Genomic DNA, 143,587 nt, shown 5'->3' with positions numbered 1-143,587 from the left:
GTGCGCTCTCCACCTGTGTTGTCGCATAGCTCCTGCTCTTAGCTGCTCCACTGGAGTCATTATCTTCCATGGCTTTAAACACACATCCACTTTCACGCAGTCAACCAAATTTTAACTTTGTGTTTGTCCAATATTGACTGAAAAATCACTCTTTTGTGAGCTGGCGTTCTGCCTAAATGCTCGTTTGAAGCGTGATGATGAGTGACTGCCTCAGTGCGCACACACAGCGGAGCTCATGTGATCCATTAATTCCAGAAGTGATTAGAGGTGTTTTCAGCATTCAAGGTTTGACAGAAAATGATTAATCCGCTACAAAATAATTATTTTATATAGAGTCCAGCGCACAGAGCAGGTGGAATTGTGTGTGCAAGAGGAGAGTCCTCCAAAAATAGCCTCTCAGGTCCTGCCTCAGTGCGCACACACAGCGGAGGTCATGTGATCCATTAACAAGATATTAAATCAACATACTTTTACATACAACAGACATCAACATACAGACATACTTTTACAGCTAGGAACTGTTTTATCAAGCTATAAAAAACATTAAAAATAATTACCTTAAGCTGTTCAAAATACATTCCACATGGAGCAGGAAAGAGAGGAAAAAAAAAAGCGTCCAGATGAAACAGTCCTCTGATTCTAGAAGTGATTAGAGGTGTTTTCAGCATCCTAGGTTTGGCAGAAAATGATTAATCCACTACAAAATAATTATTTTATATAGAGTCCAGCGCACAGAGCAGGTGGAATTGTGTGCGCAAGAGGAGCGCTGTTCCAAAAATAGCCTCTCAGGTCCTGTGAAGGTGCCAGGCGCACAGACTTTTTGCAGACTCGTAAGCACCATGCAAATGCCTCTAAGCCATCGCAGTAACTCGAACACAAACTGTGCCACGCTGTTGTTGCTAAATTTTGAACATCTTGAAATTAGCGCCACGCTCAGAGAGGAGCCTCGTTAACTGAAGATAATGCCTCTAAGAGCCACTCTGAGCCACTATACTGCCACGATAGCTCAGGAAACAAAAAAACAGGGTGCGTGGCTCCTTCTTCATCCTTCATTATAAGGTGGGACCGTGGCTTAAGGCACTGTGTTGCCTGGGGGCACCACAAAAACCAAGCTTGTGAAAAATCATCCTAATAGGCTACTAGTAACGATATAACTAAAATTTGTGTACAGCATGTTAATAGGTATAAGCAAAAGTCATCGGAGAAGGAGCCAGGCAGGCAGGAAGCGGCATGGGTAGCCTCTGTGCATGTCACCGCCAGCGTTACAGAAGACAGTTTTCCACTGACAAAAAAGGCTGCCGCAGCCTGTGCGTCTCAGCGCTGCGTTACAGACTTCTCCCGCCTGGCAGAAGACAGTACAAGGCTCTCCTCTTGTCTTCTCCCAGCCTGGGAGAATCGCGCGCACGGACTGATTGATCATTTGTGCTTAGGGCACCCAAATGGCTAGCTCAAAACCAGTCACGCAAGTCAGAACTGGTAATTTTCACATGCCAAAGTGAAAATTGAGAGGTGTGTTGTGCCTTTTTATCCCACCTGTATGAAATACGGGGGGATATAGTGATCAACCCCCAATTTCATTGTTAACCCCTGCCCCCCACCGCCCACCCCGGACAATGACTATAAGGACTATTCTATTCTATCTCACGAATGACTTGACCAATGTCATTCATATTTAGCATAAGGGTGTACTTTGATGATCCCCCGACACCAGTTGATTCCAGCAACCTCTGGGTCAGTTTAAAAGTCACAGTGAGATATTGAAGATATTTGCCACTCTTGTTAGCACAATATCTCAAAAATCAGTTAACCAATTTCATTCATATTTAGCATAAGGGTGTACTTGGGTGATCCCAGGACACTTTGTATTACTGATTTGTGGGGGGGGGGGGTGAATATGTCATCTGTATTTGCTGTAATGTTGTGGTTCCTCATTAAAAAGTGAGTAAAACTGCAGTGACCACACTGTAATGTCAATGAAACCCATATATTACAGTTTTATGGTTTAATGATGAACTATTTATCATGTGTCTGTGACAACAGGGAAGACAAGTTTCACTGAATTGGCTCTCAGTTGTCCAGGTGGTTTCCATAGTAGAGAAGCTTGAATCAGATTCAAGCTTCTCTACTAAGTTTCACTGAGGTTCAACACAACCTGCTGCTTGTCAGAATCAACTTTTGATCAAATCTGCCCAGTAGACAGTCCAATAAATCTCATAGCCCTTTACCACCAAAATGGAACAGTCTCCGTTATGGTTCACACGCCAGATTTTGAACAGTTCTGGGTGTTTCGACCAAGAGTAAACCAGTTATTAAGATGTAAAGTTGGTTCCCTATGTTCAGTAACATGTCCTCTGTTGGGGGAAAGCACCTATAAGAGACCTTATGTTGACAGTATTTTGTTTGTTTTGAATAAGACTGAAAACAAACCAGACTAGAACTAAAATTTGTCTCAACCTGTGCTTTGGTTTGGAACCACAAGTGTTAAACAAAACTGTGAACCTCCACCATCTCACTCTTTATATTTGTTCCCTCCAATTTCAGATTAGCATCTTCATGACCCACTTGTCCAACTATGGGAATGACCGCCTGGGCTTGTACACATTTAAAAGTCTGGTAATGTTTGTACAAACGTGGACCAACTTGAAGATGCAGACTCTCCCGCCTGTGCAGCTGGCACAGAAATACTTCAGCCTCTTCCCCTCTGAGAAAGATCCTCTCTGGCAGGTGTGGTGATGACTGTTGTTATTGTCAGTTTGACAGTTCACAAGCCTTTCTACTCGATAATAATTTAATCATGTAACTTGAAAAATCTCACAATATATCGTTTCAATTTCTTGTCACTTACAGTAATAATTCATAATAATTGCATTGTTGTGTTTTATTCAGTTGTCAAATTCTTGGATTTGTTTATACTGTTACATATTTAATGGGATTTTAGATTGTTGTCTCAGAATCATATTTCAGGCAAAGGATTAATGACATTATTGTGACTGCAGGATCCCTGTGAGGACAAAAGGCACAAGGACATATGGTCCAAAGAGAAAACTTGTGACCGCTTCCCTAAATTGCTCGTCATCGGGCCTCAGAAGACAGGTGATATGCAGTACCTCATCACCCCCTACAGGACAGAGTTGTACATTAAATCTAGGGCTTCTATTTTAGCAGTGATGAATCACCTTCTCATAAATTAAAGGTTCAGATTAATACAGCTTCCCCCTTGCCTTTTTTTTTTTTAATAATACGTTAGATACCCACTGGCCCCTTTCCCATTTCATGAAATCCATATATATATATATACTGACTGTATAGTTGTTTGGGCTTATGTGATGTGGAAAAGTCTGTGCATGTTTACCTCGGGGGACCTAGGGGGTGGGGAAAAATTTCTATCTCTATCTTCCAATCTATATGTCCTGTTTTATGAATAAAACATAATGCAAACGCAAGCATCTCATCCTGCCAGTTAGCTTAATTAGGGAATAACCCTGTTGTGTCTGATTTGCGGACGTTCGTGTTGGTTATTTGGTTGCAAATTGAGCTTTAGCAAATTGAGGTTAAAAGGGAGTTTTATGGCAATGCGTTAGCGGAGCCGTAAAACAGCTATTTGCGGCCATATAACAGCATGAGCATCCGCAAATCATAAGACACAAGGGGGTTCTAATTCGATTCCATCGTTTGCATGGTTTATTTTTCTGTAGGTAATTCGGTTGGCTAGGCTTACCGTCAAGCTGAGGCAGCGTCGCTCCAACAGTAGTCGGGGCGCGGAGTAATCCATCAAATGTGAAAATCCATCAAATCCTTCAAATGTGAAACGGTAATTCTGTATCAGAATCCACATCAGTACTTTCGTATGGTAGCTTAAATTCACCCATTTCAGCGGGGGCGTCGGTACACAACTTTCTCTCGCTCTCAGCTAACAGCGCTAACAGCTAGCAGCGTGCACAGCCGGTGTTCTGTTGAATTGTACTTCTCATTGCATAAATTGACAGTTCCGCATCCTGACAATATTGCGCGTACGCAGTTGCGTGGAGGACAGGAATGACAACTCGTCAGAACAACGGTCAGTGCACGGAGTAATACATCCAAATGTGAAACAGTCAAATATTTTGCCACCGTTACCCTGCTCCACAGCCTGTCCAGTGGATTTTTATTTTTATTTTATTTTTTTGGGCGCTGTTGTCGTGCGTTACCTGTGCTGCTCCACAGCCTGTCCAGTGGATTTTTATTTAGCGCTGTTGTCGTGCGTTACCTGTGCTGCTCCACAGCCTGTCTAGTGGATTTTGTTTTGTTTAGCACTGTTGTCGTGCGTTGCCTGTGCTGCTCCACAGCCTGTCCAGTGGATTTTTATTTTTATTTTATTTTATTTTTAGCACTGTTGTTGTGCGTTACCTGTGCTGCTCCACAGCCTGTCCAGTGGATTTTTATTTTGTTTTAGCACTGTTGTTGTGCGTTACCTGTGCTGCTCCACAGCCTGTCTAGTGGATTTTTATTTTGTTTTAGCACTGTTGTCGTGCGTTACCTGTGCTGCTCCACAGCCTGTCTAGTGGATTTTTATTTTGTTTTAGCACTGTTGTTGTGCGTTACCTGTGCTGCTCCACAGCCTGTCTAGTGGATTTTTATTTTGTTTTAGCACTGTTGTTGTGCGTTACCTGTGCTGCTCCACAGCCTGTCTAGTGGATTTCTATTTTGTTTTAGCACTGTTGTCGTGCGTTGCCTGTGCTGCTCCACAGCCTGTCTAGTGGATTTTATTTTGTTTTAGCACTGTTGTCGTGCGTTGCCTGTGCTGCTCCACAGCCTGTCCAGTGGATTTTTATTTTTATTTTATTTTTTAGCACTGTTGTTGTGCGTTACCTGTGCTGTTCCACAGCCTGTCCAGTGGATTTTTATTTTTATTTTATTTTATTTTTTAGCACTGTTGTTGTGCGTTACCTGTGCTGCTCCACAGCCTGTCTAGTGGATTTTTATTTTATTTTAGCACTGTTGTCGTGCGTTACCTGTGCTGCTCCACAGCCTGTCTAGTGGATTTTTATTTTGTTTTAGCACTGTTGTCGTGCGTTGCCTGTGCTGCTCCACAGCCTGTCCAGTGGATTTTTATTTTTATTTTATTTTATTTTTTAGCACTGTTGTTGTGCGTTACCTGTGCTGCTCCACAGCCTGTCTAGTGGATTTTTATTTTATTTTAGCACTGTTGTCGTGCGTTACCTGTGCTGCTCCACAGCCTGTCTAGTGTCGGATTCCCTGTTTGGGAATCCGCTAGCTTAACGTAGCTACTAGCTCTTAGCCGTTTTAGCATGGCGGCTTCTCCTGTCTCTCCCGTACTTTTCTGCTCTGGGTGTGAAATGTTTAGTTATTCCTCGGCCTCTTTTAGCAGTAACGGTACATGTAATAAGTGCAGCTTATTCATAGCTTTGGAGGCCAGGCTGGGCGAATTGGAGGCTCGGCTCCGCACCGTGGAAAATTCTACAGCTAGCCAGGCCCCTGTAGTCGGTGCGGACCAAGGTAGCTTAGCCGCCGTTAGTTCCCCCCTGGCAGACCCCGTGCAGTCGGGAAGGCAGGCTGACTGGGTGACTGTGAGGAGGAAGCGTAGCCCTAAACAGAAGCCCCGTGTACACCGTCAACCCGTTCACATCTCTAACCGTTTTTCCCCACTCGACGATACACTCGCCGAGGATCAAACTCTGGTTATTGGCGACTCTGTTTTGAGAAATGTGAAGTTAGCGACACCAGCAACCATTGTCAATTGTCTTCCGGGGGCCAGAGCAGGCGACATCGAAGGACATTTGAAATTGCTGGCTAAGGCTAAGCGTAAATTTGGTAAGATTGTAATTCACGTCGGCAGTAATGACACTCGGTTACGCCAATCGGAGGTCACTAAAATTAACATTGAATCGGTGTGTAACTTTGCAAAAACAATGTCGGACTCTGTTGTTTTCTCTGGGCCCCTCCCCAATCAGACCGGGAGTGACATGTTTAGCCGCATGTTCTCCTTGAATTGCTGGCTGTCTGAGTGGTGTCCAAAAAATGAGGTGGGCTTCATTGATAATTGGCAAAGCTTCTGGGGAAAACCTGGTCTTGTTAGGAGAGACGGCATCCATCCCACTTTAGAGGGAGCAGCTCTCATTTCTAGAAATCTGGCCAATTTTTTGGGATCCTCCAAACTGTGACTGTCTAGCGTTGGGACCAGGAGGCAGAGCTGTGGTCTTATACACCTCTCTGCAGCTTCTCTCCCCCTGCCATCCCCCTATTACCCCATCCCCGTAGAGACGGTGCCTGCTCCCAGACCACCAATAACTAGCAAAAATCTATTTAAGCATAAAAATTCAAAAAGAAAAAAATAATATAGCACCTTCAATTGCACCACAGACTAAAACAGTTAAATGTGGTCTATTAAACATTAGGTCTCTTTCTTCTAAGTCCCTGTTGGTAAATGATATAATAATTGATCAACGTATTGATTTATTCTGCCTAACAGAAACTTGGTTACAGCAGGATGAATATGTTAGTTTAAATGAGTCAACACCCCCGAGTCACACTAACTGTCAGAATGCTCGTAGCACGGGCCGGGGCTGAGGATTAGCAGCAATCTTCCATTCCAGCTTATTAATTAATCAAAAACCTAGACAGAGCTTTAATTCATTTGAAAGCTTGTCTCTTAGTCTTGTCCATCCAAATTGGAAGTCCCAAAAACCGGTTTTATTTGTTATTATCTATCGTCCACCTGGTCGTTACTGTGAGTTTCTCTGTGAATTTTCAGACCTTTTGTCTGACTTAGTGCTTAGCTCAGATAAGATAATTATAGTGGGCGATTTTAACATCCACACAGATGCTGAGAATGACAGCCTCAACACTGCATTTAATCTATTATTACACTCTATCGGCTTTGCTCAAAAAGTAAATGAGTCCACCCACCACTTTAATCATATTTTAGATCTTGTTCTGACTTATGGTATGGAAATAGAAGACTTAACAGTATTCCCTGAAAACTCCCTTTTGTCTGATCATTTTTAATAACATTTACATTTACCCTGATGGACTACCCTGCAGTGGGGAATAAGTTTCATTACACTAGAAGTCTTTGAGAAAGCGCTGTAACTAGGTTTAAGGATATGATTCCTTCTTTATGTTCTCTAATGTCATATACCAACACAGAGCAGAGTAGCTACCTAAACTCTGTAAGGGAGTTAGAGTATCTTGTCAATAGTTTTACATCCTCATTGAAGACAACTTTGGATGCTGTAGCTCCTCTGAAAAAGAGAGCTTTAAATCAGAAGTGTCTGACTCCGTGGTATAACTCACAAACTCGTAGCTTAAAGCAGATAACCCGTAAGTTGGAGAGGAAATGGCGTCTCACTAATTTAGAAGATCTTCACTTAGCCTGGAAAAAGAGTTTGTTGCTCTATAAGAAAGCCCTTCGTGAAGCTAGGACATCTTTCTACTCCTCACTAATTGAAGAAAATAAGAACAACCCCAGGTTTCTTTTCAGCACTGTAGCCAGGCTGACAAAGAGTCAGAGCTCTATTGAGCTGAGTATTCCATTAACTTTAACTAGTAATGACTTCATGACTTTCTTTGCTAACAAAATTTTGACTATTAGAGAAAAAATTACTCATAACCATCCCAAAGATGTATCGTTATCTTTGGCTGCTTTCAGTGATGCCGGTATTTGGTTAGACTCTTTCTCTCCGATTGTTCTGTCTGAGTTATTTTCATTAGTTACTTCATCCAAACCATCAACATGCTTATTAGACCCCATTCCTGCCAGGCTGCTCAAGGAAGTCCTACCATTATTTAATGCTTCAATCTTAAATATGATCAATCTATCTTTGTTAGTTGGTTATGTACCACAGGCCTTTAAGGTGGCAGTAATTAAACCATTACTTAAAAAGCCATCACTTGACCCAGCTATCTTAGCTAATTATAGGCCAATCTCCAACCTTCCTTTTCTCTCAAAGATTCTTGAGAGGGTAGTTGTAAAACAGCTAACTGATCACCTGCAGAGGAATGGTCTATTTGAAGAGTTTCAGTCAGGTTTTAGAATTCATCATAGTACAGAAACAGCATTAGTGAAGGTTACAAATGATCTTCTTATGGCTTCGGACAGTGGACTTATCTCTGTGCTTGTTCTGTTAGACCTCAGTGCTGCTTTTGATACTGTTGACCATAAAATTTTATTACAGAGATTAGAGCATGTCATAGGTATTAAAGGCATTGCGCTGCGGTGGTTTGAATCATATTTGTCTAATAGATTACAGTTTGTTCATGTAAATGGGGAATCTTCTTCACAGACTAAAGTTAATTATGGAGTTCCACAAGGTTCTGTGCTAGGACCAATTTTATTCACTTTATACATGCTTCCCTTGGGCAGTATTATTAGACGGTATTGCTTAAATTTTCATTGTTACGCAGATGATACCCAGCTTTATCTATCCATGAAGCCAGAGGATACGCACCAATTAGCTAAACTGCAGGATTGTCTTACAGACATAAAGACATGGATGACCTCTAATTTCCTGCTTTTAAACTCAGATAAAACTGAAGTTATTGTACTTGGCCCCACAAATCTTAGAAGCATGGTGTCTAACCAGATCGTTACTCTGGATGGCATTTCCCTGATCTCTAGTAATACTGTGAGAAATCTTGGAGTTATTTTTGATCAGGATATGTCATTCAAAGCGCATATTAAACAAATATGTAGGACTGCCTTTTTGCATTTACGCAATATCTCTAAAATCAGAAAGGTCTTGTCTCAGAGTGATGCTGAAAAACTAATTCATGCATTTGTTTCCTCTAGGCTGGACTATTGTAATTCATTATTATCAGGTTGTCCTAAAAGTTCCCTAAAAAGCCTTCAGTTGGTTCAGAATGCTGCAGCTAGAGTACTGACGGGGACTAGCAGGAGAGAGCATATCTCACCCGTGTTGGCCTCCCTTCATTGGCTTCCTGTTAATGCTAGAATAGAATTTAAAATTCTTCTTCTTACTTATAAGGTTTTGAATAATCAGGTCCCATCTTATCTTAGGGACCTCGTAGTACCATATTACCCCATTAGAGCGTTTCGCTCTCAGACTGCGGGCTTACTTGTAGTTCCTAGGGTTTGTAAGAGTAGAATGGGAGGCAGAGCCTTCAGCTTTCAGGCTCCTCTCCTGTGGAACCAGCTCCCAATTCAGATCAGGCAGACAGATACCCTCTCTACTTTTAAGATTAGGCTTAAAACTTTCCTTTCGCTAAGGCTTATAGTTAGGGCTGGATCGGGTGACCCTGGACCATCCCTTGGTTATGTTGCTTTAGACGTAGACTGTGTTTCATAATTATTGTATGGCCTTGCCTTGCAATGTGGAGCGCCTTGGGGCAACTGTTTGTTGTGATTTGGCGCTATACAAGAAAAAAGTTGATTGATTGATTGATTGATATTAGCCGGTCTGAAATCTTACACACTTAACCAATCAGATTTGTCGAAAAAATGTAATTGGATTAGAATTTCAATATAAACTAGTTCCAACTGACAGTGGCAACATGATATTCAATATGAGAATGATCAGATAACAGGACAAAGCTGTATTAATCTGTCATGCCCATAATCTTTGTAAACATTCACAACCATATGGGAAACTAATCATTACTGCTTTCTCTATTCTCCCTGTCTACTCATGTTTTTTGTCATTCCTCTCAGGGACGACAGCGCTCTATCTGTTCCTTGGCATGCACCCAGACTTGACCAGTAACTACCCCAGCAAGGAGACTTTTGAGGAGATCCAGTTCTTCAATGGGCACAACTACCACAGAGGCATTGACTGGTAAGAAACCTCACAAGCCTCAGTATTATCTAGTGCTTTAGCAGCCACACGCATGCTACATGTTCTCATATTATTATTGTTTGTTTTTATGTTAAATGTATAAGATTCATAAACAATTTTTTTTTTTTTTTTTTTTTTTTAGTTCAGGGTTATAACATTGCAGCTTTGATTGACCATCTGATTGCTTATGTTTAAACGCTCCCTTCACGCTGTCACCACAGATGTATATTGCAAAGATGAATGCAAATATACATGTTTGGCATGAAGACTCTGTCCTGGTCTAAATCTAACTTTGTCTAAGTGATCTTATTGAATATTTGACCTTTAGTTACCTTGCCAGGGCAGTTTTGCAATGCACCTGCATATGTGTGCCAGGTTTGATCCAAATCAGGTTGTAAATTGAAATCCTTGAACACATTGTCCTTGAGCTTTGTAAAAATGAACCATTTCAGGATAATTCCAGGGTCGGTCTTCATCCACATAACAAGTTTGGTCAAAATCAGCCAAAGCACCTGGGAGGTGTAGACGACAAGACAGGCATACAAACGGAGTTGACCTTGACCCCGGTGATTTTTACCAGTTTTGTTTTCCACATACATGCAGAGTGAGAGGTAGACATCAATTTTTTTTTTCTTTTGACCCAAGTGACCTTGACTTTTGTCAGAATGAACTGATGAAGGTCAGTTTTGGGAAGTACCTTCATCCATATACAAAGATTAGTGGAAATTGGTAAAAGGATCTGGGAGTAGTCTAGGAATAAATAAATGTTCATACGTGTGTGTGTGTGTGTGTGTGTGTGTGTGTGTGTGTGTGTGTGTGTGTGTGTGTGTGTGTGTGTGTGTGTGTGTGTGTGTGTGTGTGTGTGTGTGTGTGTGTGTGTGTGTTTATATTTATATATATATATATATATACACACACACACGCGCACAGAGGGTACACGGAAGACGTGCGGTTCACACCTTGGTTACATGACAGTTCAGTACGAGTACATTTTTTTACCTGAGACCAAAATATGGCCATCAGGTATTGCGAAGACTTTGTGTCCATCTGTCTGTCTGTCCGTCCATCTTCAAATTCACAGGGAAAATTCTTGGGGCATACACCTTGGACAAATTCAAAGAAGGCTAACCTTGACCTATTCTAAGGAGTCAAAAGGTCACATTCTTTCTACACCGTCTTTCATTGATTGCATGCTTGTTCGGCCGGGGGTATTTTAGCATTGCGTTATATTTGAAAATTCGTGAAATCTTTGTACAGTAGCTGTGATCTGTGAGCAGCAGGGAGCTGCCATCAGCTACTTTAGTACTGTGGCACAAAGTGTAAATGTAAACTTTTTTCATGAAATGTTTAAGAATTGTATTGCATCTCTTGTCATTCGCTTTGGGAAGAAATTCCTGTGCAACGGCTGTTTTTGTTTTTGGTTTGTTTTTCTGTCGCGCCAGACAGCCTTCAATATTTTGTCCATTTTAAGTTTGCTTGATTTTTGTACGGCTTTCTGTGTGGAGTTGAAACAGGTAAATTGAACATAGGTGTGCATGCAGGTGTGAATGTGTTTCTCTGTCTGTATGTGGCCATGCGATGGACTGGCGTCCTGTCCAGGGTGTACCGCGCCTCATGCCCTGTGACTGCTGGCATAGGCTCTAGCTCCACCCGTGACCCTTAATTGGAGTACCTAGATGTAGAAAATGGGTGGATGAATGAATTTTGCACAAATGATGACATCTCATAAAACCTCACTCTGGACAGACTTGAAATCATTGTGCGCAGTGTATCCTTTCTGAAATTTTACACGAATTCATATGAAATATCGACTTTTGTCATAAGTGGGCGCTGTTGTATATCTAAACTCAGTTGATTAGACCGACTCAACACAAATGCGTATTGGTATGCTTTCACTTTTAGGTTCATATTTTGGAAGAAAAAGGTAAATTAACCAATTTCATTTATGCTTTCAAAGTTTTTGGGTGGAATAATTCGGTCGCTTGCTTCAAATGGCTGGTTTGCTGTTCGCTGTTCCCTCTGTTTGACTCAGACACAGACAGCAGGCTGAGGGGGCTGACCATGCCTTTCTGCACAGAGCGTGGACATGAGCATGGCACCTCGCTGAAATATCTCAACTTAATACAAAGATTAAGTGACCACAGTGGGAATTTCAATGAGTTTTCTCACCTGATCTGACTGTTATATGGTAAATGCTGAAGTGTGTTGCTAGTTTTTCTTGGTCCATGTAAGAGATAACTTATTTTTATCTCCTATCAGACCAGACCAGCTATGGCTGCTTCTGTCACTGTTTGTTTGTTTTTGCTCTCTGTCAGGTATATGGAGTACTTCCCTCTGCCTTCCAACACGAGCTCAGACTACTACTTTGAGAAAAGTGCCAACTACTTTGACTCTGAGGTGGCAGCTCAAAGGGCTGCAGCTCTCCTTCCCAAAGCCAAAATTATCACCATCCTCATTAACCCAGCTGACAGAGCTTACTCCTGGTACCAGGTTAGTCATAAGAAGCATTCAGTTATATCAATATCTCTGAATATTCCAGTGTAAAGTTTCAGTTGAGTGACTGTTCATTGTTTCTGCATGAACAGCTAAGTTAGTATTGCATGAAAACTGTCATTTATTTTTGTGTTGAGTAGAGGTCCATAAATACCTATACCACAGATGTCCAGTGATGATTTAGCAGATTGCTTTAAATGTCTCTCACTGCTTCTCTGCAACAGCACCAAAGAGCCCATGATGACCCAGTGGCGTTGAAATACTCCTTCCATGATGTCATCGCAGCAGGTCATGATGCTCCTGTCAAACTACGCGTCCTCCAGAACCGTTGTCTGGTTCCAGGCTGGTACGCCATCCATCTGGAGCGCTGGCTCAATTACTACCACTCTAGCCAGGTATTATGCATGTCTTCAGCAATTCAGTTTTGCACAGAGTAAATGAGATGTACTCATACCAATATGTTGAATATTTTCCATCGCTGTAATTTTGTTCTTCTCTGTGTGGAATCTCTCTCTGTAGTGCTGTATATCAGTCAGTATTTTACTCCATTGTGCACCCTTATGGGCTGTTTTTTTAATTCATGATGGCATGGAGATGTCAGTTATGTTCATGTTGATGTAAAATTTAGCAGTACACACCGTAAGCTGTGTCGCAGATCCCCACTTCAAACTTGTGTAAGGTATAATTTCCAGCAGCAAGTATCATCACCATCACTGAAGTCCTTGGTGCGTTATCGTGTAAACTGGGGTTCAGAGACTTGCCCTCTGGCAGCTACAGTTAGAAGCAAAATACCCCCCTCCCCAAATGTCTAAAATATCTTTCTGAGGACGATGTAACATAAAATATGCTCATAAAACCTTCTTACCTCTCAGTCAGGTCACGCTTTCCACACAAGTACACAAATTCTTCATTGTTCCTGCTCAGACTGCAAACCAGGGGCGTATCCAGGTGGAAATAAAGTGTTGTGGGGGGACATGCCCTCCACAACACCCCTTCTGGCAGGTCTACTTTTGAAGAAATTTTTCATACTACTACTGCTTACAATAATGATAGTGATAATAATTTTAACAACTAAAATGTTTAAATCTGTATTAATCTGGGCCTAAATTTTACTATAGTTCTGGATTAAGTTTAATTGATGAGCCATATAAAAATAAGTTTAGTTCATTTAACTTTTCTGCATAACTAAAGTGGGATGTGAAGCGATATATATTTTTTTTAATGTAATGTCTAAGCTTAGTCTTTCTTCTGTTTTTCTTGTTGGTTAATGCTGACAAATTATACTGCATTTGATGTCTTTCCGATGCCTGATTCTGTTTTGTGTCTCTCTGTTTGAGGTGTGGCTCCATCCAGAGATGGGTGTGGTGTTTACTTCTGCAACGCTCCCGTCCTGTGCACCGGCAAAAATTTCCTGTATATTTGTTTTGTACATTTTTTTTGTAAATTGTTTTGTCAATTATGCATGGCCCAGGCAGAGGGTCACCCCTTTGAGTCTGGTCTGCTTGAGGTTTCTTCCTCAAATCATCAAAGGGAGTTTTTGTCTGTGTCTGTGTGCTTGCTCTGGGTGTTGGAAAGGTTAGACTTTACTTGTGTGAAGTGCCTTGAGGCAACTTTGTTGTGATTTGGTGCTATATAAATTAAAATAAATTGAAAAATAAGCTTGGGCATTGCTGGGTCTGTTTGGTGTTCTAGCTTTAAAATCAGGTCAGTTAGGATGAGGGAAGCCAAAAATCTGAAAATGATTATGCTCTTGTGGTTAGTAATCTTATCAAACAAACATGTAGGTTGTGATATCAATTTTGGTTAAAGGCAAAGAAAAGGTGAAAAGAAAATGTGTAAAAGAGAATTCAACACAAATTAAGCAGTACAGCTAAATTGTGTGTGTTGGGGGGGGGGGGGGTGATTGAGTGAGAAAATAGTAATTAAAAAACCTTTTTGTGGGGGTCACCTCTACCGACAAAGGCCCATGTTCACCAAAAAAAGACCGACACCCCCCCCCCCACACACACACACACACACACACACATCCTGTCTACAGGCTTGAGATTTTAATTGGTATTAAATGAAGTAAAAGCTGTCCCCTTAAAATGTGTTTATCCTGAAGTATTTAAATAATTCGCTACTTTAACATTTCCCATAATCCTCCTGCCGGCCCCCTGCGCTTCCCAGCATGCACCACGGTGCCAGCAGAAGTCTGGCGTCTCACAGTGCATGTAAATAGTGGCTAGCCAGGATGTGGTTGGTGTTGATCCAGCGTGTTCATGGGCGATTATGATGTTGACACGTTCTCCTAAGTTGAGAGGGTTATCTAGAGGAGGTGTAGCACCTGTGATGAACTTCTGCCGTGCCCCGATGTTGTCTTGTTGTCCAGACTTTATGAGGTGTGTTTACATTGTGCCCCGAACCGGAACTCTGCTCAAACCAACCTCTCGCATGAGTCATAGACCGTGATTCGGTGCGAGATTCTATAATATGATGCTGCATTAGAAAAGCAGGAGAACACTTTGCTGTGTTCTTAGCTGTCTCCACCTTGTTTTACCTTAAATGCTAGGATGCGATCACAAAAGGTTTTCTATATGAAGGTAGATGGTGAACAGCTTATGATATGGCCATGAACAAAATTCAGTCACAAGATTTTTTTCTTTTTTCTTTTTCTTTTTTGTTTTGCTTTAATCCCTGGATTTTGCATACACTAGGTTGCAATTTTAATCAAAGTATAGTCGATGTTGCATTTCTCCAAGCTCTTAGTGAGGTGACCTTGTGTACCAAGTTTGATTTTGATACACAAAGTATATTTGTCAAGATACCACATGCACATTGAACACACACACACACACAGATTCAAGCAATTCCTTGACCCGTTGCGCCTTTAGCAACATAGGATGTTTGATGCGTGCATAGTCTGGGTGTTGGGTTGAGTGTGGAGCCCAGCAAATTTGGCCTTTTTGTCTGTGAAGAATGGTTTAATGACCTTGACTTTAGGGATGATGCTGTGATGTTTGTAGAATCTGTAGATGTGCAGATTGCAGCACTTTAGAAGCTGAGTAAGGAGTCGGAGAGTCTTGATTTGTGATTATCCTACATCAAGACTGAGATCCAGGCTTTCAAAGAGTTCCTGGACTCAGCCATTAGAACTGCATCAGTATGCAGTGAAAGTGTCAAACATGTCAAAAGACTTACTTATCTGGGCTGTGACATTCATGGCTGTGGATACACGGGCTTTGAGATCGAAAGATGCCTGGGAAAAGCTCATGAAGTCACGAGGTCCCTGGGTGGAGGTGTTTAGTGTTGCCATATCGTTTTAGGAGATCAAAGGCTGAAGTCTTTGGGGTCCTGATGCTTCCTGTCTTAATGTGTGGCTGTAAGACAGATACTAATCAGTGACTTAAAGTGATGACTACAAGCTTGTTACTCAGTCTCTTTGGTGTGTCCTTGGGTACAATTTGATTGATTTTTTTTTTTTTTTTTTTTGCCAAACAAAATGTTATTTGTAGAGGATGGGAGGCAATATCGGCAACATCATTTTGGTCATGTGGTGGGCTTCTCTGGGCAGTCTTCTCTGCAGGCGCCTCATTGTTGAGGACCCCTGTCATGGGAAAATGCTATGCTGATACCTAATTATCACCTGCCTACAACAGATAAATGTCTACTTTCAGGAGGTGGGGATGGACCGTGGTTGCTATGCAGGTCCCAGGGTAGATTCATATTGCTGTGAATGTGATGATGCACTGCACCAGGGCATTGTCCCAGACCTGACTTAGCCCCAAAAATTTCATCTGCATCTGTAAAATGTAATGAAGTGTATGCAACTTGTGGATTAAGTACTTTGCTCAAGAGCACTTTATTGGACCCCGCCCCCCGAGTGATCTGGGAATTGAACTGAGAATTCTCTAGAGCATGGGTATTCAACTCATTCCAGAAAGGGCTAAGAGGGTGAAGGTTTTCTTTGCTACCACCCACACCCACTCACTGATTAACTGATTCCGTCTGCTCAAAGTGATGAAACATATCATTAAGAAAATAGATATGCGATGAACACTTTTTTAATCATATATTAAATCAAATGAAACATTATTACTTAAATCCCTAAAATTACCAATTGCAAGTATATTGAAAATAATAGTATTAATTACATTTAAAAACCCCTGTGTTTCATTTCTTAGAGTGTAACAGTTCTAACTGTTAGCAGTATCTATGCTTATCGTCTCATTAACCACTGAAAGAATAAAGAAACACAAATGAGATGATGGCTATCGGATGTCTAATCACAGGCATGTGGAACTCATGGATCTTTGAAATATCGAAGCATGCAGAGCTCTGTCAATCCTGAAGCAGTGTTGGACAGTAGTATTACCATATTTTCTGTAGTACAAGTTGCACCTATCAAAATAATCATGCCTCTTGAAGAGGAAAACTCCATATATAAGTTACACCTTTTTTCTATATTATCAGCTTTTTAATTTGGTATTTTTGTGCATTGTTATAGTGTACTTTTATTTTTGGTATGTATTTTTTTATTATTATTACAGATTATTTTGCTTAGTGCTTTGATTCCTGGGAAAGTCTTATGTAAAGAGACATTATAATTATTATTCATAATAACATGTTTTTTTTTTCAGTATATAAATCACACCGGAGTATAATTCACAGGACCCCCCCCCCCCCCCCCAACAAGTAAAAAAAAAAATGTATTTATTATTGACTACTTATTTTGTTCAGTCTGATTTACACTTACTGGATGTATTTTTAATGCCCACATTATGACCAATGAGTGGGTTACAATTTAACTAAAAGTACAGTTGACTGTAAATCTTGGTAAAATAAGGCAATAATATTGTGCCCCTTACAGTAGATCATAATGCGATGGGGAGAATTGATTTAAACTTTTCAAATATCAGGCTGTTTAGTTTTGACACTGCTTATGTTCGTTTGTCCAGTTACTAGTTTTGGACGGACAGATGCTGAAGACCGAGCCAGCCTCAGTCATGGACAAAATCCAGAAGTTTTTAGGCTTGGCAAACATTATCAACTACCACAAGATCCTTGCGTGAGTATCCAGTTTCCCATCACACCATTCACAGCATAATCTCCTTATCCCAGGTGGTAATTTTATTTAAAGAGAGATTGAGTGTTTAGGTTATATTAGGTGTATGGAACTGGAAAAGATTCCAAGATTCCCAATGTTGCAGGCAAAGAATTGAATATGGTTGTGATGAGAAAAATGTGAATTCTGTATTCTTATTATTCAGCTTTGATCCGAAGAAAGGCTTTTGGTGTCAGCTGCTGGAAGGAGGCAAGACCAAGTGTTTGGGAAAGAGTAAAGGACGTAGATACCCTGACATGACCCCTGAGGTATGTTATTTATTTTATATTAACATATGTAGCACTATAAAGAAATGTTAGTCATTTTTTTTTTCGGGGGGGGGGGGGGGTTATACAGATATTGGCTCAACAATTCTGGGTTCTTTTTATGAACATCACTTCTTACATGTCAAATGTCCACCTTGAAATGCAACATTTCAAGGTGGAAAGAATTTCAGGTTTGGCTTAGGGCTAGAAGTTTAACTATCTGTTCAACAGCATACTTCAGCAATAATATGTCAGTTTCATTATTATAGCAACAACCTTAAAGAAAAGAGACCAAAACAAACTCTGTTGAAGGCTTCTAAATATTGAATCATCGACAATTAAAAGAATTCAGTAAATACTAAACAAAATAAATCTCTTATGAATTTTGTTTACCTTTAAAACTGGGGTTTGGTGGGTGGGGATGAGGATGTGGATCCCAAACCTGGTCTGCTACATGGTTTTAGAACAACAATTTTTGTCAGTTCATTCATTATTATCCTTTTTGTTTTCTTAATAGAAACATATTGGATTGTAAAGCTACAAAGTATTCATTTTTTTTGTAATTTGAAAAAGTCAGTTTCTTTCATAAAACAAAGTTCTTTGTAACTTAGGATATTTTTTTATTTAACATTTGGAAAAGTCTTTTTTCTAACATACTAACAAAGACATAAAGAACACATTTACCATATTTTCCAGAGTCGCACCTTTTTTTCTGTATTATTGTATTTTGCGCTGTAAAGGAGTTGTTTTTAATCTCATTGTACATGTGTACAGTGACAATAAAGGCATTCTATTCAATTCTATTATCAACACTTTATTTGGGGATTTTTATGCATTGTTGTGGGCTACTTTTATAATTGGCATTTAGTTTTCTATTGTTGGAGTTTGTTTCATTGTTAGATTCCTGTGAAAGTCCTATATAAATAGTTACACTTATTTATTTTTATTTTTTTAAGAATGTGATTTTTCAGTGTATAATGAACCCCTGGAGTATAAGTCGCAGGGTCTCCCAAATGAGTTACAGAAAAACTAAATGTGACCTTTACTCTTTGCAATAGACCAAAACACAGCATACTGTGTCATTCACTTAAATGGCCTCTTTTGCTTTCCTCTCAATTATTATTATTTTTTTTAATATCACATCCATCTTGTCATTTTGTGCCCATTAGTCACAGGCTTTCCTCAGGGAGTACTACAGGGATCACAACATTGAGCTGTCCAAACTCCTGTATAGGATGGGCCAGCCTCTTCCCAGCTGGCTCAGAGAAGAACTTATCCACACCAGGTAGCAGCACCCCGCCCGGAGATAAAAAAAAAAAACTCTGCCACTGCTCAACCCTGCCGGGGGTCACAGCAAGTACGAAGATCACAGTAGATTTTGAAAGAAATTGAACTGGACTGAGATCAGTGATGGCATACCCTCTAAGATCTGTGATCTTCCTAGATGTTTGGGGCAAATGGTAAATGAGGAGAGATCATGAATGCTAACAGGTGGGTGCAGCGAGCACAGACTGTGTTAGCAGGTAATCGTGCTGCCCTCTCTCGTCTGAGCTTCATGACACCACCATCACCCCACCTGCAGGACAAACCAGGAAGAAAGAAAGAAAGACCAGTGATACTCCCCCTCTGTGTTCTGAAGAAGCTGATGTACAGGGCGCTGGTCTCCTGAACCTGACCTTTTCTTCTTCATGTTAACTTTATTCTAAGGAAGGAATTAATCTGAACACTCAAACACTGGCCCCCGCTGTGTGGTTTTTGTTTGGAACACATTAAAATGAGCAAATGAACATAAGTGAATGACAGCGTGACTGACAGACACTTTTGCGTGATTGTAGAAGAACGGGAAAATCTAGAGTTTTGACTCGGGCTGCATGTTGTAGCCTCACTTTGATAGGCCTTGATATAATCTAGTTATTGCATTTAAAAGTGCCAGGACAGAATTTTCAACAAAATGTGGATGTTTGAGGGTTTGTTTGTTTGTGTTTTTTTTGTTGTTTTTTTTTAATTCAGTGATTTTTCTTTACTCAGATGTTATTTTAACTTTCCTGTAATGCTAATGACAATGCATTATTTTAGAATGTACCAAAACTAAATCTTTTAGCTCAGTTTCATTTGTCACATAGGCCCGATGTACAGTTGGTTTTGTTAGACTGTCCGGCTCTGCCTCCTGTTTAGTGAGTGCCATGATGGCTGAACTGGCTAAAACGGGAACAACAGTGTGGATGTTGAAAGCACAATATTTAAACTGTTGAAGCTAACATGAATCGTGAACATACAGGTAAATGCAAAGCACATTCACTAAACAATTTCTGCTCCAAGTGACACCATGAGCAAGCTACGACATGCTAATTTAGAACTCCAGTTCTCGAGATTCAGATGGTGTACAAAACAGACTGTGCATTTAAAATCCATTTTAAGCATTTGGTTGTGTTCGTCTATAGTTTAACTTCATGTAGTTGAGGAGGTCAAGATAGGAAAAAAAAAGCTGTCTTGGAAAACTTGAAAACTTTCCAGGCAAACAAACGGTGCGGACATTTGGGTGTCAGTCAAGTTGTTACCACTGCAACTAGATGTCAAGCTTAGATGACAAAAGCTGCTGTTATTGCAATAGTTTTGTACAATGTTCTGATGTAATAACAATGCACATGTTGGTCCTTTATTTCCTAACTTTGTACATAATAAGCAAACCTCAGTAGACCTAAATTATTGAATGTGTTTGGGTTTACACTCTGCATCAGCCCATTCCCATAGTGTGAAATGTCAGTGCTGTACTAAATGGAGAGGAGTGTCTTGTCTGTGTCGATAAGATTTCCTCTCATGTCCTCTCACTGCCAACTATTGTACAGAGATACTGAGTCTCTCCATATAAAGTATTAAGTGATAAAGTATAACAGCAACAATGGTACTAATCTTCTGGACTGTATGATAAAGATTTGTAACTGTTGTCAATAATTTTTACAGTGTAACTAATATTGTCGGTGCTTTTTAATTTGCAAATAAAACACCACTGTATTTTTCAGTAGTTGGACTTTCTTTTAGTCTTGTGTTTAAAATTACACCAGTGCTGAAAGACGATTGTGGAGTGACTGTGAGTGAGGGCAAAATAAATGATACCTCAGAATGATTTATTACCTGTTGGAGGAAAAGAAAAATGTGCAAGAAGTGCAGAATTAAAATCAATAAAGAGCCTTATAAAACATGCTTTTGCAAAAATCTCAAAATGCAGTCACCACAGCATATCTGTCTGTCTCACCTGGTCCTCTGCAACTTCCTCTATGACACCAAACACCTGTATGTCTTTCCTCACTTCATCCATCAATCCATTCTGTGGGCTTCCTCTTCTCCTGCCTGATGGTTTCACCCTCAATCTGAGCTGACTGTAGGATCCAACTATGTTCATTTCTAATCCTGTTGATACTCATCACCAAGCAAAAACCATCTTCATCACTGCTACCTTCAGCTCCACCTCCTGTCTTTGTGTCAGTACAACCACTTAGAAGCCACAAAAAATAACTGGTTTCACTCTTACAGATATCCTATCACAAATCACTCCTGCCACTTTTCTCCACCTACACCCTGCCTGCAATCTTCTTTACCTCTACCACACTGTCCATTGCCTTGAACAGCTGATCTCATATATTTAAACTATCATCTTCACCTCTGCTCTTTCCAAACATGCTATTTTGCAGGCCTCCCTCATTCATAACATCATATGTGAATATTGGGTCATTTGTTGAGCAGGGGAAAGCGTTTTGGATAAGGCCTCAACATTGAACCACCGTAGCACACTGGCACATCTCCAAGACCCTCTGAACATCATAGAGATGATGCAGAATATAAGTCGAGATAAAGATGGAGCTTGGGATGACAAAGCAGACAGCCAGTCATGTTTCTAGATTACTGGTTAACATTAATGTGTGTTGTTTTTACAAAAGTTATGATATGTGAGGTGATATTTGCAGCATACAATTATTTTCTCTGGCACTGTTTAAGGCATTTCATTGATATTGTGCATGTACTTCACAGAGTGCATTCAGGTGGTTGATAATCGCAGTCATCGTCTGACTCTGTTTCTGTGTGTTTGACATGGAACGGATCGAATCAATTCTACAATATACAACCCCTGGCAAAAATTATGGAATCACCGGCCTCGGAGGATGTTCATTCAGTTGTTTAATTTTGTAGAAAAAAAGCAGATCACAGACATGACACAAAACTAAAGTCATTTCAAATGGCAACTTTCTGGCTTTAAGAAACACTATGTTGGGGAAAGTGTAATGCAAGGACCCACAACAGGGGGCGTAAATGAACGGTCAATAGATAAGCCAATAAATACAATTTATTGCAGCAAATGTGCACAACAGGTCAAATACTGCTTTTAGTCAGTCAATCACAGAATACAACAGGTGACGTGTGGGCAGGCCCGAGGGTAGGAGACGCCTATCCAGAGAAGAGCCGGGACCCACAAGGTTCCACCGGCAATGGAGACCTGCAGTACACCGAAGCCGCCAAGTCCTGAGTCCCCAGGTGGCCTCTGCTTCCAGCTGTCAGATCCGGTACTGATGGCAGGAACAAAAACAGGTTTATGGTGGGTGTGTGGACACCCAGTAAGTAGTCCACAAAAAAAAAATCACAGTTCCTTCCTGAGGGAAAATCCACCACTCCCAGAAAGAGGAAGGCTGAGAACGTGCAGTACCAATAGTATACTTAATGTTCAGGAAAGTGAGGAGTGGGAAACGCCAACTCCCTCCAACTTCCACAAACCCAGCTCCAAGCTGCGAGCATACAAAGGTTACGACTGCAAACTCAGTAGCAAGTAATGTGCGAACGGCACAAAAACGGCTGAGAAAGGTTACCTGCGTGGTAAGCTGATATCTCTGCAGAGCTGTGTCTCCTCCAGGCTTTTATAGTGATGATGATGTTGATTGCTGACAGCTATTAGTCCTGGCTCCTGGATGGCAACTGCGCCTTCTGGTGCCACATAACAGGACCCCCCCCAACGGGCGCCTCCTGGCGCCCGATCAGGCTTGTTGGGGTGCCGCTGGTAGAACTCGGCCAGGAGGGCCAGATCCAGGATGAAGCTCTTCTTCACCCAGGAGCGTTCTTCAGGTCCGTAACCCTCCCAGTCCACCAGATACTGGAGACCCCGACCCCTCCGGCGAACATCCAGGAGCCTGCGGACTATCCACGCAGGCTCGCCGTCGATGATGCGGGCAGGAGGCGGCGCTGGTCCGGGAGTGCAAAGGTCCGAGGTGTTATGGCTTGAGTTTGGAGACATGGAAAACTAGATGGATCCGCAGTGAAGCTGGGAGTTTCAGCTTCACTACGGCTGGACTGATGATTTTGGCGATCTTGAATGGTCCGATATATCTGTCCATCAGTTGTGGCGACTCAGTGTTAAGCGGGATGTCCTTTGTTGACAGCCAGACCTCCTGCCCGGGCTGATATTCTGGGGCCGGGGCGCATCAGCGGTCTGCATGGCTCTTCGCTCTCATCCGGGCTTTCAGCGGGGCAGAGCGGGCTGTTCGCCACACCCGATGGCACCTCCTGAGGTGGGCCTGGACCGAGGGAACCCCGACCTCTCCCTCCACAGCTGGAAACAATGGGGGCTGGTACCCCAAACACGCTTCAAATGGGGAGAGGCAGGTTGCAGATGAGACTTGGCTGTTATGAGCGTACTCGATCCAGGCCAGATGTTGACTCCAGGCCGTCGGGTGCGCGGAGGTCACACATCGCAAGGCCTGTTCCAGCTCTTGATTGGCCCGCTCTGCTTGTCCGTTGGTCTGTGGGTGGTACCCGGACGAAAGGCTCACGGTGGCCCCCAGTTCCCTACAGAAACTCCTCCAGACTTGCGAGGAGAACTGGGGACCATGATCCGAGACGATGTTTGCAGGGATACCATGCAGACGTACGACATGGTGGACCAGGAGGTCTGCAGTCTCCTGGGCCGTCGGGAGCTTCGGAAGGGCCACGAAGTGGGCCACCTTGGAGAACCGGTCCACTATCGTCAGGATGGTTGTCATTCCCTGGGACGCAGGGAGACCCGTGACAAAGTCCAGGCCGATGTGGGATCAAGGGCGACGAGGCACTGGCAGCGGCTGGAGGAGTCCCTTCTCCGGTTGATGGACTGCCTTGCCCCTGGCACAGGTGGTACAGGCCCGGACATACTCCCAGACGTCAGCTTCCATAGACGCCCACCAGAACCGCTGCCGGACCACTGCCACGGTGCTTCGCACCCCTGGATGGCAGGTGAGCTTAGAACCGTGACAGAAGTCCAAAACTGCAGTCCTAGCGTCTGGTGGGACGTACAAACGGTTTGGTGGTCCACCGCCAGGGTCCGGTTGACGCGTCAGGGCCTCCCTGACGATGTTCTCCACGTCCCACGTCAGTGTGGTGACGATAGTGGACTCTGGGATGATGTTTTCAGGTGGATCCGACAGCTCCGTTTTGACTTCCTCATCATGCACCCGGGACAGTGCATCTGACCACTGTTCTTGGTCCCAGGGCGATAGGTGATCCTGAAGTCAAAACGTCCAAAAAATAGACCAACGGGCTTGCCTGGGTTTCAGACGCTTAGCGGTCCGAATATACTCCAGGTTCCGATGGTCAGTGAAAACCGTGAATGGAACCACAGCTCCCTCCAACAAGTGTCTCCACTCCTCCAGGGCCTCTTTCACCGCCAGGAGTTCCCGATTGCCGACGTCATAGTTCCGCTCTGCCGGGGTCAACCTGCGGGAGAAATAGGCACAGGGGTGGAGAACCTTATCGGACTCCCCACTCTGGGACAGCACGGCTCCTATCCCTGAGTCAGAGGCATCTACTTCCACAACAAACTGGCGGCTAGGATCGGGCTGCACCAGAACTGGGGCAGTAGAGAACTGGCGTTTCAACTCCCTAAACGCGGCTTCGCACTGATCTGACCAGGTGAAGGGAACTTTTGGGGAGGTCAGGGCTGTAAGGGGACCAACAACCTGACTATAGCCCTTGATGAACCTCCGATAGAAATTTGCGAAGCCAAGGAACTGTTGCAGCTTCCTACAGCTTACCGGTTGGGGCCAATCTCTCACCGCCGCTACCTTGGCCGTATCGGGTGCGACGGAGTTGGAGGAGATGATGAACCCCAGGAAGGACAAAGAAGTACTGTGGAACTTGCACTTCTCGCCCTTCACAAACAGCCGGTTCTCCAACAACCGCTGCAGGACCTGACGTACATGCTTCACATGAGTCTCAGTATCCGGGGAGAAGATGAGAATATCGTCTAGGTATACGAAGATGAACCGATGCAGGAAGTCCCGCAAGACGTCGTTTACCAATGCTTGGAACATCGCGGGGGCGTTAGTGAGGCCAAACGGCATGACCAGGTACTCAAAGTGACCTAATGGGGTGTTAAATGCCGTCTTCCATTCGTCTCCCTTCCGGATCCGAACCAAGTGATACGCATTCCTAAGATCCAATTTTGTAAATATTTTGGCTCCATGCAGGGGTGTGAACACTGAATCCAATAGGGGCAATAGGTATCGGTTGCGAACCGTGATCTCGTTCAGCCCTCAATAATCAATGCATGGACGGAGTCCGCCGTCCTTCTTGCCCACAAAAAAGAAACCAGCACCTAACGGGGAGGAAGAGTTCCGGATCAACCCGGCAGCTAAAGAGTCCTGGATGTAGGTCTCCGTTGATTCGCGCTTGGGGCGTGAGAGGTTATACAGCTTGCTGGACGGATACTCAGCGCCCGGGATCAAATCAATGGCACAATCATATGGTCGATGCAGGGGAAGCGTGAGTGCCAGATCTTTGCTGAAAACGTCAGCAAGATCGTGGTACTCAGCCGGCACTGCCGTGAGATTGGGAGGGACTCGAACCTCCTCTTTAGCAGTCGCACCGGGTGGGACTGAGGATCTCAAACACTCTCAGTGGCAGGTTTCGCTCCATTGAGCCACAACCCCAGACGGCCAATCGATCCGGGGATTGTGCTTACTAATCCATGGATAGCCCAAAATAACTCTGGAGGTAGGTGTTACAAAGAACACGATCTCCTCCCTGTGGTTTCCAGACACAACCAGTGTTAAGGGCTGTGTCTGGTGTGTTATTAGTGTAAGAAGGGTGCCATCTAGTGCCTGTACCCTCACTGGTGAAGGTAGGGCCACCAGAGGGAGCCCCACTTCCTTAGCCCATCTGCTATCTAGCAGATTCCCTTCTGAACCCGTGTCGATTAGTGCTGGGGCTTGAAGGGTTAAATCCCCACAGAGGATCACAACTGGGATTCGTGTGGATTTTCGTGCATTACCCGCGTGTGTGTTATGGCCCACACTTAGCCCAGTCTCTAAGGACGAGTGTTGGTGTTTAACCACTTGGGGCATTGTTTCTGCAAATGCTCATTAGAGCCGCAGAAAAAGCACTCTCCGCGGGCCAGCCTCCTCTGTCTGTTTTCTAATTTTATTTTGGCCCTGCTTGTGTCCATAGCTTCGTCAGCAGGGGGAGCTGTCGTCCCATGGAGCACTCTGGCTCTGGAGCGTGGGGAAGGCGGGGCTGCTTCGGACCGGGAAGGGAGAGGGGCAGCGCGTGCCCAGCCACGTCCTTCGTTTCGCTCCTGTCGACGTTCTTCCAATCGGTTGTCTAAACGTATGACTAAGTCAATAAGCCCGTCTAAATCCCGCGGCTCGTCCGTAGCCACCAGGTGCTCCTTCAGGACCGGAGACAGTCCGTATACGAAGGCGGCGCGGAGCGCTACTGCATTCCAGCCAGCCCTCGCGGCCGCGATGCGGAAGTCGACTGCATACTCCGCAGCGCTCCGACGCCCTTGTCGAATAGACAGCAGCATAGTGGAAGCAGATTCACCTCGATTAGGGTGATCAAACACCTGTCTGAACTCCCTTACGAACCCAGTGTATGTCGTTAGGAGCCGTGAATTCTGCTCCCAAAGCGCCGTAGCCCAGGAACGTGCCTCACCTCGAAGCAAATTGACGACATAAGCCACCTTGCTGGAGTCTGACGCGTACATTACTGGGTGCTGTGCGAAGATGAGCGAGCACTGCATTAGGAAGTCCGCGCACGTCTCTACACAACCTCCGTACGGCTCCGGGGGACTTATGTATGCTTCGGGGGGTCCGTTGAACGACCACTGGAGGGTCGGCAGGAGGAGGAGCAGCAGCCGCGCCCTGTGCACGCGCTTCCACCTGTGCAGTGAGAGCCTCCATCCTATGACTGAGTAGTACAATGTCTGTGACCGAACTGTAAGAAACCTCCTAAAGGAAATGGGATTTACATACAGAAAAGCTAAACAAAAGCCATCATTAACACCTAAACAGAAAAAAACAAGGTTACAACGGGCTAAGGAAAAGCAATCGTGGACTGTGGATGACTGGATGAAAGTCATATTCAGTGATGAATCTCAAATCTGCATTGGGCAAGGTGATGATGCTGGAACTTTTGTTTGGTGCCGTTCCAATGAGATTTATAAAGATGACTGCCTGAAGAGAACATGTAAATTTCCACAGTCATTGATGATATGGGGCTGCATGTCAGGTAAAGGCACTGGGGAGATGGCTGTCATTACATCATCAATAAATGCACAAGTTTACGTTGATATTTTGGACACTTTTCTTATCCCATCAATTGAAAGGATGTTTGGGGATGATGAAATCATTGTTCAAGATGATAATGCATCTTGCCATAGAGCAAAAACTGTGAAAACATTTATTTCAAAAAGACACATTCAATGTCATGGCCTGCAAATAGTCCGGATCTTAATCCAATTGAAAATCTTTGGAAGTTGAAGAAAATGGTCCATGACAAGGCTCCAACCTGCAAAGTTGATCTGGCAACAGCAATCAGAGAAAGTTGGAGCCAGATTGATGAAGAGTACTGTTTGTCACTCATTAAGTCCGTGCCTCAGAGACTGCACGCTGTTATAAAAGCCAGAGGTGGTGCAACAAAATACTAGTGATGTGTTGGAGCGTTCTTTTGTTTTTCATAATTCCATAATTTTTTCCTCAGAATTGAGTGATTCCATATTTTTTCCTCTGCTTGGTCTAAAAAAGTAACCGTTACTGACTGCCACAATTTTTTTTTCCTGATTTCTTATAGCGTTTCTTAAAGCCAGAAAGTTGCCATTTGAAATGACTTTAGTTTTGTGTCATGTCTGTGATCTGCTTTTTTTTTCTACAAAATGAAACAACTGAACATCCTCCGAGGCCGGTGATTCCATAATTTTTGCCAGGGGTTGTATACCCATTATAGTAGATTCCCGTAAGGGTGGGGCTTTGGCAAAATTAAGCCTCCATTGTCATGTTAATGGTAAATGGACTGCATTTATATAGTGCTTTCCCATCTGCACCAGAAGCTCAAAGCGCTTTACAATTATGCCTCACATTCACCCATTCACATAGACACAATCACACAACAATGAAAGGGTGCTGCCATTTAAGGTGCTCACTACACACCGGAAGCAACTAGGGGATTAAGGACCTTGCCCAAGGGCCCTTATTGATTTTCTGGTCTGGCTGGGTTTTGAACTGAGGATCCTCTGGTCTGAAGCCCAACGCTTAACCACTATTGATGACCAGGTGTTTATGTTCAGGGGAAAAGCTCTTCAGCAAGCCACCTGCTGAGGTGATTGGTAGTAAGGAAAACCTGCAGTGTCTCGTCCCTCGCTGCCCACCCCTGCACTAGACCATGACCTCCTCATCTGAAGTGTCAAAGCTTCCATACCTCTGTTGGGGTTTAGCAAAGTCAAAATTGATCCCAAAATGCAAGGAGGGAGATACTAAATTGCAAACAAGGTGATTTAATGTTCCACAAAATGACAAAACAGTCCAAACAAGTGACGTGAAGCAACAAAGGTACAGTGTCCAAACACAAACTTGCCAGAAGGGGTCCAGTCACTGAGTATAAGAGGAAAAAAAATCAACACAACAAACCAAACACAACAGCAACAGGAGGTGAGAAACAATTCTGAGTACTTACAAACGCAGGAGCAAACAACGTGAAACCACCGTAAACCAACTTAAGGAACTCTTCACATAACACGATTTAAGCTGAGTAGCACACGAAGGAGGAATTGCATGTCATTCATGAAAAATCGGAGCTGCTTCTAATGCCTTGTACACGTGTCACTACACCTAATCGTGCAAGACAAAGTGTGCCCTGCGAGAGCCCATTCGATTCCTCATGCGACAGGTGTTAGCTAAATTCCAGATGACACACACAAACATCTAACACCACTCGCCTGACACTTAGAAAATGTGTGGCCATTCACGCTGTTAGCACGAAAACAGTGAACATAGCAACAAATGTGGTGAATGTGTCTCGCACGTGCGTATGTGTTGCGCTCCCCACTCCCCCAGAAACACATGTGGTGTATCACGCCCCCCCCTCCCAGTTCCCTCTACACATGTGGTGTGTGGTGGGACTGGGGAGGGGTCACATTTGCATAAAATTCTTATATGTATGTACAGACATGAACACATGCGGGATGGACAGCCATGTCTGAACGCACACAGCACGGGGAGGCACCTCCCAGCTGCTGACCAGAGACAAATGATGGCTCAGTGCACACGACGTGTCATAGTACAAAACACACAGACCACAGCCAGGACAGATATATTAATAAGTACTACACTACCTACGTACACAATTTCATAACAAATAACTAAAAAATAATGATCACATAACAGAGAGTGACACATTGGTGTGTGCGCTGAACTAACAGGGGGTGTGTCCGCCGACAGCAGCAGCTGTTGAGATCTCTGGTTCTGGATGTCATGGCTGGGGCACATGTACCGTGTTTGGAAGGACATGACCTAACAACTGTCCACTATGACGCACGTGTGTCTGCTTACTGTCCTCACGTGGACATACATAAAAACATATATAGCAGTTGTGAGGGGCTGCAGAGAGTGAGCGCACGGCGCACACTTTGACAGGCTGCCCCAGGTGAAACGGACGGTCAGATCATAACACGCAGCGGGTGATCTGAATGTCACGTCACCCGCATGAGCTCTATTCCACATGACGCGGTGTCTGTCCTGCAGCGCTCCGTCCACAGGACATGTGTGTCCGGCCAGAGACGCACGTGGGGCCAGTTTGACACGCCGGGCCAGCAGATGTGGAAATGATAAGAGCGCACTGCATCATTCATGTCATTTCATGACTGTATGTCTGTGACCATGGGTCATCTAGAGAGGAACAGATGGTTCATACTTGTATTATCCGCACAATAACAGGGATTCAAAAAGTGTGGTGTTTTTTATGGTTTTATCCCTGTGCCCCAATCTCCATGTACAGCTGGAGTTGCATCAGGAAGGGCAGCCAGCATAAAACTTTTGCCAAAGCAACATGTGGCTATATATCACAGCAGGTTCATTGTGATGACTCGGAGCAAGACTAAAAATAAATAAAATTGAGAGCAACCAAATGAAATCCAAGTGTTTAATTCAAAATTCCAAGGTAAAAAAATAAATAAAGCATTGGAGAGCGGTTGTTGTATGTGCATCTGTCAGTCCTGTTTGTGTTTTTAGGTTTATGGGATTGTATCTAGTTCTCTGTCTGGTTTCTGTGGGGGTTACTTGTATTCATTGTCTGCTGTCCGCATCCCTGACTGTATTCAACGTGTGTCCTTCTGTGTCTGTCAGTTGTGTGTCCTCTTGTGGGTTGTTCCTCTGCCTCTCCTTTCTGTCTGGGTTTTATTTCTGTTTTGGTCCTTGTGCTTTGACTCCCCCTGGTGACCGTTCCTAGTGTTGTCTGTGTCTAAGTCCATGTGAGCTTCTCCTCTTTGGCCTTCCTCTTCTCCTCCCACTTGGTGGCTCCATCCTCAGCATCCTTCTCACTATATACCCTGTGTCCCTCCTCTGCACAGGTTCAAATCATCTCAATCTCACCTCTCTGACCTGAGCTGTCCCTCTGATATGTTCATTCCTTATCCTGTCCATTCTTGTCACTCCCAAAGAGAATCGCAACATCTTCAGCTATGCCACCTCCAGCTCTGCCTCCTGTCTTTTTGTTAGTGCCACCGTCTCTAAGCTGTACAATATAGCTGAAATAACATAGGAAAAAAAGTACTGAACACCTGAAGAAAGGAAGATGCAAAAAGACATGGAAAGCCAAGACACCATCTGAAATCTATTAGTAATTATATAGCAACCCTGCCCCTTGTCAGTGCAAATTAATATCAGCTAGTTCAGTCTCAACTGATGGCCTATAAAAAGGTGTCACACAAGAAACATCTCATGATGGGTAAATGCTTTCTTGTGATTTTCACAAACTTACTGTTGTAAAACATGGCATTGGTTACAGAAGAGTGTCTGAACTTCTGAATGTTCTAGCGAGCACTGTTGGGGCCTGAAAGTGGAAAAATCATCATTTCACCATAAACCGCCTGCCATGATCAGGTGTTCCTCGCAAGATTACTGACAGAGGAATGAAAAGAATTATCAGAAGAGTTGTCCAAGAGCCAAGGACCACTTCAGAAAGACCTGGAATTAGTAGGTACAATTCTTTGAAAGAAAACAAAGAGTAAAGCACTCAACCACCATGGCCTGTATGCACGCTCACCACACATGGCTCTATTGCTGAAGAAAAAACATGTTGAAGCTCATTTCAAGTTTGCTGCAGAACATTTAGACAGGCCTGTGAAACACTGGGAGAATACAGTCTGGTCAGATGAGACCAAAACTGAACTCTTTGGATGCCATAATACACATCATAAATGGTGCTGCACATCGCCCCCAAAACACCATACCAACAGTGAAGTTTGGAGGTGGGAACATCATGGTGTGGGACTGTCCTTCAGCAGATGGTACTGGAAAACTTCATATACTGAAGGAAGGATGAATGTAAAAATGTACTGTGACATTCTTAATAAAAAATTCTGATGCCATCTACCAGGAAGATGAAAATGAAACAAGGGAGGGTATTTCAGCAAGACAATGATCCCAAACACACAGCCAAGGAAACTCTCAATTGGTTTCAGAGAATGAAAACAAAGCTGCTATTTATTTATTTATTTTATTTGGTTTATTTGGCAGGAACCATGTACAAAAGCATTAATCAATAAAACATTAAAAAGATGCGTTGTACCAGACTATAGCTCTCAGATCTAATTTCCATCTGCAGTCCCTGTGACATACAAAACACATATCATAAAACATCCATCCATCCATTTTCTTCCGCTTTATCCGGAGTCGGATTGCGGCGGCAGCAGCTCAAGCAAAGCCGCCCAGACCTCCCGATCCACACACACCTCCCCCAGCTCCTCCGGGGGAACCCCAAGGTGTTCCCAAGCCAGCCAAGAAATGTAGTCCCTCCAGCATGTCCTGGGTCTTCCCCGGGGCCTCCTCCCAATGCAGTCTATATACACATTAATACAATCTATGTACATACACAATAGCAAAAACATTTAAAACACATTCTATATTAATCAACCATTAAAAAACACTATATCACCTGGGTCTACATAAATATAATTACAAATAAACTACACACCCGCACCCCCCATCCCCTCCCCATCAGTTCATTAATGGCGACATGTCTGAGTTGTTATTAAATGTATTTTTAAATTGATGCTAAACTTTGTGTAGTCTTTACATAGTTTTAACTCTATTGGTAATTTATTCCATTCAGCTATAGTTTTAAAGGAAAAAGCTGATTGGCCGAGTGCAGTCTTTCTTTTGGGGATGCCACACTGACCCTGGCATGTGGACCTTGTTGTTCTGGTCATCTGTTCAGAGGTCAATGTAGCAAACATTTTCAGCGGTGGAGGAGCCATATTATTAATAATTTTGAACAACAGACGTAAGTTTGAAAATAGTATATGATTTATGAGGGAGAAAGAAATGAGAGGACAAACAATACAGTTAAAGTAATGACATCAGAACATCGCTGCGATAAATCATCCAATTTAATGAGTATCCACCAGTTATAAAATGTTGTAAGAATAATTTAATGGGCTGAAGGATGTGATGAAACGTGAGTGTGATCAGAATATGTTTTTGTATGTTCACAATAATGCTGCTTCATTTTGTTTTATTTTTCCAGTTTTGAAAGGGCACATGAAGTTTTTAACAGGCAGGCTAAAAGGAGTTTTTGAGAAACTCAAATAAGGGTTTGGCTTTGTTGTCATCATGCCTTACTTTGTTTTGGCTTCATTTTGGGATCCTTTTCTTTCAAGAGGCTTACAGATCACATAACAGTTGTAATAATAAATTAATAACGAATTATTTTTCTTGTTACCTAGGTTTTATTTAGAACATATTTTTACCAGTACTAAGTGTACCAACAGGGGAGTCAGCCTTTTGAAATCTGTTATGCATTTCAAAAGGCTGGTTCCCTGTTGGTCCAGCTTCAAGTTTACTTTCAATAACATTTAAAGATACATCACATTTTAAAATTTCTATTTGTCACAGAACAAGGGAAAAAATGCGATTGTGACGTGTCGATTGGGTCGTCTCGTTTGAGGGTGGGTGATAAAGTGGTTAAATGAAAGCGCATATGACGCAATAATCCTACTTCCGGGACAGCCCTCATTATCATTATTAACATTAAAAACTTGAGTGCCATTAAGCTAGTTTCACAAATGGTATTTTTTAAATTAATTGTTGCGTCGCTGTTGTTTAAATGCCATAATGAGTTTTCAATCATTTAAGATCGTCGATGAAAACAGTTTTGTGTGTTAAAGTATCTGATGTGTACATTATTATTATCAAACAGTATTCATTCATTTAATAACAGCAATAGTTTTCGTAAAGTTTTTAAATACGTACCAGCAAGCAAATGATGACATAGTTTTCAAGGCACTAGATTATGGAATATTTTGCTGCTGTTTGGATAACTTTGCTAGACGAAGATCATCAGTGAATTTGCTGTTTTCTGCCTCTGACAACAAGTGACGCTGTAAGCAGCAGACCAATGGGAGCTCAGATATCCTCTCTGGCCCCACCTACTGTTTGTGTTTTTAAGCGTGGTGGGGTGATTTCCCACAATCTCTGCACCTTTCTTAGGAATTTGTTTGCTCTGCCTCCTTCCTCATTATCAAACAACCATAAATTGTAAACTTTGCCTAACCTGGTTCATTGTCTTGCTGAGAAAGAGAAAGATGGCAGACTCTTCAGAGGACGCTCCGCTGGCCACCGGCAGCCTGGCAGGCAGCGAGGAGGCTCTGGTTCAACCTGCAACAATCAGAGGGTAAGAAGAGCTACCTGAGCCAAACTACAAAAAAGTCCGTTCATAAACTGCAGAATTACACCGAAAAGCAGATTATATTCACACTTGAACTGAAGGTTATTGAGCCTTAAAGTGTGTGCTTCAGGATAACAAGATGAACACGTTTTGATATTGGGAGTAATTAACTTTTTTTTTTTTACTTTATTTATTAGTTCCTGTTTTATCCTCTGATGAATTTCTGTTTCTGGCTAAAATTTTTACTCCGTCACTGTGATCGTACAACACTACGAAAACGATTGAGGCACCCAAGTATTTAGATTTAAAATATGAAACTTGAAATTGCCAATCATTTATGTTCTAACAAATAAGTTTGAGATTTGTTTCCTACTTTGTTAAAGAACGTGATTTGTCAAATAACACGCCTAATTAAAAAACAAAGCCTGTTCCCAACACAGTTGTTTTAAAAACCTGATTTAAATATTAAATACTACCCAACTTTCTTCTAACTTTTAGAAGATCGCTAAAAATAAAAATTCGTTTTTAACCTGAAAGAAATCATGTATAATGTTTTTTTAAAGAAAGTTAATACATCATTTGCATTGACATTTAATTCAAAGTTCCGGCTTAGTAACCTGATCCTCATGAAACACCAAGCACAGGAGTCTACCTAGCAACAGATGATTCTTGTTATACTATTGGCTCATATAATTCATTAAGAAGGAAGAAAGAAACATTGGCCATGTTTAATGTCTGTAGTTGTAATATTGAAAATCAAGAATATGTGAAGATTGGAAGAAAAATATCACATTTATTCACAAGGGTAATGTATGATGGTATTTCAACACCAAGTTACACCTGTTTATGAATTATATAAATGTATCTTAAATTAAAAATCAAACCTGAGAAAGAACCACTAAAATTAAATTAAACAAAATATGATGAAAGGGCTCACGTTAAATATTCCAAAACGGACAGTGATTGGCTGACGTGTCACTGTAGTAGAAAAACTAATTAAATAAAAGGTGAATGTGAGCTTGTCAGTATTACACAATTTTGTACAAGATCAAATAAATAAATAAAGTGTGCATTTTAACAGCTGTTCATCTACTTGAACATTCACATTCTTATTCACCAGGAGAAGTTGTCTACCTAGTAACTAATGATGCAGGCATGCTATTGGCTGACCAGATAATAATACCGACTGTGCAGTCACTTGGGATTTTCTTTATAAACATAAAATCAGGATCAAATAAACACACTGTCAGTAAATATAAGGCACAGAGTACGAGGTCTGTTAGAAAAGTATCCGACCTTTTTATTTTTTTCAAAAACCTGATGGATTTGAATCACGTGTGCTTGCATGAGCCAACCTTGAACCTTCATGCGCATGCATGATTTTTTTCACGCCTGTCGGTTGCATCATTTGCTTGTAAGCAGCCTTTGTGTGAGGATGGGTGGAGTCTCTCGTCGTTTTTTCTTTGCAAGGAAATGGCGGAACGACTGGAGCAGCGCGACTGCATCAAATTTTGCCAGAAACTGGGCAATAGCCAGGTGGAAACCATTCGGGTTATTCAGACAGCTTTCGGTGACGATCCTCTGGGCATCACACAGATTAAGGAGTGGTACAACCGGTTTAAAGACGGGTGCACAACGGTGGAGAGCGCGCCGCGCTCCGATCGGCATCAACACGCTGAAACGACTGATCATTTCCAAAGTGAACACTGGTGATGTGGGACCGTCGTGTGATTATCCGAGAAATTGCGGAAGAGGTGGACATCAGCACTTTTTCAGCACATTCCACTGTGAAAGAAGATTTTGCCATGAAAAGAGTTGCAGCAAAATTCATCGGCACGAAGCTGATGGCGCAGCAAAAGCGCCTTCGTGTTGAAGCCTCACAGGATATGCCCAGCTCGTCAACCATTCGGAAGATTCAGACAGCTTTCGGTGGCTTTTCAGTCGTGTGACTATCCGAGAAATTGTGGACAAGCTGGACATGTCACAGCATGTCCTGTGAGGCTTCATCACAGAGGCGCTGTTGCTGCGCGTTCAACTTTGTGCCGATTAATTTCGCCGCCACTCTTTTCATGGCAAAATCTTCTTTCACAGTGGAATGTGCCGAAAAAGTGCTGATGTCCACCTCTTCCGCAATTTCTCGGATAATCACATGACGGTTCCACATCGCCACAGCGTTCACTTTGGAAATGATCCGGTCATTTCAGCGTGTTGATGCCGATCGGCGCGCGGCTCGCTCTCCACCGTTGTGCGGCCATCTTTAAACCGGTTGTACCGCTCCTTAATCTGTGTGATGCCCAGAGGATCATCACCGAAAGCTGTCTGAATAATCTGAATGGTTTCCACCTGGCTATTGCCCAGTTTGTGGCAAAATTTGATGCAGTCGCGCTGCTCCAGTCGTTCCGCCATTTCCTTGCAAAGAAAAAACGACGAGAGACTCCACCCATCCTCACACAAAGGCTGCTTACAAGTAAATGACGCAACCGACAGGCGTGAAAAAAATCACGCATGCACACGAAGGTTCAAGGTTGGCTTATGCAAGCACACGTGATTCAAATCCATCAGGTTTTTGAAAAAAATAAAAAGGTTGGATACTTTTCTAACAGATCTTGTACATTTGAATATTTAAGTTTTTAGTGGATGTTTGTACAATATGTTTCAGTGTAGGCTCTCAGTTGTCCAGGTGGTTTCCATAGTAGAGAAGCTTGAATCTTCGACTGGACTGGGTTGCTTGACGCAAGGACGTTTCGCTTCAAATCGCAGAAGCTTCCTCAGCTAAAATTCTTGCTCTGGAAGTCTGACTTCTGTCTGACTCTTGTGGAGAAGAATACAACAGAAGCCAACAAAAGCTGGAGTTTTAAACCTAACCAGACCCTTCTACTGAGAGGCAGACTGCTATAGGCTAGTGACTAAACAATAGCTCTAATTAGCAACTATTGTGCTCTAGTTAGCACACCTAATGACAGGACAGCTGTCCCTCTGACGTGCCACTCAGGCACAGATTCCATCACGTACAATTTGGCCAAGTACCTCAAGTGGATTTTGGCTCCTCTAGTGGGTAACTCAGACCACTATGTGGAGAACACACAAGATTTTGTGAACAAGATCAAGGACCTACAGCTGGAGGCAGATGAAGCTATGGTGTCATTTGATGTGACATCGTTGTTCACCTGCATCCCCACTGCTGAGGCCGTCTCAGCTGTGAGGCAGAGACTGCTGGAGGATGTCTCTACTTGAAAGGACCAAACTCACACCAGACCACATCTGCCAACTCTTGGAGATCTGTCTCAACACCACGTATTTCCTGTTTAGGGGGAATTACTACAGACAGATTCATGGTTGTGCGATGGGGTCTCCGGTATCCCCCATTGTGGCCAATCTGTACATGGAGCGAGTGGAGATGACAGCCTTGACGTCTTTCACGGGCATCTCTCCCAGTCACTGGTTCAGATATGTCGATGACACATGGGTTAAAATCAAGCAACAGCAAGTTGAGGACTTTACAGAACACATCAACTCGGTGGACGCCAGTATCAAGTTCACACGTGAGGATGCCAGAAACAACCATTTAGCCTTCTTGGACTGTGATGTTACGATTGGAGAGAACAGGCAGCTCCAGACAGGGGTTTACAGAAAACCAACTCACACTGACCAATATCTGCTCTTTGGCTCAAACCACCCCCTTGAACACAAGCTCGGGGTGATCAGGACGCTTCAACACAGAGCCCTACAGGTGCCCACAACTGCAGAGGGAAGGGCTAAAGAACAACAACGTGTCCGGAAAGCCCTCACAGTATGTGGGTATCCACAATGGTCCCTGGACAAAGTGCAGACGTCCCAGAGAACAAAGACCAGATAGACAGGAGACGGAGACAAGAAGAAGAGTGTCTCTCCCTTATTTAGCAGGAGTAGGGGAAAAACTACAGAGGATCTTCAGACAGCACAAAATCTCAGTTTACTTTACTTTAAACTGGTTAACACCTTGAGACAGAAATTAGTTCACCCTAAGGACATGATCCCTAGTTACAAACAGAGCAATGTAGTGTATTCTATCAGATGTCAGGAAAACTGTAACGAACACTACATAGGTGAAACGAAGCAACCTTTACACAAAAGGCTATACCAGCACCGCAGAGAGGGCGCCAGTGGACCTCAGTCTGCGGTTCATCTCCACCTTAAAGACACTAACCACACGTTTGAGGACAAGGAAGTCAAAATATTAGCCAGAGAGAAGAAATGATTTGAGAGAGGGGTCAAGGAGGCATTCTTTGTGAAACGTTTGAAACCCAGCCTTAACCGGGGAGGGGGTCTGAGACACACTTTATCCCCTGTTTACAATGGGGTACTCAGGTCAAAGGAGTTTCAGTCTTTTGTTCATGGTAATGAGTCATTCACGTCATCAAGGGAGCCATCAGACAGGCATCCATCCCATCATTAGAGGGACAGCTGTCCTGTCATTAGCTGTGCTAACTAGAGCACAATAGTTGCTAATTAGAGCTATTGTTTAGTCACTAGCCTATAGCAGTCTGCCTCTCAGTAGAAGGGGTCTGGTTAGGTTTAAAACTCCAGCTTTTGTTGGCTTCTGTTGTATTCTTCTCTACAAGAGTCAGACAGAAGTCAGACTTCCAGAGCAATAATTTTAGCTGAGGAAGCTTCTGCGATTTGAAGTGAAACGTCCTTGCGTCAAGCAACCCAGTTCAGTCGAAGATTCAAGCTTCTCTACTTTGTACAATATGTTTCCTTTTCTCTTCTGCGGCCTCTTAGATTAACCCATATTTTCCCATCTCTCTCTGTCATACTTTCTCTCTTCTGTCTGTGTGATCAGAGGCTCCAACAGCCGTGCGCTGAAGGTGGCCGGACTCACGGTTCTGACATGTTTACTCCTGGCCAGTCAGGTCTTCACTGCGTACATGGTTATCAGCCAGAAGCAGCAGATCCATTCCCTGCAAAAGAACTCTGATCGAATGAGCAAGCAGATGATCCGCTCAGTTCAGGGTAAAAGGGAGTCAGAAAACCGTGCTGGTCATTCCAACAGGAGCTGTGACAATTCAGAAATGGCAAACATTGCTAGGGTTATTTAAATTGGATTCAAGCCATTTTGCTTTTATTAGTTGTATAAGTGTAAAGTACAGTCGCACAATTTCCTTTACAAAAATGACTATAAATAAATAGCCAACCTCTTGATATAGTTTGGAGCTGTATATAATCCACAGATTGGTCTGAGTTCTGCCTTTTCTCTGCAGTTCCAATGAAGATGCATATGCCAATGCACAGCTTGCCACTAATGATGGATGTCGCCCTTGATGACACCGAGCCATCAAACACACCGCCCTCAGTGAGTGGCAATATTTGCACTGTCAATTTGCAACTCATTGCTTGTTTCTAATTCTTTCCCTTTTTAATGAATTCTTTCCCTTTTTAATTAATTGTGTGTGTTGTGCCTCATCAGGAGCCAAAGAGCACTAGTTTGGATAAACCAGAGAAGTGTGTAGAAAAACAAGTGAAGGAGTTCTTGCATGTATGTTGCATCGTCACATGTTAGCTGTGTATCAGTGTGCCAGTGTTTCGCTAAGCTTTGACTATGTTTGGAGCAGGAAAGCAAACTGCCGAAGTTCAACAGCACCTTCCTGGACAACCTCTACAGCCTGGAGAAGCAGCTGAACCAGACCGCCTGGAAGGTGAAGCCTCACCACAGGAACACTTGAAACTGAAATAATAATGTGAGTTTAGTTTTTTATTTATTTATTTTTGTCTGTTCTTGCAGTCCTTCAGATCCTGGCTGCTGAACTGGCTGATCTTCCACATGGCCCTGGAGAAGCATCCACATCCCACTCCTGACTCAGGTTGCTACAGTTGCTCTTCTCCTAGGACTCCTTTCTAAATTCAATAAACGGTTGCCACAACTGCCATTATTTCATGTTTTTTAAAAAAATCCCTCAGTCATGACCAAATGCCAGGTTGAAGCGGCCATTTCATCCAAACGGCTTGGAGACTACAAGCCCCAGTGTGACGAGCAGGGCCGCTACAAACCCATGCAGTGTTGGCACAGCACTGGCTTCTGCTGGTGCGTAGACAAGGATGGGAATCGCATTGAGAAAACAACCATGCGTGGTCAACCTAAATGTCAGAGAGGTAGGGTCAACAGAGCAAAGAAAATGATTTAACATCTGCAGATTTCATATGTGAGTGCTCCCAACAATAATTACAATGATTTTGTAAACAATTCCAGGCCGCATGTTGGGGGCTCCCATGATGCCACTGAAGATTCTTGCTGATGGTGAGTGACTCAGTTGTCTCTTTACAGGCTGTTGCTGTCTTGATCAGGAAACGCTTGTAAAAGACATGTTTTTGTTTGCTTCAAACTAAAATCTGAAGTGACGAGAACCTTATCACGTGCATGTGCCACATAGCTGGTACTTGCATTTTGTGAGACTGTCATGTCTTACTTTATTTTCCTACTATTATATATCAAATTTGAACCACTTGTCTATACGTGGTCTGAGATCTGACTTTAATCTCTGAAGATATGACTGCTCTGAGAACGGGCTGAGCGATCAGTTCTGATCATTTCTGAGTTGGGCAATCATGCCAGTTTTCATCATTCTGATTGCTTGCATTAGACTTGGCTTTCTTGTATGCAAAGCCCTCGAGCTGATTCAGATCAGATTCTCATCTAATCTCTGTCAGTGTGACAAGAATGTGACTGTAGCGTTTTCACACCTGCGCTCACTGTTCACACATAGGAGGGTATGTATTGTTTTTCGCTCTGTATCTGTCCATGTGTTAACAAAATGATGAACAAATTCAATTAGATTTGGACCAAAGTTAGTGGAATGATTGAAGGTCAGCCAAGGACAGTGTGATGTTTGTTTTAGGAAATATGTTACATGTCGAGATTAAAGTTTTAGACACGATTGGATTTAGAATGTTTGTTTATTTTGAGGAATTTGTTAAAGATGCCCTTACATTTTGATAGAAAGTTCTATTCTTTGATTGGCCATGTAACCTTGGAGCCAATATGGATTAGACATGTTGGAAGGGTTGTGTCTTACTCGAGGATAAAGTGGTTTCATTTTGGACAGAATTGATCAAATTCCAGTTCCACAGAAAATGACAGTGAAGGTGTAATCCCCACCTTTTTTAAATCAGTGTCAGTTTTTTTTTAAATACATATATTTACTTTGTTTGTTTATTATAACTTTTTTGTTTTTCTTCTTCTTCCAGAAGAGTGAATAAAGGGGCCACTGATGCTTCTCTCAATCAAGAAATCATGCTCACGAGGGATCAGTTGCACAGCGCTAGATATTGACTTGCTTCATGCATCTGTTCATTGTTGATTTATTCACTTTCTGAAAAGAAAATAAACATCTTACTGTTAAATAAAAAAAATCTGAGGTTAAATGGTATTGAATGTTTCAGATATGCTTATGACGACCCTGTCTGCCTTCACAGCATTTGTAGTGACATCCTTATTGACTTGAGCAAAAAACAATTAAAGAAACTTCAAGAAAATGAAAAAATGGGTGTATATGATAAACTCAGTGGTTGTAAATCTACACCTGATATAAACACAATTTAATAAATGATCCATGGGGTTGATGTGTGAGAGTGATGTTGATGGATGACAATCATCTGATGTTCAGGATCCTCTTTGTATATGCTAAATGTCGCTGACTTAAAACACATATACAAAGTACTGAAACAGATTTATAACTTTTGGCATGGCTGAAACATTGAAGCTCTATCATTTAACCTGAAGGATTTTTGTTGTTTGAAATATAGGATGACTTATTACTCAGTTTCCACCTATGCGCCTATAATCTGTTGAATATTTCTTGTTAGATGAAATCATATCACTATAGGCCTGTTACTTTTTTTTTTAAATGATACTTATTTTGGGTGTACTGATATTTACGTCTACATTGTGACATAACCGATGGCTGCGATTGTTAAATGTTTAACCATGGTCTGCATGTATGGGGAAGTAATTCTCAAAGGCATCAGACAGATTTGGGAATAAAGCTTTCTGAGCAGCACTGATTACTTTGTTTTAATTGGGCCTGTGTTCTGTGGTGATGAAGTGGTTATTTAAACTTTAATAAACCTGATAAAACATTGGCATGTATTATGTATTATTGCATGCTTTTGTTTTCTTTGCATTCTGAAGTCCAATACACTACGATTTTACCAGCAAACAATGAAGATGCAGAGATGTTGAGTGTAGTTAACAGTATTACTGCCATCAAGTAAGCCTGAAATTGTACAATCTGATTTGCTGAGCTCACAGCTGGGGTACTTGTAATTGCTGCTGCCTTCCATGTGGTTGCTGTGAGTGTTCTATTTTTCACTGACAGGACAAAGAAATGCACCATTTCACTCGCTCACTCTGGTTTTCATGATGTAACGATTGAAGCTTGATTCATTGTGAGAATGTAGTCCTGCTGGTGGGAAATCTGCTCTTTGTTTTCAAAGAAATGTCATAAAAGAAGTCAGAACATTGGTATCGAGCGAGAATAAAGGCCGTAGGCTGACAGTCATTATTTAATCCACCTCAAAGAAGGAATACAAGTTTTTTTTTTTTTTGTTTACATTTATTTCTCCAGTAGATTAACTATTTCACAGCTTTCAATAAGGAACTATACATAAAGGTGTAAAAACGTTTGTACAAAGCCAGGCATGGATAGATGCAGGAGAAAAGTTTGTTTTAAAGGTAAAATGTGTGCAAAAACATTTTACATTTTTCTATTTACTTGGCAGTACTAACTGGATGAGTAGGGTTAGTAAATTATTGTGGTCACATTGTTCAGATTGTAATTTCCTGGTAAACGGCACAATTCATTGCTTTGTGGAAATCTGACCTTTGACCCCAGTGACTTAGGCCTTAATATATAATTAATATTAATATTAATTATAATTTACCTTTGGCTGTCTTTGCCAAGGTAATGTGGGTGCCTGGTTTGGTCCAAGGTCCAAGATTGAAAGCCAAATACCTTGACATCACTTATTCCTGACCTTTGCCAAATTAACCCTTTCAGGGGCAACCCTCACTGATCAAGTGTGACATAGAAACTCGTAAGACTTGGTAGGACTAGGCCAGCAAGCTGACATATATGATGACTGGCCCCAATGGTTGACCTTTGGATTATTTGACTTTGACTGGGAAATTCTGGAACTTCTCTACATTTGTGTGCCCGGAGTGAAAAAATGAAAATTTTGACATTTACACCTTTTAGGGTAATTCCAGGGTCCACTTTCATCCACATACCACGTTTTGTGGAAACTGGCCAAAGGACCTGGTAGGAGTAGGCGAATAACCAAAACAAACTACTGAAATTATACTGTAATTATATGAGCAGTTTTCTGTTATTTTTCAAATTTTGTTTGCACAACGCTGTAGCTCACAATAGGTTATTTAACAGCTTCATATAGTGTAAAACTTCAAATAAAGTACAGACTTTGTATCACGAACTTTTTTCAATTTTATTAACAGTTTCTTTATGAAAACTACATTTTAATGACAGCTGAAATTTGCACTCTTTGCACAAAATTACTGCACAGGCACAGCATAAGATTTATATATATATATATATATATAAAACATGAGAAGAAATGCAGCAAAGCCATAAAGTTTCTATTCATTAGTCTTAAATTTGCCATAGTTTGATGACTAATTCATGCAGCAACAGTGTACAATTGAATATGCATGTGTCGAAGCGAACAGTATTCCCACCTACAGAAATGCCACTGGTTCACCGAGATCTCTGAGCTCAGACTGGAAATGTGCAGAACCAGATTAATCCTGCCAGACAACTTTATAGATCTGACAAAATCACAAGTCAGAATTTCAATACATCCACTTGGGCAAAATTAATCCTATATCTTGAAAATAACCCCCCACCCCTTGAATGTAATAAAGTATGGTCTATTTTCAATTATCTGGCTATTCCGCTATGTGTAAAGTTTGTCCATGCTCTTCAAAAACTTTAAAAACATAAACCATTGTCAAAGGTTTTATTTCAGTAACACTGTGTGAATAACAGAACTTAGGAGGAGGCCATGCTCTTCAAAAACTTTAAAAACATAAACCATTGTCAAAGGTTTTATCAAATTATTTAGCCTGAGAGCTTGTTTTTGGCTTAGCCATGACACTTGATTTACTACAACTTGCCATGCTGTGACTTTTACATGTGTTTAAATTACATGTGTAATTGCATGATCACTGTAATAATATCAGTACTTATGTAGTTTTTGTGACTTCTCTAAAACAAGTACTACCAAGTCAGGACCATTATATATCATAAACTTGAATGTTGTGTTCAATGCAGGGTTCATCAAAACTAATCATGAAGTCAAAACAGTTACATTCTAATATTTCGAAAGATGTTAAAATTACAGTATATATTGCAGTTTTCTTTTTTGCATGGGGTGTGGGTTTTTTGTAATGGTAGACACCCACTTCCTATATGAAATAGCTCCCAAATTACACAATGCACAATCTCTGAATGTAAGCATATTTGAAAAAATATATATTTTCTACCATTACCACCTCCTGCTAACAGGCACCAGAAAGAAACAACACTTTCCAAATGGTCTCATCCAAAGACACTCAGCTTGTCCCATTTAGTATGTGGTCTCATTCTTGCATCCACGACAAGAAAAACTCATACAATTCGCAGCTGGTGTGGATCCAGGTTTCTTACGGGGGGACATGCCCCCCCCTCCAGAAAATTTAGAAAATAAGTGTGCATTTTCCTGCAATTCAAGCATCAGAAAAAAATAATTCAGTTTCTGACATCAAATGTCACAGTATTGTTTTAGACTCTGCATAATGGTCAGGTTCCACACTAACAACCAGGCAGGCAAGTAGAAAGTTGGAAATAGCACATTATTATTTGGAGATATTAATAAGTCGTCATTGTTCACAATAATTTGTCCTCCTGGTCATCAAAGAACACAGAGGTGCAGAAGAGATGCCTGGGGTGAGCCTGAATGAAGCGTTTGACAGCATCCTCAGGGTTAAGTTCCTTTGCCTTTGTCCAGTGTACTGCCATCATGGTCAATCCTGCCAACCTCTCCTCAGACATGGTTGCTCACAGATGTGTTTTTACATGTCGGAGGACAGAGAAAGACCTTTCTTGTGTTGGACAGGAATTGTTTTTTGAGTGGCACAAATAATTTGTGCGGTATGTTATTGCTTTGTAAATAGTTGTACAGAAACACCTGAAGCATTTCCTGTATTCTAATGTACGTAAATGGTTGTAAATAACTTTGTTGTTGAAATTTACAATTTATATTTGCATTCCAAGTTCTAAAAATGATTTGTTAAACATGTTTATGGCTTTCACAGTAAAATAAAACTTTTCTCTTCAGATTTTATGTTTTTGTGTGAATTTAGGGTCTTTGTGTTAATACAATATGTCAGGATGAAAGAAAAACTGTAAATTCACATAACTGAGGTTGTGCTAGAAAAAAAATGACACCCAACAAGACAAAGTAAACAGTTTTTAAGGTAAATTATGAAGGCAAAACCAAAAGTAGTCAAAAATGGCCAATTATACCCTGGACCCCAAAGAGTTAAGCTTTTGGCTGGCAAGTTGTAACATAGCCATTTAATTTTTGGCAGAGCTCAGCGGGGGGGGTGTTCAACCTCCTGTCCCCCCCTTAGATCCGCCAGTGCTCACGAGGATTTTGAAACCCACCACAAACCCTGTACAACTAAACACTTGATAAGTTTCACTTCTCCTAATCTGCAAGAAAAAAGTACAAGATTCCAGATATGATATCAATCAATCAATCAATTTTATTTATATAGCGCCAAATCACAACAAACAGTCGCCCCAAGGCGCTTTATATTGTAAGGCAAGGCCATACAATAATTACGTAAAAACCCTGATACAGTGAAGATGAACAAAGGAAACAATTTACAAATGATTACATATTATTGATAACTCTAGTTTTGACCGTTCTGTAACCGCAGTTCCACAGACCAGTGAAAGTAGATTCTAGCTCGTGAATATTTCATACCTGTGTAATAAAATCCAGGTGAGCCTGTCATTGTGATGCACGTAGAAGATGAATGCACCTGTAAGTACCAGCGTCTACAAGAGTACAGCAGTTTTTTACCATAGAAATATTACGAATGAAGAACTGTGTGACTGGATTGTGATCTAATTTCTTTTGGACTGATATTTTTTTGTGTTTCTACAGATACATGAGACTGCTGAAGCTGTAAGAGTGGGAGTTGTACTTACTGACACATCAGGTAAGTTATGGAAAAAGCAAGATCTCTATATCTACTGTACCAGGAATTGTCACTTCAACTGTCCCCACCCCCTCCCCAAAAGAAGATGATAAGGACTGCATGACTGTTGGAGAAGATGGATGCAGTGTGGATTTCTCGTCAGGAAAAAATGAGGTAATGTGTCCAGTCAGCACTTTCTCATTTACTTTTCAGACATTTTCACTGATATAAAGTGTTTTAAATTCAGGAGGTAAAGTCCTTCTCATTTGACCAAGTGGTGACTGTGAGCAACATACAGGTATGATTTAATAGGGTTTTGCATCATCATGCAATGTAACTGATAAATACCGTGATGTCTCCAAGTTTAAAAGTCGGAATAATCCTGCAGAGACTTTCACCCCGACCTCCTGCAGGGTCTCACTCAGGCCGTGTCCAGTGGTTTATAATGGGGCCCTGCTGGTTCTGTGGAGTCTACACAGAGGAGGACAAACTCTCTGATTGACTGTGCAATCATCAAAGAGGTGGAGTTAGAAACCAACAACACAGCCAGGAATGGCAACATTATGTTATATTATTTATTTCATGCCTGTTCTGTCTTAGGTTTTGATAAACCTGTTTGGTCACATTTCATCACACGTGAAGGAAGAATTATTCCTCTCTGTGTCTGTCCTTCAGGTTTGTCCTGCTAGAACCACACATTTTATAAGACATGAAAAAGATGTCATTCAGAATGACTCCTGAAGTTTTTTTTTTTTTTTTAAATATCAGTTTTATCCAGATGGCACTGCAGTGGATCTCCTGAGCCCCAATAGACAATCTGTGAAACACATGACGCACCCCATCCTTGAAAGGTGAGAATCCAAAACCTTGAACAAGTATGAATGAATGATTTACGGCCCACAGTTTCTATTTTTCATCTCAGTTTCGCAGGAAGTTTCTGTGAGGTTTGTGTGCAATCAGCTGAAGAGGCTTACGCCTTTTACCAAATATGCAGAGAGAAACTGAAGACAGATCCATGCTCTGTATCCAGTAGGTAGGTCACGTGAGTGAAAGGAAATAAACCTAGATTTAGAACACAGGTGAAAGAAGGGAAAGTACATTTTAGGGATCAGCCTTTAAAAAAAATATAAAAAAATGGGGGGTAGAGATATTATGGATTAAACAATAGTGGAAGGAGTTTTTAAAATAAGCAATATTTTAGACTATCAAGAAGACATTTTTGTTATTGTTCTTTAGGTTACATTGTATTACATTGATGCTTTTATCAAAAATGACTTACAAGACAGGAATCACAAATTAAGCCACATTTTGATGGTTAACTCCAGCCATATAATAAATCCTATCTTTAGAATTTTAAGACTTCAGCATAATGATGAAGACCATATTTTCTACATGTACAATCCACCAAGTAATGGTGCAAAAATGTAAGCAATGAAAGGAAGAAACAGGAAAGAAGTACACGTGAATTAGGCATGTTGGGGTTGTTAGAGATATTAGCTGATTAAATTTAATGTAAATCCTATGCATGTTTTTTTGTATGTATTTTGTTTGAGGCTATTATTATATTGATCATTTCATTCATTTTTAGGTGGAGATTTTTAAAATTTTTGTATTGACAAAAGAAAGCATTTGATTAAATAAAACAGAAATTAAATCAGCAAAGTATACAATGTAATTCATCGGGTATCTTAAAACAGAAATTGAAAGTGGGTATTCAAAAATACTCCATGGACACTCAAATGATGCATCATAAATGGATGAATGAATATATAATAAACACTTTAAAAAAATCCCAGAAATTGTTATTGCTATTATTATTATTGACAGAAAAGGATCTGCCTCTCACTGTGGTCCAATTTTGCTTCTGAACACTGTCTGGGCGTGTCCTGCACAGAACGACTGACTCAGTGGGTGTGTCCCACACAACAAGCAGGATTTAAAAAAAAAGGCTTTTGTGACATATGTCACAGAAGTGTAAAACAACACTTTCAGGCCAACATTTTGCTTAAAACAGTGATTTCTCTTCCCACACAACCAGAATAGTTGAACTTTAAGGATGCTTAAATAAAAACTCTAGTTTTAACAGTAAAAGTAAATGTATCATGGTTTTGCATAAAACAGCCCTTTAACTGAGTTACCTTGATTAATGTTCAGAATTATACATTCAAATCACCTTACTGCTGTGAGATTGAGTGGTTGGCCTTACTAACAAGATGGCCCTTTGTAAAATGTACGATGAATGAATGAACATTTGCGTGCAGCATTCTACATGTGTTGGTGTTTGCTTTCCCACAGGTGCAGTTCTCTGTTGTCACTGGCGTTGAAAGAAACTCCATCCAGAGGTGGTGGAGTCTGAGGTCAGTAGCAGCAGACTGCAGCTGTTCATCCTGACAGGAGGAGCCAGCAGGACTGACCTCAGAGGGTCAGTTACACACAGTCAGCTGTCCGTTACGTGGTCCACAGGGACCTGAAACAACATCCTGTGTGCACATACAGGGTGACGCTTTAGTGACCAACTTAGTGCTGTTTGTCTATCTGTGGTCAGGGTTAGGGTTAGGGATAAATGTACGGACTTTGTAGGGGCATCAACGAGGTCTTTTGGCACTGGCAGATCTGGATATGCTTCAAAACTCTTCCTGAATTACCATCAGATAAGAGTGTGTTGCTACGTTTCTGTCAGGATGATGCCTTGGCACTACATCGGTTTTTGTCCACATGCATGAATCCAAAACTCCAGCGTTCTGTTTGTAAGGAAAGATTGCTTAAACCACTGCTCCACCAGGTGGACTTTGAAAAGAGTGAAAGCTAACATGAGGGTCATGGCCTGGCAGCAGAGGTGGAAAAATAACCATTTTACATGTCACCATTTATTTCCGTAAATATATTTATAAAGGTGCTATATTGACATAAAAGTATCACCAGATATCAGTAACAACCCAAATAATCTACACATACCAAGAAATCAAACCACAGAGTTCCATTAATTAAGTTACAGTATGTGTAATGTGAAATAACATAGGAAAAAAGTACTGAACACCTGAAGAAAGGAAGATGCAAAAAGACATGGAAAGCCAAGACACCATCTGAAATCTATTAGTAATTATAAAGCAACCCTGCCCCTTGTCAGTGCAAATTAATATCAGCTAGTTCAGTCTCAACTGATGGCCTATAAAAAGGTGTCACACAAGAAACATCTCATGATGGGTAAATGCTTTCTTGTGATTTTCACAAACTTACTGTTGCAAAACATATGGCATTGGTTACAGAAGAGTGTCTGAACTTCTGAATGTTCTAGCGAGCACTGTTGGGGCCTGAAAGTGGAAAAATCATCATTTCACCATAAACCGCCTGCCATGATCAGGTGTTCCTCGCAAGATTACTGACAGAGGAATGAAAAGAATTATCAGAAGAGTTGTCCAAGAGCCAAGGGTCACTTCAGAAAGACCTGGAATTAGTAGGTACAATTCTTTGAAAGAAAACAAAGAGTAAAGCACTCAACCACCATGGCCTGTATGCACGCTCACCACACATGGCTCTATTGCTGAAGAAAAAACATGTTGAAGCTCATTTCAAGTTTGCTGCAGAACATTTAGACAGGCCTGTGAAACACTGGGAGAATACAGTCTGGTCAGATGAGACCAAAACTGAACTCTTTGGATGCCATAATACACATCATAAATGGTGCTGCACATCGCCCCCAAAACACCATACCAACAGTGAAGTTTTGAGGTGGGAACATCATGGTGTGGGACTGTTCTTCAGCAGATGGTACTGGAAAACTTCATATACTGAAGGAAGGATGAATGTAAAAATGTACTGTGACATTCTTAATAAAAGATTCTGCTGCCATCTACCAGGAAGATGAAAATGAAACAAGGGAGGGTATTTCAGCAAGACAATGATCCCAAACACACAGCCAAGGAAACTCTCAATTGGTTTCAGAGAATGAAAACAAAGCTGCTATTTATTTATTTATTTTATTTGGTATATTTGGCAGGGACCATGTACAAAAGCATTAATCAATAAAACATTAAAAAGATGCGTTGTACCAGACTATAGCTCTCAGATCTAATTTCCATCTGCAGTCCCTGTGACATACAAAACACATATCATAAAACATCCATCCATCCATTTTCTTCCGCTTTATCCAGAGTCGGATTGCGGCGGCAGCAGCTCAAACAAAGCCGCCCAGACCTCCCGATCCACACACACCTCCCCCAGCTCCTCCGGGGGAACCCCAAGGTGTTCCCAAGCCAGCCGAGAAATGTAGTCCCTCCAGCATGTCCTGGGTCTTCCCCGGGGCCTCCTCCCAATGCAGTCTATATACACATTAATACAATCTATGTACATACACAATAGCAAAAACATTTAAAACACATTCTATATTAATCAACCATTAAAAAACACTATATCACCTGGGTCTACATAAATATAATTACAAATAAACTACACACCCGCACCCCCCATCCCCTCCCCATCAGTTCATTAATGGCGACATGTCTGAGTTGTTATTAAATGGTTTTTTAAATCGATGCTAAACTTTGTGTAGTCTTTACATAGTTTTAACACTATTGGTAATTTATTTCATTCAGTTATAGTTTTAAAGGAAAAAGCTGATTGGCCGAGTGCAGTCTTTCTTTTGGGGATGCCACACTGACCCTGGCATGTGGACCTTGTTGTTCTGGTCATCTGTTCAGAGGTCAATGTAGCAAACATATTCAGCGGCATATTATTAATAATTTTGAACAACAGACGTAAGTTTGAAAATACAACCATGTTTTCAAAACTCAGCATTTTATGTTTGCCAAGTATTTTGCAATGATGACATAGTCGTGATTTTCTATCAGTAATTTTAAGTGCCTGTTTATGGATTGATTCCAGTGGTTTCATTGTTGTCTTATTTGCTTGTGACCAACATGAAATACCAAAAGTTAAGTGAGACAATATCATTGCATTCATGTAGATTTTGGCTCCTTGGATGCTCAGAGAATTTCTTATACCTCTGAAATTTGACAAGTTATATTTCAATGTGTGACAAACCTTTTTTATATGGTTGTTAAAAGTTAGTTTTGAGTCCAAAATTATGCCTAAATATTTGAACGCAGTGACATTTTTTAGTGTTTCACCCTGCACTTTCACCAGGGGGTAGGTTTGAAGATTTTGTTTTATTGAGAAATACATTGTTGCAGTTTTTTCTACATTCAATGTTAGGCAGGAGTCATTAAGCCAGTCAGAAATATTGTTCATTGCTACTGATAATTTGGCTGCCACTTGTACAGAGTCCTTCCCATCCGTGCAAATGACAGTGTCATCAGCGTACATCTGCACACCTACACCATCACACACGGATGGGAGGTCATTGATATATAGACTGAACAACAGTGGCCCCAGGACAGAGCCTTGTGGTACTCCCATGGTGCACGCTCCCAGCTGTGACAGTGCGCCATTAACACGTACACACTGAGAGCGCCCATGTAGATAAGATTTTATCCAACAAAGGGTATCCGTGGAGAGGTTGTACTTTATTAATTTAGAAAGTAACACCATGTGACTTATTGTGTCAAAAGCCTTACGCAGGTCTAAGAACACAGCTCCAACCACCTTTCCTGAATCAAGGCTTAACTTGATTGACTCCAGAAGGTAACAACAAGCTGTCTCAGTCGAATGATTTTTTCTGAAGCCGAACTACAAAGGATGCAGAAGGTCATTTTATTCAAAATGTACTGTCAACTGTTCAGCAACAATTGTTTCCATAACTTTTGAGAAGACAGGAATTATACTACAACCCCTGGCAAAAATTATGGAATCACCGGCCTCGGAAGATGTTCATTCAGTTGTTTAATTTTGTAGAAAAAAAGCAGATCACAGACATGACACAAAACTAACGTCATTTCAAATGGCAACTTTCTGGCTTTAAGAAACACTATAAGAAATCAGGAAAAAAAAAATTGTGGCAGTCAGTAACGGTTACTTTTTTAGACCAAGCAGATGGAAAAAAATATGGAATCTCTCAATTCTGAGGAAAAAATGATGGAATCATGAAAAACAAAAGGACGCTCCAACACATCACTAGTATTTTGTTGCACCACCTCTGGCTTTTATAACAGCTTGCAGTCTCTGAGGCATGGACTTAATGAGTGACAGTACTCTTCATCAATCTGGCTCCAACTTTCTCTGATTGCTGTTGCCAGATCAGCTTTGCAGGTTGGAGCCTTGTCATGGACCATTTTCTTCAACTTCCACCAAAGATTTTCAATTGGATTAAGATCCTGACTATTTGCAGGCCATGACATTGACCCTATGTGTCTTTTTGCAAGGAATGTTTTCACAGTTTTTGCTCTATGGCAAGATGCATTATCATCTTGAAAAATGATTTCATCATCCCCAAACATCCTTTCAATTGATGGGATAAGAAAAGTGTCCAAAATATCAATGTAAACTTGTGCATTTATTGATGATGTAATGACAGCCATCTCCCCAGTGCCTTTACCTGACATGCAGCTCCATATCATCAATGACTGTGGAAATTTACATGTTCTCTTCAGGCAGTCATCTTTATAAATCTCATTGGAACGGCACCAAACAAAAGTTCCAGCATCATCACCTTGCCCAATGCAGATTCGAGATTCATCACTGAATATGACTTTCATCCAGTCATCCACAGTCCACGATTGCTTTTCCTTAGCCCATTGTAACCTTGTTTTTTTCTGTTTAGGTGTTAATGATGGCTTTCGTTTAGCTTTTCTGTATGTAAATCCCATTTCCTTTTGGTGGTTTCTTACAGCTCGGTCACAGACGTTGACTCCAGTTTCCTCCCATTCATTCCTTATTTGTTTTGTTGTGCATTTTCGATTTTTGAAACATATTGCTTTAAGTTTTCTGTCTTGACGCTTTGATGTCTTCCTTGTTCTACCAGTATGTTTGCCTTTAACAACCTTCCCATGTTGTTTGTATTTGGTCCACAGTTTAGACACAGCTGACTGTGAACAACCAACATCTTTTGCAACATTGCGTGATGATTTACCCTCTTTTAAGAGTTTGATAATCCTCTCCTTTGTTTTAATTGACATCTCTCGTGTTGGAACCATGATTCATGTCAGTTCACTTGGTGCAACAGCCCTCCAAGGTGTGATTACTCCTTTTTAGATGCAGACTAATGAGCAGATCTGATTTGATGCAGGTGTTAGTTTTGGGGATGAAAATTTACAGGGTGATTCCATAATTTATTCCTCAGAATTGAGTGAGTCCATATTTTTTTCCATCTGCTTGGTCTAAAAAAGTAACCGTTACTGACTGCCACAATTTTTTTTCTTGATTTCTTATAGTGTTTCTTAAGGCCAGAAAGTTGCCATTTGAAATGACTTTAGTTTTGTGTCATGTCTGTGATCTGCTTTATTCCCACAAAATTAAACAACTGAATGAATATCCTCCGAGGCCGGTGATTCCGTAATTTTTGCCAGGGGTTGTAATTGGTCTATAATTGCTCACAACTTTCTTATCTCCTGATTTATAAATTGGAATTTATATAAATTGGAACTGCAATTTTTAATGCAGTGGGGAAAGTGCACTCGTCAAATGAGCCATTAATTATTTTTGTCAAAGGAAATGCAAAAGATTGTTTGTATTTTTTAAGGAATATGGTATCAAGTCCATAAATATCCTTTGCTTTAGAATTTGATAAAGATGAAAGAACTTTGTTCACAGTAGTTTCATTTGTAGATTTTTAGCTTATTGGAACTTTCAGTGCAAGTTAAAATTTGGTTGGGGTGTTCATTTTTAAAATGTTTACTTAAATCTCAGACAGAATTTAAAAAGTAATAATTAAAATGTTCAGCAATTACATAATTTTCAGGTTCATCTTCCCCATGGATTTTTAATTTAATTGTTTCATTTGCTAATTTTGTCTTACCTGAGAGTTTATCTTTATTTTTCCATAGAACTCTATTGTTTCCCCTTGCTTCTTTTATTATTTCTAGGAAAAATTTGCTATGGCAGCTCTCAATTTTGAGGTGACCTTATTTCTTAAATTTGTATATATAAGCCGGCTCATTAAGAGGCCTGATTTCACATACATTTTTAGGGCATAATCTCTTTTCTTCATCAACACCCAAATTGACTCATTAAACCATGGTAAATTATGTTTTTTCTTATTTTTGAGTGGCTTTGGTTTACTATAGTATGCAATTACAGATCTGATCTTTGTAATCACGTTTTCACATATTTTTTCACCGTTTTTGCCTACATTCATACCTGTCCAGTCTATTTCCATAATTTCATTGTCCATTGCACTAATATTTTTGCGAGGTATAAAGTATAAGTTTCTTGCTACCCATTTCATTTTTGTACTGTGTTTTGGGTAACTTCCTAGCAATTAAAGTTAAGTTATGATCTGACAACCCTGTTATCAAATTGTAACTTTTTCCAATACGGTCAGGTTTATTGGTAAAAATTAAGTCTAGTAAAGTTTGAGATGATTTAATAATTCTTGTGGGGCTATTAATTATTTGTGTCATATTAAATTTAGTTGTGATGTCTTTTAGTTTTTTCCTTTTTGTTTTATCAGTCCAGTTCAAATTAAAATCTCCCATAATAATTAATTCTTTACTGCTAAATCTTTTAAGAATGTCAGACAATTTATCAAAAAAATACATCTTTTGTATTTTGCCCAGCCAGTCACCTGACTTCAATCCAACAACAACAACAACAACAAAAATATATGGAAAGAAGTAAAGATCAGAGTTCATAGAACAGGTCCACAGAACCTTCAAGATTTGAAAACTGTTTCTGTGGAATAATGAGTCAAAATCACACCTGAGCAATGCATGTGTCCTTACAGGAGGTGTCTTGAAGCTGTTATTACCAACAAAGACTTTTTATGAAGTATTAAATAAATTTAAATAAGAGTGTTAGAATTATAGTAATGATGACTGCGGTATTGTATCACTTCCTGTTCCGGAGCACAGCGGTGTTTTTCTGTATCTGTTAGCTGTTTAATCTGCGCAGTTAGATTGATCTAGTTATCTAGATTACGATTTGTTTCCCAGTGTAATCTTTACGTGCCTTAACTAAAGCACTCCTTCTGCTGAATCACCTCTAAATTATTTACACATTATTCACTTTGCGTGTTTTTAGGAATCCGCTAGCTTAGCGTAGCTACTAGCTCTTAGCCGATTTAGCATGGCGGCTTCTCCTGTCTCTCCCGCACTTTTCTGCTCTGGGTGTGAAATGTTTAGTTATTCCTCGGCCTCCTTTAGCAGTAATGGTACTTGTAATAAGTGTAGCTTATTCGTAGCTTTGGAGGCCAGGCTGGGCGAATTGGAGACTCGGCTCCGCACCGTGGAAAATTCTACAGCTAGCCAGGCCCCTGTAGTCGGTGCGGACCAAGGTAGCTTAGCCGCCGTTAGTTCCCCCCTGGCAGATCCCGAGCAGCCGGGAAAGCAGGCTGACTGGGTGACTGTGAGGAGGAAGCGTAGCCCTAAACAGAAGCCCCGTGTACACCGTCAACCCGTTCACATTTCTAACCGTTTTTCCCCACTCGACGACACACCCGCCGAGGATCAAACTCTGGTTATTGGCGACTCTGTTTTGAGAAATGTGAAGTTAGCGACACCAGCAACCATAGTCAATTGTCTTCCGGGGGCCAGAGCAGGCGACATTGAAGGAAATTTGAAACTGCTGGTTAAGGCTAAGCGTAAATTTGGTAAGATTGTAATTCACGTCGGCAGTAATGACACCCGGTTACGCCAATCGGAGGTCACTAAAATTAACATTAAATCGGTGTGTAACTTTGCAAAAACAATGTCGGACTCTGTAGTTTTCTCTGGGCCCCTCCCCAATCAGACCGGGAGTGACATGTTTAGCCGCATGTTCTCCTTGAATTGCTGGCTGTCTGAGTGGTGTCCAAAAAATGAGGTGGGCTTCATAGATAATTGGCAAAGCTTCTGGGGAAAACCTGGTCTTGTTAGGAGAGACGGCATCCATCCCACTTTGGATGGAGCAGCTCTCATTTCTAGAAATCTGGCTAATTTTCTTAAATCCTCCAAACCGTGACTATCCAGGGTTGGGACCAGGAAGCAGAGTTGTAGTCTTACACACCTCTCTGCAGCTTCACTCCCCCTGCCATCCCCTCATTACCCCATCCCCGTAGAGACGGTGCCTGCTCCCAGACTACCAATAACCAGCAAAAATCTATTTAAGCATAAAAATTCAAAAAGAAAAAATAATATAGCACCTTCAACTGCACCACAGACTAAAACAGTTAAATGTGGTCTATTAAACATTAGGTCTCTCTCTTCTAAGTCCCTGTTGGTAAATGATATAATAATTGATCAACATATTGATTTATTCTGCCTAACAGAAACCTGGTTACAGCAGGATGAATATGTTAGTTTAAATGAGTCAACACCCCCGAGTCACACTAACTGTCAGAATGCTCGTAGCACGGGCCGGGGCGGTGGATTAGCAGCAATCTTCCATTCCAGCTTATTAATTAATCAAAAACCCAGACAGAGCTTTAATTCATTTGAAAGCTTGTCTCTTAGTCTTGTCCATCCAAATTGGAAGTCCCAAAAACCAGTTTTATTTGTTATTATCTATCGTCCACCTGGTCGTTACTGTGAGTTTCTCTGTGAATTTTCAGACCTTTTGTCTGACTTAGTGCTTAGCTCAGATAAGATAATTATAGTGGGCGATTTTAACATCCACACAGATGCTGAGAATGACAGCCTCAACACTGCATTTAATCTATTATTAGACTCTATTGGCTTTGCTCAAAAAGTAAATGAGTCCACCCACCACTTTAATCATATCTTAGATCTTGTTCTGACTTATGGTATGGAAATAGAAGACTTAACAGTATTCCCTGAAAACTCCCTTCTGTCTGATCATTTTTTAATAACATTTACATTTACTCTGATGGACTACCCAGCAGTAGGGAATAAGTTTCATTACACTAGAAGTCTTTCAGAAAGCGCTGTAACTAGGTTTAAGGATATGATTCCTTCTTTATGTTCTCTAATGCCATATAACAACACAGTGCAGAATAGCTACCTAAACTCTGTAAGGGAGATAAGAGTATCTCGTCAATAGTTTTACATCCTCATTGAAGACAGCTTTGGATGCTGTAGCTCCTCTGAAAAAGAGAGCTTTAAATCAGAAGTGTCTGACTCCATGGTATAACTCTCAAACTCGTAGCTTAAAGCAGATAACCCGTAAGTTGGAGAGGAAATGGCGTCTCACTAATTTAGAAGATCTTCACTTAGCCTGGAAAAAGAGTCTGTTGCTCTATAAAAAAGCCCTCCGTAAAGCTAGGACATCTTTCTACTCATCACTAATTGAAGAAAATAAGAACAACCCCAGGTTTCTTTTCAGCACTGTAGCCAGGCTGACAAAGAGTCAGAGCTCTATTGAGCTGAGTATTCCATTAACTTTAACTAGTAATGAGTTCATGACTTTCTTTGCTAACAAAATTTTAACTATTAGAGAAAAAATTACTCATAACCATCCCAAAGACGTATCGTTATCTTTGGCTGCTTTCAGTGATGCCGGTATTTGGTTAGACTCTTTCTCTCCGATTGTTCTGTCTGAGTTATTTTCATTAGTTACTTCATCCAAACCATCAACATGTTTATTAGACCCCATTCCTACCAGGCTGCTCAAGGAAGCCCTACCATTATTTAATGCTTCGATCTTAAATATGATCAATCTATCTTTGTTAGTTGGCTATGTACCACAGGCTTTTAAGGTGGCAGTAATTAAACCATTACTTAAAAAGCCATCACTTGACCCAGCTATCTTAGCTAATTATAGGCCAATCTCCAACCTTCCTTTTCTCTCAAAAATTCTTGAAAGGGTAGTTGTAAAACAGCTAACTGATCATCTGCAGAGGAATGGTCTATTTGAAGAGTTTCAGTCAGGTTTTAGAATTCATCATAGTACAGAAACAGCATTAGTGAAGGTTACAAATGATCTTCTTATGGCCTCGGACAGTGGACTCATCTCTGTGCTTGTTCTGTTAGACCTCAGTGCTGCTTTTGATACTGTTGACCATAAAATTTTATTACAGAGATTAGAGCATGCCATAGGTATTAAAGGCACTGCGCTGCGGTGGTTTGAATCATATTTGTCTAATAGATTACAATTTGTTCATGTAAATGGGGAATCTTCTTCACAGACTAAAGTTAATTATGGAGTTCCACAAGGTTCTGTGCTAGGACCAATTTTATTCACTTTATATATGCTTCCCTTAGGCAGTATTATTAGACGGTATTGCTTAAATTTTCATTGTTACGCAGATGATACCCAGCTTTATCTATCCATGAAGCCAGACGACACACACCAATTAGCTAAACTGCAGGATTGTCTTACAGACATAAAGACATGGATGACCTCTAATTTCCTGCTTTTAAACTCAGATAAAACTGAAGTTATTGTACTTGGCCCCACAAATCTTAGAAACATGGTGTCTAACCAGATCCTTACTCTGGATGGCATTACCCTGACCTCTAGTAATACTGTGAGAAATCTTGGAGTCATTTTTGATTAGGATATGTCATTCAAAGCGCATATTAAACAAATATGTAGGACTGCTTTTTTGCATTTACGCAATATCTCTAAAATCAGAAAGGTCTTGTCTCAGAGTGATGCTGAAAAACTAATTCATGCATTTATTTCCTCTAGGCTGGACTATTGTAATTCATTATTATCAGGTTGTCCTAAAAGTTCCCTAAAAAGCCTTCAGTTAATTCAAAATGCTGCAGCTAGAGTGCTGACGGGGACTAGAAGGAGAGAGCATATCTCACCCATATTGGCCTCTCTTCATTGGCTTCCTGTTAATTCTAGAATAGAATTTAAAATTCTTCTTCTTACTTATAAGGTTTTGAATAATCAGGTCCCATCTTATCTTAGGGACCTCGTAGTACCATATCACCCCAATAGAGCGCTTCGCTCTCAGACTGCAGGCTTACTTGTAGTTCCTAGGGTTTGTAAGAGTAGAATGGGAGGCAGAGCCTTCAGCTTTCAGGCTCCTCTCCTGTGGAACCAGCTCCCAATTCAGATCAGGGAGACAGACACCCTCTCTACTTTTAAGATTAGGCTTAAAACTTTCCTTTTTGCTAAAGCTTATAGTTAGGGCTGGATCAGGTGACCCTGAACCATCCCTTAGTTATGCTGCTATAGACGTAGACTGCTGGGGGGTTCCCATGATGCACTGTTTCTTTCTCTTTTTGCTCTGTATGCACCACTCTGCATTTAATCATTAGTGATCGATCTCTGCTCCCCTCCACAGCATGTCTTTTTCCTGGTTCTCTCCCTCAGCCCCAACCAGTCCCAGCAGAAGACTGCCCCTCCCTGAGCCTGGTTCTGCTGGAGGTTTCTTCCTGTTAAAAGGGAGTTTTTTCCTTCCCACTGTAGCCAAGTGCTTGCTCACAGGGGGTCGTTTTGACCGTTGGGGTTTTACATCATTATTGTATGGCCTTGCCTTACAATATAAAGCGCCTTGGGGCAACTGTTTGTTGTGATTTGGCGCTATATAAAAAAAAAATTGATTGATTGATTGATTGATGTGCGGAAAATAATAATTTTCCGCACGTCATTCCATTTTATTACACATAACTTCATTTCTGTACTAATTTTGTTTTCTTTATATGTGTGTATGACTTGGATTGTTACTGATAACTGATGAAAATCTCATGCCAACAGCACCTTCATAAACATATTTACTGAGAAAAATGGTGACATGTTTAATACTTATTGTACCTGCTGTACCTGTGCATCTAAAAGGGTGATTTCAGTGACCAACTCATCTACCTGCCTGACCAGTTGGACTGATGATAATCAGCTGGCTCAGTGGGTGGATGGACCAAATAATATGTGGGAGGATTTTGAGTCACTGAATCCGGGGTTTTCCACCTCTGCCCGGCAGCTCAAGTGGCAAGCTTCTGATTAGAGGCTGCTTGGTTTGATTTCTTGTCAGACAGGAATCTAAGATGCCATTGAACAAATTCCTTAATCCAGGTGTGCAGTTAAGTGCCTGACATTGGTGTGCAAATGTGTGTGATTCAGTGAATATGAGGTGTCATTGTAAAGTGTTTTGAGTGTCTATATCAGAAGGAAAAGTGGTGTAGAACTCACCATTTATTGAGGACTGCCCCAGAGGTGATAGCCCTATGTTCACGGATGATTTCAGTGGAATCGCCGGCAGTAACCTGCCTGGTTACGAAGACTGTATTGTTCCACATACATTTGGAAAGTGTAGTAAAAATGGCTCACTGCTCCTTGACTTTGTACAATGTTGACTACTACATGTTGCTGGATCCTTGTTCCAGTGAGAAGATCCCTAGAGATTCCTGCAGGGTCTGTAGAACTGTACAGTTTGTGAATTCTGACCACAGACTTGTTGTAGCCTCCTTAAACCTGCTTTAATTTGAGCATCAGACAGAAAATCACACACATACAAGAAGTTCCATCCCATCCTCTCATCAGACATCAACTAAGTTGGCCAAAGGACAAACTTCTGACAACCTGTTAAGATATAAAAGTTTTGTCACATTTTAAATGTTGCGTTAGACTTTTTAATAACTGCTGAATATATTTCAGTGTCAACCCACTGGGGAAAACTTTGGATCAAATTCAGTGTGGAGCCCCAGCAGGTGACAAGCTCCTCCCATTTCTCCTAAAAGACATTTTAACAGGAAACTGGAAGACGGTTCTCATCTACTTCATCTTCCCTCGAGGTAAGTTAGCCTCTGGTTCCAAATTACCAAAAGCCCTTTGGGCACAGAACTGAGCAGAGATTTTTCTCTTGTTCTATCAGGTCTTCTGGATGATGACACCTCCTCAGATTTAGCTTTGGCCCAGAAAGTGAGGGGGTTAGTAACTAAGGCAACTGCTGCTCCCTGGTGTCCAAAGACAAACGAGCAAAAGATCAGAGATAATATCACAGACCTCAGAACCACAATGATTTCACAAGTTGGACATGATGTTCAGAATGCCTACAGGCTGGCAGAGCTGACTCAAAGCCTGCAGGTAATTTATGTAAAGAATCAAATCAAATCAAGTAGAGAAGCTTGAATCTTCGACTGGACTGGGTTGCTTGACGTGAGGACGTTTCGATTCAAATCACAGAAGCTTCCTCAGCTAAAATTCTTGCTCTGGTAGTCTGACTTCTGCCTTGACTCTTGTAGAGAAGAATAAACCAGAAGCCAACAAAAGGTGGAGTTTTTTAACCTAACCAGACCCCTCCTACCGAGAGGCCGACTGCTATAGGCTAGTGACTAAACAATAGCTCTAATTAGCACCTATTGTGCGCTAGTTAGCACTCTCCATCCCATCATTAGGAGAGTGCTAACTAGCTAACTAGTCTGTGGTGCAGTTGAAGGTGCTATATTATTTTTTCTTTTTGAATTTTTATGCTTAAATAGATTTTTGCTGGTTATTGGTAGTCTGGGAGCAGGCACCGTCTCTACGGGGATGGGGTAATGAGGGGATGGCAGGGGGAGAGAAGCTGCAGAGAGGTGTGTAAGACTACAACTCTGCTTCCTGGTCCCAACCCTGGATAGTCACGGTTTGGAGGATTTAAGAAAATTGGCCAGATTTCTAGAAATGAGAGCTGCTCCATCCAAAGTGGGATGGATGCCGTCTCTCCTAACAAGACCAGGTTTTCCCCAGAAGCTTAGAACACCATAATAGATGATACTAAATAATAATTAATGACATATTACCATCTGCTACAAATGACGTCTGTGGTCTGTCCACCAGCTGCTGAAAAAGCAGTCATGGAAGAAAAGAAGGCAAGAATCAGAGAAGATAAAAGCCCAAGTGAAGGTCTGTACCACAGCATTTTTTTTGTTTGTTTTTACAGTAATGTAGCAAAATAAGAAATTCTCACATAAGAATCCTATTTTGCTTAAATTTGTCAGAGCTGTCAAACCCCAAATGGCAGCCAGCAGACTCTTCTGAGAGACATCTCAGGCACGGTGAGATATTTACAGGACGAGCTCAGGCACCAAATGGAAGAACATATCAGAGGTATGAAAAAAAGAACATTTTCAGGAGTTTTTTGTTCTTCTTAACTGATCTGGGAGGCCCTGGGACTTGCACAGTAAAAAATCTAACTTTGTTATTAATAATGAATAATAATCATCTGAACAATTTATATTGGGCTTTCCCAAGAATCAAAACACTCAACAAAATAAACTCCAGTAATAATAAAGGATTATTAACTGAGCGAGAAGTCTGTCGGAAATATCAGACTGAGGTGTCAGAACGGACCGAGCGCAGTGAGGTCTGTGCGAAAAACATAGAGGTCTGATATCCTCATACAGACCGAGCAAGCGAGGTTAATCATTCATTTATTTTATGGCTGTTATACATATAAACACACAAAATTACAGTATGGCCCGAATATGCTGCTGACGGTGTTGGCATCATTTGCTTTCTTCACCTCCATGAAGAACTTGCTAACAGGTGGTCCTGTTGTGTGGGCCGCTGAAGAGGAGGTACTGCTGGCCCACCACCACCAGAGGGCGCCCTGCCTGGAGTGCGGGCTCCAGGCACCAGAGGGCGCTGCCGCCTCACAGGAGCAGCCAAGGTGACAGCCGTCACCTATCAACTGAGACAGCTGACATCCATCAACGGAGGGGTATATCAGCTGGACGGCATCTCCACCTCATTGCCGAGATATCGCTCTACCACGGAGGTAATGAACTCAGCCAGCCATACGGATTAATACCTTGTTGCTTGTGTGTAAAACAACTGAAGACTGAGAAGGACGTATTTGGATAAGTACTCTTATTCCTACATTACAGTGTTGTGTCTGATTAGAGGTGGAGGTGGTGTTTTCCACCCCACGTGTTGTTGGGTGCAGCCGCACCCACATCTGACTGTTTCTGTTCCTCGCCAGCAGTACCGGATCCGACGAGCGGAGGCAGTGACCACCTGGGAGTTCGGGACTTGGCGGCTCCAGTATTCCCGGGGTTCGGTGGCGGAGGAAATCGGGTGGTTCCGGTTCAACTTGGACAGACGTCTCCTATCGTCGAGCCTGCCCACACGACACCGTTGGAATTCGACTTGTGACCGAAATTGTAATTTGTTGTGTTTGTTGTGCGTGTTCACAACAGTAAAACTTTGTTATTTGACTTTCTTCATTGTCCGTTCATTTGCGCCCCCTGTTGTGGGTCCGTGTTCCTCACTTTCCCCAACAGGATATCTCGGCCAGCGTCATGGATCCCGAGGGGCGTCAACCGGCTGTTGAACGGCCAATGGAAGAACAGGGCACACAGGCGGCCGCGGGAGGGGTGATCGGTGAGTTGCAGCGGATCCTCACCGCTTTCACGACTCGGTTGGATTTGATGACCGAGCAGAACGTCCTCCTGAACCGCAGGGTGGAGGCTCTCGCCGCGCAGGTGGAAGCGCGCCCTCCGGGCGCCGCTGCGGCTCTCCCTCCCGTCGACCCTGTGCGTAACAGTGACGTTCCACTGGTCGTTCAACGACCCCTCCCACCTTCCCCTGAAGCATACATAAGCCCCCCAGAGCCGTACGGAGGCTGTGTGGAGACGTGCGCGGATTTCCTTATGCAGTGTTCGCTCGTCTTCGCACAGCGTCCCGTCATGTACGCGACTGACGCTAGCAAAGTAGCTTATGTGATAAATCTGCTTCGTGGTGAGGCACGCGCTTGGGCTACAGCGCTCTGGGAGCAAAATTCACGGCTCCTTCAGACATATGATGGGTTTGTGAGGGAGTTCAGAACAGTGTTCGATCACCCTAATAGAGGAGAGACCGCTTCAGCCGTGCTGCTGTCAATGAGACAGGGGCGCCGGAGCGCAGCTGCCTATGCAGTCGACTTCCGCATCGCGGCTGCGAGGTCCAGCTGGAATAGCACTGCCCTCCGCGCCGCCTTTGTAAACGGACTGTCGTTGGTCCTCAAGGAGCACCTGGTGGCTAAGGACGAACCGCGGGATTTAGATGGGCTCATCGATCTTGTCATACGATTAGACAATCGGTTAGAAGAGCGCCGTCGGGAACGAGACAAAGGGCGTGGCCGGGCACGCGTCGTCCCTCTCCCTTCCGGTTCCGACCGCGTTCCGCCCTCCCCACGCTCCACGGCCCCTGCGCTCCGTGCGGTTACAGCCCCCCCTGCTGACGAAGCTATGGACACGAGTAGGGCAACATTTAGGGCACCGGTTACTCAAAGGAGGCTGGCCCATGGGGCGTGTTTTGTTTGTGGCTCGATTGAGCATCAACTAAGAGACTGCCCCGAGCGGTTAAACACCAACGCCCGCCCCTAGAAACTGGGCTAGGGGTGGGCCGAGACATTCACGTGGGACACACCCACATCGCCACATGACTCCCAGTTACCATCCTGTATGAGGATTTAACCCTGAAGGCCCCAGCACTGGTGGACATGGGCTCAGAAGGGAATTTGCTAGACAGCAAATGGGCCAGGGAGATAGGATTCCCTCTGGTGGCGCTTACCTCGCCTGTGCAGGTACGGGCGCTAGATGGCTCCCTACTCCCTCCAATCACTCACAAGACACCACCAGTAACTCTGGTGGTGTCGGGGAATCACCGGGAGGAGATCGAGTTTTTTGTGACTCCGGCCACCTCCCGTGTGATTTTAGGGTTCCCCTGGATGTTGAAACACAATCCCCGGATCGATTGGCCGTCCGGGGTAGTGGTTCAGTGGAGCGAGACCTGCCATCGGGTATGTTTAGGTTCCTCGGTTCCTCCCGGTTCCCAGGCCAGGGAGGAGGTCAGAGCCCCGCCCAATCTAGGGACGGTTCCGGTGCAGTACCATGACCTTGCGGAGGTGTTCAGCAAGGATCTGGCGCTCACCCTTCCCCCGCACCGCCCGTATGATTGTGCCATTGATTTGGTTCCAGGTGTTGAGTTCCCGTCCAGTAGGCTGTACAACCTCTCACGACCTGAACGCGAATCAATGGAGACCTACATCCGGGACTCTTTGGCTGCCGGGTTGATCCGGAATTCCACCTCCCCGATGGGTGCGGGTTTCTTTTTTGTGGGGAAAAAGGATGGCGGATTACGTCCATGCATCGATTACAGGGGGCTGAACGAAATCACGGTTCGTAACCGATACCCCTTACCCTTGTTGGATTCGGTGTTCACGCCCCTGCATGGAGCTAAGATATTCACCAAGCTTGATCTTAGGAATGCGTATCATCTGGTTCGGATCCGGAAGGGAGACGAGTGGAAGACGGCATTTAATCAATCAATCAATCAACTTTTTTCTTATATAGCGCCAAATCACAACAAACAGTTGCCCCAAGGCGCTCCATATTGTAAGGCAAGGCCATACAATAATTATAAAAAACCCCAACGGTCAAAACGACCCCCTATGAGCAAGCACTTGGCAACAGTGGGAAGGAAAAACTCCCTTTTAACAGGAACAAACCTCCAGCAGAACCAGGCTCAGGGAGGGGCAGTCTTCTGCTGAGACTGGTTGGGGCTGAGGGAAAAAAACCAGGAAAAGACATGCCGTGAAGGGGGCAGAGATCGATCACTAATGATTAAATGCAGAGTGATGCATACGGAGCAAAAAGAGAAAGAAACAGTGCATCATGGGAACCCCCCCACAATCTACGTCTAAAGCAGCATAACCAAGGGATGGTCCAGGGTCACCCGATCCAGCCCTAACTATAAGCCTTAGCGAAAAGGAAAGTTTTAAGCCTAATCTTAAAAGTAGAGAGGGTATCTGTCTCCCTGATCTGAATTGGGAGCTGGTTCCACAGGAGAGGAGCCTGAAAGCTGAAGGCTCTGCCTCCCATTCTACTCTTACAAACCCTAGGAACTACAAGTAAGCCTGCAGTCTGAGAGCGAAGCGCTCTAATGGGGTAATATGGTACTACGAGGTCCCTAAGATAAGATGGGACCTGATTATTCAAACCTTATAAGTAAGAAGAAGAATTTTAAATTCTATTCTAGAATTAACAGGAAGCCAATGAAGAGAGGCCAACACGGGTGAGATATGCGCTCTCCTGCTAGTCCCCGTCAGTACTCTAGCTGCAGCATTCTGAACCAACTGAAGGCTTTTTAGGGAACTTTTAGGACAACCTGATAATAATGAATTACAATAGTCCAGCCTAGAGGAAATAAATGCATGAATTAGTTTTTCAGCATCACTCTGAGACAAGACCTTTCTGATTTTAGAGATATTGCGTAAATGCAAAAGGCCAGTCCTACATATTTGTTTAATATGCGCTTTGAATGACATATCCTGATCAAAATGACTCCAAGATTTCACACAGTATTACTAGAGATCAGGGAAATGCCATCCAGAGTAACGATCTGGTTAGACACCATGCTTCTAAGATTTGTGGGGCCAAGTACAATAACTTCAGTTTTATCTGAGTTTAAAAGCAGGAAATTAGAGGTCATCCATGTCTTTATGTCTGTAAGACAATCCTGCAGTTTAGCTAATTGGTGTGTATCCTCTGGCTTCACGGATAGATAAAGCTGGGTATCATCTGCGTAACAATGAAAATTTAAGCAATACCGTCTAATAATACTGCCTAAGGGAAGCATGTATAAAGTGAATAAAATTGGTCCTAGCACAGAACCTTGTGGAACTCCATAATTAACTTTAGTCTGTGAAGAAGATTCCCCATTTACATGAACAAACTGTAATCTATTAGACAAATATGATTCAAACCACCGCAGCGCAGTGCCTTTAATACCTATGACATGCTCTAATCTCTGTAATAAAATTTTATGGTCAACAGTATCAAAAGCAGCACTGAGGTCCAACAGAACAAGCACAGAGATAAGTCCACTGTCCGAAGCCATAAGAAGATCATTTGTAACCTTCACTAATGCTGTTTCTGTACTATGATGAATTCTAAAACCTGACTGAAACTCTTCAAATAGACCATTCCTCTGCAGGTGATCAGTTAGCTGTTTTACAACTACCCTCTCAAGAATCTTTGAGAGAAAAGGAAGGTTGGAAATTGGCCTATAATTAGCTAAGATAGCTGGGTCAAGTGATGGCTTTTTAAGTAATGGTTTAATTACTGCCACCTTAAAGGCCTGTGGTACATAACCAACTAACAAAGATAGATTGATCATATTTAAGATTGAAGCATTAAATAATGGTAGGACTTCCTTGAGCAGCCTGGCAGGAATGGGGTCCAATAAACATGCCGATGGTTTGGACGAAGCAACCAATGAAAATAACTCAGACAGAACAACCGGAGAGAAAGAGTCTAACCAAATACCGGCATCACTGAAAGCAGCCAAAGATAATGATACATCTTTGGGATGGTTATGAGTAATTTTTTCTTTAATAGTCAAAATTTTGTTAGCAAAGAAAGTCATGAAGTCATTACTAGTTAAAGTTAATGGAATACTCAGCTCAATAGAGCTCTGACTCTTTGTCAGCTTAGCTACAGTGCTGAAAAGAAACCTGAGGTTATTCTTATTTTCTTCAATTAGTGATGAGTAGAAAGATGTCCTAGCTTTACGGAGGGCTTTTTTATAGAGCAACAAACTCTTTTTCCAGGCTAAGTGAAGATCTTCTAAATTAGTGAGACGCCATTTCCTCTCCAACTTACGGGTTATCTGCTTTAAGCTACGAGTTTGTGAGTTATACCACGGAGTCAGACACTTCTGATTTAAAGCTCTCTTTTTCAGAGGAGCTACAGCATCCAAAGTTGTCTTCAAAGAGGATGTAAAACTATTGACGAGATACTCTAACTCCCTTATAGAGTTTAGGTAGCTACTCTGCTCTGTGTTGGTATATGACATTAGAGAACATAACGAAGGAATCATATCCTTAAACCTAGTTACAGCGCTTTCTGAAAGACTTCTAGTGTAATGAAACTTATTCCCCACTGCAGGGTAGTCCATCAGGGTAAATGTAAATGTTATTAAAAAATGATCAGACAGAAGGGAGTTTTCAGGAAATACTGTTAAGTCTTCTATTTCCATACCATAAGTCAGAACAAGATCTAAGATATGATTAAAGTGGTGGGTGGACTCATTTACTTTTTGAGCAAAGCCAATAGAGTCTAATAATAGATTAAATGCAGTGTTGAGGCTGTCATTCTCAGCATCATTTAACACCCCGTTAGGTCATTTTGAGTACCTGGTCATGCCGTTCGGTCTTACAAACGCTCCCGCGACGTTCCAAGCATTGGTTAATGATGTCTTGCGGGACTTCCTGCACCGATTCGTCTTCGTATATCTTGACGACATACTCATCTTTTCTCCGGATCCTGAGACCCATGTTCGACATGTACGTCAGGTCCTGCAGCGGTTATTGGAGAACCGGCTGTTTGTTAAGGGCGAGAAGTGTGAGTTTCACCGCACCTCTTTGTCCTTCCTGGGGTTCATCATCTCCCCCAACTCCGTCGCTCCTGATCCGGCCAAGGTTGCGGCGGTGAGAGACTGGCCCCCAACCCGGGCCTCCCGCCGTCTCAGGGAAACACCGTCATCCTCACGATAGTGGACGATTCTCCAAGGCGGCCCACTTCGTGGCCCTCCCGAAGCTCCCAACGGCCCAGGAGACAGCGGACCTCCTGGTCCACCACGTCGTCCGGCTGCATGGGATACCATCAGACATCGTCTCTGATCGCGGTCCCCAGTTCTCCTCGCATGTCTGGAGGAGCTTTTGCCGGGAACTGGGGGCCACGGTCAGTCTCTCGTCCGGGTATCACCCCCAAACCAACGGGCAAGCAGAACGGGCCAATCAAGAGATGGAGCAGACACTACGTTGTGTGACAGCCGCGCACCCGGCGGCCTGGAGTGCTCATCTGGCCTGGATCGAGTACGCCCACAACAGTCAAGTGTCGTCAGCCACCGGCCTCTCCCCTTTTGAGGTGTGTTTGGGGTATCAGCCCCCATTGTTTCCGGTGGTTGAGGGAGAGGTCGGTGTGCCCTCGGTCCAGGCCCACCTGCGGAAGTGCCGTCGGGTGTGGCGTGCCGCCCATTCTGCATTGTTGAGGGCCCGGACGAGGGCGAAGACCCATGCAGACCGGCGGCGGACCCCGGCCCCTACGTATCGCCCCGGGCAGGAAGTGTGGTTGTCCACCAAGGACATTCCACTGCAAGTGGCCTCCCCGAAATTGAAAGAACGATACATAGGACCGTACAAGATCCTCAAAATCATCAATCCCGCCGCAGTGAGGCTTCAGCTACCGGCCTCACTGTGGATCCATCCCGTGTTCCATGTGTCAAAACTCAAACTCAAACGGCATCACACCTCGCCCCTCTGCACTCCCGGTCCGGCGCCACCTCCTGCCTGGATCATCGATGGCGAGCCGGCTTGGACTGTGCGCCGGCTTCTGGATGTCCGACGGATGGGCCGGGGCTTGCAATACCTGGTGGACTGGGAGGGGTACGGCCCCGAAGAACGCTCCTGGGTGAAGAGGAGCTTCATCCTGGACCCGGCCCTCCTGGCCGACTTCTACCGCCGCCACCCGGACAAGCCCGGTCGGGCGCCAGGAGGCGCCCGTTGAGGGGGGGGTCCTGTTGTGTGGGCCGCTGAAGAGGAGGTACTGCTGGCCCACCACCACCAGAGGGCGCCCTGCCTGGAGTGCGGGCTCCAGGCACCAGAGGGCGCTGCCGCCTCACAGGAGCAGCCAAGGTGACAGCCGTCACCTATCAACTGAGACAGCTGACATCCATCAACGGAGGGGTATATCAGCTGGACGGCATCTCCACCTCATTGCCGAGATATCGCTCTACCACGGAGGTAACGAACTCAGCCAGCCATACGGATTAATACCTTGTTGCTTGTGTGTAAAACAACTGAAGACTGAGAAGGACGTATTTGGATAAGTACTCTTATTCCTACATTACAATGTTGTGTCTGATTAGAGGTGGAGGTGGTGTTTTCCACCCCACGTGTTGTTGGGTGCAGCCGCACCCACATCTGACTGTTTCTGTTCCTCGCCAGCAGTACCGGATCCGACGAGCGGAGGCAGTGACCACCTGGGAGTTCGGGACTTGGCGGCTCCAGTATTCCCGGGGTTCGGTGGCGGAGGAAATCGGGTGGTTCCGGTTCGACTTGGACAGACGTCTCCTATCGTCGAGCCTGCCCACACGACACCGTTGGAATTCGACTTGTGACCGAAATTGTAATTTGTTGTGTTTGTTGTGCGTGTTCACAACAGTAAAACTTTGTTATTTGACTTTCTTCATTGTCCGTTCATTTGCGCCCCCTGTTGTGGGTCCGTGTTCCTCACTTTCCCCAACAGGTCCTCTTGTTAGCTGGTAAGCTTTCAATCTCTGTGTTTTTTCAGATGTTGTTTAGATATTTATGGAGTATGTTCATGTCCAACTTGCTTTTTCTAATCGCTTTTTTAGCTTCCTGGTTTGCAAAAAACAAAAAAACTCGTTGCGGACCGAATGTCATGGAAACTGGTTCAATATGGGAAAATATCAGAGCATTAATCAGCCAATCAGAGCACACGTAGCGTCACAGCCATATAATAATATCGGGTATGCCCATATTCACCAATAGCATTGAGATGAATGTGAGGCATTATTGTAAAGCACTTTGAGCATCTGATGCAGATGGAAATGCGCTATATACAGTAGTGTTCAGAATAACAGTAGTGCTATGCGACTAAAAAGATTAATCCAGGTTTTGAGTATATTTCAGTAGATTCTCACAAATCCAACAAGACCAAGCATTCATGATATGCACACTCTTAAGGCTATGAAATTGGGCTATTAGTAAAAAAAAAAGTAGAAAAGGGGGTGTTCACAATAATAGTAGTGTGGCATTCAGTCAGTGAGTTTGTCAATTTTGTGGAACAAACAGGTGTGAATCAGGTGTCCCCTATTTAAGGATGAAGCCAGCACCTGTTGAACATGCTTTTCTCTTTGAAAGCCTGAGGAAAATGGGACATTCAAGATATTGTTCAGAAGAACAGCGTAGTTTGATTAAAAAGTTGATTGGAGAGGGTTAAACCTATACGCAGGTGCAAAAAATTATAGGCTGTTCAACTACAATGATCTCCAAAGCTTTGAAATGGACAAAAACAAAAAACAAAAAAAAACAAAAACAGAAGACGCATGGAAGAAAATGGAAAACAACCATCAAAATGGATAGAAGAATAACCAGAATGGCAAAGGCTCACCCATTGATCAGCTCCAGGATGATCAAAGACAGTCTGGAGTTACGTGCTGTGACAGTTAGAAGACGCCTGTGTGAAGCTAATTTATTTGCAAGAATCCCCCGCAAAGTCCCTCTGTTAAATAAAAGACGTGCAGAAGAGGTTACAATTTGCCAAAGAACACATCAACTGGCCTAAAGAGAAATGGAGGAATATTTTGTGGACTGATGAGAGTAAAATTGTTCTTTTTGGGTCCAAGGGCCGCAGACAGTTTGTGAGACAACCCCCAAACTCTGAATTCAAGCCACAGTTCACAGTGAAGACAGTGAAGCATTGTGGTGCAAGCATCATGATATGGGCATGTTTCTCCTACTATGGTGTTCGGCCTATATATCGCATACCAGGTATCATAGATCAGTTTGGATATGTCAAAATACTTGAAGAGGTCATGTTGCCTTATGCTGAAGAAGACATGCCCTTGAAATGGGTGTTTCAACAAGACAATGACCCCAAGCACACTAGTAAATGAGCAAAATCTTGGTTCCAAACCATCAAAATTAATGCCTCGCAGATGTGAAGAAATTATGAAAAACTGTGGTTATACAACTACGAGGTCTGTTAGAAAAGTATCTGACCTTTTTATTTTTTTCAAAAACCATATGGATTTGAATCACATGTGATTGATGCAGCAAAGCTCCAAATCGTTCAGACATTTATTCACAGTAAAAATCCGATGAGAGGGGTGGACCACTGCTCACACAAAGCCTGCTCACAGGCGAATGACGCAACCGACAGGCGTGAAAAAACTCACGCATGCGCACGAAGGTTCAAGCTTGGCTGATGCAATCACGTGTGATTCAAATCCATATGGTTTTTGAAAAAAATAAAAGGGTCGGATACTTTTCTAACAGACCTCGTAAATACTAGTTTAGTGATTCACGGGATTGCTCAAAAAGCAGTTTGAACATAATAGTTTTGAGTTTGTAGTGTCAACAGCAGATGCTACTATTATTGTAAACACCCCCTTTTCTACTTTTTTTTTTTTTACCAGTAGCCCAATTTCATAGCCTTAAGAGTGTGCATATCATGAATGTTTGGTCTTGCTGGATTTGTGAGAATCTACTGAATCTACTGGTACCTTGTTTCCCATGTAACAATAAGAAATATACTCAAAACCTGGATTAATCTTTTTAGTCGCATAGCACTACTATTATTCTGAACACTACTGTATATGCAGTCCATTTACCATGTTTACCAATAATAAAAGTACACTACAACAATACACAAAATACCAAATTAAAGAGCTGACTAAAAAAAATATCAAATGTACTAACATTTTTATTGTCATGTTTCCAACAGTGCTGGCCACTAATCCATGTTCATGTCAAATAACATCTCATATCTTGCTTATTTTTGGAACTTAATAGTCTTTTTGGTACAAACCACAGGCTGAGGGCATCCTATGAAAATGCACTGTTCACATCTCCCTCTGATGAATCCTTTTATCTAACTGCATCAAATAGCATTCAGTTTGTTGTCCAGCACAGGTTTATTTGTCCACCTTGCTTACTTTTGGAATTTAACTCAGCCACATGGGGTGTGCAGCCAGTACATTCTGAGTGCCGGTCCCAAGCCTGGATAAATGAGGAGGGTTGCGTCAGGAAGGGCATCCGGCGTAAAACAAGCCAACCCAACTATGCAGACTAAGAATCGAATTTCCATACCGGATCGGTCGCGGCCTGGGTTAACAATGTCTGCCACCAGTGCTGTTGCCCAACAGGGTGCCAGTGGAAAGTGGGCTACTGCTGGGCGAAGACGATGAAGAAGAGGAGGAGAACGTTTCCACAAACAGCAGGAGAAGAATAAAACTAGAAGGGTGGAAATGAGAGTAGGGACTTTGAATGTTGGTAGTATGACTGGTAAAGGGAGAGAGCTGGCTGATATGATGGAGAGGAGAAAGGTAGACATATTGTGTGTGCAAGAGACCAAGTGGAAGGGAATTAAGAGCAGGAGCATCGGCGGTGGGTTCAAGTTGTTGTACCATGGTGAGGACAGGAAGAGAAATGGTGTTGGGGTCATTTTAAAGGAAGAGTATGTTAAAAGTGTGTTGGAGGTTAAGTGAGTGTCTGACAGGGTGATGAGTGTGAAGTTGGAAATTGAAAGGGTGATGATGAATATCATCAGTGCATATGCCCCACAGGTAGGTTGTGACATGAAGGAGAAAGAAGATTTCTGGAGTGTGTTAGATGAGGTGGTGGAGAGTGTGCCCAAGCATGAAAGAGTGGTGATAGGAGCGGACTTCAATGGGCATGTTGGTGAAGGGAACAGAGGTGATGAGGAAGTAATGGGTAGATATGGTATCAAGGATAGGAATGGGGAAGGACAGATGGTAGTTGATTTTGCAAAAAGGATGGAAATGGCTGTGGTGAATACCTACTTTAAGAAAAGGGAGAAGCACAGGGTAACATATAAGAGTGGAGGAAGGTGCACACAGGTGGACTACATTCTTTATAGGAGGTGCAAGCTAAAAGAAATCAGAGACTGTAAGGTGGTGGCAGGAGAGAGTGTCGTTAGAGGGGAAGCAATTTTGGACAACTGGAAAAGTACTGCAGATGTGGTGAGGGAGACAGCTAGGACAGTACTGGGTATGCCATCTGGACAGTGGAAGGAGACAAGGAGACTGGTGGTGGAATGAAGAGGTCCAGGAAAGCATAAGGAGAAAGAGGTTGGCGAAAAGTTTTGGGATAGTCGTAGAGATGAAGAAAGTAGATGGGAGTACAAGGAGATGCGGTGTAAGGCGAAAAGAGAAGTGGCAAAAGCGAAGGAAAAGGCATATTGCGAGCTGTACAGGAAGTTAAATAGTAAGGAAGGAGAAAAGGACTTGTACCGATTGGCCTGGCCAGACAAAGGGACAGAGCTGGAAAGGATGTGCAGCAGGTTAGGGTGGTAAAAGATGCACATGGTAATGTGCTGACAAGTGAGGAGTGTGTGCTGAGAAGGTGGAGGGAATATTTTGAAGAGCTGATGAATAAAGAAAATGAGTGAGAGAAAAGGCTGGATGATGTGGTGAGAGTAAATCAGGAAGTACAAGAGATTAGTAAGGAAGATGTGAGGGCAGCTATGAAGAGGATGAAGAGTGGAAAGGCAGTTGGTCCAGATGACATTCCAGTGGAGGCATGGAAATGTCTAGGAGAGATGGCAGTAGAGTTTCTAACCAGATTGCTTAATAAAATCTTGGAAAGTGAGAAGATGCCTGAGGAGTGGAGATGAAGTGTGCTGGTTCCTATTTTCAAGAACAAGGGTGATGTGCAGAGCTGCAGTAACTACAGAGGCATAAAGTTGGTCAGCCACAACATGAAGTTATGGGAAAGAGTAGTAGAAGCTAGGCTTAGAAAACAGGCGAAGATCTGTGAGCAGCAATATGGTTTCATGCCGAGAAAGAGCACTACAGATGCAATGTTTGCTCTGAGAATACTGTGGAGAAGTACAGAGAAGGCCAGAAAGAGTTACATTGTGTGTTTGTGGACTTAGAAAAAGCTTATGACAGGGTGCCAAGAGAAGAGCTGTGGTATTGTATGAGGAAGTCTGGAGTGGCAGAGAAGTATGTTAGGGTAGTGCAGGACATGTACAAGAATAGTGTGACAGCGGTGAGATGCGCAGTCGGAATGACAGACTCATTCAAGGTGGGGTGGGATTACACCAAGGATCAGCTCTGGGTCCTTTCTTGTTTGCAGTGGTTATGGACAGGTTGACGGATGAGATCAGACAGGAGTCCCCATGGACTATGATGTTTGCAGATGACATTGTGATCTGTAGTGAGAGTAGAGAGCAAGTTGAGTCTAGTCTGGAGAAGTGGAGATATGCTTTGGAGAGAAGGGGAATGAAAGTTAGTAGAAGTAAGACTGAGTACATGTGTGTGAATGGGAGGGAGCCCAGTGGAATAGTGCAGTTACAAGGAGTAGAAGTGGTGAAAGTAGATGAGTTTAAATATTTGGGGTCAACTGTTCAAAGTAATGGAGAGTGTGGTCGAGAGCTGAAAAAGAGAGTGCAGGCAGGGTGGAGTGGGTGAAGAAAGGTGGCAGGAGTGATTTGTGACCAAAGAATATCAGCAAGAGTGAAGGGGAAAATTTACAAGACAGTAGTGAGACCAGCTATGTTGTACGGTTTAGAGACGGTGGCACTAACAAAAAGACAGGAGGCAGAGCTGGAGGTGGCAGAGCTGAAGATGTTGAGACAAAGTCAGAGAGTCGCGATTGAGATGGTTTGGATATGTGCAGAGGAGGGACCCAGGATATACAAGGAGAAGGATGCTGAGGATGGAGCCACCAGGCAGGAGGAGAAGAGGGAGACAAAGAGGAGGTTTATGGATGTGTTGAAGGAGGACATGCAGGTGGCTGGTGTGACAGAGGAAGATACAGAGGACAGGGTGAGATGGAAATGATTGATCTGCTGTGGCGACCCCTAACGGGAACAGCCGAAAGACAAAGAAGAAGCTTACTTTTGGAATTTAAAAATCTTTATGTGAAGGAACAGCACATTCTGTGGTGTGCACAAGTGCTACTGAGTACCCCCCCGGGAAAGGCTGTTAGAAAGTAAGTTCCACATACAAAAAAAAAAATGGGACTTAGAAAATACAATAACTTTTATAACCAGGGGTAATGACACCATCATTTCAGATCAACAGTTGGCATTCTGTTTGCTTATTCATATGAATACTTGCTCTCTAGTTTCACTGTTATTGCAAACTATGACCTCTGTGAATGTCATTCTTGCAAGAGGGGAAAGCAGATGTGGACCAAGTCCAGCAGAGGGTGTGCAGAATCCAGCAGCTGAGAGAAGCACTTAGAGACGAAATGGTGAAACACAGGGACGCTGGAGAGAAATCCGACCCTTTTCAGCAAGTAACAACCTACAAATCAGCTGTTACATATTTCAGGCCTTTGTAAAATGTCATGACATTTGTCTGAGCATGAGTTCACTTTTTGCCGACTTAATGATCAGTCTCAGTTAGAATACAGCAGTGCCCAGGAACAGAGGAGGCGACTTAAAGAGGATCATGGGAAATTAATTCAAGAGGAGGTGGAGAAGATGCAGAGAGATCTGGCACAGGACCAGGTGCCGTATAAGCAAATGAGACACTCTGTTGTTTAGCATTATGCACTTTGTGATCTATCTTTGCTGAGTCAGTCAGAATTAATGTAGGGCTGTTTTCATTGTGGGTAATGAAACCACTGCATCTGCAACTTAATTATGCGACTTTGTGTGCATTTTTATGTTTCCATCCATTCCTCCCTCAGACAGAAGGGCTCCAGAGAGAACTGCGGATCCTGACCAGAGAGAGACAAGTTCTGGTGCTGCAGATAGAAGCCCTGCGTGCTGAGGCCCTGCAAGCCGAGAAAGACTTAAAGGATCAGTACCAGAAACACCAAACAGAACTGCACTGTCTGAGAGAGGAGAGCCTGCAGGTGGGGAATATGTCACACTTTATTTTATCACCTTATTTTGGCAGTATCGTTCATGTCTCCGGGTTCTCAGAGTTTCACATCAAGAGATGCCTGCAGAGAGCTTTTGGAGTCATGCAGTCACCTCGCTAACTTTGAACTGTTCAAAGGAGTGTTCCAGGAGTGACACATGCGACTCAAGCGAAGGAATTGTAACACTCAGCAAATGTCGCGCAAAACAAAAGCAAATTCCCTCGTAATTGCCGTTCACACGCTGTCACAGCCCAGTGGGATATGACCATTAGAAAAAAAATGACCCAATCGGCAACTAGGTCCTTGGCCTTTGAGATCGAGAGCTGCCTGGGAAGAGCTTGTGGAGTCACGAAGTCACTGGATAGAGGGTTTGGATATCTTTGCAAACAAATGTCCAAGTCTTTAGGGTTCTGGTGCTTCCTGTCTTAATGTATGCTTATGAGACTTGGACACTAACTAGTGACCGAAGGCAACAACTGGCTGTCTTTGGTGCCAGGTCTCTTTAGAGGTTCCTTGAGAACCACTGGATTGACGTTAGGTCAAATGAAAGGTTACTTCAGAAGACTCAGATGATGAATATCACTTGCATTGTGAAGGATTGTTAACTTTGCTCAAAAAAGCCAAGGGGACACCCTCATTTCACCAGACTATGGTTTTGGTTATTGACTAATGGTTATTTTTGAGCTGTGGGGATGGACCAGGTGTCTGTCTGCCTGCTTGCCATCCAGGAATCAAGGTGCTTCAGTGTGCTGTGACTCACAGCACCAGCGCAGACCTGACTTACGGTGCATCTGGAAAGTATTCACAGCACTTCACTTTTTCCAATTCAATTCATTTCGTTTATATAGCACCAAATCACAACAAAGTTGCCTCAAGGTGCTTCACATGAGTAAGGCCTAATCACCGTCAAAAGTGGGAAGGAAAAAACTCCTCTGATGATGAAGAGGAAGAAACCTCAAGCAGACCAGACTCAGAGGGGTGACCCACTGCTTAGATCATTCTAACAGTTACAAGGTTTTTACAAAGTTTTACAAAACTGAAGAAACAGGAAACAGAAAACCAGAATAACATAAAAAAACAAAGTCTATTACTGAGATGACCACACAAGCAATTGCTCCGCAGGCAGGGGGTCATCCAACACCCTGGGATGCAGGGCCAGTATCCATCCATCACGTCATCAGGGGGCCTGTCCTCCTAGTCGAATACATTCCAAAAGCAGACTGCAGTGTCAGCTTTAACCAACGCATCTCATAGTTAGTCCAATGCCCTGTGGTGGCAGCTGTCAGCCTTGTGCACCATCATTAGTGCCTTGAACAGAGAGATAAAGAGCAGAATCAGTCAGATGGGAAAAACGACACATAAGGTATGAGGTCACCAGCAATAAATCAACAGGGAAGCAGAGAGAATAATTTAAATTCAATTTATTTCACTTGTACAGCGCCAAGTCACAACAAAGCTGCCTCAAGGTGCTTCACACAAGTAAGGTCTAACCTTACTAAACCCTAGAGCAAGCACATAGAGATAATTCCCAGTAAGGTGGTCCATGACCACGAGCTGCTGTGAAACCACCTTTTCCAGAATTTTAGAACAAAATTATGGATTTGATAATGGCCTATAATTTTTCAATGCACTTGGGTCAAGATTACATTTCTTAAGTAATGGTTTAATCACTGCAGATTTGAAACATCTTGGAACAGATCCCGAGGTTAAAGACAGATTAATGATTTCCAGCACAGTAGGCCCAAGAGTGGGCCACAGGTCCTGAAACAGTTACTAAGAGTACTAAAACAAAATACTAATACGGCGATCCACCTTATCACAGTATTTCCACATTTTGTTGTTACAGCCTCATTCCAAAATGGAGTAAATTCATTTTTTTTCCTCAAACTTGTACTCCCAACATCCATCACGACTACAAGAATTTTTTTTTTTTTTTGCAAATTTATAAAAATAAAAAACTAAGAAATCAAATGTATTCACACCCTTTGCTCAGTACTTTGTTGATGCACCTTTGGCAACAATTACAGCCTCAAGTTTTCTTGAATATGATCATGCCACAACCTTGGTGCACGAATCTTTGGGCAGATTTGTCCATTCCTCTTTGCAGCACCTCTCAAGCTCCATCAGGTTGGATGAGGGAGTGTTGGTGTACAGCCATTTTCAGATCTCTCCAGAGATGTTCGGATTCAGGTCTGGGCTCTGGCTGGGCCATTCAAGAACATTCACAAAGTTGTCCTGAAGCCACTCCTTTGATATCTTGGCTGTGTGCTTATAGGGTCATTGTCCTTCTGAAAGACGAACCATCGCCCCAGTCTTGAGGTCAAAAGTGCTCTGGAGCGACCTTCAAAGCAGCAATGTTTCTGTACCCTTCCCCAGATTTGTGCCTGGAGACAATCCTGTCTATTAGGTCTACAGAAAATTCCTTTCACTTCATGCTTGCTTTGTGCTCTGACATGCACTGTCAACTGTGGGACCTCATATGTAGACAGGTGTACGCCTTTCCAAATCATATCCAATCAACTCAATTTACCCCAGGGGGACTCCAATTAAGCTGTAGAAACATCTCATGGATGCTCAGTGGAAACAGGATGCACCTGAACTCAATTTTGAGCTTCATGGGAAAGGCTGTGAATACTTATATATACATGTGATTTCTTTGTTGTTTTTAAAATTATTTTTTAATTTAATTAATTTGCATATATATATATATATATATATATATGAAAGCTTTTTTCACAGTCATGAAAAAAAATCAATGGATGCACTGTAGCTAATTTTATGAAAATTCATTATTTTATTGTTCAAGAACCTGTTTAAAGGCCTGTGTAACTGTTTTTCTACAACTTGATACTCTGAAATGTGTGTGGAGTCGTCCTCATTCTTTCTGAGCAGTTTTGATGCAGTTTAAGCTGCAGCCGATATTTTGAGTACGTTGGCCTTTCTAATCAGCGACACCACTTTCTGAACACGGCTGTTTTATTAAAGAACCTCGTTGTTACTGTTTCTAGTTTTACTTCCCTGTCTGTGTAATCACAGCGGGGTTGAAGAGCATGCACAGTATTTCTGCATCATGTATATTACATTGTTATACGACTGAAGCAGTCTTGATGCACAAACTAAAGTCCTCCTTGGAGACTAATAAAGTTGGCAGACAGTGATTCAGCCTGTCAGATGTAAAAGAAAGTGTTTATGAGTTTCCTTTGCTGCTCAAAGCAGCTCATGCTGGATAAATCATTCCCAGTGTAATGTGAAAACAGAATAACAAAGGGAAGAAACAGGATCTGATCTTCTGTCTAGGAAGTGCTGTAAGCATCTTTGTCTGATAGCCTTCATGTCATTTGTTGATGTCCAGGTGTTCAGAGTGTATCGTCATGTAAATGAAGAGCAGAGGAAGACGTCAGAGGGCAGGTACAGGACTGTGCTGCTGGATGCCGTGCAGGATGCAGTCTACCTGTCTGCCCAAAACCAACAGCTACAGGCCAACAACAAACAACTACGCAAAGGTTAGCGTACATCGTACGATTACTCATGCAAAATGCCAAGGCACGACTTACAAAAGCAGTTTCATAATTCAGTTTTATTTCTCTCTGCAGAACTTGGACATTTAAAGGATGCTCTAGTTGTGCAAGGTGATCCTAAGGCTGATCGGTTACCACCAAAACAATGAAGACATGAAGACTTTTAAGAATCAGAAATAAATTTGTTTTGTTTGTTGTCACATTAACACACATCATGTATTTTCTTTCAGTGTAGTTGGCAGAAAATGCACTTGTCAGAAATGCGTAACCAAGAACACGCAATAATCACAGATCTTCATTCAAGTTTATTAGCAACAGAAAAAGCAAAAGGGTTGACACCTGAAAGAAAAATTATAAAATACTTTGCATTAAAATGGTTGCAAAACAAAAATTTTGGTTTCTGATACTTTCAACGGATACAAAATCCCAAACGGTTGCTACAGTCCACTTGGAACCAAACCGAGGTCCATCTACTCACGGAGATCAAAATCCACTCATTTAGTCACATAGTTCAGTTTGTTGAGGGAGATCTGGACACACATTAAACCAATGCCCACCTGAGCAGGTGGGGCTTGGTCCAGTTCAAGCACATGTGGTTCAATTCATTTGTCATCAGAATGCAAACCAAACCAATGGACCAAAAATTAGATTCATATCATCTGCAAATTATGTATGTTCTGTGAAATTAGCAGGGCAAGCATCAGCTTATTGGGATCATTGAGTGGTTACACAAAATTTTCATCAGTAACTCTGTAAAACTACTGCATATTCAGCTTTGAAATCTTGTATTCTGATAGCTGCAAAGCAAAACCTCCTATTATTTGCAGTCATTTTATATCTGTTTAAATAAGAATACTGGCACAGTATAACATGAATGCTTTGTTCAGGCAGATATGGAAAGTAGGCCTTTTGTATGCATACGATTTATAAAGCCATCACCAAAACTATTTTCCTGTTAACACTACAAAATGAGATGTGCATTGATGAGAATTCTATACAACCTGGGGGAAAAAGTATACCTATAAAAGTATTTATAACCTATACAGTGAACTACTTAACAGAGAAGTGATTACACCAGTCTGTAGTACACTGTCATGTTTAAAAACAGCAAAAATCTATGGGGCCCTATACGGTTAACTCTAGCAATATTGCTGATATCAGTTTTAGAGGCTCCTGAAACTGTCACTATGAAATAAACCCTACAACATAAAAAACAGCACATCTGGCCAATGCATTTGTGTGGCTTGTATTTCCAGTTTCAGAATATTTCATTGTGAACACAAACTGAACCAACATATCACGAGTCCCCATTCCAGGCCAAATAACTGAAAATGTTCGAAAGCAAGTCATGTTTGTAGCTTAGTCTCAAAATCTAGGCAGATTGCAATTGGAGTTGCTCTTTGGGTTCAACTTGTTTTGACCAAAACTCCACTACCTGTAATAAAGGTAAGCTGCCAGAGCAATCATAGAAACAGGTAGTAGGAAAAACGGTGTGAGCTGCAGACCCAAGACAGCCCAAGAGAGCAAAGCATTAACCAGCATGGAGCAGGAAATGACAAACAACCTGGTGATCCCACTGCCATGTTTGAGCACCACCGACATGAGGAGTCCGTTAGCTGCTTGTCCGGCCACAATGACCCAAACCACCCCAGAGAATCCCTCCAGAAAATCCTTCTCACTTGCTACAGTGGAGATGGAGGACAGCCCGTTGATGGCTACTCCAAACATGTAGAGGTAGAGATTCTGCAGGGTGAGCGGAAGCTTGTGGCTCTTTAGGGCCTTCTCTGTGTAAACTGCTGCCAGCCCTGAAACAAAGCAGTACACCAGCACCAGAAAAAGCCCCCAAACAGTGATATGAAAAGTGGAACCTTCTTCAGCTTCAGGTTTTTTAGAGTCCTCTAAGTCCAGGCTGCTGTAGCTGTGGCACACTCCTGCCCCCATGAGGACAGCCAGAGCAAACCAACGTGCTGGTCGGAGCTCCTTGCCCAGGCAGGAGGAGTAGAGGAGCGCAGTGAAAGCAATTTTCAGGTTGCTGAGGACTTGGAATGAGCTTGGATCCATGTAGGCCTGCATGAGGACTACCAGGTTGTTGTTGAAGGCATAAAGTATGGCAGAAAGCATAGGATGCCACCAGGACTAAAGGTGGAGCAAATAAAGCAGATAAACCACCATTCAATGTGAGTGCCACAAGAAAAATCAGGAGTTTGGTTAATTCGATCATGACGACACACGAAGACGAGTTAAAAGGGATCTGACTATCGACTTGGTGAGTGGTGATCAGCGGGGCATGAGAGCCATAGATGAAGACCATCAGGGTCAAGAGCACACACCCACTGAAACCTGCTCTTCCACTGTCTCCCTCTGCCTCCATGGAGAACTTGGCGCCTTGTTCTGTATTACAATCATCATCAATAATGCAAAATAATACTGTTATAACTGCAAATTCTATCAGGAAAAAACCTGAACAATCAAGGCCACTTGAAAAGAAGCAGCTACAAATCACAGGAAGTTAAACTATTCCAACTTGTATTTACTGCTTAACAATGCAACGTAGGTGTAACATTTACAGGAATTGTTTCTACTTTACACGACTGAATGAAAACCCAAATCAGATAATAACAACAACAACAACAATAATAGTAATAAATTATTAAACGTTAGGGACCAAACCTTAACATTGTGTAGGCACAGATTCTTACATCAAGTGTTAACAGCCAAAAATTGCAAGTAGAACAGAAACAACATACTTTTATGTTTGCATAAAAAATTAAAATGCCAGTCTTTCACTTTGAGTTCCAGTTAATCATCTTTACTCCAGCTTTCAGCACGAGTCAACAGTTCCATCTGTGTATCACAAGCGAAACACCATGAATTTTAACTTTCAATCAAACATTACTTTGGTGCCTTTTTCACATTGTTCATATACTCTTTGAAAGTCTTTTCAATGTTTGGCACTTGGTAGTTTTGTGCCACATACATTCCAGTGACTGTTCCAAGTATCATGCCTACGACAGCTGATGAGCGCAGCTTAGCCACCACGTAACCAGCCAGAAAACCCTTGAAAAATGGAGATCCCAACACAGTACTGCCCTAAAACAGCATAAACAAGAGCAAGAGTTTCAAGATCCATCTCAATTAGGACAAATAGGAAAGTGGACAAGTCAAGGAAATGTATTTTCTGTGTGACAATACAATGTAGGTGTAACAAACATTTGCAGGCATGCCTTATCAGTGGTAAAGAAGCACATTTTTTTTCACAGTGGATGACATGCTACATCGCTGCCAACCCAAAAGATGTTGACTGACAGCAGCTAGCACGTGTGTCTTCCAAGGAAAAATTGTCAAAGCCTAAAATGCGTTTCCAGAACTGATCCACTGTGGTGACCCCAAACAATTTGGTGTAAAATTATTCCCAACATACAAAACCACTTCTTCCATTAATACTTTTGGACACTTTCACAAAAACTTATTCAAGTGGATCAAACAGAAACTTGTAGTCTTCAAGTAATGTAGGCCTAAAATATGTTCTCTGGCCTCAGTACTTGCTGTGATACAGCAAGGGGTGATGCCTTGGTATTTTCAGGAAAAACGTGTCTCTGAACTGAGTAGAAACTCAGGATCTCTGAGTAATTTAAGACCAATGTGCTGAGTAGCCTCACTGGTAGCTGTAATTTCAGTAGTAGGTAAAACTTTGGTGTTTTCTGGTCATTACCAAGGCAGCACCTATTTAATACTGTGCAATCAGCAGTTCTGGAGATACATCAACATATCCACTGACACATACATAGATGAACAGGCAGAAGATGGTATGCAGTACAATTCTATATTCTTAAATGCATCCTTCAGTTAGCTGGGTGTTGCATTGGTTACTGTTACACTGGGCTTCCAGTAAAAAACTTAACGTGAGGAATCCCAACAGAAACTTCACTCTCTACTTGTCTCTGGATTTCCTGCAACTGATTTCTGAGCTGTGTCAAATGTTTCAACTGTTTCAAAGGATCCTGAAATGAATGGTACATGTTAGGAAATATGCTGAAAATTATATATATATATATATATATAATGAATGCTTCAGAACTGAAAAACAAAGAAAAACAAACAAAAAAAAACAAAACAACACTGTCGTTGTGATTTGTGGTGATTTGTGTGTCATCCCTTTAATTTATGGGAAAAATAAAAAAGGAGGAAATTGGCTGGCCCCTGACATTTAAAAAGGCCCTGATATTGGTTACTGTAACTCTAAGTGTGTATTGTTAGGTTATAATTACAGTGGTCATGTGACACCCTAGCCCTAATAGCCCAAATAACCCAAATCCACCAGAGATACATGAGCCGAAAGAATAATTGAAACAAAAAATGGTTGATATAAAGGGAGTGAAAAACAAAAAGTCTTGTTCTCCAAGTCAGAGAATCTGACCCAAGTCTCCCACATGATGGGGGGAGTACATCAATTACGGCGATCGCCTCAAGCACAGCCCCAAGATTCAGGGTTAAGGTTGCCGTAATGGTTAACCACTTACATTTAAAAAAGTGTATGTATTTTTAAATGTATAAGCTGATTGTGATTCATATGAAATGATGTCTGAAGAAGAAGATGTTAGTCCTATATAAGCCATGAGGCCTACTGGTGCTGTGCATATCTCTGGATTCCACAGAGTCAAGAGGATGAACATCTATGACTTGCAGTGGCAGGACGCCAGTCAGACAAAGGTTACTTCCCCAGCCGGGGACTGTACCCATTTACAGCTGAGTGGACGGAGATATATGGAAACAAGGTGTTTAAAATCAAATCAAATGAAAACTAATTCACAACTTGTCTGACAATCATGCAATCATTTGACAAAAATGAAAATTTCTAATTTCAACTTCTGGCCTGTTTCACAGTCAGTGTACACAAGTATGTGTCACTGGCACAAAACAAAACAACAACAACAACAACAAAATCAAAGTGGTTACTTTGATCAAGTTATTCATCCATATCTAACTGCTGACTAGGATACTTACATGCCAAAGTTTCAGACCTGTCAGATGTTTGCATACATAAGCTCACAGATATGATCTGCTATACTTTCCACAAGGACTTGAGCTAAAATAATTGTTGTGTAAATTATACAGACTAAGATTAGTGCAATCTACCCATATGTACTAGCTACTTAAAACAGTTGGTAGTAAGTATGTACTCAGAGTATACAACTGCTATTGTGTTTCTACATTCTCAAATACTGATGTACTATAAGCATTTCTGGAGAGGACAGTTTTTGACAGAGAGTTACACCCCAATATTAAAGACATCTGAGCGAATTAGGTGCACATACATTTGTGGCATCACAGATGATTACCTCTTTCAAACAAAATAATATTATTCACATAATACTGATACTTGAGTCTGAAATGCACTCTATTTCTGAAGAGGACATTTTTGACAGATAAGACATTTTATTTTGAATGTCTGTTTCAAGTCGTTTCCCCAATGGGCAATGATCCTGGGAGTTACATTGTTATACAGTAGGCCTTGATAGTGAAATTAGTCCATTTAGTGGTTACCTACTAAATAAAAAATAGTTATGGCAGCCCATCAAAATTAGGCATCATCGAAATGACAGATATTTTGGTTAAAAACTGGTATTATTGGAGTTCTGCTGGTAAACAAATGGGGAAATCAAACCAAATGACCATTGCTGCTGATAGACCAGTAGTAGTTACACATCTATGGCAAACTAAACTTTGTTGGTTATTTCCACCTTATCATTAAACCAAACTTTATCTTTAAAATCCAATTATGTACCCTGATTGTAAAACAGCCATTCTCACATTTGATAGCTTGGTGGGGTGTTTTTAAAAGGCAACTAAATACTTCACAGTTAATTCGAAAAAGAAAAAAAAAATTGTGCAAACATGCATGAGAATGTGATTTATCTAATTCACTTAATTTTTAAGGTTTCCAAAAAGAAGCTGGAGAGTTTATGAAATCAAACGAAGCAAAAGCCCCGGAAACTTCATTTTATCAGCGAGCTGCTCATAAGAAACATATGTTTATTTACTATTTGGTTTTCACTAACAGCTTCACCCGAAACACACATTTAAAATCGAAACACAGCGACACTTTTAACCGCAGAGATCTTTCTCTGTGCACGACTTTACCTTATCATTCGCCATGTTTGCGCAGGAGGAAGATCGGTGCTCCGCTCATAAGACTGAAGGTGTGATTCAGATCGATTGGTTAGGTCTGCAGTTGTACCACTGCCGCATTTCATCCCACGGTTTGGTCTTACAGGTAGCACAGAAGTTTGCCTTTATTGCAATGAAATTCTAGTGGCACTTTCCAAACCGCTATTAAAAAAAAAACCCAACAACAAACAACAGCTTTAAAAACAACAGACAGCTTTACAGAACGACAGGCATCCTTAAATACAGCAAGACAAACAAACAAATTTTGATTTGTTTATTCGACAGATAATGCATACAAACACGCAACATGTAAAAATGACATTATAAACTAGGATAACACATGAACGCATAAACGCTTATTTCCAGTGTGGTCCTTACAAGTCAACAGATAATCATGGTTATGGTAAATGGACTGCATTTATATAGCGCTTTTCCATCTGCATCAGACGCTCAAGGTGCTTTACAATTATGCCTCACATTCACCCCGATGTCAGGGTGCTGTCATACAAGGCGCTCACTCCACACTGGGAGCAATAGGGGATTAAAGGCCTTGCCCAAGGGCCCTTAGTGATTTTTCCAGTCAGGCGGGGATTTGAATCCATGGATCTTCTGGAAGCCCAACACCAATGACAATATCTATAATAGCAACAGTAAATATAATAATAAAAAAGAATAATAAACAAATAATAATTATGACAAATAGTGATAAAAAAAGATAGGCTAGAAAAACAAAAAAGGATAATAAAGAAAAATACAGAAAACTGCAACTAATACAAAAAGAAATAAAATAAAAATAAGAAGCTAAACAACAGAATGACTAGACTCAATTAAAATGACAAAAAAAAAAAGAGAACTAATGCAAAAACAAAAAAAGAGAAACACTGGAACTGACATTTGCTAAAAATACATAACTGTTTTGCTCCTGGTGAGTTAATTCCCTAAAAAAAAAAAAAAAAAGAAGACATTTAACAGCTGATTTAAAATTATCAGGAGTGGTCAGAGTCTTTATACTGCTTGGAAGGCTATTAAAACCAGTAATGGAGGTGTATACAAAGGAAGATTTGCCAAATGCTTTGATGTGAGGAATCTGCAGGGAAGATGCACATGATTGAGTATTAATGCACTGTACATTTTGAACCAAGCTGAACTGATTTGAAAAATAACTGAGGGCCATACCATGAAGAATTTTAAAAACAAAGTTCAGCTTGAGCTGGGCAACGCACCTGTGAACTGGCAACATTTTGACCTGATTGAACTTAGCAGCACCAACATGCATTCTGGCCGGTGCATCCAAAAGAAAACGAACAGTTTTCTTCTGGGAAACTGTCTTTGCATCTTTTAGTTAGTCCAGAATACCATGAAGTGCACGCAGTCATAGTGACTGAATAATTGAATAACTGTTTAATTGCCAAAAAGTTTGACAGTGCAAAAAAGGAAATAAAGCCACACGTGGTGATGGGGTGCATGTCTTGAATTTTGGAGTTAAAAAAAACAAAAACATTATTGACTCATTTCCAGCTTTGCATGGGAGACAGCCAATCAAAGTTCAATCCCACTGCCAGAAAGCCAGAATATAAAATAAATAAATAAATTCATATAACAGTATGACAAATAAATTGTTTAAAAGTATTTTTTTTAAGTTAAATTACTAAGTCTGTAAGACATTGCTGGGGGCAAACTAAACTTCATAATCGCTACAATGAGGACCATGTCTTTCTGGATATTTGTGTTTCCTGAACGTTTTGTGACATTGCAATGGTTTTTCCACATATATAGTAGCTGTTACTCAGCAAACCTAAAGTATTCTCATAATTAATCTCAGTTTTACCTGTCGTCACTATCGGTACTGTGGACAGCATATGTGGGACGCACGCCTTCACGTGTCAAAAACGTCCTCTGTAATTGGCTTATGCATGTCTATTGTTGCACTTGATTGGTTAAAGGCCATAAAACACGTCGCCATATTTTGTGTTTTAGTTTTTTTTCCGCATGTCGAACGGAAGGGTATCTTCTTCGTATTTTTAAGACGTGAATTCCATAATAGACATGAAAATGAGAAACATGTCGTTATTATTATCCGGTTTTTTAAACAGCTAATCGTTTTACCCACTTTTAGGGGTTGTTGAGAACAGTTCGGAGGGCCAGGCCTATCCTAGGTAAGGCTTCAATAAGAAGGCTTTTCATTGGCTAGCAGGTAATAAACCTACTTTTACAGCACATTAGACTTTCCAAATATTTCTGTTTGACCATGACATTTTGTGCAGAACAGCAGCCCTTTGTGACATTGTCCTGTTTTTTTTTTATTAAATCTGCTTATAATCATGTGACCGACAGATAAAACATAAATACAGCAGCTTAAAGGGGTCGTGTTGGATAAAATCCCACCCCACCCCCGGTAGTTAATAATTGCTGGAATTTCATTGTAAAGCTCTCCAGAACTATAATTCTGCATTTGTATAGTATAAACAAAAGTTGGCTTTAAAGCTGCTTCTTTTACATTGTTGTGACATATGTTACAGAGGTCCATATTTGGAATAAAGGTTCGACTGCATTTTAGAAAGGGCGTGGTTACGGTTACGGACCGTATCTACAGAGACCGTTACATTTTTTTTTTAGCTTTCTTTTTTTTCCAAAACTTTATTTCAACAAATACAATAACAAACGAACAAAACACAAGGGCAAAGACATATACAAGAAAAAAAAAAAGTTCCTTATGGAGGTGTCAACATTTTTTCTGTGTTCAACAAAATAGTTCGTTTTCACTTCACACTTTCTTTACATTTGTAACTTTTTTTTTTTTGAGAAGTTGTGCAACACAGTGCATTTTTTTTAAAGATTAACAATAAACACACAAAGTACAAAGGTATGCCAGGGTTCAACAAATAAAGAAAAACATAAAATAAATAAATATAAAAAAGATAACCTGTCAGCACTTAAAATATTTTAGAGTATCAAGAGTCTTCACAGCTTTGGGGTTTGATGAAGACTGAATTGAGACTTTGTAATGTTGTAATTCAAGCAAGTACAGTTTGAACAGGGCTTTTTTTTTTCCTGAAAATTTACATTTATGAATATGAAATTTAGCAAATATAATTAAGAAATTTGAGATAAAATTCTTTCTTTTAGAGTTACATACATTATAGAAACCAAAGAGCACATCAGAGTACATTAGGCAGAAGCTACCAAGAATATTAGACTGTATAAAGTGAATGACATCTTTCCAAAATGCAGCAGTTAGAGGGCGTGTCCAAAAGAAATGGATGACAGTTTCATTGGCCTGAGAACAAAAAGAGCAGCTGCAGTCCATGTCCTTGTGAAGAGACTTTTTTGCAGGGTAGCATCTGTGGAGAAGTTTGAAGCACACATCTCGAACTTTGTTTGTAATAAAGTATTTATGAGATAAAGTCCATACAGTAGTCCAGTTAATATCAGGCACAAACTGCTTCTAATAATGAATAACATAAGGAATAGTAGCAATGTTTTTCTGGAATAAAGATCTAATTATAAATAAAGATCTAATCTAACAGAGACCATTCTAAAGATACTGAGGGTATTCCCCGGAGACGTCATGTCTTACCGACCAATCAGAATGCGCAAATATGTCTGTACCCATGGCCACTTGTCATTATTGTATGCGTCGCTTAAGGCTTAAAGCCTTTGAAACAATCCCTGTAAGCTTTAACTTTCACAGTCCGCTAATGCTACTGTATACGAAATTCAATGGGTGCGGTGTGAGTTTGGTAGTTGGAATTTTTGCCCCCGTTTGACCCACGCACGCGCAGATGTGTTGCGCACTTCGCTTATTCTCCTTGGTCCGTACCTTTAGAAGTCTCGCAGAAGATACGGATGTACGGTATCCTGAGCCCACTTCGTTTTAGAAAACAACCTGAGAGCAGAGAACAATATAATGGCGCTGTAATCACACTATGATGGCGCAGCACCGTTGTTCTATTGTCTGGGGAGAACCTTGTATGTAAACACAGTAGTTCACTCCAGCCGACAGGCACAGATCTGTTGTCCTTAATCCAGTGAAAAATTGCAATCAGAATTTCCACTTTTTTAAAATCTAACAGCGCTTATGTGGTCACTAAAGTTATCCCAGAGAACACTCTGGCTACTGGATTTAGCTTCCTCTTATAATGGAAACATTTGTTATGTAAAGCTAATGGATGTGTTCAATAGAGTGATGCGTATGGCACAAAAATGCACATTAAATAGGACTAAAATGTGCAGTACAGGATGTCACTCACATACAGTAGACAAATATTGAATGCCATGTCATACAGTGTACAAGGATCTAGCTGGGTGTCATATTAAACAGGCTATTTGTAAAGTGATGTTCTATCACTAATGCTGCAGTTATCTATTTATAGTAGGTAGACTCAACACACGTTTTATTGGATACGACTACCTAATAAAGAGGGCGGTGAGTCAGGGCACGTGGAAATAATTTCAGAATATTAACTTTATTAATTTTGCTGAAAGTGGGAATTCAGATATTTTTCTTGTTTGCATTTGTTGTCAGGGAGCTGGAATGTTGTGTGGTAAATGGGAATTGTCAGATGGGACTTTTTACCCTCCTACTGGGTCTGGAATGCGGCTTTAGAAACTTGAATCCGGGTTTGTTTCTGTATATGACAGCTCAGTGTCTATTTTTGCAGACAAACATTAATACTTGTTTTTAGGGCATCTGCTGGCCTGTGCAAACTTGGTAAAAAGCTGTATAATAGGATCCCATTTCAAACAATGTATTGCATGTTTTACTGTCACCAGAGGTGGGACGAAGTCACCCGCAAGTCACTCTCAAGTCATGAATTGGCAAGTCACAAGTGTCAAGTCAAGTCTCAAGTCATAATGACCACAGATTGTTTGCAAGTTGACTTGAGACTTTACTTGAGACTTGCTGATTCATGACTTGACAGTGACTTCGTCCCACCTCTGACTGTCACTCTCTTCATGTAAATGTATATTAAAGGGGAACAGAATCACTTTTTGAGAATTTGTTTGTGCATTCCTTGGTAAAAGTTATGTGACGTGGGACAGTGTGGACGATCCCTATGCTTCCCGAATTTAGAAACTAGTGTTTGTTTTTCTACAATGTTTCTCTTAAGATTATTGAGGTGTTTACCAGAGTGGGAAGTTTCTGTCCTCTGTGAGTTTGACAGGTGGACTGTCCCAGGTAAACTCCTCACCTGACACTGTCCCCACAGTGGGACACATGATATTCACATTTTGTGAGACCTGCGTTCACATTTTGTGAGACTTGCGTTCAGATTTTGGGAGATAATTTTTCAGTATTCATGTTTTGCAATTAACGGTTTTGTGGATAATTCATGATTTGCAGCTGATTCACGTTTTGGGGGTTAACAGTGCTATGTTGAAAACAGCAGCAGCTTGGTTCAGCCCAGCATTGCAGCTTAACAGCACAGATCTGTGTAACTTTCAACACTAATATTTCGGAATGTGTGGGTGTCAGAGTAAGTTTAATACTTTCCTGACATGATTTAATGTTAATTAATTTTACTGGCTCAATATCCAGGTCAGAATGGCATTTTAACTTGTATTTTGCGAGTGTTTTTCTGAGTGTGTTCAGTCGCAAATCCCCATTGAAATGCAGGAACCATCGTCAATATTTTGCCCGGTTAGGAGGTGTCATGTCGCTTTCCATGAAGGGACATTCGCGTTTAGTGGGCAACATTGAGAGTGGGGACTCTAGTAGTCATCAGTGGTGGGCACAGTTCCACTAATCCTCTAACTGCTAATTATCGAAGATAATTTTTTTCATTATTGAATTAGCTTTTCAGATAACTTTGAAAACCATCATTGGACCAATTATCTTCCAATAAGTTTTGGTCCGATAATTTTTAGACCGCTAACCCTTTTGTAGACGTAGCTGTTTGTAGTAGATGCGCAGCTCTGTCCTCTACAAACAGAGAAGAGCTGGTTCCAGAAGAAACTGCTCTATCCTCTGCAGGCAAAGGAGAACTGGTCACACAAAAGAAAAAAAGAAAACTATTTCTTTTGACCCCATACTGATATGTTGACAATATCACCCAAGTCATCCAGAGGCATACAGTTTTAACTTATGGTTAAAATTTTAACCAAACTAATTTCAGACAAGTTATTTAAATTAACGTCACATCTGAAGTTTTATAAAGTGAAAATATCAGATATATGTTTTAGTTTTAAACTACTGCACTAATTTTGAAGGTTTTAGTGTGGACATGCTGTGTCCAGGTGCATTATGGGTACAGTCACGACAGGAGAAATGCATTTGAGACGCTCTGGTCATCCTCCACACGGACGACAGCATTAAACTCTTTGTATAATGTGCATAAAACTCTCGTGAATATATTCTCTGGGTTTTTAGATGTTGTTATTGTGTTTGTTTTATGTAAAAATGCCAGAAGCCCAGATTGCTTCTCCAAAAGCCGAAAAGTCTGTTAAATTGTGATTCAGGCCGTGTGATATAACCGCCGACAAAATGCATAGAACACTGCCATCTACTAGTGACCGGTTATATCACAGTGTTGTCGACCGCAGGATTTTAAAATTGTCTGTAGGTTTCCAAAACCTGAGAGACCACACACGTGGAGATAAAAAAAAAAAATCATAGATCTGACAGGTTTAGTTGTGCAGTATGTGGTGTCAGCCACATGGTAAAAACAACGCACACAAGCAGATTTCACACACGGACATTCCCAGGTCAGACACCTCGCTTTCTGATTCGCAGCATCTCACATTTAGCTCCTCACTTCCTTCTTAACACATCACACACAGCAGGAATATCTGATAAGATAGTCTTGGTGCTGCTGGATCTTAGTACTGCGTTTGATACTGTGGATCATCATATTTTACTCAATATGCTGGAGAATCACTTTGGGATTACTGGAACTGCTCTTGCATGGTTGACGTCATACCTGTCCAGTTGTTCTTACTGTGTATTGTGTAATGGCAACTCCTCTGATCGTAGGGACATGAAGTTTGGGGTTCCGCACGGATCCGTTTTAGGCTCCCTGCTTTTTTCCCTTTATGTAGCACCCCTTGGGAATATACTGCGACGCTTTGGGATTCCCTTTCATTGCTATGCTGATGACACTCAATTGTACATGCCAATAACTGCTGGTAATCTCATTCACATAAAATCTTTGGAAGATTGCCCTTGCAACAATAAGACGTTGGATGTCTAGTAACTTCCTACTTTTAAATTCTGATAAGACTGAAGTTATGGTTCTTGGTCCAGCGAGGTATCGGCATCAATTTGATCAGCTAGCACTTAGCTTAGGTTCGTGTGTGGATACCACAGTCCAGGATTAGGGGTCTTCAACTTGTTCAAAATGCTGCTGCCAGACTTTTGACACAAAGCAGAAAGTTTGACCACATCACGCCCATTTTGGCGTTCCTGCACTGGCTTCCTGTTCCTGCAACATCGGATTTTAAAGTACTGATATTAGTTTATAAAATTGTTCATGGACTTGCACCTCCCTATCTGGCTGACCTGGTAAGCCCCTATGTACCAGCTCAGGCCCTGCGTTCTCAGGGTGCAGGACTTCTGTGTGTTCCCAGGGTGAATAAAAAGTCTGCCGGTCACAGAGCTTTCTCCTACCATGCCCCAGCTCTGTGGAACGATCTCCTGGCACACATTCGGCAGTCAGATACTGTGGAGACTTTTAAGTCACGTTTAAAGACTCATTTGTTTTCCCTGTTTTATCATTAGTGTTATGATGTGTTTTTATTCTTGTATTCTTTTATGGTTGTCTTTCTTTTATAGTTGTCATTTTATTGTTTTTTTTTTTTTTTTTTTTTTTTTTTTTATCTTGTGTGAAGCGCCTTAAGACGATTTCATCGTGAATTGGCGCTATATAAATTAATAAATTTTAAATTTTGATTTAAGATTATATTTAGCGTCATCATGATTGTTGGCGCGTGCTTAAGATTGTCGGAAGTGGAAGATCGGATCTGATATCGGCCGAATTATCTTGCCATGTGAATCAGGCTTGATGTTATGACGCCTCACGGAGCGACTGATTGATTGATTCGTTCTTATAACACTGCACGGAATCGCTAACCGATCAGATGTTACGACACAACACGGAGCGACTGATCAACGTGTTATTGACACTGCACCGCAAAGTTCAGTGACCAAAATACCAACATTCTGGGCGCAATGAACATGTTTTCACTATTATTTGATTTCTTTGTGTGACTGGCATCGTTATTCAAGCATTCAAAAGGCGATTCCTATCACCAGACAATTCCAACCACACACCAGAAAGTATTTTTTTGACAGTTCTTGTTATTGAAAGAAACCTTGTCTCCCGAACCGCATAGAGTTGTGATGTCATCACGAGTGCGCTTAGGTGCTGTCTAGCGGGATCTTGAAAATTTCTTTCTTTTTTTATACAAATGAAAAAAAAAGACATTTTACAAAAGCACATTCATTTGTAAACACCAACACATGTTACATTGATTCACTTGTGTTGGTTTTTACATACAATGAATGAATCACCCAATCAGTATGAGCGGAGGTTTAGTTACCCATAATCCCTTTGGGCATCTGTGTGTGTTCAAATTAACAGATGTGTTATATATCACTTTGTACATTTTAAGAGTTTACATTAATGTAGTTATTCTATCTGGAATAATTTTATTTTTAAAGCAAAACCATAATTCAAACCTGCTTTTCTTTTCAAGACCTCTGTATCATCGCTGGACCGCTGTATCCTGTCAGGGTAAATGACGCTTTCCTATAGCAGGGGGCAGAGCGCACAAAGATGAGTGCTGGCTCATTTGCTGTTTGGGTTTGTGATTGTCTTTGATTCTATTAGAAGCTTTTCCGATGTTTAAAATCAAAATCAGCTTCTTACTGTAGTAGCTGAGAGTGTATGGGAGGCAAAATTAAGTTATCGGTTATCTGTTGCTTCTGATAATTTGTTAGGCAGTTTATTGGTTTCGCGTTAAAAAAGATAACTTTTCAGTTAGCTGATTACCAGTTATCGAAGCTAACTTTTTGGTTAGCTGTGCCTACCACTGGTAGTCATATATAACCTCTTTGTTGGTGCCTGTGGCAGGGAATCTCAGAACGAGGCTCATCTTCCCCCAAACCAGTGACGTCACCCGCCTGACCTGCATAAATGGTGGCAGCTGTTCAATGTCAAAGCCTCTCAGACCACAACTAAAACAAGGTTTTCTGTAGATGTTTAATGGTCTTTAGTGTTTCTTGAACTATCAACAGAACACATTTTTTTGTGTTTATTCATGCTATAAATAATTCGTGGGTGTTTCTGTTCCCCTTTAAGTTTGAAAAGCAGTATTTAAAAATGTGTGTGGATATACACCTGGTAAATTCTGAAATGTCTTTAAAATTTAAACATGTTTAAGGTGGCTGTATTAATCTGTAGAAATGATGGAGGAAGTGATTTTATATGAGAATGCGAAAGAGGAGGTAGTGAGCTGCTACACATCCAATGAAGTAACTCCCCTCAAAAAGAGGAAAAGCAAGGAAGATAGTGTGGCGAAGCCGAAAAAACCCAGGTAATGTCCTCCTGAAATAGTGATGAAAACTTTGCTGCGTTGCCTCCTGCTATACTGATGGTTGGTTTGTAATCAATCTTTAGGTCCGCCTATCTGCTGTATTATTTTGATGTTCATCAGAGGATGCAACCACAGATACATAATCTGCCGCAGTCCGAGATCAACAAGCGTATCAGTGAGAGCTGGAAAAGGCTCAGTGTCGCAGAGAAAGGCTACTATCTGGAGAAGGCCAAATTGGAGAAGGAGGGCATAGAAACAGTAAGACACACTATGGGATTTTTGATGTTGGTATATATGAACGTGCATCCTCGGAGTTCTGTATATCATTGATGGGCAGCCATGTGCAAGCAGCCTGTTGGTTGTTATTACAATAGATCACAACAGCATTTTTTTTTTTGGCAATACTAAGGTGCATCCGGAATGTGTTCACAGCGCTTCAATTTTTCCACGTTTTTGTTATGTTAGAGCCTTATTCCAAAATGGGTGAAAGTAATTTTTTTCCCTCAAAATTCTACACTCAATACCCCATAATGACAATGTGGAAAAAAGTTTTTTGTTTTTTTTTTTGCAAATTTTTTAAGAACTGGCGTGTTGCCCGTGGGGATCCACAGGTTCTAGATTGGGTAGTGTTTATAGGTAGCTGACGTTTTTCAAGGGTGGTAATAAATAATGCAAAGTTTCTATAATGATTTTTAACTGAAAGTGCAGGAAATTAAAATGAGAACGTTTTGTGAATAATTGTATTTATTATTTGGCACATTTTTTGATGTCATGTTTTACTGCTGGCAAGCTTGAGATAGTTCCCAAGTGAGAGGTGATAGTCTGGTTAAAGCGTTGTGCTTGAGACCAGAGGATCCTCGCTTCAAGTCCCAGCCTGACTGGAAAATCACTGAGGGCCCTTGGGCAAGGTCCTTAACCCCCTAGTTGCTCCCGGTGCGTCGTGAGTACCTTGTATGGCAGCACACTCAAATCGGAGTGAATGTGAGCCATTATCTGTAAAGTTCTTTGAGCATCTGATGCAGATGGAAAAGTGCTATATAAATGCAGTCCATTTACCATTTACTATCAACATCCATTGTTCGCTGTTGTTACCTAATATACCTCATTTTTCCAAAAATATTAGTCCTATCAACTTTCCGTTTTTGTGCAATTCATCCAAAATACATAAGCATACCAAACGGCAAATGCCAGCTCTCTCCAGTTTCTCTGTGATTGAAGTTGCACACATACACAGAGGACACTTGGCTTTTAATATGTAGATTAAAAAAACTAAGAAATCACATGCACATAAGTATTCACAGCCTTTGCCATAAAGCTCAAAATTGAGCTCAGATGCATCCTGTTTCCACTGATCATCCTTCAGCTGTTTCTACAGCTTAGTTGGAGTCCACCTGGGATAAATTCAGTTGATTGGACATGATTTGGAAAGACACACACCTGTCTGCATATAAGGTCCCACAGTTGACAGTGCATGTCAGAGCACAAACCAAGTATGAAGTCAATGGAATTGTCTGTAGACTTCCAAGACAGGATTGTCTTGAGGCACAAATCTGGGGAAGGGTACAGAAACATTTCTGCTGCTTTGAAAGTCCCAATGAGCACAGTGGACACCATCATCCATAAATGGAAGAAGTTTGGATCCACCAGGACTGTGCCTAGAGCTGGCCAACTGTCTAAGCTGAGCGATCAGGAGAGAAGGGCAGTAGTCAGGTAGGTGACCAAGAACCCAATGGTCACTCAGCCAGAGCTGCAACATTTATCTGTGGAGAGAGGAGAACCTTCCAGAAGGACAGCCATCTCTGCAGCAATCCACCAATCAGGCCTGTATGGTAGAGTGGCCAGACAGAAGCTACTCCTTAATAAAAGGCACATGACAGCCACCCTGGAGTTTGCCAAAAGGCACCTGGACTCTCAGACCATGAGAAACAAAATTATGTGGTCTGATGAGACAAAGACTGAATTCTTTTGTGTGAATGCCAGGCTTCATGTTTGGAGGAAACCAGGCACCATTCCTACGTTGAAGCATGGCGGTGGCAACGTCACTGCCAACATCACCTGAATGAGGCAGGACATAATTCATGGCCGGTGATTATTAACAAAATTCTGCTTGTTGCCTGCAGTGTAATATGGTGTAAGTTTCACACACATCCCTGAGTGTGGCAAACCAAAGACAACTGCTTTAGATCAAAGCTCTCTGCGTAGCTACGAACCCTCCCTGTAGCCTGACGCATACCTGCTAAACGACAGAGACTGCAAGGGTTATGATTTGTCACTTTTACATTTTCACTCCTTCCTCTTCCATTATATTTTAAAAGTTTTTGCAGTGCGCCCGCGATTACATTTCAGTCATGGATCAAATATGTTTGGCAGAAAAGTCCGCAAATCAACACGGAGTCAGAAAAAGACTCCCAAATGACCTGCAATTTATGGAAGGGTATTGCATGTACCATACCATTGGTTTGGAAGTTTATGATTGTATAAAGAATTGGAGCTCATTGAGGGACAAATTGATCCAGGAAAAGCCACTGTGCCACTGGCAAATTGCATTAGACACCCATCAACGTGAAGGAGAACTTTAAAAGGGTTATGCGCACATCGACGTCATTGCATGGCTACAGAGTTGTAGAAGAATACCACTCCACAGCGGACTTGCAAAACCAGTGACTCGACCAAATGTAATCTTGCCCAGCATTTATTTAAGGCAGGCATTTATTTTTTTACAAAGTTTTGACCTGGCCATTAAATGAGGTAGGTCCCTATTTTATGTATCTTATTTTTGTTTTATTCGTGTGTTTGTATGACTGTTTTATGACTGTTTCTTTTTTTTTTTTTTTTTTTGTCTTTTTTGTGCTGGTGAGCCGAAGACAATTTTCCACATCGGTGGACAATAAAGAATTATTCTATTCTATTCTATTCTATTCTATTCAAGGTCAGGCATTTAATCAAGGAAATACATAAGCCCTTAATTGGCGCTGGGGATTCACTGTAGATCGTTCACTGCCTCCTTACTGTAACTAATCTGTTACATACATAGAATGGATTATGTCCATTTTATACCAATAACGGATTTTGTCCATTTTATACATATCACAGATTTTGACCGTGATATACGAGGTCTATTAGAAAAGAAACCAACCTTTTATTTTTTTCAAAACTACATGGATTTGAATCGTGTGATTGCGTCAGACAAGCTTCAACCCTCGTGCGCATGCGTGAGTTTTTTCACGCCTGTCGGTTGCGTCATTCGCCTGTGGGCAGGCTTTGAGTGAGCACTGGTCCACCCCCCTCATCGGAATTCCTTTGTCTGACTTCTTCACTAGAGACTGGCGCTTTGCTTGATCAAAATTTTTTCAGAAACTGTAAGGCACATCCAAGTGGACACCATTCGTGAAATTCAGACGGTTTTCGGTGAAAATTTTAACGGCTGATGAGAGATTAAGAAGTGTTACTATCGCTTTAAGGACAGCCCACGGCGACGAACGGCGTGCCGCGCCCCGAGCCGCTGTCGTCAGCCTGTTTCGAGCTGAAAACTTCCAGATTTAAGCCTCCGTTGACCCAGGATGTCGTGACAGAACAGAGAAGTTTCAGAAGAGGTCGGGATCAGCAGTTTATCTGGACATTCCACTGTTAAAGGAGATTTTGTAATGAAAGACGTGTGGACGGATTCGCGCGTCGGCACCCAGCCGCTCATGGCGCGGCGCCACAGCAAAATACCTCCGTGTTGATAACCATTCGTAAGATTCAGGCGGTTTTCGATGGCTTTCAGTCGAGTGAGTATCTGAGAAATTGTTTAACAGCTGGGCATGTTCAAACTTGTCCTGTAATGCTTCCAACAGAGGTGTTTTGCTGTGGCGCCGTGCGATGAGCGGCTGGGTGGCGACGCACGAATCCGTCCGCACGTCTTTCATTACAAAATCTCCTTTAACAGTGGAATGTCCGGATAAACTGCTGATCCCGACCTCTTCTGAACTTCTCTGCTCTCTCACGACATCCTGGGTCAACAGAGGCTTAAATTTGGAAGTTTTCAGCTCGAAACAGGCTGACGACGGCGGCTCGGGGCGCGGCGCGCCATCCGGCACCGTGTGCTGTCCTTAAAGCGATAGTAACAATCCTTAATCTCTCATCAGCCCTTAAAATTTTCACCGAAAACCGTATGAATTTCTCGAATGGTGTCCACTTGGATGTGCCTTACAGTTTCTGAAAAAATTTTGATCAAGCAAAGCGCCAGTCTCTCAGGAAGAAGTCAGACAAAGGAATTCCGATGAGGGGGGTAGACCAGTGCTCACTCAAAGCCTGCCCATAGGTGAATGACGCAACCGACAGGTGTAAAAAAACTCACGCATGCGCACGAGGGTTCAAGCTTGTCTGACGCAATCACACGTGATTCAAATCCATATAGTTTATGAAAAAAATAAAAAGGTCGGTTTCTTTTCTAATAGACCTCGTATATCAGATTTTGATTATAACAGACAAAATTCGCTGGTCCACCTGCGAGTTTTACTGTACTTATGTAAATATGATTTCTTAGTTTTTTATTTTTGAATACATTTGCAAAAAAAATAAAATAAATACACCTCTTTTCATTTTGTGGGATGTTTTGAGCAAAATTTGGGGGGGGGGGGGGCAAGAATTTTCTCCATTTTGAAATAAGGCTGTAACATAACAAAATGTTGAAAAAGGGAAGCACTGTGAATACTTTCCAGATCCACAGCAAATGAGGGGAGGAGCTCCTCATTGTAAACACTTGCTGAGATCATCTTTTGGAACAAAAACCTGCAGATGGTGGCAGTAACATTGGGGATCATTGATCACCTGGATGATCATAGTCCAAAATAAAGACTTGCAAAAACGGGTTTTTGAAAATCTGATCATAGCCAAAATTTAAATCTGGTACAGTCTGTACATTCTGACAAAATTGTTTAATTGTACACACGGGATTTGGGTTTGACTTCTGTTGATTAAATCTGTCTTATTTTGCTGCAGATTATGTCGGGTAAAATGACGACAGAAGTTCTTACTATCACAGTTTGTGTGTTTTCAGAATTTGTCTCTGCTTCAAAATGTTATTATGATTAAAATCTGAGCAGTCTGTTTCTATGTGTTCTTCAGTTCTCACTCAGTCCCTCCCAGAACCTGCCAGGCTTCCGCAAGATCCTCCCCAGGGGTAGTTATGTTCTTTTGTCAAAAGAGTGCTCCTCAAATAACCATCCAGAAGCCCCACAACAAGAGGTGAGCATGAACTGTGTTGAGCATGCAGGAGAAGGAGGCCTTCCCTTCATCTCCCTTCAGCAGCAAACCCAGTCCTCACCTTTAGTTTATGCCACTGAGGTGGAGCTTGCTGAGCAGTCCATTGCAGATGATGATGTAGGAGAGAACAGTGGCATTGTATCGCATCCTGCAACCCTCCAAAGGATTCTACGCTCCTCCCACTTAGCAAAAGCTTCAACCTCCACAGTGGCCCTCACAGACGGCTATTCCTCACAGTGCTCCACTGACCTTGGAGTTGATGAGGCCTCACTGAGAAGATCTGCTGACTGTGGTTTTGGTGTAGATGAGGTGATTGTATCACAGATACAGGAGGATACAAAAGTGGTTGCCATTATCCCGTCCCAGGTGAGGACCGTCTTGTGTGCCAAAAAGCAAAATGAGCCTGATCACAGCCTGTCAGGCTTATTAATTTTTCTCTAAAAGCAGAGGATATATGCATTGAACTCGGTGTTCCATCTCTCTTTTGGAGTCAAAGTCTTTCGCAGGTGTCAGCTGTGTTGGTCCAGTGGTAATGGTGTCAGTTGGAGCAAGTGCACAACAGAATGTCAAACCATCCTACAAAATGGTAGGTACTCGGTTTTATTTTTTAATTTTTTTTTTATCAATGCTGTTTCAGTTGAGGATGGTAGAATTACCCAAGACCTGAACCTGATGTGCCTAGCGATAGACTGGCGGCCTGTCAAGGGTGTCCGATCTTCTTCTCCGTAACTGCTGGGATAGGCTCCAGCAGCCCCATGGTCCTTAACTGGAATATACATGGTCTGAAAATGAATGAATGAACTTAAATATGTTAATCTTTGTGCAGTCTGGGAAGACTTACACCAGGAGAGGTCGAGGAAGGTGTCAGACTCTTGGTTGTTCATTTGTGTATGTCACACGTCACAAGCCACCAATATGCCCGGAGTGTGGGAACCACCTGGGGGGCAAATGGATACCTGTTGTAAGTGTCAAATTCTGTCTTCAACATTTGTGATGACGAAGTCTCGGCTTCATTTGTATTTGTAATTCAGTTCATCTCAGGTAGCAGCTATGTTTATATTTTAGGCAAAAAAGAAATCCAAAGATGTGACCAAGCAGTTGTCACAGGAAGTTGAAATTGACAGTAATAAAAGATGCCAGCTCATGTCGTCTCCTGCTAAGGATGGGAAGTCTGCAGACTGCACAACAAATACGATGAAGAGCAAAAAAGACCATCAAGCTCAACAGCCCTTCAGAAAGCACCTTGCATCTTCAATTGTTAGACCACCAGAGGGCAGCATCAACAAGCCACAGGAACAAACAAAGTGAGTGTCTGGGCCGCAGAGCCGTATATGAGTACTAGTAGTCTAGATGATAAACTGGCAACATCAGGTGAATAATGCATTTTGTGATACAAACATGCCCTTTAGCATGGTAATAGAGCATGACCTACTGAATATTTTTAGACATAGTGACAGGCTGAAAGTGCTCCCTGGTGGCAGGTGGTGCCACCTACATTTAGATTCCCCGGTATATGCTGTATTGTTACAAAATAATGTCTATAGTTCATTTTAAAGGTGCACATTTTGCTCTGACTGTATATTATGTGCTGTGAATATTATTTTGCTATTTCTATATGTTTTTCTCTTTTTCTGTCTCTGTCCATCCATCCATCCACCCATCCATCTATCTGCTCATCTGTTAATAGCCAGTTGTTAAGAAGGATAATTTCTCAGAAGCTTTTCTGATTGTAGGTGCATAATATACTTGTAATCTACATTCATCTCCCTCTGGATATCCATTTTTTTTTATTTGACCTTTGACATGTGACCTGTATGAAAAAATGTCATGGTCAACTGTGGACCATGTGTTAGTGCAAACTAAAGCAGTGCATGCTATATTCTATTTCTAAAATACAGAGTAACTCAAGTGATAAATTTCTGTTGAACTGCAAATGGCAGCACATGGTGCATTACATACAGCAGACCAAATTGCTGAATCTATTTTAGAAAATATTGTAAAATATGTAAAGTAATATGATTCGACTTTTTCAGGGTTATTTTCTCCTAGAATTAATACATTTAGTTGTATGAACCCATTTTAATAGTATCCTTTCATGATATAAAGCCTGCAGATTTCAGCATAAGTTGTCTCTCATGGAAATGTCAGATTGGCCAGAGAGCATTCCAGTTTAAAGCAAAGTGTTCATAGAAAGATTTGTTGTGCTTCTCTGGAAGTCAATAAAGCCAGGCGAGAACTGTTCACCAGGAAGCATCACAGCCTTGAAACCGTTCCCCCAACAGAAGCTTCCCTTGATGAGCACCTCAAGACAGCAGTGTATCAGGCTGACTACATATGGAGCCAAACTTTCCAACCTTCCCTTGTCTTGTCATCACCAAAGGACTGGGGTTGGAAACAGGCAATATGTGGATGCCGGTGTGGACAACACTGCCAGAGACATCAAAAGCCTGCCTGGAACTCCTGGGCTGTGGGCGCAAGAAAGGGTGTAGAAAGTCCTATTGTGGGTGTAAAAAGAAATTCCTCAAGTGCACTGAAGTCTGTTACTGTGGTGACCTGTGTCCAAACTGACATTTAAATATTTGATTAATGAAATACTCTATTTGATTTGATGAAACTTTGGATCGTCAAATGGAGGCCCATTGTTTTAATGTTTATCTTTTAAATATTAGTGTTGAGTGTGACCTTAAATCAGAATCAGAAAAGTTTTATTGCCATATGAGTGAAAAAGTTCACAACATTAGGAAATTGCTGCGGTACTTGGTGCTAACATAAATCTCATTTAAAAAAAAACCAAAAAAAAAAACCAATAGGATACAAGAGATGTATCAATTTCAGTGAGAAGAAATTAGTACAACCCCAATTCCAATGAAGTTGGGATGTTGTGTAAAATGTAAATAAAAACAGAATACAATGATTTGCAAATCCTCTTCAACCTATATTCAATTGAATACACCACAAAGACAAGATATTTAATGTTGAAACTGATAAACTTTATTGTTTTTGTGCAAATATTTGCTCATTCTGAAATGGATGCCTGCAACACGTTTCAAAAAAGTGGTATGTTTACCACTGTGTTACATCACCTTTCCTTCTAACAACACTCAATAAGCATTTGGGAACTGAGGACACTAATTGTTGAAGTTTTGTAGGTGGAATTCTTTCCCATTCTTGCTTGATGTGCGACTTCAGTTGTTCAACAGTCCTGGGTCTCCGTTGTCGTATTTTGTGCTTCATAATGCGCCACACATTTTCAGTGGGGTACAGGTCTGGACTGCAGACAGGGCAGTCTTGTACCTGCACTCTTTTACTAAGAAGAAGCCACACTGTTGTAACGTGCAGAATGTGGCTTGGCATTGTCTTGCTGACATAAGCAGGGACGTCCCTAAAAAAGACATTCCTTGTATGACAGCATGTGTTGCTCCAAAACTTGGATGTACCTTTCAGCATTGATGGTGCCATCACAGATGTGTAAGTTACCCATGCCATGGGCACTAACACACCCCCATACCATCACAGATGCTGGCTTTTGAACTTTGCGCAGGTTACAGTCTGGATGGTCGTTTTCCTCTTTTGTCCAGAGGACACAACGTCCATGATTTCCAAAAACAATTTCAAATGTGGACTCATAGACTACAGAACACTTTTCCACTTTGCATCTGTCCATTTCAAATGAGCTCAGGCCCAGTGAAGGTGGCAGCGTTTCTGGATGTTGATGTATGGCTTTCGCTTTGCATGGTAGAGTTTTTTAACTTGCACTTGTAGATGTAGCGACGAACTGTGTTAACTGACTTTGATTTTCTGAAGTGTTCCTGAGCCCACGTGGTAAGATCCTTTACACAGTGATATCGGTTTTTAATGTAGTGCTGCCTGAGGATCGAAGGTCACGGGCATTCAGTGTTGGTTTTCAGCCTTGTCGCTTATGTGTAGAAAGTTCTCCAGATTCTCTGAATCTTCTGATCATATTATGGATGGAAGATCATGGAATCCCTAAATTCCTTGCAATTGAACGTTGAGAAACATTGTTCTTAAACTGTTGGACTATTTTTTTTTTTTTTTTTCCCCCCCACGCTGTTGTTCACAAAGTGGTGATCCTCACCTCATCTTTGCTTGTCAGCGGCTGAGCCTTTTGGGGATTCTCCTTTTATACCCAGTCATCACCTGTTTCCAATTAACCTGTTCACCTGTGGAATGTTCCAAACAGGTGTTCTTTGAGCATTGTTGCTCCTGTCCCAGCTTTTTTTAAATGTGTTGCAGGCATCCATTTCAAAATGAGCAGATATTTGCACAAAAATCAGTTGGAACATTAAATATTTTGTCTTTGTGGTGTATTTAATTTAATTAGCTTATAATGTGCCAAATCACAGCAAAAGCCATCTCAAGGCGCCTTACATAAAACAAGTCAACATAAAATTGAATAAATAATTAAAAATGAATAAAAATTTCAAATACATAAATAAAAACAGAAGTAAAAGAATAAAACAAATATATATTTTAAAAAAACTATCCATAAGAAAGAGAATAAAAATAGGATTTGAGTCTTGACTTAACAATGTCCACAGACTCAGACTGCCTCACGGTTGCAGGAAGACTGTTCCACAGGGTGGGTGCACGATACGAAAAGGCTCTTTGACCTGCTGACTTCTCGTTCACCCTGGGAACACAGAGAAGTCCCGCATCCTGCGACCGCAAAGCCCGGGCCGGCACATAGAGTTCCACCAGATCAGCCAGATAAGATGACGCCAGGCCATGAACAACCTTATAAGTCAATAACAAAACCTTAAAATCTGCTCTGAGACAGGGAGCCAGTGCAAAGATGCCAAAATGGGTGTGATATGTTCAGACCTTCTGCTACGTGTCAGAAGTCTGGCGGCAGTGTTCTGAACCAGCTGAAGACCCCTAATGCTGGACTGTGGTAACCCTGAAATAGAACATTACAATAATCTAGTCTAGAAGAAACAAAAGCATGAATCAGGGTCTCAGCATCAGCCATGGACAGGATGGGGCGGATCCTCATTATATTTCTCAGATGGAAAAAAGCAGTCCTAGTAACATCCCTGATGTGGAGGTCAAAAGACAACGTGGGATCAAAAATTACCCCAGGGTTCCTCATTTTGTCTTTATGATGTATGACACAGGAACCCAGGCTGAGCGCCAGCTGGTCAAACTGATGCCGACGTCTCGCTGGACCAAGAACCATCATTTCAGTCTTATCAAAGTTTAAAAGTAGGAAGTTACTAGACATCCAACTTCTCACTGATAGAAGACAGTCCTCCAGGGATTTTATGGGAGTGAGATTTCCGGCAGTTATCGGCATATACAACTGAGTATCATCAGCATAACAATGAAAGGCAATCCCAAAACTCGGCAGTATACGCCCAAGGGGTGCCACATACAGGGAGAAAAGCAAGGGGCCTAAAACAGATCCCTGTGGAACCCCAAATCTCATGTCAGCAAGGTCAGAGGTAGTGCCATTATACACGACACATTGAGAACGACTGGACAGATATGACGTCAACCAGGCAAGGGCACTTCCAGTAATCCCCCAAAAAATTCTCCAACCTATTGAGCAAAATATGATGATCCACGGTATCAGACGCAGCACTGAGATCTAACACCAAAACCGTAGTGGTGTCTGAGTCCATTGCTCGCAGAAGATCATTCACAACTTTAGTGAGCGCTGTCTCTGTGGAGTGATATTTCCTAAAAGCAGACTGCAGCGGCTCAAAAAGATCATTCTCAGTAAGGTGGTCTACGAGCTGCCGTGAAACCACCTTTTCTAAAATTTTGGAACAGAATGATAGATTTGATATCGGCCTATAATTTTTTCAATACACTAGGGTCAAGATTAGATTTCTTAAGTAATGGTTTAATCACTGCTGATTTAAAACATTTCGGAACAAATCCAGAGGTTAATGACAGATTAATCATTTCCAGCACAGTCGGCCCAAGAGTGGGCCACAGGTCCTTAAACAATTTTGTTGGTATGGAATCAAATAAACAGGTTGTGCTTTTTGTAGACGCCACAAGTTTTGTCAGCACGTCCAATGAAATACTATTAAATTCTGTCAATCTATGTAACACCTCAATGGTAGCGCCCACCTCCATAGCAGGTTTTAATGGCTGGGCCGAGGCGTGCTGAGATATGCTCAGCCTAATATCTTCTATTTTCTTCTCAAAATAATCCAAGAAATCCTGTGCTGAAAAAGGAGAATGACTAACAGGTGGCTGCCCATAAATAAGAAATGCGACCGTGTCAAACAAAACTTTGAGTTATGTTTGTTTTTACTGATCAAATCAGAGTAATGGGTCTGCTTCGTGGCCAGTAGTGCATGCTTATAATCTAAAATAGCATCCCGCCACACAAGGCGGAACACCTAATTTGGAATAACGCCATTTCCTTTCCAAACCTCTAGCCTTCTGCCTGAGGTCACGCAAATAATCACTGAACCAAGGTGACTGTGCCTTAGGAGGACGTGACCTTAAAAGAGGAGGCGCAATCTTATCAAGTGTAGTTTTAAGTGTTACATTTAGACTATCCGCGAGGCTGTCCACTGATTTAGCATTCTCCAGATTCAAAGCTAAAATATCAGGTAGTCTGGCCTCAAGTTCAGTCATAGTTGAGGGTTTAATATGACGCTGCAGTTGTAGACAAGGTTGTTGTTCCACTAAACGTGGCAGCGTAAATGTAAACCTAATAAGTGAATGTATTCAATTGAATATAGGTTGAAGAGGATTTGCAAATCGTATTCTGTTTTTATTTACATTTCACACAACGTCCCAACTTCATTGGAATTGGGGTTGTATTTTCTCTTTATATCTGAGCTCAATTAATTTGAAATTCAAATTCTTATAACTTTGTTTTTCCGTTAGGAACTTTGCATGTAGAAGAGCTTTAGCGTATGTCCACGCAGTACACCAAACTACCAATCACACACCCACACCCTGCCCACATTAGACACATAGCAGATAGTAAAAAAACAAATAAACCCCTAAATAAACAACTGAATAAATAAAAATGAGATACATCTAATACATAAATAGTACATCCATAATGGAGGAATAATACATATTAATTAAAACTAGTCCAAGATAGTTCAGCCATTTAAAAGTCTTATGGATGCAGGGACAAATCTTGACAGGGCTCTGTTGGTCCTGAAAATAGGGGCTCTGTATCTGAGGCTTGAGGGTAAGAGGCGGAACTGACTGTGTACTGTGTTTGATATCCAGGGTGACTTGTATAGCTTTTTGCTGAGTCCATTTATTGTATATGCCGATGAGTGATTCCTGCTCTTGTCCAATTATTTCGCTGCTCCACTTCATGATTCTGTTTCGTGGGTTCCTGTGGATGTTGCACAGTGCTCCAAGCAGGAAGTGATGTTGAAGGTGATTATAGATTCAGTGAAACATCTGTAGACTGCTGTAAGAATGGATTGGTGAACCTGGAGCCTGCAGAGTTTACAGAGGAAAAAGATACGCTGCTGACACCTGGAATAGATGATATCAGCGTTTACCTTGAAGCTGAGTTTATGATCAATTATTGTCCCAAGGTATCTGTATGTTTCAAGCCTCTCTATCTGCTGATAGTCGGCAGTCAGAGTGGGAATGATGGAGGGGGCCTTACAGAAGTCTATTATTCTTTTGTTTTGGTGATATTCAGGTCAAGGCAGTTCCACCTGCACCAGTCTGAGAAAGTGACCATCTCAGTCTGTAGCTGATCTGAGGAATGGTGGAATCCCTGGTGGTGCCACCTGCCACCAGGGGGCACTTTCAGTCTATCACTATGTCCTAAAATAATAAGTAGGTCAAGATGTATCAACATGCCAAAGGGCATGTTTGTATCACAAAGTGCATGATTTTCCAGCTTAGCAGCTGTACTATAGAGACTGCAGTCGCAATGCTGCTCACTTAACATGATTGTTCCATCATGGAGAGCACGCTGGCATTTTCAAACCGGTAAAAATGGATGTGAAATGTTTTTGTGTGCATTTTCAATATGGAAGTAAATACGCCAGTGAACACACATAAAACAGCTTGCAAAATATGTGTTAAAATACCTTTCTTACCTTGATATTGAGCCAGTAAAATTCAGTTATGTAAGGAAAGTATTAAACTTACCCTGACACCCCATTTTCCGAAATATTAGTGTTGAAAGTTTACACAAATCTTATCTGTTCCAGCTTCACTCAGTTCCTTTGCAGATGTTTGTTAATGAGTCACATTTAATTCCAGGCACTGCCAGGCAATATCAAGGTCCAGAAGTTGAACGTGTCATAATTCAAACCAGTTATCAGTAACAAAATTAGCAGGAGTTTTAGGATAAACAACAGAAATAAAGGTATATTTTCATAATTATAGCATTGTAAGTTTACACAGATACAATATGTTCCAGCTTCCAAATTCTGCAGACATAACAAGGCACAATATCGCGATACACACAATCCAGACTGGGCACACAGGCTGCATTCATTAATTCCACTTGGTAAATCCATTTTTGTATCATACTGAATTAATTCCACTTTGAGTAAAATTCCATTCCAGGTGGTTTAAAAATCCAGTAATCAAATCTTTACACATACAAACAATCCAGACTGGGCACACAGGCCTCATTATGTCAGTTGTGCCTCTGTCTTTGCACAGGCATGATGCTCTGCAAGATACACCAGTTTATCACGCAAAAGTCACAGAAAACAGCAACAAGAATAACCAAAACTACTTACTTATGGAAGGAAATGTTGTCTCCCTTCTTTCTCCAGTTGTGGCATTGCCAACATGCGCAGCTTCCTGGCATTTTTCAGCTGTTTCTTGACGAGACTGAGTTGCCCGGTGTGAAAATGGCGACCACGCCTCCTTGCTGGGACGCTTCTCAGTCCGATTGCGGACTCTATTACTTATATACTGCTCTGTGTTCTGGGCCCGTATCTGCAAAATAACTGAAGGCCCTTTCAAAGAGCTCTTAAGTTAGCCTAAAATTTCCTGGCAAGGAATCCTAGCCTAAGAGAGACCCAAGAGGTGTCTGACAGCAACTCTGAGCAAGGTGGGGACAGAAATGTTTATATCTATGAGGAGGCGGGGTGACCCCGTTGCTAGGTGTGACGCAGTCCTCTAAGAACTGTGATTGGTTGTCATAAAATGGAAAGGAGAAATAAAACAAAACAAATACACTCTGCACTCCTAGTTATGAATGGACATTGAAATCAACCAGTCATATAAGTTGAACTGCATTAAGACGTGTAATCGTGAAAAGAATTTGTCATGATGCTGAAACTTAACAAAACTAAAGAATGGTTACACAGCTTGGAAATGTTTGATTGTACCTCCATTCACATGCTGATTATCTATATATTAAAAGCGTGCTTTCATATGTGCATGCATGGTTTATTTAGTAAGTTCAGTGTAATTACATAATATAACTAAATAGGTTAATACATGCATGACAGAAGAAAGTAAAAAGACTTATTTTCATTGTGGTCCATTTAAAAATCAAATGAGAAAATATAAATAATAACTGTATTAATAATACAGACAATAATAGAAATAATGGTAATATTAATAGTGTGTGACAAGTGACAAAGTTTTTTTATTCGGCACACAAAATATTCAAATAGAAAAAAATGAACAATTCCACAAACAAACACAGACAAAACTAGTGAGTCCGAAAGGGTGTGGGCTGAAGCAAAGCTTATTAGCGCCCACCCCTGCTAGTACAAGTCCAACAATTCTAATCAGTCATATTTACATAAATACAAATTCACTACTACATGTCGACACACAGACATACACTTCAATATACTATTCACTTATAATTATATTTATATAGTACCAGATCACAAGAAAATCGAATCAAGGCACTTTACGCCAGTAAGGACTAACCTTACCAACCCCCAGAGCAAGCACTAGGCAACTGTGGTGAGGAAAAACTCCCTATAAGGAAGAAACCTCAAGCAGACCAGGCTCTTGGGGGTGACCCTCTGCTTGGGCTGTGCCATAAATACCTATATACATACGTATATACTTTACAAACATAAATATATACATACATATACACAGTCACTTATATACATATACACCTACCCATATCTATATATCTACATACGCATATACATACCCACACATTCAAATATACAATAAGTCCCACTTATAAATTGAACATTCCATATAAATCAAATTATATTTGCTTCTTTATGATACTTAGACATAATGTTCTTTTTGAGTAGTGTATATGATAACAAGAACCTAAACAATTTATAAATACATTAAAACAGTTAACATAAAAACATAACTACCAGGAAAAAAAAGGGTTGAGTTCTTCTAAAAACTGTTGACATCGAAGCTTCTAAAAACATTCTGGAGTCACACACCATTGTGACTCATTATAGAAACTTTACATAATTTATTACCGCCCTAGAACAATGTTATGTATCTATTTTATAAACACTACTCAATCTACAGCCCATGGATCCCCACGGGCAACACACCAGTTATGTTCATAATTTATGTTAACTCTCCATGCTGGTAATTGCGCACAAGTGGCGAGTGTGAGAAGCGCTTTGTACTGTAATCCAAAGCAAGAGCAGAGATTGCAGCACACAAGCAAAGTTTGTCTCAAACAGGTGGGTTTAGGCTTTAGTTCCTGACATTGCTTACTTTCATATTAATAATTCTTTGAATCTTATAGAGTTTAGAACAGGGGTGGGCAATCATGTGCCATGAAGGGCCGAAACACTGCAGGTTTTCCTTTCTACCAATCACCTCACCAGGTGATTCCATTGACTATCAGGTGTTTATGTTCAGGGGAGAAGCTCATCGGCAACCCACCTGCTGAGGTGACTGGTTGCAAGGAAAACCTGCAGTGCCTCGGCCCTCGTTGCCCACCCCTGGTTTAGAATATAATAGAATGCCCATTATTGTCATTATACAACATGTACAATGACATTGGGGCTAAAAAAAAGAAAAGGTATAAATAGTTATAAGTATGAAATCCTGCAGGACAGTGCAATGAAAATCTCTATGTACAAATATAAGATGAGAATATATTTCTTCTATTTTTATATATATATATATATATATATATATATATATATATATGTATGTATTTACATGGAATTTACATTTTTCCAGTAGCCAGATATTGCAATGTTGTGATGACCTTCATCTCTGGTGTTACTACGTCACTATACTTAGTGGGAAAAGTAAGTTCATTCATGATGAGGTCAACCACAAACATTATCCCTGCACCATCAAGTCTTTTCCACCATCTTCTCTGCTTAAGACACTTTTAGGCTTCTTTAAAGTCCCTACTCTTACAGTTTGGCACCTTAGGAGCTCTCTTGTGAACAACAGTTATCTTACCAAGGGAAAATTCTAAGAAATCAAGGAATTCTAAGAGTTTTCTTAGAATAACGTCACTAAGAGCTACTTTTAGCTTTAGGATGCTTCATGGATACGGGCTCTGGAATTTTTATGCCTGCTATCTGTTATGTGTTGAAGCTCTATCAGATAATGATGATGTTCAGTCCATTAAATGGACCTCGTCAAATGTTGAGCATTAATGCATGTGCTAAACCTGTTATGAACACAGAGGTGTGGTTTTTATTGGCGGTTTTCATTGTGGACTTAATACTGTCTGAGTATGCTTCTACTTGAAATGTCTTTAGATATAATTTGTGTACTAACTTGCCTCTACTTTTCCTTTTGTGAATAGGCACATGAATGAAATGGTTAAAGGTGCCACATTACAAAGTCAAGGCAAAAATAATGGTGTTGTACAGAAGAGACATGTGAGACCTGTCCTCCCTGCCTATTTTAATACAGGTGAGACCGTATTCATTAAACAGATGCATTAATCCGCTCCCTGCTTGTAGCTGAAATTACTTGTCCGTTCATTGGCTCAGCAGAAAAAATAATTGAATGTTGTGTTTTAAGCCTTTTTAAAGCCTTTCGAAAAATGCCAGTGTTTGATAAGTCTATTTAAAATCAGGATTTTGCTTTTGCAATCTGATCTTTAACTTTTTGAATGATGGACAAGCAATTCTGTTCTGATGTGGTCTTACTCCTCAATTTAATGAAGGAAAATTATATCATGCAGCATCTGTATGACAGCGTTTAAGAGCTTAGGGCCCTGTCCCACTGGGGAGAGGATTAATTCGCATGAATTGAGTACCCAAATTGCGGGCATTCATTGTCGTCCGCAACAAAAATGGCCAAAAATGACAAATGTCCCAGTATGAATTACGGATATATTAATAATATATAGCGAATATATGATGAACAATCACTGTTATATAACGCATGTAGTGAGGAAACTGATCCGACACATTGAGATTATTATGGGTGTATTATGAATGCATCGCGCACGTGTTGTGCGTGCATGGCATCTGCGTTGCGGTCATAAATGAAGCACACTTGCTCCTTTTGGACCGTACTATTCACACCAACAATACAGCCTCTAGAGCATTTGCCGGACTTTGACAAGTTGATCACAGAGTGTTGTCATGTGAGGGTTAACTGTTCATGAGTTTGGGGAGTGGGAAGGGGGAAGCTGCTCGAGGTGTGAGATGGTGTGTGTTTTTTTTTTTTTTTTTGAGTGTCACAAAAAACAGACTTCAGCGCGAGTTGTGGCTAAACAGCAACTCTTCCTTTTGTTGGTGTTAAATAAAAGTCCTGGATTGCAGCAGCTATTACGTCTTTGTGGATCTACACAGCTGGACCGGCACTGACTGGCTGGTATGTCGCTTTCTGCCACATGTAGTACTTTGGGTTTATGTGACGTGTTTGTTATGCATTCACAGATTGTCCGCGAAACAGATGTAATAAAAATGCTTTATTCGTGGCCAGTTTGTATGCATTCTCTACAACTTATTTTAGTTTGTGATGTGGACATGATGGGCACGATATATATGTTTACACACTGTCCCGGTCCGCTGCCAAGCAGCAAATCCTCGTCAGTTGCGGATATCAGCGGTTAACGGCAGATATACAGCGCATAGAGTGAGTATGAATTGAGTATGTATGGAGTATGTAAGGCAGATGTCATCTGCATCCGGATTTTTGAGCTACTCAAAAAATCCTGGCTGCAGACATACGTGCCTCTGCAGATGATCATGGGCGTGTTCAGATGACGGCCAACTCATACAGACATGTTACACGGGTATTGCAGATGTTTGGCGAATATGGGCCAATTTTGTGCGCAATCCATACGCAAATCCTCTTAAATGCCAGTGGGACAGGGCCCTTAGTCAGAAATTACTGCCAAAATCACTTTTTTTTTTTTTTTTTTTTTCCAGCCTCACAGGGAAAACTAAGTGAATCTAAATTAAAATTTTCTCAGAAATTCAAATCTGAACGCATAATTGAAAAATCTTTTCCATTTAAAAGTTATTAATCATTTTTCAAAAGTAGTGTAGGTAAAAAAAATTATTCTCAGTTTTAAACGAGTATACATACAATATTATACAAATAATGAATGTTTGAGTTTAATGGTATGAATATTTCATGAGGTGAAAGCTGGAACATAACATTCAACAAGGCAAAGCTGAAGTAAATATTCGTTCCCTTGAAAGAATGTAAAAACATTCATTATTTGTTTTATATAACGGCTAAAATAGATCCTTGTCATTTCTGTGTAGGCTCTCAGTTGTCCAGGTGGTTTCCATAGTAGAGAAGCTTGAATCTTCGACTGGACTGGGTTGCTTGGCGCGAGGACGTTTCACTTCAAATCGCAGAAGCTTCCTCAGCTAAAATTCTTGCTCTGGAAGTCTGACTTCTGTCTGATTCTTGTAGAGACGAATGAACAGAAGCCAACAAAAGCTGGAGTTTTAAACCTAACCAGACCCCTCCTACTGAGAGGCAGACTGCTATAGGCTAGTGACTAAACAATAGCTCTAATTAGCAACTATTGTGCTCTAGTTAGCACACCTAATGACAGGACAGCTGTCCCTCCTAATGATGGGATGGATGCCTTTCTTGATGGCTCCCATGATGACTCTCCCGATGACGTGAATGACTCATTACCATGAACAAAGGATTGAAACTCCTTTGACCTGAGTACCCCATTGTAAACAGGGGATAAAGCGTGTCTCAGACCCCCTCCCCGGTTAAGGCTGGGTTTCAAACATTTCACAAAGAATGCCTCCTTGACCCCTCTCTCAAACCATTTCTTCTCTCTGGCTAATATTTTAACTTCCTTGTCCTCAAACGTGTGGTTAGTGTCTTTAAGGTGGAGATGAACTGCAGACTGAGGTCCACTGGCGCCCTCTCTGCGGTGCTGGTATAGTCTTTTGTGTAAAGGTTGCTTAGTCTCACCTATGTAGTGTTCGTTACAATTTTCCTGACATCTGATAGAATACACTACATTGCTCTGTTTGTAACTAGGTATCATGTCCTTAGGGTGAACTAATTTTTGTCTCAAGGTGTTAATTGGTTTAAAGTAAACTGGGATTTTGTGCTGTCTGAAGATCGTCTGTAGTTTTTCCCCTACTCCTGCTAAATAAGGGAGAGACACTCCTCTTCTTCTTGTCTCCTGTCTATCTGGTCTCTTTGTTCTCTGGGACTTCTGCACTTTGTCCAGGGACCATTGTGGTTACCCACATACTGTGAGGGCTTTCCGGACACGTTGTTGTTCTTTAGCCCTTCCCCCTGCAGTTGTGGGCACCTGTAGGGCTCTGTGTTGAAGCATCCTGTTCACCCCGAGCTTGTGTTCAAGGGGGTGGTTTGAGCCAAAGAGCAGATATTGGTCAGTGTGAGTTGGTTTTCTGTAAACCCCTGTCTGGAGCTGCCTGTTCTCTCCAATCGTAACATCACAGTCCAAGAAGGCTAAATGGTTGTTTCTGGCATCCTCACATGTGAACTTGATGTTGGCGTCCACCGAGTTGATGCGTTCTGTAACCATGAACATTCACGTCATCAAGGGAGCCATCAAGAAAGGCATCATTCCATCATTAGGAGGGACAGCTGCCCTGTCGTTAGGAGAGTGCTAACTAGAGCACAATAGTTGCTAATTACAGCTATTGTTTAGTCACTAGCCTATAGCAGTCTGCCTCTCAGTAGGAGGGGTCTGATTAGGTTTAAAACTCCAGCTTTTGTTGGCTTCTGTTCATTCGTCTCTACAAGAGTCAGACAGAAGTCAGACTTCCAGAGCAAGAATTTTAGCTGAGGAAGCTTCTGCGATTTGAAGTGAAACGTCCTCGCGTCAAGCAACCCAGTCCAGTCGAAGATTCAAGCTTCTCTACTCCTTGACATTTGATATTTGTTAATTTATAAACAACAGAAAAGGGACTTAAATTTTGGTGTTCCACTGCTGCTGAAGTCCAAATTTTAACGTGTAGTCTGGTGATGCTGTGCACTGACTTCGGACTTCCATAAAAAAAGAAAAAAAAAAAAAGACTTTGTGTAGTTCCTTAGTTCAGCCAAAAATCACATCAGCTTTTCATCTGAACAGTTCTTCATGCATCCAGACGGCTTACAGTGGAGTGGATTTTTTTTTTGTGTGTGTGTGTGTGTGTGTGTGTGTGTGTGTGCGCTACAAGAATTAGCAGCGTCAGTTAACTCAATCAGATCGTCTCAGTGCAGTTAGCTCAATCAGATCGTCTCAGTAGAGTCGTTGTCGCGCGCACACACGCAACCGGGTCGGCGCGTGTGTACTACAGAAAAAAAAAAAAATACTGTGTACATCCTCAGTGCAGTGAAAAAAAAAATCACATCAGAAATTAGTCCAGCTTTTAATTCCAACTTCCTGCCAACAGCCTCCGGACAGTGCAGTGGATTTGTTTTGTGTGTGTTTGTGTGGGCGTGCGTGCACATGTGTATGGAACCCCATTTGCACTCTAAATGCAGAGGTGTCAAATCTGGCTGATCCGAGGTGTAAAAACCCTCCCATGTGTTGCTTCTACCTGTGCACCTAAAACAGGTGATCTCAATAATTAGCTCATCCACCTGCCTGAAGAGCTGAACTAATTACAATTGGCTGGTTTATTGGGAAGATGGAATAAATATGTGGCTGGACTTTTACTTTTTGAAGCTGGATTTGACACCTCTGTCTAAATGCAATGCAACACAAATGGGATGAATAATCCATGTCATGTAACATACAAAACACCAATCAAATGACATGGATCTACTCAGCCATTATATAAATAACAATAAGACATACATGCATGACTTCAAACCTAATATTGAGGTGATTGTCAAGTCAACCAGAGCTTCAAAAAAATCACCAATATGTTCTCAGGTCTGATGGAGCCTTTTGGTATAACAATAACATCCTGTGTGATCTTGCAGCATGGGAGGAGCCTAGCTAATTTTCAGAGCGATGATCTAATTGTAATGTCTTCTTTCTGCTAAATGTCTGCTCCCCATACCACAAACTACTAGCTCATCTACCTTGTACCTAAACAGTGACTTGAGGTGTTTTTTCTGGTACATCTACATATGACACTACTTTGGCATGATACCATGTCCAAGCATGTCTGGCCCAGACAACATCTCCTGGTGTGAACTGCCTTTCCTCATTATCTTTATCATCATCAGTGTCTGAGAGGTCAGGAGGTCCATTTTTCTGGTCTTGAACTTTTTCTAAATCTGAAGATTCAGTACCCCAAATGATCCAAAATCTCTTGAAACACTCCATGCAAGAAGAATCGTGTTGACCAGTGTAACACAAGCATATAGACGTGACACTTAAGCTAACATTTTTTTTCTACCCCAGAAACAACAACACATTACAGGATTCTAACATTTTTATTCATATCAGAATTTTTTCACACTGTTGGCAGTAACTCCCGACTAGAAGCTTGAACGTCATATTCTTTCCCCCTCAGTCTATTCCTTCTGCTCTTTTTTGGGGGGGGGGGAGTCGGGGGAAATCTTTGGACCTTTTAAATTACTTAGCATCTGTTTGACATGTACAGTTGTAATCAAACATTTACATACATTTGTCAATAGCGTGAATGTCATAGAAATATTAAGATTTCAGTGATTTGACTCAACTATTATTTTTCTAAAACATTCTCAAAACAACTTTCCCAAACATGACGTTATTACTCTCAATGCATGGAGATATCAATCAATCAATCAATTTTTTTATATAGCGCCAAATCACAACAAACAGTTGCCCCAAGGCGCTTTATATTGTAAGGCAAGGCCATACAATAATTATGTAAAACCCCAACGGTCAAAACGACCCCCTGTGAGCAAGCACTTGGCTACAGTGGGAAGGAAAAACTCCCTTTTAACAGGAAGAAACCTCCAGCAGAACCAGGCTCAGGGAGGGGCAGTCTTCTGCTGGGACTGGTTGGGGCTGAGGGAGAGAACCAGGAAAAAGACATGCTGTGGAGGGGAGCAGAGATCGATCACTAATGATTAAATGCAGAGTGGTGCATACAGAGCAAAAAGAGAAAGAAACAGTGCATCATGGGAACCCCCCAGCAGTCTACGTCTATAGCAGCATAACTAAGGGATGGTTCAGGGTCACCTGATCCAGCCCTAACTATAAGCTTTAGCAAAAAGGAAAGTTTTAAGCCTAATCTTAAAAGTAGAGAGGGTGTCTGTCTCCCTGATCTGAATTGGGAGCTGGTTCCACAGGAGAGGAGCCTGAAAGCTGAAGGCTCTGCCTCCCATTCTACTCTTACAAACCCTAGGAACTACAAGTAAGCCTGCAGTCTGAGAGCGAAGCGCTCTATTGGGGTGATATGGTACTACGAGGTCCCTAAGATAAGATGGGACCTGATTATTCAAAACCTTATAAGTAAGAAGAAGAATTTTAAATTCTATTCTAGAATTAACAGGAAGCCAATGAAGAGAGGCCAATATGGGTGAGATATGCTCTCTCCTTCTAGTCCCCGTCAGTACTCTAGCTGCAGCATTTTGAATTAACTGAAGGCTTTTTAGGGAACTTTTAGGACAACCTGATAATAATGAATTACAATAGTCCAGCCTAGAGGAAATAAATGCATGAATTAGTTTTTCAGCATCACTCTGAGACAAGACCTTTCTGATTTTAGAGATATTGCGTAAATGCAAAAAGGCAGTCCTACATATTTGTTTAATATGCGCTTTGAATGACATATCCTGATCAAAAATGACTCCAAGATTTCTCACAGTATTACTAGAGGTCAGGGTAATGCCATCCAGAGTAAGGATCTGGTTAGACACCATGTTTCTAAGATTTGTGGGGCCAAGTACAATAACTTCAGTTTTATCTGAGTTTAAAAGCAGGAAATTAGAGGTCATCCATGTCTTTGTCTGTAAGACAATCCTGCAGTTTAGCTAATTGGTGTGTGTCCTCTGGCTTCATGGATAGATAAAGCTGGGTATCATCTGCGTAACAATGAAAATTTAAGCAATACCGTCTAATAATACTGCCTAAGGGAAGCATGTATAAAGTGAATAAAATTGGTCCTAGCACAGAACCTTGTGGAACTCCATAATTAACTTTAGTCTGTGAAGAAGATTCCCCATTTACATGAACAAATTGTAATCTATTAGACAAATATGATTCAAACCACCGCAGCGCAGTGCCTTTAATACCTATGGCATGCTCTAATCTCTGTAATAAAATGTTATGGTCAACAGTATCAAAAGCAGCACTGAGGTCTAACAGAACAAGCACAGAGATGAGTCCACTGTCCGAGGCCATAAGAAGATCATTTGTAACCTTCACTAATGCTGTTTCTGTACTATGATGAATTCTAAAACCTGACTGAAACTCTTCAAATAGACCATTCCTCTGCAGATGATCAGTTAGCTGTTTTACAACTACCCTTTCAAGAATTTTTGAGAGAAAAGGAAGGTTGGAGATTGGCCTATAATTAGCTAAGATAGCTGGGTCAAGTGATGGCTTTTTAAGTAATGGTTTAATTACTGCCACCTTAAAAGCCTGTGGTACATAGACAACTAACAAAGATAGATTGATCATATTTAAGATCGAAGCATTAAATAATGGTAGGGCTTCCTTGAGCAGCCTGGTAGGAATGGGGTCTAATAAACATGTTGATGGTTTGGATGAAGTAACTAATGAGAATAACTCAGAACAATCGGAGAGAAAGAGTCTAACCAAATACCGGCATCACTGAAAGCAGCCAAAGATAACGATACGTCTTTGGGATGGTTATGAGTAATTTTATCTCTAATAGTTAAAATTTTGTTAGCAAAGAAAGTCATGAAGTCATTACTAGTTAAAGTTAATGGAATACTCAGCTCAATAGAGCTCTGACTCTTTGTCAGCCTGGCTACAGTGCTGAAAAGAAACCTGGGGTTGTTCTTATTTTCTTCAATTAGTGATGAGTAGAAAGATGTCCTAGCTTTACGGAGGGCTTTTTTTATAGAGCAACAGACTCTTTTTCCAGGCTAAGTGAAGATCTTCTAAATTAGTGAGACGCCATTTCCTCTCCAACTTACGGGTTATCTGCTTTAAGCTACGAGTTTGTGAGTTATACCACGGAGTCAGACACTTCTGATTTAAAGCTCTCTTTTTCAGAGGAGCTACAGCATCCAAAGTTGTCTTCAATGAGGATGTAAAACTATTGACGAGATACTCTATCTCCCTTACAGAGTTTAGGTAGCTACTCTGCACTGTGTTGGTATATGGCATTAGAGAACATAAAGAAGGAATCATATCCTTAAACCTAGTTACAGCGCTTTCTGAAAGACTTCTAGTGTAATGAAACTTATTCCCCACTGCTGGGTAGTCCATCAGAGTAAATGTAAATGTTATTAAGAAATGATCAGACAGAAGGGAGTTTTCAGGGAATACTGTTAAGTCTTCTATTTCCATACCATAAGTCAGAACAAGATCTAAGATATGATTAAAGTGGTGGGTGGACTCATTTACTTTTTGAGCAAAGCCAATAGAGTCTAATAATAGATTAAATGCAGTGTTGAGGCTGTCATTCTCAGCATCTGTGTGGATGTTAAAATCGCCCACTATAATTATCTTATCTGAGCTAAGCACTAAGTCAGACAAAAGGTCTGAAAATTCACAGAGAAACTCACAGTAACGACCAGGTGGACAATAGATAATAACAAATAAAACTGGTTTTTGGGACTTCCAATTTGGATGGACAAGACTAAGAGACAAGCTTTCAAATGAATTAAAGCTCTGTCTGGGTTTTGGATTAATTAATAAGCTGGAATGGAAGATTGCTGCTAATCCTCCACCCCGGCCCGTGCTACGAGCATTCTGACAGTTAGTGTGACTCGGGGGTGTTGACTCATTTAAACTAACATATTCATCCTGCTGTAACCAGGTTTCTGTTAGGCAGAATAAATCAATATGTTGATCAATTATTATATCATTTACCAACAGGGACTTAGAAGAGAGAGACCTAATGTTTAATAGACCACATTTAACTGTTTTAGTCTGTGGTGCAGTTGAAGGTGCTATATTATTTTTTCTTTTTGAATTTTTATGCTTAAATAGATTTTTGCTGGTTATTGGTAGTCTGGGAGCAGGCACCGTCTCTACGGGGATGGGGTAATATATATGACCCCAAAGTTATAGTGGAATGCATCATATATGCTATATTTTATGTATTTGCTTGTAATTGTTTTCCTAGGTCGGGCTTTGCTCCAGTTCTTAACTGTCCCACTTGATAAAAGGAAGTTTCACAGTGTCAGCAACAACAAATCAGTCACTGGTAATGTCCATCATTAAATTAATAAATGAATTTGTTTGATTTAAAATGATTCTTTCAGTTACATGTTTGTTCAGTGCTCATTTATGCTCTGCTTATCATCTGATGTGTTTTTTTTTTTCCTAACCACAGTGGCTAGAAATCTGTTGAGTATCAAATCCAGCACTTTGAAACAGCTCAGCCAGACTGACCCATCAACCACAAATAAACAGGTTCATACAAATGCAAAGTCACATGCAGGATTACTATTACTAATGTGGTCAGGCATCCTCATTTTTTATTTTTTTCCTGTGTTGTTCATAGGAGTCGATTCTTCCAGCCAGTGGAACTGAGCCTGTTTCCTCAGGGACTGATGAGAGAGGAAATAACCTGTCAGCCGAGCCTTTCAAACAGAACACCATTTCCAAATTTGTTAGTTTTCTGCTGTTATCATTTATGCTTACCATTCATTTTAAATAAATTCAAGTCTATGGGCGGCTTCTTTTTTTTTTTTTGATATTTTGGCCATTCCTGCTGTCTTTGATCCTTCTGTAGGACTTGGGTCTGTCTACAGCACGAGGCAAAGGCCGGTGCAAGACTCCAAAATGTGACTATGTGTACAAGAACAGACACAAACCTGCAGTATGTCCCAAATGTGACTGTGAACTGACCCGAAAGACCGTCAAGGGAACAAAGGTAAAATGTTTTTATTTTGATCTTGTTGAAGATACTGTTTTGGTTCATTTGGCAAGTTTGACTACGTACATGACGAAACAATTCTAATTCTTATATATACATCAAACATCTCTGTATAGTCATACAAAGTAGTGCCATGCAGATGGCTCTCTATTTCATGTGTTCTTTCTTAGTCCACGGTTCTGTTGGATCCATATCGGGCACTCAGTGTTGCCCAGAGGGACCTCCAGCGCCAAACAACCGTGCAACTCCTGCGCCATTGTCTGCAAATTCCTGAAAATGAAGCTGACCTCCAAGACATCCTGAACCTCATTAAGGACCTCAACAGCCTCCCGATTGTCTTGCTTCAGCCAGATGACCAGGAGCAAGAGGGTGGCACTGTCGAGTCTGGCTGGCCTCAATTCTATGAATCAACAGCTACTCACTGTGGTCTCTGTCGTTATCCTCTATTTAAGGGAGATCAAAGGTGAGATCATGTTAAGTACTACAAGACTGAAGGTATTATGTTTTGTTGGATAAGAGGTGGTAGTTTTAGTAAACATCCAGCCTTTTTCTTCTTGATAGTGACAGTTTTTCTTGCTGCCCAGCTTCTTCTCTTATTATGTCCTGTCACTACTGGCCATAATAACCTTAAAGCGAGGATTTTGTGTCTAAGGCCTGGCTCTTCTTGCTGGGCTCTTGCACGCTGGCACCAAGTACATTGTGGCCCTGTAGAAGTCTTAAACCTCATCTGCATACATTCTTTGTTTCTTCTGATTAATAAGCACACAGTGATTATGTTGGTTTAGAAACAGTCATTCAGCTTCATTCATGTCAAACCTATAAAAAACAACTTTGTTAATTAAACAACAGCTTTTGACTGTTAACAAACACATTGGTCTCTGTGTGCTACTACAAGGTATGAAGAGCATAGTATCCCTCCTGCAATATTGTAATAAAATTGCACCCATGTTATTTTTGCTGGTCAGTTTTCATTAGGAGAGATTTTATTTGAATAAAGATGGCAGCGCAGTGATTTGACAGGAGCACAAAGGGTTCTGAGACAACTGTAATGTTAAATAATTGTCTGCTTATTCTTGTTAATTGGAGCATTTTGTGGTAGTTATTGTGATGAGCCTGTTAAAGCTTCAAGTGACAGTGAGTGAATGGTCATCCTGAACAGTTGGTTTCAAAACTGGTGGCCTGGTTATTGCTGTCTACTGGCACATTTGTTTAATTTATTTTACATGCTTTTTGTCTCTCAGCTGTGGCCTTACACAAGCACTTTGTACTTTGTTTCACAAAAGTTGATTTTCTTTGCTCTTTTGTTGTGTTGTTCCAGTAAGAAATACAAGCAACAATCAGGTGTTTGCTACCTTAGTATGTGGTTTATTGAGGACACTTCTGAATGCAAATTACCGTGAATGTGCACGAGCATGTACTTTAGAACATGTTGTATTTATCAGCAGCTGATGCTTACTGATGTACGTTCTTACACACAGTTTGATAATTGAAGTCTCTGGATTCTAATGCATGGCATTTTCCATCTATAGTACTGTTGCTGGACAGGAGGACTGCTGGTTGCTTACTGAATCACTGATCCAGACGGCATCTCTTCAGCTGAAAGTGTGTCTCAATCCTCAGTGTTTGGCCCTCCACAGCTTCACTGACCTCCATACAGGTAAAACATATTGCTCACAACATTCTTTTTTTGCAAAGTTGTACTGAGGTTGCATATGACTTTGGATTCTTGCTACCCCTTCAAACTAACTACACTAATGTCATCATTTATGGTTTGCCAGCCAGCTGCCCTACCTGTCCTGAACTCTGTTTTATTTTGGGATTGTGATAAATGCAAAGTTGGACTGGTTTAGTGCTTTATCATCCATCATATAGTCAGGAAACTACTGAATTGGCCAGGCCATTTGTTCAGGCCATGTATTTACCTTTGGGTGCACAAGTACAGTATTTGGAAAGTGGCATGATTTTTGTAATTTTGTCTCTGCATACAACCACAGTTGATTTACAAGTATGAAATCAAGATGTGTCTTCTAGTGTAGACTTTCAGCTTTAATTCAAGGGGTTTAAGAAAACTGTTGCATAAATGGTTTAGGAATGACCCCCATTTTTTTCGGGAATAGTGGTTAAGTGTGCTTGTTTCCAGTACAAAAGGTTTCCAGTTCAAGGCCACCCCAGCTCATTCTCAGTGTAATGCAGAGTTGCTTCAGGAACGGCATCCGGTGTAAAACCTGTGCCAAATCAAGATGCAGACCCACCTTGGATCTGCTGTGGTGACTCAGAGAAAAACAAGACAGATGCCAAAGGGATTTACAATAAGTGATTGGGCAGGCAAAATGTAAGAATGATTTTTTAATACAAATCTTCGAGATTACAGTTACTTAAATTTCAGTTTATTCATTTTTTATAGCGCGAAATCGCAACAGAGTCGCCTAAAGGCCCTTCACACAAAACAGTTGAGAAAACAAAATAAAATGAATTAAAAGATTTAAAAAGCACAGTAAAAGAGTAAAAAGCATAGTAACATAATATGCCAATATGCTAGCCATACGAAAGGGAAAATAAGTGTGTCTTAAGTCTAGACTTGAAAGTCTCTACAGAATCTGACTGCTTTATTGATGCAGGGAGATCTTTCCACAGAACAGGGGCATGATAAGAGAAAGTTCTGTGACCCACAGACTTTTTATTCACCCTAGGGACACAAAGTAGTCCTACATCCTGCGAATGCAAAGCCTGGGCCGGCACGTAGGGTTTAATTAGATCAACTAAGTAGGGAGGTGCCAGTCCGTGAACAGTTTTATAGGCTAGTAGCAGAACCTTAAAATCTGATCTCACAGACAGGAAGTCAGTGAAGAGTTGCCAAAATGGGTGTAATGTGGTCAAACTTTCTGCTTCGTGTCAAAAGTCTGGCAGCAGCATTATGAACCAATTGGAAACCCCTAATGTAGACTGTGGTAAACCAGACCCAAGAACCATAATTTCAGTCTTATCAGAGTTTAAAAGTAGGAAGTTACTAGACATCCAGCTTCTTAATGATGCAAAGCAATCTTCTAAGGTTTTTATATGGATGAGATTACCAATAGTTATCGACATGTACATGTATCATCAGCATAGCAGTGAAAGGCAATCCCAAAATGCCGCAATATGTGTCCAAGGGGTGCTATATAAAGGAATAAAAGCAGGGAGCCTAAGACGGATACCTGCGGAACCCCACATTTCATGTCGCTAAGGTTAGAGGTAGTGTTATTGTACACAGTGAGAACGACTGGACAGGTATGACGTCAAACACGCAAGGCCACTTCCAGTAATCCCAAAATGATTCTCTAGTATAGTCCAGCTAGTGTTATCGAGTCAGAGGATGGCTGAATTAATATCTCCAAGTCACTGGAACTTGAACTTGAACTTCATTTACAACAAACATTAATAAATACAAACATTATGGTACTCCCTGAGAGCAGGCAGGTCTTAGAAGTAAAGTTTCAGCACAGTTATGAAACTCTGACTCTGAAGATTTTATAGGCTTCTGTGGCTGGAGCAAGTTTTGTCTGTTGTATCACCAGTAACACAACTTCATGGTGGAGTTGCACAGTGAAGGATTTTCATAAAAAGACACTGAAATTTCAGAAACAGCTACATTTTTGTCAGAAGCCACATGGGAGACCAGGGACATTAGAGGTGATCCTTTTTTTGTGTACATCGGAGAATCCATTTTATTGATTTTTTTTTTTTTTTTTTTTGTGTGTGTGTGTGGTTTGATTATATGAGTTTTATTTATTTGGGATATACCAATATTTTTGCCCCCACATTCCAGTTCCAGTGTCTGAATAATTTCAGTAATGAAAAGTTCTTGCCCTTTTGTCCAGTTATTTTTGTGACAATATTTTGGCCAACAAAAGTAGTTATTATGACATGTTATAGTTAGTGGTGAACCATAGGTTGTGCTTTTGCAAAATTGTGTTAAAGTGACATAGAATGCATCATGGCAGATGTATCAAGATTTTCTTCAGGAGGATGGGACAGCAAGCTGTAGGAATGCTGATTGTTGTTGCATGAAAAAACATTGCAGTGTTGGCAGGTGTGGTTGCTTTGTCTCTGTTTACATTTAGAGACTTCTTGTGTAACATATATGTTTCGTAAGGTATGGTAAGCACTGTTTTATAGTGAATAAGATCTGAGTAAATACATTTTTTTTAATATAAAGGAATGGTACTGAATACAACTATGACAAATTACTGTTTTTAGATGCTGTTAAGTGGTAGATGTTTAAATTTTTGAAACTGTGGTGGCAGTATTTTCCGCTCCTGTCATGGTGTCAAAAATCTTCAGCCTTGGTTTGAATTACTGGATGCCTGTTGGCTGCACCCTGTCCGTTTTTTGCTGGTGAACAGTTTTATCTGTGGACAGAATGCTTCAGTTGGAAAGCTTTTCTGTGAAGTAATATGTAGTTTGTTTATTTGTTTTTCCAATAGGTTTGTTTAATATTGGGAACAAACTGCTGGTGAGTATTGACTTGTTTCTGAGAATCAGAGCCAACATCAAACTGGGGTTCCCTCCATCTCAGGCTGTCAGGACCTTGCTGGACTATGTTCCCTCTCACCCTGGTAAACACGACATGGATTACAACCAAGTCACAAATATTTCTTAACTGTCTTTGTGATAATGATCATAATAATGTTTAGCACAGACCTGGCATTGTGAGAGACACTTCATATTTGCTTTTGTTGCTTTTTCTCTTTTGTGTCTTTCTTTTGTGGCATCAGTCCATGAGCTGAGTCCTGAGGAATCATCTCAACTTCAGGAGCTTCTGCTGAGTGGCTACTGGGCCTTTGAGTGTCTGACTGTCCGAGACTACAATGATATGATCTGTGGAATTTGTGGCGTTGCTCCCAAACTGGAGATTGCTCAGCGTGATGCAAACAATGTGCTGCAGCTCAACAATGTGGAGGTGACTGATATGATATTGTGGTACCAAAACATTTTCCATTGAAGTATGTTGCTGCCTTTTTATTTTGACTTCACCACATTTAAACACAGATCTTATTCTGTCTGCAGTTTACATCCCCTGAGTTTTCAGTCTCAGATGAGGTGCACGTGGATGACTTCTGGTTGACAATGGAGAGTGAGGCTTTAGAACAGGCAGCGTTCCCCACAGACATTTCGATCACACGTGTTGATGCCTCTATCATTGCTCCCTTCATTCCGCCGCTGATGAGGAGTCACGTCGTCATTAACACAGAGAAGGACAAGGTGCTGTTGACCACAGAGCAGCCATCAGGTACTTCTGTTTCAGCTTTTTATCCCCTGATGGTGTCAGTCAGTCTGCCTACGTGTTCTAAAATCAGCTCCACTCATATTTTTAGGAGGACTTTCATGAAACTTGGTACAAGTATAGTTTGGTAATATGCATATTATCATATTATTGGACTTGAGCCCATTTTACCAGAGTTGTGGCTCTTGATTAACAAATATAGATTCTGTCAGTTTCATGAGTGGGTGCCTGCATTCTGAAATAAACTCCTCTCACATTTTTAGGAGGAATTTTGTAAAACTTGGTACAAGTCCTTGTTATAGGCTTGTAATAGGCATATTGTAATATTGTACAAGATTGACGCATTTTGGCAAAGTTATGGCCCTTGATTAACAAACCTAGACACTGCCAGTTTCATGAGTTGGTGACTGCAATCAACTGTCACATACCTTGAAATGTTATCAAAATATAGCAAGCACTTATACCAAAGCAGCATTTGCCAGCGGGGGATATTGTGCTCTGAGCACTCTTGTTTTTGAGACTGTGACTGTTTAGAGCTCTGTCTTGATGATTTATGGTGCATTTACATTTGGTTTTACTTTTAAATCATTTTTGGTTTTGTGGTGGTGTGATGCGCTAATGCACATGTCTGTGTGCAGAGCGTTCTCGCTTCATGAACCCGCTTAGTATGTGAGGTGATTTGAATATATATGATTTTTAGATTGACAAGAAGATTTATGATATAATGAACATGGAGTTTAAACGTGAATCCCGCCACTGCATTGGTTATATAGCACCAGTGGTGCTTGCATATGGGTTAGGTCATATACAGTAGTGTTCAGAATAATAATAGTGCTATCTGACTAAAAAGATTAATCCAGGTTTTGAGTATATTTCTTATTGTTACAATCAATCAATCAATTTTATTTATATAGCGCCAAATCACAACAAACAGTTGCCCCAAGGCGCTTTATATTGTAAGGCAAGGCCATACAATAATTACGTAAAAACCCCAATGGTCAAAACGACCCCCTGTGAGCAAGCACTTGGCGACAGTGGGAAGGAAAAACTCCCTTTTAACAGGAAGAAACCTCCAGCAGAACCAGGCTCAGGGAGGGGCAGTCTTCTGCTGGGACTGTTTGGGGCTGAGGGAGAGAACCAGGAAAAAGACATGCTGTGGAGGGGAGCAGAGATCGATCACTAATGATTAAATGCAGAGTGGTGCATACAGAGCAAAAAGAGAAAGAAACACTCAGTGCATCATGGGAACCCCCCAGCAGTCTAAGTCTATAGCAGCATAACTAAGGGATGGTTCAGGGTCACCTGATCCAGCCCTAACTATAAGCTTTAGCAAAAAGGAAAGTTTTACATGGGAAACAAAGTACCAGTAGATTCAGTAGATTCTCACAAATCCAACAAGACCAAGCATTCATGATATGCACACTCTTAAGGCTATGAAATTGGGCTATTAGTAAAAAAAGAAGAAAAGGGCGTGTTCACAATAATAGTAGTGTGGCATTCAGTCAGTGAGTTTGTCAATTTTGTGGAACAAACAGGTGTGAATCAGGTGTCCCCTATTTAAGGATGAAGCCAGCACCTGTTGAACATGCTTTTCTCTTTGAAAGCCTGAGGAAAATGGGACGTTCAAGACATTGTTCAGAAGAACAGCGTAGTTTGATTAAAAAGTTGATTGGAGAGGGGAAAACTTATATGCAGGTGCAAAAAATTATAGGCTGTTCATCTACAATGATCTCCAATGCTTAAAATGGACAAAAAAAAAAAGACGCGTGGAGGAAAATGGAAAACAACCATCAAAATGGATAGAAGAATAACCAGAATGGCAAAGGCTCACCCACTGATCAGCTCCAGGATGATCAAAGACAGTCTGGAGTTACCTGCAAGTGCTGTGACAGTTAGAAGACGCCTGTGTGAAGCTAATTTATTTGCAAGAATCCCCCGCAAAGTCCCTCTGTTAAATAAGACATATGCAGAAGAGGTTACAATTTGCCAAAGAGCACATCAACTGGCCTAAAGAGGAATATTTTGTGGACTGATGAGAGTAAAATTGTTCTTTTTGGGTCCAAGGGCCGCAGACAGTTTGTGAGACGACCCCCAAACTCTGAATTCAAGCCACAGTTCACAGGGAAGACAGTGAAGCATGGTGGTGCAAGCATCATGATATGGGCATGTTTCTCCTACTATGGTGTTGGGCCTATATATCGCATACCAGGTATCATGGATCAGTTTGGATATGTCAAAATACTTGAGGTCATGTTGCCTTATGCTGAAGAGGACATGCCCTTGAAATGGGTGTTTCAACAAGACAATGACCCCAAGCACACTAGTAAATGAGCAAAATCTTGGTTCCAAACCAACAAAATTAATGCCTTGCAGATGTGAAGAAATCATGAAAAACTGTGGTTATACTTGTACAACTAAATACTAGTTTAGTGATTCACAGGATTGCTAAAAAAAAAGCAGTTTGAACATAATAGTTTTGAGTTTGTAGCGTCAACAGCAGATGCTACTATTATTGTGAACACCCCCTTTTCTACTTTTTTTTTTTTTTTTACTAATAGCCCAATTTCATAGCCTTAAGAGTGTGCATATCGTGAATGCTTGGGCTTGTTGGATTTGTGAGAATCTACTGAATCTACTGGTACCTTGTTTCCCATGTAACAATAAGAAATATACTCAAAAACTGGATTAATCTTTTTAGTCACATAGCACTACTATTATTCTGAACACTACTGTAGGTTAGTTTTTGCAAATATATAACTTCAGAGTCTATGAGTAGAATTTGATTTTTTTTAAAAAATGACATTAAAACGATTGTTTTGGATCATGTGTTTAGTAGTTTAAAGTTGTAGATGTAGGGCAGGTGGCTTTGTCAAATGCTGCATTAGCACTGTGTTGCTGTATTCCCTGCAGAAATTCTTTATTCAATTCAGTATGAAATAGAAATGGAAGCCAATGAATTTTGGAGCACATCTGCACAAGGTGCAGTGCAAGGAAATTAAAAACATTGAATTATCAAGCTGTGCTGTGTTACTAGGATAGATACGTGCTTTGGTGATGAGGATGACTTGGAATATATAACATTAACATCCAAGAATGAGGTGGATAAAGGAAATTCTGCCTTACATTTGATTGTGTTAACTCAGATGGAGCCTAATATCAAATTTGCCAGTTTTAAATGATGCATGTGTTTTAGGTGATCCGTCAGTCTTGGTGCGTCTCATCCATGATGGCCAGCTGAGGCTTGATAAGGTTGAAGAGCACAGTGTGGAGGAGCTGAGGACCATGGTGGAGACCTGTGGTTTGAGCGTCATCTCAGACTCTACTAAGGTGAGGGAGAGACGAGACTGTGATCTGATGCTCTTAATTTGAGTTGTTTGCTTCTGATTGGAAGTGACATCTTGTCTATGCATAATAAGTGAAGGACTAAAACGTGGCTGAAATATTACTCACTTTTGTCTGTGTCTCCATGTTAGAATGATTTGCTGGAGTCTTTGATCTTTTTATACAATCTTGTCCGTGTTGGACTCACTACAGCTTCCCCACCATCTCCACATCTCACTGCAGGCAAGCTGTCCAAGATTTGCCCTCATAAGGTAAAATGTTTTTTTTTTTTTTTTTTTTTTTTTTTTGTGGGGGTGGGGAGGGTATTGCACTGGTGTGCACCTCCACCGTCTGGGCTTCTTCTGCTTTTGTGGTGCCACATGTGGAGCTTCCTGCTGTAGTAAACTGTAAAGATGAGCAGGAACACAACCACCTGTGCACATCAATAAGCGAAGTCGCTATCTCAGCAGGAGCATGCTTAGTGTGGCAAAAGGTCCTGCTAGCTCTTCCGGGTAAAAGGACAGTCAGCTATAAAAGGGTGCTAGTGTAATGCAGTGATGAAAAATCTCCACTTTTTGGCAGATTTCTTCTTTTTTTGCTAGTTGCCTGGGTCATTTTTGAGATCAGTGATCAGCAGGAAGCGTTCAGTGCTGAATTTGATGTTTTTTACATCAGGCAGCTTGGGCAGCTAAAGGGCCCTCTGGGTTTTTGAGCCGTGAGCGCACTCATAATTTTTCCCTGCTAAACCTTAAAGAGCATATGTCTGAGAGTATTACTGACCTTTTTAAGTTAAACTGACCTGTTATAGTCTTCTGAAACAAATACCAGAAATACTGCTCACTACTGGTTTACTGGCTACTACTCTTCCTCTCCTTCCTGTCTTCTGTCTTCCTGTTACTTGTCCTCCCCCCAAGTGAAGAGACAAAAGAAAAAGAAATAAAAAAAATAATAACTGAAATACTAAAATCAAATACAGGCAGTGAAGAATAACAAAACATAACTTTCCTCCCAGGCTTCAGTTTTTTTTCCCTCCTCATACTACAGTCTGTATGATCGTGAACTGCTCTTCTTCAGATAAATCCATATCTTTGACAAGGTCCCGATACACATTCAAAGGTTTCTTGTTGACCCTTCAAGACATGTCATATTTTTCCAGTGGTAGGCTTTGTTTTGTCCATTCAGTGATACTTGGTACAACCCCAATTCCAATGAAGTTGGGACGTTATGTAAATAAAAACAGAACACAATGATTTGCAAATCCTCCTAAACCTATATTCAATTGAATACACCACAAATACAAGATATTTAATGTTCAAACTAACAGACATTGTTTTTGTGCAAATATTTGCTCCTTTTAAAATGGATGCCTGCAACACATTTCAAAAAGTTGGATCAGTGCAACAAAAGACTGGGAAAGTTGATGAATGCTCAAAGAACACCTGTTTGGAACATTCCACACGTGAACAGGTTAATTGGAAACAGGTGATTGTCATGATTGGGTATAAAAGGAGCATCCCCAAAAGGCTCAGCCATTCACAAGCAAAGATGGGGCGAGGATCACCACTTTGTGGAAAAACTGCGTTTAAAAAATAGTCCAACAGTTTAAGAACAATGTTTTTCAATGTTCAGTTGCAAGGAATTTAGGGATTCCATCATCTACAGTCCATAATATGATCAGAAGATTCAGAGAATCTGGAGAACTTTCTACACGTAAGCAACAAGGCCGAAAACCAACATTGAATGTCCGTGACCTTCGATCTCTCTGGTGGCACTGCATTAAAAACTGACATTGTGTAAAGGATCTTACCGTGTGGGCTCAGGAACACTTCAGAAACTCATTATCAGTTAACACAGTTCGTCGTTACATCTACAAATGCAAGTTAAAACTACCATGAAAAGCGAAAGCCATACATCAACAACATCCAGAAATGCCGCCGCCTTTTCTGGGCCTGAGCTCATTTGAAATGGACAGACGCAAAGTGGAAAAGTGTGCTGTGGTCTGAGTCCACATTTCAAATTGTTTTTAGAAATCATGGACGTCGTGTCCTCCGGACAAAAGAGGAAAAAGACTATCCAGATTGTTACCAGCGCAATGTTCAAAGCCAGCATCTGTGATGGTATGGTGGTGGGCAACTTACACATCTGTGATGGCACCATCAATGCTGAAAGATACATCCAGGTTTTGGAGCAACACATGCTGCCATCCAAGCAACGTCTTTTTCAGAAACGTCCCTGCTTATTTCAGCAAGACAATGCCGAGCCACATTCTGCACGTGTTACAACAGCGTGGCTTTGTAGTGAAAGCATGTGGCTACTAGACTGGCCTGCCTGCAGTCCAGACCTGTCGCCCATTGAAAATGTGTGGCGCATTATGAAGCACAAAATACGACAACGGAGACCCCGGACTGTTGAACAACTGAAGTCGTACATCAAGCAAGAATGGGAAAGAATTCCACCTACAAAGCTTCAACAATTAGTGTCCTCAGTTTCCAAACGCTTATTGAGTGTTGTTAGAAGGAAAGGTGATGTATTTCAAAATGAGCAAATATTTGCACAAAATGAATGAATATTTGAACAAAATTAAATATCTTGTCTTTGTGGTGTATTCAATTGAATACAGGTTGAAGAGAATTTGCAAATCATTGTATTTTGTTTTTATTTACATTTTACACAACATCCCAACTTCATTGGAATTGGGGTTGTACATAAGTATTCTTCTATGACAATGGTATTGTTCTTTTAGCATTAAACAAACTGAGATCCATCACTGTCTGCTCACTCTGACTGTATTTATACTTTTCAGGGTATAACCCAAGAAGAAAAAAATGTAGGATCTAATGGAGTTGGTTTAGAAATGATTTTCCTGTACATCATTTTCTCGTTATTCTGCAGTCCTAAATACAATGCAGCAGAGTTACTTTTGCATCATTACACTTGGTACATATATATTTTTATATTTGGTTGAATTTATACAATTTTTCTGGGGGTACATATGTTCGCATTAACCATTTATATTTCAGAAATTTAAAATGTGCATTTATCATTTGTTGAATTTAGAATAGACTATTTTCCAATTATCGTATGGAATTTCACACCTTAAATATTCCCTCCATGCATTCCATTTATAATATGAGTGCTCCACCAAATAATTCATTAATAGATCATAAAAAATTGACATAAACATTAATATAAAATAATATAAACATAAATTGACATATATATATATATTTCTCTTACGAGAAAAGAAAGACAGCCCGAAGGTCTACCGAGAGGCGGGATGGAAGATGGAGCAAACTGGACGGACAACATGGTACGAACTGGAATTCTAATTACTAACGAGCAAAGGACCCTGAGGAAGTGTAGCTGCGGGTGGGCCAAGGTGACAACTTATAGGGGCCTGCGCATCCATCAGGGGAAGATGAAGTGTGGCGGAGTAAGCCAGATGCAATCTTGCACTGCCCCGGCAGATCAGACAAGCAGGAGACAGAGCCTGGTTGAGCACCACGGTGTTGCTGTTTCCGATGTTGCAGACGGCCAGAGGGGAGAAGAGTACCTTTCCCAGCAGCAGGAGCACCAGTTTATCCGGAGCCTATTCCCCATAATGAGCAGTATGAGGATATCCCCCGCAGCGAAACCCCGACAAGAATAAGGAGGGAGAACCCCATTCAACAGCCCAAAGTGAAGTGGCCTAGAGCCAATGACAAAGAGGCATGGAGAGGGTTCGATCATGATCTGTATGTCAGCCTGAAGTCAGTGCGAGGCAATGTGTCCACCAAGCTGAACCTCTTTGGTAACATCATATATGAAGAGGGTAGGGCAAGGTTTGGGGAAAAAGTGGGGAGGAAGAACACGGCCAGTCAATCTAGTGAAGGAGAGGAGGTCCCTTAGGAAGGCTTGGAGGAAAGCTGGAGAAAATGAGAAAGAGGGACTTAAAGTACTGTGGGTCCAAATTCGAAGGAGGCTTATAACCTTGCAGAGAGCGGAGCGGATTCGAAATCGGAGAAGAAGGAAGGAGAGTGAGAGGGCAAGGTTCTTCCGGGATCCTTTTAAGTTTGCCAGGAGCCTCCTCGAAGAGAAAAAGAATGGAAGACTGGAGGCTACAGCACAGGAGCTTGAGGAGCACTTGAAAAGTCAGTGGAGCGATCCTGCGAGGAACATTCCGCTAGGGTCACCAGGATATGTGCCCCGTCCTGCCGAGCCCGAAGTTGAGTTCGATATAACACCACCAAGGTGGGTCGAGATCAGGCAGGTGGTGGACAAGGCGAGATCTACGTCAGCCCCAGGCCTGAATGGCATGCCCTATAGGGTGTATAAAAGCTGCCCGACGGTGCTGAAGTTTCTTTGGAGGTTGATGAGAGTCGCCTGGAAGACCAAAGTTATTCCAACTGAGTGGGCTAGGGCAATAACTATTTTTATCCCAAAAGAACAGGACTCTCGTAGCATCAATCAGTTTAGAGGAATTAGCCTATTGAATGTGGAAGGGAAGATTTTCTTTTCAGTGGTCGCAAAGAGTGACCAGTTATCTCCTACAAAATAACTACATTGACACCAGTTGCCAAAAGGCAGGCATTCCTGGTTTTCCAGGTTGTGTGGAGCATTCAGCTATGATTTGGAACCAGATTCAGTCAGCCAAGCGGGAGAAGCGCGATCTGCACGTTGTCTGGCTGGATCTGGAAAATGCCTATGGTTCGGTCCCTCATCAGCTCATTGCTTTTGCCTTGGAATTTTTTCATATTCCATCTTGTATTCAGAAGCTGGTATCCAATTACTTTAACTCTTTGCAAGTTTATGCCACACAGGGTATTACCACCAATTGGCAACAGCTTGAGAAGGGAATCGCAATGGGATGCTCAATTTCCCCCATCATTTTCACAGCAGCTTTTGAGGTGATTCTGATTGGCAGTAGGCAGATGGGGCGAGGGTTAAAAATGGGGTCAGGACAACGGCTACCAGCTCTGCGAAGTTACATGGGTGATGTAACTAGCCTACTGCAAACAGCATCATGTACTGTTAGGTTTTTAAGGAGGTTTGAAGAACTCCTCAGATGGGCGAGAATGAGGATCAAGCCAGCGAAGTCCCGTAGTTTGTCGATCCGGAAGGGAGTTAGGAACGACCGTATCTCCTTTACAGTGGATGGAGGAATGATCCCATTGTTGGTTGACCAACCAGTCCGCAGTCTGGGAAGGCTGTATACGGCGGAGTTGTCTGACACTCACATGCCTGCCGTCGTTTTGCAGCAGCTTACGGATGGGCTGGAGAGGATTGATAAGTGCCACCTCCCAGGGAAGCTGAAAGTCTGGTGTTATCAGTTCACCCTCTTCCAGCGGTTGATGTGGCCTCTGAAGCTGTGCGAGATCACTTCATCCGTAGTAATGAAGATGGATGCAAAAGCCAATAGCTTTATACGCAAGTGGCTTGGGCTACCTCGAAGCCTCTCCGATGTTGCCCTGTTTGGGAAGACCGTGTTGCAGTTGCCACTGAAGTCTATTAATCTAGGCTACAGGCAAGAGAAGGCCAGGCTTGTTCTGGAGTTGAGAGAGTCAACCGATCCACTCGTAAAAAACAGCAAGGTGCCAGTGTGAACAGGACGCAAGTGGAAGGCTGAGGAGGCTGTTAACCAGGCCATCAGCAGGCTTGAGCATAAAGAAGTGGTGGGTAGGATACAGTCAGGGAGAGCAGGCTTGGGGTGGGGAATAGCCCCCAAGTTTTGGTCCAAGGCTACAAGAAAGGAGAAGAAAGGGTTGGTGATTGAGGAGGTGGTCAGGCATGAGGAGGAAAAATATAAGATCAAGGCCCTCAGCCAGTCGCGGCAAGGGCAATGGACAACGTGGGAAGGAGTTGTCAGTAGGACCATCAAGTGGTCCGATGTGTGGAAGATGCCCCAAGCAAGGCTTAGCTTCCTCATTCGGGCCACGTATGATACCCTCCCCAGCCCAAGCAATGTGAGTCTGTGGTATGGCTTGGAGGAAAGCTGTCAGCTCTGTAATGTCCCAAACCCAAGCCTCCAACATATCCTGTCTAGTTGCAAGACAGCTCTGGCGCAGGATAGGTATAGGTGGCGGCACGATCTGGTTCTGCGGAAGCTGGCAGAAGTCCTTGAAGTGCAGAGAACGGAGGTAATTAAAGAGCTTCCTCCTAAGTCTTGGACTTTTATCAACTTTGTTAGACAAGGGGCTGGAGTCCAACCTGTTGCTCAGAGGACAAGGTCACTGCTAACACCTGGATGTAGCTGGAACTTGAGGGTGGATCTCGATAGGCAGCTCAAGTTCCCCCCAGAGATTGTTACCACCTCTTTGACTCCAGATGTTGTGCTGTGGTCTGCTGATGTTAAGTCTGTGATTTTGGTGGAGCTAACGGTCCCTTGGGAGGGAGGAATGGAGGCTGCCTGTGAAAGGAAGAGAGATAAATACACTGACTTGGTAGCGGAGTGTCGGGAAGCGGGATGGTCCGCAGTTATCTATCCTGTGGAGGTTGGCTGTAGGGGGTTCATCGGAATATCTATTCAGCGCCTCCTTAGGAGATCGGAGTGTTCTGGAATAAGGCTGAAGAGGGCATGTAGGGAGCTGGCAGAGGAGGCGGAAAGAGCCAGCTTCTGGCTGTGGTTGCGTAGGAAGGATAGGTCGTGGGGGAAAGAGGGGTTCTAGGGGTGGCTGCAGGGGGCGGCAGGGAGACGTCCCTGCCGTTGCTCCACCACCGTGAGATGTTCCGGGATTAATGGAGCGAAACATCAATGAAGGGTGGCTCCCGGCTGATGACCCTGCAGTTACCCCACCGGCACTGGTGGAGGTGCGTCAGGTGGAAACGCCAGGCAGTATTTGGTCCCCTGTCAGTTTTGCAAGTTTTCCCTCCTACAAAGAATGGAGAGGTCTGTAATTTTTATAGTAGGTACACTTCAGCTGTGAGAGACAGAATGTAAAATAAATCCATAAAATCACCATTGTATGATTTTTTTTATTTTTTATAATTTTAATAATTTGCATTTTATTGCATAAAACAAGTATTTGAACACCTGCCAACCAGCAAGAATTCTGGCTCTCACAGACCTGTTAATTTTTCTTTAAGAAGCCCTCTTATTCTGCACTCTTTAGCTGTATTAATTGCCCTGTTTGAACTTTTTACCTGTATAAAAGACATCTGTTCACACACTCAATCAATCATACTCCAACCTGTCCACCATAGCCAAGACCAAAGAGCTGTCTAAGGACACCAGGGACAAAACTGTAGACCTGCACAAGGCTGGGATGGACTACAGGACAACAGGCAAGCAGCTTGGTAGAAGACAACAAATGTTATGATTATTTATTAGAAAGTGGAAGAAACACAAGATGACTGTCAATCTCCCTCGATCTGGGATTCCATGCAAGATGTCACTTTGTGGGGTAAGGATGGTTCTGAGAAAGCTCAGAACCACACAGGAGGACCTGGTCAGTGACATGAAGAGAGCTGGGACCACAGTCACAAAGATTACATTAGTAACACATGATGCTGTCATGGTTTAAAATCCTGCAGGGCAACAAGGTTCCCCTGCTCAAGCCAGCACATGTCCAGGCCCGTTTGAAGTTCACCTTGACCATCTGGATGATCCAGAGGAGGCATGGGAGAAGGTCATGTGGTCAGATGAGACCAAAATAGAACTTTTTGGAACCAACTCCACTTACCATGTTTAGAGGATGAGACCAACCCAAAGAAAACCATCCCAACTGTGAAGGGCCTTGCCTTACAATATAAAGCGCCTTGGGGCAACTGTTTGTTGTGATTTGGCGCTATATAAAAAAAATTGATTGATTGATTGATTGATTGAAGCATGGGGGTGGAAACATCATACTCTGGGGGTGCTCTTCTGCAAAGGGGACAGGACGACTGCACCGTATTGAAGGGAGGATGGATGGGGTCATGTATTGTGAGATTTTGGCAAACAACCTCCTTCCCTCAGTAAGAGCATTGAAGATGAGTCATGGCTGGGTCTTCCAGCATGACAATGACCCCAAACACACAGCCAGGGCACCTAAGGAGGGGCTCTGTAAGAAGCATTTCAAGGTCCTGGAGTGGCCTGGCCAGTCTGCAGACCTGAACTCAATAGAAAATCTTTGGAGGGAGCTGAAACTCCAAACCTGAAAGATTTGTAGAAGATCTGTATGGAGGAGTGGACCAAAATCCCTGTTGCAGCATGTGAAAACTTGGTCAAGAACTGCAGGAAATGTCTGACCTCTATAATGGCAGACAAATGTTTCTGTACCAATTGTTAAGCTCTGTTTTTCTCGGGGGTCAAATACTTTATTTTATGCAATAAAATGCAAATTAATTATTTAAAAATCATGCAATGTGATTTACTGGATTTTTTTTTTTTTTTTTTTTTTTTTAGATTCTGTCTCTCACAATTGAAGTGTACCTAAGATAAAAATTACAGACCTCTCCATTCTTTGTAGGTGGGAAAACCTGCAAAACTGACAGGGGGTCAAATACTTATTTTCCCCACTATCTTTTGTTGCCACTGTCCCAGCTTTTTTGAAATGTGTTGAAGGCATCAATTTCAAAATGAGCAGATATTTGCACAAAAACATCTATCAGTTTGAACATTAAATATCTTGTCTTTGTGGTGTATTCAATTAAATATAGCAGGGGTGGCCAAGTTCGGTCCTCGAGAGCCAACTTCTTGACACTCTTAGTTGTCTCCCTTCTCCAACACACCTGAATCCAATGAAAGGCTCATTAAAAGTCTGCTGATGAATCTTTCATTGGATTCAGGTGTGTTGGAGCAGGGAGACAACTAAGAGTGTCAGGAAGGTGGCTCTCGAGGACCGAACCTGGCCACCCCTGGAATATAGGTTGAAGAGGATTTGCAAATCATTGTATTCTGTTTTAATTTACATTTCATACAACGTCCCAACTTCATTGCACTTGGGGTTGTATGAACAGGTCTCTGGAAAATCTTGCAGCTCCTCAGTTGGCCATTTGAGGCTGACGCCAGTACACAGAGCTGCAGTGTTTATTGACCGACAACAATCGTACATTTTACACCATTTTTATACTGCTTTCAATAATGGCCACAGTTTCTTTCTACACATTCAAAATCATCTGTCTTTCTTGTGGTTGTCCTCTCACAGTTCCTGATGCATTCACTGTCACTCATAAATCTGTCACTTCCTCCCAAGCAACACACACATACTCTTTATAAATATGTGTGGAAAAAAGTTGGCCTTTTTGTCACTATTCACCTCAAGTGTGCGTCAACTGATCCGCCTTGGAGCTGCAGTAACGGCCAGAAACTTCAAGTTGTGGCATTTTCAACATAAAGCTCTCAGAAAAGTCTCTCCCCCACACACACACACAAAACAAAATCACCAACAACAGCAAAAAAAAAAAAAAAGAAGCACAATGGGGGGGGGGGGGGAATATGTTGCTCTTCTCTGCAAAATAGCATTTCACCTCCACAAGAAATGGTTTCACATTCTCATATTGAGGCGTGAGATCTTGTCACACACCCCTAGAAAATGCTGTACTTAAAACTGTTTCAAGCAACACAAAAACACATGCAACTAAGTGAAGTGTTTAAACTCAGATGATCCTTTTGTAGATGGTTAGGTTAGATCTTGCTTGTGTGAAGCGCCTTGAGGCAACTTTGTTGTGATTTGGCACAATGAAAATAAATTGAAAATAGATGTGATATTTGCATAGTTTCATTCCTGTTAAACGTTACTTTTGTGCGATACTTCAGGTGGTTTGTGGCTCGAAGTATTTGGTGAAGAGAGAGACTGCTCGAGACCACGTTGACCTGCTGCTCTCCTCCCGCTACTGGCCTCCCGTCTACATTAGTGACTGCGCTCGGAAAGTCGCGCTTTGTGCTGACATTCAGTACCCAGAACTGGCGAGCCAGATGTGGGGCAGAAACCAAGGCTGTTTCTCTAACCCCTTTGAAAATCCAGAGGTAGGCAATTTATCTCCTAACAAACCCAAACATGTGCAATTAATAAAAAAAAATAATAATAAAGTGTGCTAAAAATTACAGTACCAGTTTAGCCTTTTCTGATTTGATGTACACTTTTGTTTTAAATGTTCAGTAATACTCTGCTTCCTTTTTTTTTTTTATCAGTTTGTGTCATGTGCTGAGCTTCAAGACCAGCCGAATAGCGCTGACATGTCCTTAATGGAGGAGAACCAGCAGGTTCACCCCATCACCAAATCTTCTTCTTGTTGGATGGTGCACCCTCCTGGAGTAACACCAGCCCAAGAGCACCACTCTATGGTTCTCTGCAGCGAGCTGGAGCCTTATGTCAGCCTGGTGGCTGAACTGGACAAAGAGGGCGAGGCAAGAGTACAACATGGCGAGCAGTGTGAAGGAGGTGACCGTGACTCCACGGAGAAATTGGAGGTTTTCTCTTCTGCGAGGCACAAACTGCAGCAGCCGATGGTTTTCAACAACACAGCTTATTATTACCTTTACAATCGTCTGATAGATTTTCTTTGCAGCAGAGACATTGTGAGCCACCAGATCAATGAAGTGCTGAAGGCATGTCAGCCTGGAGAGGTGGTGATCAGGGATGCTCTGTACCGGCTGGGAGTGGCACAGATCAAAACGGAGAAAGAGGAGGATTAAAGAAATGGCAGGGAGGGACATGTGCAAGAAGGATGTGCCAAAACTGTTTGAGTCAGCGCTACCTGAATAAAAAGCTGAGGATTGACGAGTTGCTGGAGCAACAGGAAGGCAGAAGGAAGAACTGAATGTAAAGATGGTTTCACACAGAGGTGTGTTCAGATAATAAGAGAGACAGGTGCTCCAAGAAGACTGAAAAATACAGTAAAAAGAAATCATCTGGAGCAGAATAACATTTCAGTCATAGAGAGCCGTGTAACACTACATTCAAAGAATTTGAAATATGAGATAGAAATGGAGGTTGGTTGAACAGGAAGGTGGACAGTGGCAAAGTAACTCGAAGATTGCTGGTACTTTTGATAGTCTGCTTTTACAGGCAGATAGACATAAGATTTATTGTTGTCCAACAAAATATGGATAAACGTTGTGGTGAAGAAAGAAAATTGGAAGTCGTGTGAATCCTTCAGATAGCTGTGATAAAAGGAGCTGAACCAGGATTTTACCAGGTGAACTACGTTTCAACGCTAACCCGTGGGCACAGACTTAATAATAGGAAATACATAATGGGAAAAACAAGCCAAGATCCAGACAGCGGAAATGAGTTTCTGTTGCCAGGTGATGGGAGTCACCCTTTGAAGCTGACTGAGGCACATTTACATTTGTAAGAAGCCTGGAGAAGAACAAATGCTCCTGGTTCACTGGAAGTAGACTGTTTAGGAGGATCAGTTCATCTGGTTCAGGTGTCTTCTGGATGACTCCCTCTAGAGGTTTTCTAGGCATCTACTGCTGAAAGCATTATGTGTCCCTTCTAACTTGGGAATGTATTGGCATCTCTGTGGAGTAGTTGGAGGATGTAGTTGAGAGAAAAAAATGTCTTGGCACCTTATTGCCACTGTGACCCCAAGTTAGCTGTGAAAAAATATATCGTGTAAGAATATACCCAAATGTTTACAGTTAACTATGGTTTAAATGGTATATTTATTCTGCATTTTATTTTCTAGCAAGATAACTGATTTATATTTTACTCTCTTGTCTCACATGTTGCCTTGTGCACTGAAAGCTGCTTTTGAAAAGCAACAGTAAAGTATTTATTGATTATGCTGTATAATAATGTGTTGTCAGGGCATTTGTGATTACATTATTTGCTTTATGAATATGTTAAAGAACATGTGGTTAGTGGTCTTGAGTGTTGCTGGCTAATCAGCAGCCAGTGTGACAATAACAAAGTAGATCTGTCAATGTTCCATAAAAAGCTTCCAATTATTATTTATTCACTAATGCTAATAAAAATAATAAATATGCCAAATGGAAGCTCTGTTTAAGCACTGAAGTCAGTTTGTCAACAAAATATCAATAAATGGATGGAATTTTGTCATCCTTATGATAGAACATGAGGAAAAATACACTGGTGTGGTTCTCAGGTGGTAAATAATATTTATTATGAAGTGGTCCAGAAGTGAGTTTTGTTTTTTTCCACTGTCTATTTGTAGACAGTGAATCACTATGGATTTAGACCATTTTTAACCAACCTTTTCAATAGTGATCCTGTACATTGAGTAAATTGTAGGAAATGATCATTTTGAAGCCAAAGTAGCAAAGCACGTCAACATTTATCATTTAAACCATGGCAATGAAAACTCCGTTGAAAACTGGCCTAAATATGAACATTTATTCAAGGTCTATTAATAGACATTGTATAAACTTTCATTTTTAAACGGGTTTTCAATGTATTTGCACCAAAACCGCTTTTTAAATATCTATTCTCCATTAAAATGTGCCCTTCTGGAAGTTAGAATTAATGACCATAACATTTTTTGTTAAAAATAGCAACACATAAATTAAACTTTGAAACATCTCTCTAAACATCTCTCTGACTGAGAGAAATTACAACACCATCAAAGAATACATTCTCAATCATAATAGCACCAAATAATATACCAAAGGACCAAAAAAAAAGAAAAGGATGCAATAAAATTATTTAAGCAACCATTTAAATACAACATGAACAATGTCTTTGAATTACCCCCATTTGGAATAGTTTTCCTGAATCTT

At 41.5% G+C, this 143,587-nt stretch overlaps 6 protein-coding genes and 2 long non-coding RNA genes across 12 annotated transcripts in view; 5 read left to right on the top strand and 3 right to left on the bottom strand.

Moving 5' to 3' along the window:
• LOC117519904 (bifunctional heparan sulfate N-deacetylase/N-sulfotransferase 1-like) overlaps nt 1-20,652 on the top strand; it is a 198,163-nt gene extending 177,511 nt beyond the window's left edge. Inside the window, exons 9-16 of the mRNA XM_034181173.1 lie at nt 2,542-2,724; nt 2,997-3,093; nt 9,668-9,791; nt 12,107-12,281; nt 12,509-12,679; nt 17,222-17,331; nt 17,534-17,636; nt 18,803-20,652. Of these exons, the coding sequence (XP_034037064.1) occupies nt 2,542-2,724; nt 2,997-3,093; nt 9,668-9,791; nt 12,107-12,281; nt 12,509-12,679; nt 17,222-17,331; nt 17,534-17,636; nt 18,803-18,922 (1,083 nt within the window). The 3' untranslated portion in view covers nt 18,923-20,652. The remainder of the gene's footprint in view (nt 1-2,541; nt 2,725-2,996; nt 3,094-9,667; nt 9,792-12,106; nt 12,282-12,508; nt 12,680-17,221; nt 17,332-17,533; nt 17,637-18,802) is intronic.
• Nucleotides 20,653-31,691: 11,039 nt separating this feature from the next.
• Nucleotides 31,692-42,166, top strand: LOC117519977. Its single transcript, XR_004563497.1, has 3 exons — nt 31,692-31,702; nt 33,304-33,311; nt 42,025-42,166. It is a non-coding gene; the product is annotated as an uncharacterized LOC117519977 (long non-coding RNA).
• On the top strand, nt 33,608-41,845 carry cd74a (CD74 molecule, major histocompatibility complex, class II invariant chain a). Of its 2 annotated transcripts, none has more exons than XM_034181270.1 (9): nt 33,608-33,809; nt 38,626-38,795; nt 39,044-39,135; nt 39,250-39,318; nt 39,395-39,478; nt 39,565-39,643; nt 39,741-39,932; nt 40,030-40,077; nt 41,025-41,845. In XM_034181270.1, the coding sequence occupies exons 1-9, from the start codon at nt 33,721-33,723 to the stop codon at nt 41,030-41,032; spliced, it is 831 nt and encodes a 276-aa protein (XP_034037161.1). In that variant the 5' UTR covers nt 33,608-33,720; the 3' UTR covers nt 41,033-41,845. The 2 variants fall into 2 exon arrangements, with proteins under 2 accessions (XP_034037161.1, XP_034037160.1); XM_034181269.1 differs by having other exon boundaries at nt 40,024-40,077.
• A 3,143-nt stretch (nt 42,167-45,309) lies between the features above and the next one.
• Nucleotides 45,310-61,516, bottom strand: LOC117520164. Its single transcript, XR_004563552.1, has 3 exons — nt 61,506-61,516; nt 57,091-57,095; nt 45,310-45,425 (listed from the first exon to the last, which is right to left on the bottom strand). It is a non-coding gene; the product is annotated as an uncharacterized LOC117520164 (long non-coding RNA).
• LOC117520162 lies at nt 46,044-80,316 on the top strand. Of its 2 annotated transcripts, none has more exons than XM_034181474.1 (17): nt 46,044-46,062; nt 46,145-46,215; nt 46,289-46,339; nt 46,455-46,562; nt 46,642-46,716; nt 46,810-46,892; nt 46,964-47,074; nt 48,337-48,463; nt 60,637-60,773; nt 60,854-61,065; nt 61,798-61,863; nt 61,959-62,067; nt 75,891-76,015; nt 76,116-76,229; nt 76,412-76,579; nt 79,941-80,091; nt 80,182-80,316. In XM_034181474.1, the coding sequence occupies exons 10-17, from the start codon at nt 60,997-60,999 to the stop codon at nt 80,253-80,255; spliced, it is 876 nt and encodes a 291-aa protein (XP_034037365.1). In that variant the 5' UTR covers nt 46,044-46,062; nt 46,145-46,215; nt 46,289-46,339; nt 46,455-46,562; nt 46,642-46,716; nt 46,810-46,892; nt 46,964-47,074; nt 48,337-48,463; nt 60,637-60,773; nt 60,854-60,996; the 3' UTR covers nt 80,256-80,316. The 2 variants fall into 2 exon arrangements, with proteins under 2 accessions (XP_034037365.1, XP_034037364.1); XM_034181473.1 differs by having other exon boundaries at nt 46,430-46,562.
• A 77-nt stretch (nt 80,317-80,393) lies between these two features.
• slc35a4 (solute carrier family 35 member A4) lies at nt 80,394-82,532 on the bottom strand. Its single transcript, XM_034181472.1, is given in 2 exon segments — nt 80,394-82,225; nt 82,227-82,532. Coding segments are annotated over 2 exon segments (939 nt in total). The 5' UTR covers nt 82,478-82,532; the 3' UTR covers nt 80,394-81,537.
• Nucleotides 82,533-82,621: 89 nt separating this feature from the next.
• Nucleotides 82,622-86,341, bottom strand: LOC117520163 (SLC35A4 upstream open reading frame protein-like). Its single transcript, XM_034181475.1, has 3 exons — nt 86,248-86,341; nt 84,009-84,107; nt 82,622-83,196 (listed from the first exon to the last, which is right to left on the bottom strand). Exons 1-3 carry the CDS (start codon nt 86,260-86,262, stop codon nt 82,999-83,001), a joined length of 312 nt encoding a protein of 103 aa, XP_034037366.1. The 5' UTR covers nt 86,263-86,341; the 3' UTR covers nt 82,622-82,998.
• Nucleotides 86,342-88,273: 1,932 nt separating this feature from the next.
• On the top strand, nt 88,274-142,077 carry hmgxb3 (HMG box domain containing 3). 3 transcript variants are annotated; one of them, XM_034181253.1, is made up of 21 exons: nt 88,274-88,430; nt 95,676-95,808; nt 95,892-96,066; nt 100,918-101,421; nt 101,531-101,642; nt 101,880-102,016; nt 102,121-102,359; nt 112,757-112,866; nt 121,605-121,685; nt 121,815-121,894; nt 121,986-122,093; nt 122,217-122,357; nt 122,531-122,823; nt 123,890-124,017; nt 126,824-126,955; nt 127,115-127,299; nt 127,407-127,629; nt 130,817-130,950; nt 131,097-131,216; nt 140,660-140,869; nt 141,035-142,077. In XM_034181253.1, exons 2-21 carry the CDS (start codon nt 95,678-95,680, stop codon nt 141,536-141,538), a joined length of 3,747 nt encoding a protein of 1,248 aa, XP_034037144.1. In that variant the 5' UTR covers nt 88,274-88,430; nt 95,676-95,677; the 3' UTR covers nt 141,539-142,077. The 3 variants fall into 3 exon arrangements, with proteins under 3 accessions (XP_034037144.1, XP_034037146.1, XP_034037145.1); XM_034181255.1 differs by having other exon boundaries at nt 88,287-88,430; nt 95,656-95,808; nt 101,531-101,641; nt 101,882-102,016; XM_034181254.1 differs by having other exon boundaries at nt 88,287-88,430; nt 95,656-95,808; nt 121,605-121,677; nt 121,807-121,894.
• Nucleotides 142,078-143,587: the final 1,510 nt, after the last annotated feature.

The sequence above is a fragment of the Thalassophryne amazonica genome, chromosome 11, assembly GCF_902500255.1.
Source record: "Thalassophryne amazonica chromosome 11, fThaAma1.1, whole genome shotgun sequence".
Taxonomy (NCBI): domain Eukaryota; kingdom Metazoa; phylum Chordata; class Actinopteri; order Batrachoidiformes; family Batrachoididae; genus Thalassophryne; species Thalassophryne amazonica.
This window is presented reverse-complemented; position numbering and strand designations above follow the sequence as displayed.

Excerpts from the sequence above, each read along its gene's own strand:
- cd74a (XM_034181269.1), top strand. The coding sequence starts at position 33,721 with ATGGCAGACTCTTCAGAGGACGCTCCGCTGGCCACCGGCAGCCTGGCA. Across the intron at positions 39,136-39,249 it reads CATCAAACACACCGCCCTCA|GAGCCAAAGAGCACTAGTTT; the intron begins GTGAGTGGCAAT and ends GTGCCTCATCAG. Across the intron at positions 39,933-40,023 it reads TCAACCTAAATGTCAGAGAG|TTCCAGGCCGCATGTTGGGG; the intron begins GTAGGGTCAACA and ends TTTTGTAAACAA.
- LOC117520162 (XM_034181474.1), top strand. The coding sequence starts at position 60,997 with ATGATTTCACAAGTTGGACATGATGTTCAGAATGCCTACAGGCTGGCA. Across the intron at positions 61,066-61,797 it reads AGCTGACTCAAAGCCTGCAG|CTGCTGAAAAAGCAGTCATG; the intron begins GTAATTTATGTA and ends TCTGTCCACCAG. Across the intron at positions 76,230-76,411 it reads GAGATCTGGCACAGGACCAG|ACAGAAGGGCTCCAGAGAGA; the intron begins GTGCCGTATAAG and ends TTCCTCCCTCAG.
- LOC117520163 (XM_034181475.1), bottom strand. Across the intron at positions 83,197-84,008 it reads TTTCTGTTGGGATTCCTCAC|GGCAGTACTGTGTTGGGATC; the intron begins GTTAAGTTTTTT and ends ATGCTGTTTTAG.
- hmgxb3 (XM_034181253.1), top strand. The coding sequence starts at position 95,678 with ATGATGGAGGAAGTGATTTTATATGAGAATGCGAAAGAGGAGGTAGTG. Across the intron at positions 124,018-126,823 it reads CTTCACTGACCTCCATACAG|GTTTGTTTAATATTGGGAAC; the intron begins GTAAAACATATT and ends TTTTTCCAATAG. Across the intron at positions 131,217-140,659 it reads CCAAGATTTGCCCTCATAAG|GTGGTTTGTGGCTCGAAGTA; the intron begins GTAAAATGTTTT and ends GCGATACTTCAG.